The following is a 130799-nucleotide window of genomic DNA, read 5'->3' as shown; positions in this document are numbered from 1 at the left end:
GGAAGTGATGGGGTGCCTGTGATGACTCATTGAGTTAAAAATTTGCATCTCCTCTGTGTTAAAGTGAACCCTACCATTTTGTGGGAACCTTATATAAAGAAAGGGGAGACGCAGCAGTATTTAATCGGATCTCCTGTCTACATTCAAGGAACAAAAATCCTCCCATAGAGTTACGATTCGTGACCGAACTCTTCGATTTCTGTTTCGTGAGAGTCATTTTTCACTGACTGAGAAGTAGCTGGCATAAACAGGAAGAAGAACGAGGGCAACATTTCCTTCTCTTTTTTTTTAAACGTTATTTTTCGTATTTTTGAACAGACCAAGGGCAGCATCAATACATTGGTGAAAATATGAAAACCATGAAAACATGTCAATGTTAACCATGTAGTGCCCTTGTTGATACAGAAAGAATAACACAGAGGAAAACAAAAAAGAGCAAGGGGTTGCGAGTAGGTCCTTGTTTTCCTTATATAAGGAATATATAAAGCATTAAAACGGGTTATCACCTCTACTTGTAGCGTAGGTGTTCCATAATCTGAGACTAAAAGACAATAATTCCATAGTTTGGATGTCTTTAATTATGGCTACCCACTGATTAATTGTGGGAGGTTCTGTGTCGAGCCATCTCCTTGTTATGGCTTTTTTTTACTGGCTGCCGTAAAGATTTTTAGGAGGTATCTGTCTTTTTTTTTTTTTTTTTTTGGCAAATCTGTGTCCAAATTTTCCAAAAAGAACGATGAACAGGTGAAACTGAAGTGATGCTGTAGGACTGAATAACACCTTATACTCCTTCCCAGAAGGGTCTAAGAGTGGGACAACTCCAGAAAATATGCGTATGATCTGCCATAGTGTGACCACATCCTCTCCAGCATGAAGGTTGCAGTCCTGTTTGTTCAGTCTCTTGCTTCGGTGAGGGCAACATTTCCAAAGTTTTTTGTGTTTGTTTTTGTGGCACTGTTAGATTCTCATTAAAATGTGTATTAGTAAAATGATCATGACGCTATGATGCCATGGGCTGCTTGCACGAAATCTGACAGTGCACCAGCACAGACAAGGGACAGAAAGGAGGCACTGCAATGAGCCGAGTTAGTATCGTCATGCGATGTTCCTTCATTTACAGTTTTCCTATAGAGTTACGTTCGAAACGTTCATTACGTGTGCTCTTTCAGCAGAACACGCTTGTGGGTGTTGCATAGTAGCTACACAATGTGACCTCAAGGTCCCTGTACTTCATTTTTAAAATTTTGTTGTTTCATGGCACATCTCGGGTTTCACCGAATACAATACCCAGGCTAAAAATCAACTTCATGTTCCCCTACATACTTCTTCATTACACAACTGTCGATACATAATGAGACAATTTGCTTTGTTTCTGTGTTAGATTACCTGTGAGACAATGCAGTGTGAACAGCTGTTACTTTGTCTGCAAAATTCAGTTGACTGACTTCGCAAACAAGGTAAACCCTGAACTTTAAAATATGCCACTGAATATATATTGCAGTTAGCATAACACAACGCCTGCAAGGGTGGGTTTGGCTGCTTCTGTGCTGCCTCCTACGGTGCGGGTATTGCTTTGTATATGTCTGAATCCCCTGTGAGTTAACTAAACTAATTTAGTTTGGAAGAGGAGGATATTGTATGCATCACTATTTTCCCCTGATTCTGAAGCCGTAAAGACAGGCGCTGTGTCAAATCGCATTTTATGACAAATGTGCTCCTGTTTAATCAAATTAACCGCAGCAAACCTTGGGCTGTGTAATATTCCAGCCCGGCAATATCATAAAGCACGCGCACAGAGGGGTGAGAGGAGAGTTAGTGGGAGCCCGACAGCTAATTTTGATCATGTGCCCCAAAGGAGGATTAACACAGGTACATTCTGCAAATTAATAATTAGAATTACAGGCATGCCTCCACTCAGCTGGTGCACAAGAATCAAGCACTAATGCCACCTGCTGGACGATTATCGAACTCAAACAGAGGCTACTGTCTCTCAGCAATGATGAGTCATGTGGTCTCACGCAGTCAGTTAGTGCTTCTCATTTGTGTTACCCCCTAAAATAACCAGTAAGATCCCTAGTACGATCTCTCACAGTGCGCACGTAATAGCTGGTGCGGAAAATCTCGGCTGAAAGGGAGTTGAAAACGTGGTAGTTGTTTTAAATGTGTGATCATCACACACACATCTGAGAAGAGAACCTAAATGCTCGTGCAGAGATGTGTTATTGCTTACATTTAATAGCCCTCTCAAAATCGAATTACACTAGAGAGCTGACCTTATAAATCATTAGGAAAAATTACCTCCCACATGCTGCTCATCACCGGAAACCTATATGGTTCCAGTGACACCGCAGTGCCAGCACTACCAGCAGGCTGCAAATTGTACGGCTCATTATACTCCTAAAGTATAAAGCTGCACTACACTGTTCCACGGATCGAGAGAGAGAGAGAGACCATCGTCTACGTCGAAAATATAAATATTTAATACTTCGAATATGAATCTGTGTTTTAAGATCCCACATGCGGAACCGGTGTGAAAGCCCTTATTCTGACTAGGTTGGTGGATGAGAGCTGCACCTATCCCTCTGAGAAATGACATAACGGGAAGTCTGATGGGAATCTGCTAGGAGTCTAACTCCAAACCTCGCCACCACCAAATAAGTGGATCAAACGCAGGGCCGCCCTCTTATCACCACTTCCCCTGTCTGTTTGGTGGGCTCTGGTATCTGATGAGTCCTTATCGTGGCCATACAGTGCTAGTTCACATGTCACGTTATCACACAGGTCCCTTCCCCAGGGCTCCCACAGGAAGAGTCTGTTCCGAGGGTGCTGCATGCCACGTATCTCAAGTGCCTCATGGTGAAGGGGGGGTAAAAAATGAAGTCTGATCGAGAGAAGGCAGAGATTTTTTACAGTTCTTAGCAGTAGTTAGTTGACAGAGTTTTCGTTGAAGTTTGGCTTTTGTATTCTGCTTCTGACAAGGCTCCATGGGAAAATCAGATACTGGTTATTCTCACCACTGAGCAATTACCGTACACTAGGGTACTTTTAAGAATTTAATTTCGGTTTAATCAATATTGAAATTAAAACTGATAGTAAAAGCAGTAACAGTATATATATATATATATATAGTACTTTTCAGGTCATAATAAAGTATAAATTGCGTTTAATGAGACTTGGATGTAATTATGTATCATAATTAGGTGTAAAATCTTTGTAATATATTGTTCTGAGTCCGTTCAGCGACAGATTTGACAAGCAAAACTCAGTCATTGAATGAACATAAATACATTCCCCTACATTTACATACAAGTCTATAAAACATCTATGGCTACGCAGAGACATAAACTGTCCTCTAACACAGCTAAAATATCGTATTTGTTTGAATGGGTCCTTTTTTCAGAGCTTAATGTGTGCGCACAGTAATTATTGTTTTCAGTGTACCAGCAGGAGCAACTCAAACAGGCTTTAACCGAGTCATGCCCACGCACAAATTACAAACCTAATGCCTCTGCGTATTGTTTGCTTCGTGATCGGGGGAACGTTAACATAATTCTCCAAATCGTCATTAAAAAGGATGAAAGCAGGAAATACTGAGTCAGAGAGTTGGGATCGAGGTGGAGGAGGTTCCCTGGGACTACGGGCGCGTATTTCATAATACTGAGGGTATGGTGACGCGCCTGGGACCTGGTGCTGCTGCTGCTGTTGCTGCTGTGATACGGTCCCTCTCGCTCGCTTCGCTTGGACCCCGAGACACTAATCCGTCTTCCCACTTGTTCACCGGATTGACTAAAAGGAAGACATGTCCGCTCATGGATTGTTGAGCAGCGTTTTCTCGTGCTCGATGAGCCCCAAAAGTATCGCCAAGCGGAGTCTGAGGCCAACCAGGAGCTTGGACTCGGCGTTGATGGGGCATTATGGTACCGAATCCGAGGACACTTCATATAAGGTCAGTGGCTTTACAAAGCCGAAAGTTGTTTTCCTGTGATGAGAGTTCAGAGACAGTCGTCTTGTTTTCTTGTTTTCTGCACCCTCTTATAGAAATTACATAAAGTTGCAGAAAGTGATATTAGGATGTAGTTGGTGGTTCCGGTGAAGATATACGGCAAGTTAAGTTATCACTAAGTCTCCTAAAGCTCGCACAGTGATTCGGATGCTTTTGAGCAGCTGTAATATTGTGCAGCTTCGTACATGCTTGTTTCCGAATTCCGGAAGTGCTCGGAATTCCCGTGAATGATGTAGGACTGAAGGTCATTCTCTTTATCTTGCAATTAAAAAAAAAAAAAAAACTTGCTGCACATCTGGTAGGGTCAGGTGAGAAAGTAATTCGTCATCGGTTACTGTTTCACCACCGCCATGCCTGTGACTAATATACTGTTACAATATGTGCGGCGCTGCCTCACGAGACAATCTCATTCATTCCTCTGACGAAATAATTATAAGATCCTTACAATAACTTACTGGAAGAGGTGTGTCAGAAAAACCCAAGGCTGAGCTCTATAAGCTCACATCACAATATATCTTAACACCCTGTGTCATGGGGGGAAAAATTAGGTGACAGGTGATACAGTACGTGTTGTCTTAATAATTTCATGTACGGCATCAAGCTTCCAGACTTACAAAACCAGTACTGCAAACAATGGTATCGTGACACCGTCGTTTAAAACCCATGCATTGTGAATATGTGCTTAAATGAATGTTACTCTTACTGATAAACCCTCGATAAACCTCCTACAACAGTGAAACGTCTGACTTGAGTGGAGGAATGTTAATCTATATTAAGTCACAGATTCACGTTTCACTTCTGCTAACGCAGCACGTGAAGCAAAAGTACTAGTGCGGTGAATGTACAGGTAAAAGACAACATATTTGTTCCAGAGGAAAAAAAAAAAAAGAAGAAATAAATAAAAAACAGGGCCTGAGACTGAACCAATCCGTGCTCTTGAACTTAAGTTGGTCCTCATGGCAACACTGTTTGTTTAGTATGATGGAAATGTATTGCAGACGTGACCTTATAGTGGGCTTGTAATGAATGCCAGGTATCTGGTCTCTCTTACAGTCGTTAGCAAAAGCCCAGAACCTGCAGCCAGAGCCCTTGGAAATGTAATGACTAAATCTGCGAGAAGCTGATTAATGTTGAAGTCCACTTCACGTCAGAGCGGATATGCAGTGTGATGGGGAGCAATATGCTTGAGTTTGTTTTGCTTTTCGCCAAACATTGGTAAACTAGAAAATATGCAAATGATTTTACAAGACCTTTAATGGTATTTGTACACAACATAACTTTACTGCTGCCGCCGCTACCACCACTACTACTTTAACGTTCTGGCAGAACACCAAAAGACAAAAACTAGCCACTTGAGCTGAAACTTGAGATCGGCGCTGTTAGTTTATAGTGACAATAACTAACGGCCTTTCTGTATGCAAACCTCACTCTGAGTCAGTAATCAAAGTCACATTTTATGGGTGTGTAAATATCCAACCCGTGGTTCATTCAGGGACAGTAGTATCCAGGAGACTGTTGCAACAACACCAGTACAGCCAGGTTGACAGTGTTTCCCTATTTCCACAAAATATTGCTGCACCTCCACCCAGTAATGGCCCCAACACTACGAGGCTGCTTTCATGAAGTGTACAGTATGTCTTATAACTCAAACTGTCCAGGGCTCTTGTAAAACTAAAAACATACTGTATGGTATTTAGTTTCTGGAAAGCCAAGCTTTGCAATCTTTTAAGACTAAATTACACAGGCAACAACTGGAAGCGTTGCATTACTACAACGTGTCACACTGGTTAAATCCTAATTAAGTCAAGACTTTGGAGTATTTGTTATATTTTTGTCATGTGTGCGATTCAAATGTCCGGCATGTTGCAACTTGCACGATCCCGACACCTCCTCTCCCTTGTTTAAAGTAGGAGCGTCACAATGGTATGTTTGATGTATGTTATAACTGCCCCTGGTTTTCCATAGGTTGAATATCATTGTGCTTTATTAGTGGTGCACTCACTCAGGGTAACGGCAGTCTGAGCCGAGATGGAAAGCAGAGACATCTGGTTTACATGAAGACAGCCTCAACTCTTATTTCTCACAGTACAGCAGCATGACCTGATCCTTGGCTACGGTCCCTCAGGCACATATTTCTTCCCACAGGAGACTGTCCGTTTGCATGGCACGGGGCTCGCTCTGCCGGCTTTTAACTGCGGCACGGTGGCATCAGGTTTATTTCTGATAGATGGTAAAAACACACCGGTGGGTTAGTCGTGCACGTAGATGTGAAATCATTGTTTTGAATCACACTTTCACCGATCTTTGTGTGGTTACATCACAGACGGATATGATCTGCTAAGGGTATTGTCGGCCAGAGAATACCATAAGATATTGGTGCCATAATATGGCGTAAAAGTGTATTTGTTATGTCTGGCTCTGCAAGAAGTTAACAGAAGAAGGTCATACGAACCCACCTGGAATTGGTTAATGGATAGTTAAAGTGTCAGTCTGTGCTCTTGGCCAGTTCTACTCTGTGTATCAAGCTGAAACGTGCATATGAGAACATTATGTTACTGTCAGGGGGAAAGTATTTAACGTTAAAAAAACAACAGATACATACTGAGAGGAGACAGAACATTGAGCACTGAAATTTTACGAAATTATATCATTCAGTTTGCATGTATCTCCCGTGTGTAGCTCCACAGCTTATTGCACTAGCCTTGAAGTATTCTGCACCCCTTTTAAATATTGTGACAGAAGGCACGGCCGCCCTAGTCCAAGTCAATTATAGTTTGATATGACTGCGGTGCATCCTCTCTCAGTTCCACATGAGTGCTTGCATTGGTTACAGTCACGTTTAAGATTAGTTTAAGCTGATTTAGATTTTCATTATGGACTAGCCTCTGGCCATGTTTCCCTTTGGTTGATATAAAATCTATCTTAATAACTGTCCTTCAACGTCTGTTTTTTTTTCTCTTTTCATACATTCTGTTTTAATATTGTCTAAATTAAATGTCGTCCGTGGAACATGGTGATTTTGGAAGGACCCCAGGCGGTGTGATTTTCATTCACTGGCTATAACACACAATGCTTTAGAGAAATACTTTTTGTATGACTCTCAAAAGAGCCAGATTAGATCTGCAGCAGTGAAATATGTCTCCATTTACTCAGGTTTCTCTTAGGAACCCGGTAAATTGCATGAACTTATAAAGCCTTTAGAGGGAGCCATTCGTCATTCTCTTCAATGGAGATAAATGAGGGCATTAATCAGGGGAAGAAAGATTGAGGGTTGATAAGGGGGAGAGCATATTCATCGTGTGTAAAGTAAAATGCTTGAATTCTAAATTCAACATAATGTTCCTGTCTGGTTATCCACAGCATTTTAAACATTGTATACAAGACAATTAAATTGCGTTGTTTGAAAAAGTGCCACTGGTACATCAGAATAGAGGTATTTAGAAGGACTGATTAAAATGTACTTTTCACCTCTACTATGGCAGACCTGCTAGTAAGCAAGCTTGATCCTGAATCATTTGAGACATTAAATTTCCAAATGAGGATTCATGAAGTGCAGCCAAAAGACATCTGAGTGCCACAGAGCTCTCTGGATATATTGTTGGAATAATTTGATGCAGGGAAAGAGAAGTTTGAGAGCACCGTGCTGCTGGAGTGTTTAGGCAGAGAATCATTTGCATTCCTCTGAGCACCACTGAAGAGAGATGGCCTGAAGGAGAAAGAGCTAGCAGGAAACTGAAAACTCATCTTAATGATCTCACAAGAGGGGAATAGCTTTGTTAAATGCACATTTAAATTAAAATCCATATTTTTTTTTCCGTGTGATGATGGGAGGGTCATTAAATGTACCTCCTCCCATCTTACGCTCAATAATCATCGAGCTGAAAACATAACGGTGGTAGGATTCAAATGAAAGTTTCTAAATATTGATGATAACACAAATATGTTGAACCGTGACTGAGTTTGGGGTGCCTTAACAAACCTCATTAGTGTATCTATCATTGCGCACCAAAGTTCCAAAGCACCTTCAACACCATGGAAAAGCAATCAAAAATATTTAGCGCAGTGTGTCACCTCGACTGAAACCCACACTAATAATAATCTATTAAAGGAAGATGTGACATCTGCATAATGGACGTGCATGTAGAACTAGACTACTATTGTAAATCCATATGTGAGGGAAGGCCCTCGAAAAAACAGACATATGGTATTATTGGACTTATTGTAGTCAAAAGAATGCAGTCTGATGATGATATAACAATATAATAGTCAGCACCTGCCCCAGTTGTTGACCTTTGAATCTGGCCTTGCTATTTATTTAAACAAATACTCTTACTAATACTTTTATATGTCTACATCCATTCAGCACCGTATGTGTATTCATTTGGCATACACAGCATTATAAATGGGCTCCGCGTTTTACTGGCTGTTGTGAGCCTTTAGCTGTTGATATACTGATATTAGGTTATATATTATAATATATACATGTAACTCAAGTGTTTCTCAGTCTTCACTCCAGTACGTTAGTGTTTTTAGTTGTTACCAAAGATACTGTGTTTTCTACAGAGCTTTCAAAGCAAAAGAGGATTTCTCCACCCAAGATCTCCTTCAAAATGTTTTGTATTTGTCTGGCATGCTGCTTCCTGTTTATCATCACCCTGCACGGCATTAAGAAACCTCATTTCCAGAAAATCCCAGAAGTCTCAGTGGTCTTACGAGAATACAATTAAGGCACACGAATCAGACAGGGGCAAGCGGATTTAGGCTTCATGTCTTTATTTATGTAGGTTTTTGTGAATAAAGTGTTTAAACCGTCGGAAATCTGTTTTGTTTACTAAGACATCTAGGTCTCTGGGGTACAATTTATTTTAACAAATACAAAAACAAATCATAGCCCGTTTGTTGCGGTTTTGAACCATTCTAAACTAAAACACATTTTGTGTTTGCTACCAATAAGACCAAGACACACCACAGGCAACAGTTGATTTGCTTCGAGAAGTGATGCAGTAATCTCAAAGAGTTTAGATATTCATCAGTGCACAGTTAGACAAATTATCGGTAAGTGGAAACAATTTAGTACTGTGGCATTATTGCCTGCAAGTGGTTGCTCTATGACTCAAAGGCTCAACGCAGAAAGTTCAATGCGGTAAAGATTAAGCACGGAGTGACAGCTTAAGGCTATCACACCCAAATCACTGAACAAACATGGTGTCCGGGTTGAATTGTTGGGGAATAACATGCAGCACTACTGTGTGTATGACGTAAAAGAGACTTGAATAACATATCCCATGATTTTAAATGATTTTGGGCTGCTCTGTCGCCTCAGGGCTGGGATAGCTAACCAATACTGAGGAGGAAGTGAATTTCGAAGGTATCTTAAAGGATAATGTCAGGATGGCAGTCTGCCAGGTTAAGCTCAAGACACAAAACATTATAACTGTTTATGTACGATAAGCTTAAGCACATTGTATTTGTCTGCACTTATTACTTGAATGGAGATCAGATCGTATTTAATGACCAATTAAAGCATTCCAAACTGGGTTCACATACTTTGTCTTGTCACTATAGTTGCTGACACTCTAAATCAGGCTTGTGTGCATAGGAGTTTATCTTTTGATTTACAGGAATGGTCCACTACTGAGAACTGCGTAGGTGGTGGTAGACTGTGCCTGCTGTTGCCATGTTCCACTTGTCAATGTAGACAACTCTCATATATTCAACACACATAATCTGTTTTGACTTAAAATACAACTAATAATGGTGCGTTTCCAGTACCAGGAAGCTGAAAGTGAAGCATATCAATGGAATTCAGCCATTGTCAATTTATTATGTACACCAGTACTTTTCCTTGTGTGTCTTGTGAAAATGTCTTCAGTGAAAAATAACAACAACAAAAAACAGCACCACTACTTTTTAGCTTGAGTGAATTTTGGCTTTGTGAATTCAGGTAGGAGGAATTATTGACTAGAGGGCCGAGAAGAATGCAATAATGAGAGGTCTTCTCACCACTACAGCGTGTTGGCAGCTACATGCTGCTCATTTGCCAGGGTGGGTCACTTGTCTTATTTCACGCTGTAAGCCCTGAATTTAGCTCATAGGGGGGCAAAGTCATGCCAAGTTTTTTATATATATGTTTTTAACACCTGTACCATCATGTCTAGCAAATTTTTGCCAGCCACAGGTCATATTGCAAGAGGAGGCCAGTGGCAGCAAGCATGCTATCTATCCCCAGCTTTACAGAAGAAAGGTAGCGAACAATGGTACAAAAATCTAGAGTTTCCTAAAACAATGTTCTATCGTATTGTAGTGGCTTCTTTGGAGGCTCCTAACACTTAGTGATTGGAGTTCAAGCTTGACTAATTGTGTACAGGTGCAGGCTATAACGTATGGGTATAGGTCAGTTTTCAAAGCAAAGTGTTATTGCTAGCTAGCATACTATTTGTGCAGTAGGACTGAAAAGTAATAGATTTCACAAAGATAAGGTGAAAAAAAACCAACAACAACAAAAAAAAAACAATACATATTTTAACCCTTTATAGGACAAGGAACCATTTGTGGTCGCTTCTGTAATTATGTCCCCATGCCTCTCAGAGAAGATCAAGGAAACATTGTCAGGTCAAATCAAATAATCAGGGTCTAATGTGGTCTTCAAGGTCTACCTCTGAGCATAACCACTTTATGTGGTACCATGAAGAAGTGTCCTAATGTTGTCTAATGATAATGTCTAAGCACTCGGTCTTATGTTCTAGTGGTCTAAATGCTCATTTACATTTGTTTACCACGCCCACTTAAATTTCACAAAAGTAAAAATGTCTTCTTATGCCCTACAATAACACTCTAGGGTCTACATTTAGAATTTCTTAGTATTTCAATGAGTGTCCTATAAAGGGTTAAGCTGTTTCTATCTTTAGCTGTGTGTTCTGTGGAAGACTGTGCCGACATTAACCTGGGGTGTTTGGGCAATTTGTAAACAACTTCCGGTGGAGTTCCGTTGGTTTTGTTTTGTATTTTACATTTTGGTTTCCGGATGTGAAAATACTTTCCACCACACAGATAAAGACACGTAAATACCACTGACTGAGTTTTAGTCTAAGTTTAACTGTTTTGTGTCAAGCAGAAAAATAAAATGTGCTCAAAACGTTAAGTAGCGATCATTTAGCTAGCTAACGTCTACCGTAACATAATGCGCACCTCAAACCCGGCTGACTCATGGGTATTGTAGTTTTTGGCCTTAAATGTTCTAAACTGCTCTCAGCCGGTCCAATGACTCGGTCAAATAACAACAATTAAACCATCTGAGTCAGATCTGATAGTAGTTGTACCGGCCCCATAATCTGTTACTCCTAGTCGATAAACATTCAATTTCTTTATGACTAATCCAACTTCTGTGTTTGATGTCTAATAAGTGCGTTCCCATTTTCCTGCACACTGGGTTTGTTTTGCTATCTTGACAAAGACCCCTGGCCGGCCCTTTCCGTCAACCCCTCCCTATCAGTGGTAATGTTATTCATGGCGAATGCTTCTCACCGTTGTGTTGCTCCGGTTTCCATGTAGCGGCACCTGCATGAAGGCTCCGTTTAGCAGCGAACATGTGGGTTGTGTTAATTTGGGCGAAGCCGTCGATTTGTTTAGCAGAAAGACCCGTTGCACGCATTTGAGGGGGGACTTCTCATCCGCGGGGATCACTTTTCGTAATGGGTGATCCCTTTCTCAAGCCAAGTATCATTTATCTTGTAAGTAATTTGTTGGTTTGTCTCTTGAACGTAGCATTGGCTTTTTATTTTTTTTATTCGGTATTAGAAGCAAAAAAATAGATGAAATAAGACTTGTTGTCAAAAAAATTCGTTACCTTATTTCTCTACAACACACATATTCACAGAATATAAAATATAAATGCTGGAATGACTTACAGAGAAGTTAAATATAACATAAAAATAACAGAATAAAGTATAAAGTGACAAGTGATTATTGCACTGTAAACTAGCACTGAATAATAGTAACTCCTGACATGTAGCCTATGTTAATTTGTGCCAAACACACTCTGTATGAACTCTGTTTCAGTACTGGAACGTAAGTAAGCTCGGAAGACATCAATATCTTTATTTTTAGACATAATTTAATAGAGACTTGTTTTTCTGTCCTTCTGCACACAAATGTGACCTCCATTGATGCACCTCCCCTCCCCAATGTAAAGTATGCTGCATGCATGAGACTTTTATGCATTTTAAAGTCTGCAGTCTACCACCAAGAACATTTATTGACTTATTAGAAGAACAGGATGGGAGCAACTGAGAGTTTTTGTTTTGGAACGGACAGTTTCCAGGTATTACAGGACGCCCTAGCGTTATTTGAGCTTTGTCAACACTGTTGCCCATGAGGGCGATATGTCAACAAGCAAATGCATTTTTTTTTTTTTCTATTCACTCTGGAACTCTGGAGCAAATAATGTGGAAGTGAATGTAAGCTCTTTGTGGTAAACCCTTCCTGCAAAGCCCCATTGAATGGCTTCCTGAGCACCGAGGAATATTCATCACCTCACTGGATCTTGCTCAAGTGTGCTTGATTAGTGTAATCTGAGCTCCCAATCTAGCTATATTGTATGTACTACCTTGCACGTTTCCTCCCATTGTATTCTAGGAAGTGCTATTGTGTTTCAGCACGGCTTTGAATTAAAATTAGCTTCTGCTCAACCAAGTGCACCTGTATTCAAGGGGTGTGTATCTACTGAAACAGGAGACGGTTTAGATGGATTAATGGTCGATACATTTCAACAAGAGTCTCTACTGTACAGCTGGTTTAGTGGCGCCAGTACATGGGACTGTAGTGTGATTCAATTGTCACTCAATCAGGAGACCATAGAAATGGTTGTTTGACAAGACAAAGCTTCTGTTTTCATTCTGGGAGACAACAACTGTAAGCTTAGTGTGATAAGAAGCAATCACTTCATCCAGCTTTAACAGTGACCATTTTGTTGCGAACAGCTGACAGATTTCAAAATTTAAAATACAAGGTTCCTATAGGCAAAGGCCAAACTGTAATCTTCATAACCTGTTCACGATATGAAGAAACCTGAAGAAAAGCTGCTCTCAAATAACAAGTCTTGACATGCCCCGCTAAATACTGTTATTATAGAATTGCTAAAGGGGTATTGCATCAAAAATGAAGAGTGCAATACTTCCCCCTATCCTTCTACGAAGAAAGTAATTTTCTCCAAATTGAGGACGTCACGTCATTTACAGAGAGAAACTGTGGGAACCCAGTTCACCCTCACATCAGATATGGATAAGTTTCCACTCCCATATAGTCACACGAGAGGAATGTCTGGACGTAATGGGAAGATAACCAAAAATGTGACTCGTTTGCTGCGAGTAAGCGTGGCACATAAAACAGCGTAGCTTATCGTTTTCCTGATGTCCCGATCTGTTGCCATTCAGAGAAGGATACATGACAGGACACTTTCTTTCATTTAAGTATGCCACTAAGCCTCGTTAAAACACGGACACCATCCAGCCAACCAAGTTAACATACAGCTGGCGGATGTTGCAGATGACTGAGGATTAGTTGAAAAAGTATTTCATATTTAACAATTCAGAGAGGTTGCCACTGTCTGCTTAAAGCTATTGCGTCATTGTGAAAGTATTCAGTTGAAAAGGACATTAATTGTTCAATTGTTAATTATAGTAAGTCAACTGTATGATCATTTTGGAGCATGTAGTTTGTGGTAAAACTATTGAATTAAACACAAAAATATTTCTGTTGTTTTTGCAATTTGTCAAAATTGCAAAAACGTATGTTGGTATAACACGATAAAATTCAACAGTACTCCAGTCATTTTAAACAAATGATGAATATCATAACCTTTGTGAGGGTAAGTTTTTGACTGACAAGAGTATTAAATTACAGTGATTTTGTGTGTTTATGCTTTTTTTTCTTTGCATTTCATTCAGGGACTAATGGTAAGGCCAGAAATCTTAAAGAGACACTATAAACTCTTTATATTTAATAAGATAAGCTAAAAAATGCCTTTATTCATCCCACAATGGGGGAATTCTCATGGTTAACTGCAGCAGGGACATTCAGCAATGACACAGACAGTGCACACAGTGCACATATGGGTGGACTAAAGAATAAAAATAGTAGTACAAAAAATATAATAAGATACATTACAAACAAACAGGACAGTATTCAAGTAAGATAGGTAAGAAAATATAGAAAATGAGTATGCTTTATGTATATGTATACACACACATCTACAGTTCGGAGGAATAATAATAAACAATGTTTATATTGTGGGTTCAAAATAGAGCACACATTCTGCTTGAGGCACTTACACACACTTTTTAAAGCCACTTGGCAGGTAGCGCTTCTTTCTCATTGTCTCCTGTTGCTCCACATAATCCTATGCTGACTTAATGATACTGAGATCAAGACTCCTTGTTCTTCTTGTCAGTGAACATGAGTCCACATGGCTGGCTGGATGCCACACATGCCTCCCCCAATCATATTGCACATGTGTTAAAAGTTTACATCATACTACAAGTAATATGCTACTGTAGCACAGCCCTAATTCTCATTTAATGGGACCGAGGCACTTTAGTGTAAGCCTTATCCGGGTAATGACTGACTAAGCCTCTTTGGAACATGGCTCATATGATTGGTTTAACTGTACCGGATCAAAGCACTGTAATCTCCAGCATGGAGATGCTCAAAGGTTGAGGAGTTTAGATCAGATTATTTACCCCACTATTGCTACTGTACTAAGTCTTCAGAATGTCTGTAGCAATGGCTGCCAATGAAGTTTGCTTTATGAAATGGTTTTGGATTTTGGGTGTACAGTAAACTGTGCATTATTATTAATATTTGTACGATGATGCAGTGTTTACGATTTGACATCTGGGCCAATTCATGTTTTGGTTTTTGCAACTGTCTCATGAATTCAGTCAGATGTCAAAATGTTCCCTCGTTAAAATTGTAAAAATGGAAAAATGCTCAGCTGACTGTACATAGTTTAGAACCACGACTATTCAGACACCGTTGCCACTGTTTTGCACAGACATGTCTATTCTATTCTATTCTGTGAAGAACTAGCACCTCCCAATACGTGCTCCTACGATCAGAAAAAGCAAAACAAAATTTTGCGTAAAGTATTCACTACAAATGCAGTTTGTAGCATGTAGCTAATATTGTTTATGCGTCACAGACAAACACTTCACAGTCTGTCAGTTCCTGTCATGGGAAACGCTGCCATTTTCAGCAGACAAGTGGAGCAGAAATGGTTGTCAGCTCATGCATGCTGGAGTCTGTAGAGAGTGTGACAAGTCACGGACGGGAAACGTGACACCGACTGCACGCATATTTGATGTGTTACATATGAATGTGTGTATGTGTGCTCTCAGGGTGACTTCACCTGGAACAGCGTGTCTGGACATAGCGTTGGCCTGAAGCCTGTTCACCTGCAAAGCCTCTCCGAGTTGGAAAGGGTTCGTCTCCAGGACGTGGCCTTCAGGCGACTGCTGCGGGGTCATGACCTGGGCTGCCACATCACCATCCCTAAATGTATAAACAAACACGCACACACACACACACACACACACACACGCTTGCAGGCCCTGTCTTATCTACCAAGTTGCTACTCCCTGGCAAAAGCGTGTCACAATATCGCTTGTCAAACATATGCAGGACAGCTGGTGGCAAATGTTCCCCACTTTTGTGTAACGGGCACATTATTGACACACTCCTGCTACTTGATTTATATTATGAAGTGTTTACCTTCTCTGGATATGTCATTACACGCCCTGCCTTTGCGAATGTGATTAATTGGAAACATGAACAAAGGAACATACTGTTCAAAACTTTTGCTGTCACCGTTTCATGAAAGGATTATGTATGAAGATTTATTCCCTATTTTTGTCTCAGCAATCCCTGCACAGTTTATCCGTGTTTGTTGGTTCTTTTGAATCGTGCGACTGTTTGGTAAATGAGCCTGAGAATATCAAGTGGAGCGTGCACAAGCAGGAGCATATTGATGAGCTTTCTTTATCCATGTGCGGCTCTTTTTCAGATGGCCACAAGCACAAGAAGTCGCTCAGGAAGAAACTGGACTCGTTGTCGAAAGAGAAGAGTAAAGACAAAGGTAATGTTGCTCAGTCGTAAATTGTCGCCATGCACCGGTCAGGCATAACATTATGACCACCTTCCTACCTAATGCTGTGTGGGTCTCCCTTGTGCATCCGCAACTCATCAGAGAATGGACACGGGCCTTCTGAGGGTGGCTGCAGGATGCTGTTAGTGGGGGTTTCTATGGGTTGAGGAGAGGGTCAGGCTGCATCCCGCTGGGGGGATGGCTGCTGCTGTCATTGCTATAGGGTGTGGGTGCATAGTCTGGTCTAGGTGGGTGGTACATGTCTCAGTAACGTCCACACGAACACCAGGTCCAAAAGTTTACCGGCAGAACATGGAGAACAAGATGATCAATGTTATTTACTTCTCCTGTCAGTGGTCATAATGTTGTGGCGAACCGGTGTACACAAGAAACGTTAAATCGCAGGGTAGTGTTGTTCCTTTCTAATGTGCTGTTTATTAGACGATTTCCTGTTACAGTGTGATGCAAACTTCTGACTCTTTTTGAACGAAGATAAACACAGCCATCTTCGGGGTCGTGCGGAAGCCCGTCAGACTGTTATTCCCCTCCAGGTTGTAGCCCTGTCAGCCTCTGACACTTTAAAGAAACACTCTTATATGCTTCTGGCTGGAGCTCTATAGGCTCAACAAGGCAGGCTCTCTCAGCTGTTTATACCCACAGCGCACTGAACGATCAGAATCTTACAGTACAGAGGGAGCTGTGATCTTCCACCACCGCCGCGCTACCCCACCCACTGCAAAAATCTGGCAGGAAAGTGATGTTCTTAGTCAGACAGGCAGTCGAGGGAAATAAGTAAAACAATCTTAAGTGGTGGCTCATTCGTTACAGCCTATCCTCTGGCAAGCCCAGGCCCCTCTTTCCTCTTTTTTCTCTTTTGTTTAAAAAGGCTCTTGCGTAAGTATGCGCTCTCTCAGTCTGACTAGTGAGTGTGTGCTGCAGAACACTGTTGCTCTGCGGTGCACACATGATCATATCTGTTCACATACACGTTTGAATATAATAAATGTATCCGCTGCAAATCTTAGCTTTCTGCAGACGATAATCCAAAGGGTGTAACAGGCACATATGAAGAGTAATTCCAAATCCTGCCACTGACTTGGAGCTATCTGCGTGGACCTCAAGTCACCCTGCCCTGCTCTTTCCCTACACACAGAGACTACGCCGCAGGCTTTTGGCATACCGCTGTCGCATGTCATATCCAACGACCGCATGCACAAGCTGCGGCAAGATCAACCGCGGGAGGAGCACAGTGACCCCACCGAGCTGATGCTCTCCTTCCTCCACCTGACCTCCAGCCTCAAAAGGGCCAACAAAGAGCTCTCCAGCAGCAACTCGTCCCTGAGCTCCACCTCCGAGACCCCCAACGAATCGCCTCTGCCCAGCACTCCGGAAATGGCCCCACGGACACGCAGGAGGGTAGGCTTTTTCCGTCGATAATCGTGACACGCTGATGTAGAGCAGCGGGGAGTCTGTCTGATCGCACTAGATTTCCCCGGGAATCTGTGACCTTTTTAATGTATTCTCCCTGCGCCTCATTTTATCGTTCGCTGCAAAGGGTCCAAAGGGTTTTTGTTTTTTTTCCAGTCAATGTATGGTTGTCACAAACTCCTTGACAGGGCGGGGTGTCTGTGGATTGCATCACTGACCTTGATGATAACCAGTCCCGGCTCTTGGAGGCCCTCCAGCTGTCTCTGCCAGAAGAAGCAGCTGGAAACAGGAAGAAGCACCGCGACAAAAAGCTCAGCCTCAACCCCATTTACAGACAGGTGCCCAGGATAGTGGATCTCTGCTGCCAGCACCTGGAAAAATATGGTACTAATCTCAAAAGCGCATTGCAAATTGTTATTAATTATTACACGCTGTAGTGACGTGCAGCATTTCTGAAATCTTTGTCTGCATTCAGGCCTACAAACGGTTGGAATTTTCCGTGTTGGCAGTTCCAAGAAGAGAGTACGACAGGTGAGACTTCAGCTAGTTAGCTTCTGAATTTTAATAAATTGCCTTCTCTTTGAGCTTCTGTTTCACAGTATTAACTGTCACAATGTGTTATTCAGCTCCGCGACGAGTTCGACCAAGGATGGGAGGTACACATGGACGAGGAGCACAGTGTCCACGATGTAGCCGCATTGCTGAAAGAATTCCTCAGAGACATGCCTGACCCTCTCCTGACGAGAGAACTCTACACCGCCTTCATCAACACAATGCGTGAGGACAGCACACGCATCCTGAATAAAATTAACCTTGCTGGTACCCGATGAATTCTTGTGTTTCCTTTTTCTTTTCATTTGAACTTGAGCGTCTTTTTTTTTTTTCCTGCAGTGTTGGATTATTCAGACCAAGAGAGCGCCATCCAGCTCCTGATATTTTTGCTCCCGCATTGTAACAGCGACACGCTGCAGCGCCTCCTCTGCCTGTTGTCCACTGTGTCCACACATGCTGAAGACAGCCGGGATAATGAGGGTCAGGAGGTAAAGAAACTGCGTGAGCCTTTTTTTTTGTGTCTGTGACGACGATGATACTGATTCTTAGCTGAGATTGCTTTGAGATTTACAGTCTAGTGGTCTTCTGTACACCGCCTCTATGTGAGTTACATCTGTCAAAGAAGGAAGAAAGAAAACGTCAAAGGACAGCGGCATCATATGCTGATAAGTCACAACATCATTGACCATCTTATTTATTCCGTGTTCTGCTGGCAAACTTTTAGATTTGACTTTGGAAGTTACTTAGAGTTACCAACCCATAGGACCCACCACTGACAACATCCCATTGCCAAACACCACAGGGCATCATGTCCATTCTCTGATGAGTCACAACTGATTTGTAGTCACAAGGGAGACCTACACAGTATCAGGAAGGTGGTCATAATGTTATGCCTGATCGGTGCACGGTGGCAATACTGCCCAGTGGCGCACAAATGCTGTTCCTGTAATGCCGTCCCCATGCTCTGTCTTAATCTGCTTTGTCTGCATTTTAAAGCCCATTACTTGCGTAACCCTGTGACATTATGGTATACGTCCTATAAGCACAATCTACCTCAGCATCTATACATTCGCATCTTGCCACTCTGCACCTCTCAGATAATCCTGTTTTACTCGCCTTTAATTTCAGCGTTGGCTTTTCTTGTTGGGCTGACATTTAGTTCGCCCTTGGGATTTGAGATAAGCAATGCGACGGTCTGAGATTATAATTATTAACCATCACGTCCACATTTTATATATTCTTTTTTTTTTAAAAATGTAGTACATGTGTTTGGAAGACGAACTCACTGTCCCATCCATGTGCACATGTCCTTTTAATGTTTTTAAATCTGGGCCTTAGTTCAATATTTCTCGTCTTTTATGTTAATCTTCGTTTTTGACTGCTAATCACTACAATAGAGTTTTTTTTTTATTTTTTCCCACGGATATAAACGGGTTTACTCTTGGCTCTGGTCCTAGAACATAAAGTACATACTGTAACTGTGAACAAGAGGTCTGCTGAGTTTCTTTGAACAAAACAGGGCAGAGCTGGACTTATTGATAGTGGCAGGCCGGTGGTAGGTACACATTCCCAGCATTTTTTGAGTGTCAAATTGTTTTTGTAATAGCAGTGGTCAAATACGGGCAATGTAATGTTGCAATGATCTGTGTGTGAATTCAGAGGGTTAATAGCACAGCTGAAAAAAAAACTGCTGAATGAAGACTGTTGATATACAGCTCATGAAACCCATGTTCTGCTTTGTTTAGATGACAGGAAACAAGATGACATCGCTCAACTTGGCCACCATCTTCGGACCCAACCTCTTGCACAAGCAGAAAAATTCAGACAAAGAGTTTGCGGTCCAGAGCTTCGCCCGCGCAGAGGAGAGCACAGCCGTCATCAGCGTGGTCCAAAGGATGATCGATACATACGAAACGCTGTTTGTGGTGAGCCGCTCTTACTGAAAAAGCAAAGGACACTGGAGCTGTCGCAGACGTGGTGGAATTTAATCAAACTATCTCAAGGTCTTAGTCGGCTTTTCTCCAGGCACAAAAGATATCTGTGAGGAAGTCTCGAGCTTAGCGCAGTGAAGCCTCCTAATGAAATGTAAACATTAATCTCATAGGTTATTTAGAAGGACTTGGAAGGTTTTATAGTCACATTTAAGAGCGAGTTTGGTCACAAGGAGGTCGTTTGTGTTTTTCCCCGGAACCTTGTAAAGTTTAATCGTTTTAAATCTGGACAAATGAGAAGCCTCGCTGGAGAAGCCTCGGTGTCGTGCCGGCTTTTTTTCTCGACGACATTAGCGAGGGGAAGGTTCTCGTCCATGTTTTCTGCCTTTCACCGACACCTCAGTGCAGAAGCGGTTAGTTGAAGAATCGGAGAAATGATCAGCTGACACACACGAGAGGCAAAAACGTCATTAATACCGACATCTGAATTGTTTGTTGTATACATTGCACCACAGACGCTCTGTAAATACTCAGATCATTGTTCAGCAAACTTCTGTATACAGTTCAGAGACTTTAGCTATTTGATTAGTGATTAATGATCACCAGTGACACAGACTTTGATTTCCTTAGGTTCCTGCTGACCTGCAGAACGAGGTGCTGGTGAGTTTGCAGGAGACAGACCCTGATGTGGTGGATTATTTGCTGCGGAGGAAGGCCTCTCAGGGCTCGTGAGTTTCTGCCTTTTGGCTCAGTTTTTTTTTGTGTGTGTGGTCGATCACCCACTGTGCATATATTTAAGTAGAAATTACTGGTTTCTCTTCTGTCTTACGCCTGGTGCATAAATAAGCATAATGTTTTTTTTTTATCTGCTTTGCTTTTTATAGAGAGCCCAGCCTTATTAGACCAGAAGAGCCCTTTTCTCTGACCAAGAGATGCTTGTCCACTGACTCCCTCAAAGCGTCCAGTGGAGAGGTGTCTCCCTACGACAACAACTCCCCTGTGCTGTCGGATCGACGGTTGTTTAAATACCCAGAGAGCAGCAGCCCGCTCTCAGACAGCGTCTCCAGACTTTCTGACCAGTACAAATTCACTGGTCTGTCAAAATATGGATCTGGCAGCACCTCTCCTACTCTTTCTACCGACAAAGGTGAACCTGACTATAGTATTAGAAAGTTTTGAGACATTCGAGATGTGTGCTTGTTTATTTATTAGACGTAAATGTAGGTGGCTAGAGCCATCGGTTGGTTAGCACAGCTCGGCTTGAAGACGACTGGAAAGGGGGCAGAGCATCGTAAAATGTGTTCAAATTAAATTGTGGGCTGAAAGAAAGCCAGTCCCTGTAGACCTCCATGTTAAAATGTCCAAATTTACCACAGAAATAAACATGTGAACAATCTGGTATAAAAAACTGCTTTCAGTCTCTATAGCGTGAATCTTTACATAACTCAGCCGTTTATATTATATCAAATCTTAAAGTTTAAGGCGTTTCTGCTTTAGTGACTGGTTGCCTGCTGTCTGCTTCTTGAGTCATCTGCCCATTTCAGGGCCACCCACACTACAACTTTTTGGCCATTTTTTAATGAAGCACGACTTAGCCAGTCACTGCCAACATGGCTGTAGCTAGTGCCGCCCACTTTGAGCTTCAAAACTGCTCTTTAGGAATCCTTTTTTGGGATCTCATAAGGGATTTGTTCAGCTATACGGTACTGGTCAAAAGTTTTAGAACAGCACGCGGTATCCTGGTTGGTGTAGTTGGTTAGGGCTTCATCCTACAGCAAGATAATGACACAAAACTTAAGTCCCAGCATTACCAAAACTACCTCAGGATAATAACAAGATGGAAAGCTTTAAAACATGAAGTGGACCATGGCTCAGTCTCTAGACTTTAACCCTGTGCTGCTTTGTGATGAACTTTCTGAAAAATATTTGATTTTAGTTTTAGAAAGAAAGAGTATCACCAGTGTGTTCACATGTTAAATCAGACAAAGACGGTCACTTTGATGAGTCAAAAGTTCAGAGTATATTTTGGGTTGTATATTGATTCTATGATTATTTTTTTAACTGTTATTGTTGTTTATTTGCATTGGAGTGTTCTAAAACTAAAACTGACCGGTCCCATGTCTTCTATCAGTGGTTCAAAACATATTTTAAAAATTTTAAAACACAATTTTTATGACAAAGATGTTTTTTACGTCACATACAGTATGCAAAATGTTCACCTTTAGACCAAACTGTGGCTAGCTGTTGTTGCTGTTGCTATAAGCTGTTCTGATCTTTTTATTTAACTGTAGGCAAGAATCCTTCTCAGCAAATGCAAACTTGTTGAGCTATTTCTTGAATCTGTGTTAATATTGGAAACTCAGAAAAATAACAGTTAATTCGTGACAGATTTCTATCTTTTTTTTGTTTGTCTGTTTGTTTTGTTTAACCTCCTGAGACACGAACTTTGGTTTGCTATTCATTTTATTTTTATTTTTTATTTAGAATTCAAAGGACCTGAGAAAGATAAAAACTAAGCATCATCTCTGAACAAGAAGTAGTTTTTTAAGGAAAAAATGAATGTCCTCATACGTGGATGCAGGGATTGTGAAAACTTAATGTCCCCACAAGAGGTCGGAGGGTCTCGGGTGGTTAAACTGGGCTGTACAGTAACAGATACAAATACAGACATATACAGACAAATTCCAGTATCATATTTGTGCTTCTTAGAAATAAATACTTTAGATATTGTAACATTGTAGCATTGCCAGGACCAGACAGAAGCAGAAGTTGGACTGAAAATGAGGCATGACTTGAAAATGAGGCGATATAATGATGTATTAAACCTAAGTAAATCATCCTCTTTATTCCTTTGTTACTATTAGAGGCTTCCAATGACAGCTTCTGGGACACCTGGCATGAACTGTTCAGGAAGGATTTCACCGGGTATCGCGTCACAGGTAACAGAGTCCTCCTTACATGTTGCTCCAGGTGATCTTGAGATATGTAATAAATGCCAGACGTTAATGAGCGGTCTTCTCCCAGGGTCCGTTGGAGACGTGTCAGAGTGCGACTCCTATGGATCATCAGAAGGGCAGAGCAGTCACCAAGGTAACAACAAGCTTCCCGTCAGACCAACACAAGCATCATTGGGCGTTTTGGAAAGCAGGCCACACCTCCCGGTGACTCGCAGCAACAGTGGTCCTCACGACCAGAGAGGGCAGAGACAAGGAGAATCATCATTGCATCAGGCTCTGGGCAGCCAATCAGGAGCTAATAGCTCAGACGACTTAGCACAAAGGACAGGACGCCCTGCATGTCCATTACTTAATGCAAGGACAGACAGTTCGTCTCATCCTCTCTGCTCGGGACCTCTAAGAGACACTCATATTTCACACTCCACACCCTCCCTCTTCACGTATCAAGCTGACTCCCGACCCACCCAACAGTCCCAGCAGAGCCCCGCCCTCCAGACTGTAGATGCTGCACATGCCTCTGGGCCTGCTGAAGGAAGGGGTCCTGGTACCTCGAACTGGCAGACAGAGAGGTGGCATATATGGCAGATGCTGTCAAAAGAAAATCCAGAGGCTGCGCCGGAAACCTTGGTCTGACGCACCTTTACAGCTGTGGATAACTTTTAGAGACCTGGCTCTTTTTACTGTCACATCGCATAAAATATCATCATCTGTAACTGCAGTTTGGTTTTGTATTTAATATGCTGATGATTATTATAGACTGTATTATTATTATTATTATTGTTATTATTATTATTATTATTATTATTGGTATTTTGCAGGGGTGTTTAATATATTTGAAGCATGATATTGAGTTTTTTTTTCTATTTCAATATAATATGTTGTGAATACAGAGAAACTTGTATTTACACTTGAATATTATAAATAGACTTGAATGTTTTTTTTTAATGAATGTAAATAAAAAAAGCTCTATTGTAATATTGTCTCAAATAGCGTAGCGCCACCTTAAAAAGTACTTTATCTACTTTAACAGAGTTTTGTTACAGGTAGACAGGTGATCTCAGTTGTGGAAACACAGCACACTGCTGTGTGTACAGTTACAAGTGTTTCATTTTGTGCAGATTATTAAAAGCCAACGGTATGTTTTGGAGATGGTTCGTGACGCCACTTTTACTGAATTGTTTCAGCACTCATTTGCTTCATTGCGCCTTCCCACGCCTCTAATTTTTGTCTTCAATGCAAAGAAACCATTTTCCAAGCAGCATCATTTACACAGAGATGAACAGACTGTATTTTATTTGTAGATTGACTCTATTTGTAAGTTAATGAAGAAAAGCTATCCATTCTTTTTGTAGGTGCGACTTAATAAATAGATTTTCTATGTTTGTCACTTACATCTCTGTTCATCCTAGCCTGTTATGTCTTATGTGTAATGCTTTCATTGTTTGGTGGTGGTGACAGGACAAGACAAACAAGTCTGCTGCACTATAGGCAACATTTTTCTTATAGGAAAATCATAGTGTGGCGTCTTCAGTTCTGTGGAGTTACATGTGATGGCGGTAATCTAAGATAAAGACATCAAACAATTAATTTGCACTCATGTAAAGAGGAGTAACTGGGTCTGACAGTGACAGTATTTTAAAATAAATACAGTAAATGCAGCACATTTCCCGTTAATCTGCAGCAAACAGGGTTTATGTTAGTTAATTTAATCATCTAAAGACGTTGTGTATGGTGATGTGATCTTTGCATGTCTAATATTTACCAGTGAGCGTTCAAGTCAAATCTGAGCAATTCATTTCGATTTAAGGCACGTAATTGTATGCGCGTTTTAACACAATGTCGTGACTACCTTCAAATATGTAGGCACTCATCCATCACAGGCAATCTGGGTCTTTTTCATGTATTTGTGAGCAACACACCAGACCAGTCGGTGCAGCTTTGTTAAGATTTAAGGTCAGACGGGATGGACGTCAGTGTTTTGAACATTTGTTCTAACTTTGAATAATCTTCGGTTTCACTTTAGCTAGTTTCCCTTGATAGTGTTGAAATTCTAACCATTGCCAATTGAGGAAGCTGCCACTGGAATAAAATAGAATTTAAAGGACAAAAATGTGATGGGGTTTTAGCAAACTGTGACTCAGCTCTCCAGTGAAACAGTTATTTAAACTGGCCACACGGGGGCACCATAAGACCAGCAAATATCTTCCTTTTTAGTCGCTTCATCAGACTCGAACCAGAGAACAGAATGCATCAATGGCTTCATTAATACCTCATTAAGTACTAGGCAGCTGTTTGTTAGATATAATAACTATTAGACCCGGTTTCCCACCGTGTTTAGGACGGTGGTGATTTCACGTGAGGCGGATGGCGACGGTTTTTATGTCTGGAGAGACATAATTTTGCCTTCTGTTGATGTACTGACGTCCTTGGATGCTGAGCTGAGATGAAATCTGGCAACAATAACCAACAAATACAACATTACACAAGTGTGTAATGGCGCTAAAAAAAAAAAAAAAGTCTGCCATTATGAATCTGGGAAAGCATATTTGAGGATGCTCGAGGATGATCACTCTTCGTAACGCAATGGAAATGATTGTCATGCTGTGTAATTTAGGTTTGAATTCTGAAATGCGGGGATACCCAGATAATAAACTCTCCGCTTGCCGAGCACAGACTTCCGCAACACCATGATTTGCGGTTAAACTCTCAGAGCCTCCCAGCTGTGTGAGTGGAGCTGTACTGGCCTCCACACAGTCCCATTCTGGCGAGAGCGAAGAGACAGAACAGGATGTCTGGATGTGTTTTACAGAGAATCCAGCCTCACTGGCATAATGGAGCCATACATCGCTCTAAACAGTAACAGGCCAAGCGGTGGGGAAAACAACAACACAAGGAGTGGAGATGCTCTCCTCTCGTGGCCCGAGCCTCAGATCAAATATTTAATTTCGTGCCTTATCTTTTGCATCGCTGATGGATGTAAATTGATCTTTTGGCAGAGTGTTGCCGCTGCTTCCCAGCAGGAGGTCCATCCTGTCTGAGTCCGCTCCCCAGCATCAGGCGCAGCTGCAGGGAGGACAGAGGAAGGTCACAGCTAAAATGAGACTGGATGTTCAGAAACAAAAGAGCGCCGGCCCCGCGGTTTCAAGGTCGAGATTGATACACAAATCTCTGCAGGGGAGAAATACAGAAGCTCGGTGGAGCTCATTAAGGTGTTAGTCATGCACAATCACTTTTGAATCAAATGCTGCACAGCCTCTATTGCTTTCCGTCATTTTGGGTCCCATTAATGGGCGGCTTTATGCTGACTGCTTTTCTAAAACTTGCTGTGCATCTTGAGTGCCTACTAACCTCAGCGACTTACGTACTTATGATTTATAAAAGCCCCACACGAGGAGACTAAATAAAAATATTTCCTTCCAGACTGTTTTTTTTTTTCTTTTTTCCTGATGTTTTGAAATATAACCGCAAATTAAGGAGTGTATCTCTAAGTGCAGTACAATGCGGCCCTTGCCATTAATCACCCAAGTTAATGGGCTGCATTTAGATTTTTCTAAAGTTGAGTAAAGAAGCTGTTTTGCGCTGATTGATGACTCCACTTGTGCCTCATTGACCATCTGAATATGTATTTCCATAGACTCCGCTGACGGCGAACACGATTCAGACAGCGGCGACACAACAGCGAGCACAATTCCCGTCATTTGGCTAATGGGACAACGTGTGACACAATAGAGAGCGGCCTATTAATAAATGCGAGATTGACACAATACCCAGATGCCAATGAGAGTGGCTTATGGGAGTCATGTCGTGACTGGGTGATGGAGTTTATTTCAAGAAATTAAAAAAAAAAAAAAAAAAAAAAAGCTCAAGATTAGAGGATTAGCAGTGATTGCATTAAGCCTCTTAGCTTAGTGCACTTCAGCACTTCTTGAAAATGTGATGTTTCAGATATTAAGTCCGTCACTGATGAATTAAGTTTAAAGTTACATCACTGGACTTTTGTCTCCCCTGCTCAGTTCACTTGGAGAACAGAACAGTGTAGACAGTGCTTGTTTTTTGTTGACATTGTCTCTCAACTCCAGACAGGACTTTAAATGATGTCAGGCACACGGAACAGGAAGTCTTGGCCTGGATTTCCGTTATCTGTTATCTGGATATCCGCTGGCTGTACTGGAAACCCCCGGAAACATCGCGTGTTGCTCCCAGGGGTTATCAGGCTTCTTGCAGGGGTCTCCAACGTGGAGAGGCCTCCCCGACTTGCACTATCATCTATCCTGTGTGGTCAGTTCAGAAAGTGGTCAGCTTGAAGTACCTGCTGTCATACCTGGCAATGAAGTCCGTCTCCATGAGTCTTCAGTCAGCTCCAGAAATCTGACCTCGGTTTCGTGCTCTCAACGAAAATAAACACCAACCAATCATTCCCAGCGAACGCTACCACTGGAGCTGGAAAATGATACATGGTATATTGTTGTTCTTTGTCCTGACATTAATTAGTTTAGAGACCTGCGCAACATCCATATAGGTTCAGTGCTGGGCTTTTTGGAGCCGTGTCAGAAAATTTTAATGAAGTTAAATAAAGACACTGGGGATAATAGATAAATACTTAACTTGGCTCCACCCGGTTAGTTAAGCTACAAGGACAAGGACAGAATATTTTAAAAGACACCGCGTACAATGCTTTTTTCTTACATCTCTAATTGTAGTTGAGTGTTTTTTGTTTTTGTTTTTCTGAATGAATGAGACAAAACACCTCTTAGGAGGTTCTTAATGTGACCCAAGATACACCGTGTGTTCACACTACCAAAGGAATGAAGTTAAATATGTCGAAGACCACCTCAAAATGATCAGATCACTCACATGCGACCCGTATACTTCAGGCTGGTCACACATGATCTGGATGTATCAATACGCTTTTTCTCTTTTAGTTTGTAATGTCTCCCTTTTCCCATTACTTTATTTCATCTGGAGAATCAGAAGCTTTTCTTGGCATGTGGCATGTTCCATTCATTTGTACAACGACTCTTCTTTTTAGATGTGGCAAACAGTCTTTGCTCGTTGACGTAAAACACATCGCTACTGGTGCATAAACCTCTACGTAGAGATGTACTTTTCTGTTAGTTTAACGTGAATATATCTGACATTCAGTTTTGCCCTATAGCTTTAAGCTAGCTTGTGCATTGTTTTTTTTTTTTTTTTTTACTTGATTTGGATTCTGAACAACACTCTCTCTCGCCTCTCTTCTCTGCAGAGCTTGAATTAGGCCTTTCTAGTCAGATTTTTTTTTTTTATGAAATTTTAATTTGATTTTTAGGCATTCCAAATCAATTAAATCATATCTGTTTGAGATTACAAGGACAGTTCACTGGGAAGTATTTCCCTCCTCTTTCAATTGCAACAATCTCTGTGAAGCAACACAAGCCCTGCGTTCCTGCAGCCCACAAAATCTCATTTCATTCACACCATCTGTTCTGCCTCTTGCTCCAGTCGGGACAAACGTGATTAATATTTCTTGTTTTTGAAACGGGGCCCTCATTGCACCCGGAAAACCGATAGAAAATATGTTAAATTTGTTTATTTTGATGCTCGATGTTAAAATGCTCAGTGTACATTTTAGAAATGGAATAAATGTGCGGACCAACGTGTGGTCTATGATGTTCAAAATCCACCACGACTTGAAGAGTTCATTCGCCGGCAATGTTTTCCTGCTCTCTCCATGAGACTGCATGATACAACAAAGTGGTTCAGTTGGGATGCAGCGCTGTGTGGAAGGGTGGGACGAGGGGGGGATCAAGTCAGGTCAACCTCAATATGTCAGTTATTTGGCAGTGCTGGGCAGTGAATGCCTCACTGTTTAAATTGCATTAGCGGGACCCTTCAGGACAGCAACCGAAAGGCAGTTTTCAACAAGCAGCTTTCTTTCTTTCCACTCTTCAATCTTGCGCAACAAACTGAAAACTATGTAGCTGACAAAATGACTCTCATGCAGCATCAGACGTTACAGCTACCAGATGTTTTCCTCTAAAGCTTGCCTGTTGTCAAGCTTGTTTTATGGGTCAGCAGTGAACACATAGTGATTCTGTCTACTTCATAATTATCATAATCTTTTTCATTATTTATTTTCCTGCCGAGGCCGTCAGCACATCATTTAGCAGTCAATTAGCGTATGCTCTGAGCTGTGATATTTCACAAAATATGTTCTGTGAGAACATTTCTGTCAGCGAGACATATGACACTTAAACAAATCTATTGAACAAATGATACAACATTATACCAGTATATCTAATGCAGTCTTTGTTTTAGATCTTTCAGGGAAAAGGTTGGAGGTGCAGCATTGTCTAACTGTTCCTCTGTCTAACACGCTTTCTTATGATCGAACACAAGAACACACCCTGTGATGCAAATTTAACACCTCACTAGATCTGTACCTCCGTTTCCTCCCAGTTGCTCCCATTTCATTTTCAGATATGCAAATGAGCTGATTTAGCCAGTCCCAAGAAGTCCCTTTCTCCGACGCACACGCACCGCTTTTATGCAGGCCGTTGGAAATATGTTATTAATTTGGCTGTGATCTGATGCGTGGATACGCCGTGGCAACCACCTCGAGCATCATAGCAACAGCTAACAACAACCAATAAACCCGTGGCAACTGCTGAGCAAAGCTAACTTAGAAAGTCACCAGCATGCAGATTTAGAATCATTTCCTTCTCCTTCATGCAAGTTTCTTGGAACATAATGAAACTATCTACTAAATTGCAGAGTTGGAAACTTTGCAAAGAAGTTAACGAAATCGTTTGCAAGAAAAAACACAGGCAGACGAGTCAAAGTGCTCTGAATGTCCTGTGTATAACCGCCGAGGACTTAATAAAAAACAGATAGTGTTTCTAACAGAGGGAGGTAAACCTTGGAGCAAGAGCTTTACTCTGTACGGGTTTGTATAAATACCTGAAAATCACCAAGGATTTTTATTTACTGATTTGATTACTGTGTGAATTTCAATGGATGCGATAAGGATTTGTATATTTGGAACCAAAAGCACAGAATTAGCTTCACCAAAACTCAGATTTGGGGTCATTCCTTAGCTTTGTTTCTGTGTTTTCTTCCCAGAAGGCCAAACAGCTGACTATAGAACATCTGCTGAATGCAAATTGCCTCAAAATGTTTCCTCAGTCTCGGCAGTATGAAAAAGCAATGTCACACTTCAAGTACAGATGCTCAGTCTATGCGCTTTGTGTTCCAGCTTGGATTTGTCTTATCGCCCTTGTATATCTTGCATTATTTTTCCCAAAAGTAAATTATTTTCTTGAAGACATGCTTTCAGCACTCTCGGCCGCCCTGGCTTGATACTTCACACCTGCAGTAAACGCTTCAAACCTCTGCACACCCGCGTGTGTTGAGTTTGTCTAAATTAGAGGTTAGCTGCTTTTTGCTGGAAATTTAAAGTCATCAAACTCTGTCATGCTCAAAGGAATCACAAAGGTGTAATCATCCGCCAGTCAACAGGTGTGTGAAAAGCCCCTTCCGATCCCAGTCATTTTTTATTCAGAAAGATCTAGAAAGCCGGCTACCGTCTCTCCCTTCTCCCTTAAACAAGCAGCATGAAGATCTCACCTTTTACCTTTTAATAATAATTGTGTTGAGAGTAGTTAAAAGAAAACAACACAAACACCTCCCATAGTAAAACGTTGAAACTAAACCTTTAAGTCCAACGATCCAACGGTCTGTCTGTCCTTCAGGCCTGAGCAGATACATTTAACTCTCCAAACTTAGTTTCAAACATTGCGTTATGAAACTCCAATTAAAGCTCATTAACACTCGGCAAGACGGAGCAAGTCTCCAGCTCATGCTCCAAACCGGTGAACTCTCTTCCACCCCTTTTAAGTTGTTACAGGAAGGGTAATTGTGAGAGATTAAGGTGTTAATCAGAAGATTGCAGCAACAACAACAGAAGAGGTAGATGTAAAGACTGGATGCTTTAAGTGGAAGGGGGAAACATTAACTGTGTGTTCACGTTGCTCGTTCAGCCGCTTCGTTAAATCTTGCCTGACGGGTTCCGGCTTAGACCAGTGATCTTCATCGGGACCACCCCTGAGTTCACCAGCTCTGATCGAGTTCATCAACTCTCATCATCATTGACCTTTGTGCGCTAACCCGGTGTCTGTTGGCCGCAAATGCACAGCAGCTTCGAGCTATTTGAGTTCAGCTAGTCAGGGTTCATTTGAACTTTTCTCATGAACATGGTAAACACAGCTGCATCTGAAGGCAACACTTGCACCAATCAAGCATAACATTATGACCACCTTCCTAATATTTAGTAGGTCTCCCTTGTGCCTCCAAAGCAGTTGTGACTCATCAGAGAATGGACATGGGTCTTCTGAGGGTGTCCCGTGGTGTCTGAAAGCAGGATGTTGTTAGTGGAGGCCTTTGAGGCCCCTGGGTTGAGGGGAGGAGCCTCTGTGGATCAGATTTGTTCCACTGCACCCCACAGATGCTTAATCAGTTTGAGATCTTTTTTTTTTGTTGTTTAGGCCAGGTCAACACCTTGTGCTGTTCTTCATGTTTTTTGAGTTCCTAAACAGGCCAAGGATCCCAAATTGATGAAGAGATTAAGTAGGGACCCTTCTACTTACTATATGTGTTCTATATTAAACTCAGCTTAGTGCTATTTATAAATGTGGCTGGTACACAAAACTGATAGATGAAGAAAATAACTGACAAATCCAGGTTTTAATTTTACCTGGGGACTCAATAGGCTCTCTTGGCCAATTTCGGGGAAGCTGACAGAGTCAGCGTGTAATATGTGGCCTCGTGATTGGCTCAGCAGCGATAGGGGCGTTTCCTACTGTTTACAGGAGGCTTCGATTGACAGGCCTAGACTAGTGTGGCGCTCTGTGTGAAGCAGTGCTCTGTTGAGACAGCTCCTGTATCGGATGCGAACGGGTGAAGTGCTGACTGAAAGATAACGTCTTCTGCCTCCATTTATCCCTTTACTAAAATATGTTGCATTCATGTTGATGTGTATTTAAAGAAATTTGAATTTGTGGAGGGGAATTAAAAAACATGCAGTACCTCTGCGGAGGTTGTTGAAGACCTATGTCCTAGACCATTTTTATGTGTCTGTGTCAGAGTGTCTTTACCCTGGGTTTGGGGTGCCAGGTCTGGTCTAGGTGAGCGTCACATGTCTAAGTAACATCCACACAAATGCCATGTCCAAAGGTTTCCCAGCAGAACACTGAACTGTCACAAGCTCCTCTGGACGTTTTGTAGCCTTAATTTCTCTGATCCAAAATAACATAGCTGGGTCTAGTGTTAAGGTTTCTGATTTCTCCCCAAGTGGTGTTGCCTGCTTCCAGAGCTTTCCAGTGCATATTTCCCTCTTGTTTTTCAGTGTGTGGCCCTGCTATTACTTGACCAGACTCTAGCCACACAAGCTTCAACATTTCTTCCCGAGTAGAGCTGATTTAAGAATAGCAAAGTTCTCACTCTGTTTTTCATCCTCGCCGTTTTTCTCTTTTTCTCCCTTACAGCACCTTGGTTGACATTCGCGCTGCATGAATGTTAATGTGCAGCGGTTTTGTTTGATTAGGTGTTAAAAAGCAAACATTTCTCCAGATAAGATTAGGTCTGGCTGTTTTTTTTTTTCTTTTTTCTTTCACATTTAAGGGACGTACACCCAATTCCTTAAATATGACCTCATTATGGCAAGTGTGGAATTGTGTTTTCAGACTGACTCATCTATCTCACAGGACCAATTGTCATTAGGGCGGAGAAAACTAATTCTCTCTTGCTTAATAGCAGTATTTCTTTCTTGTTCCTGCCTGCTGGCCGCTGTGAAGCCTTGATCTTGAGCCTTATTTCCGCAGAGATAAAGAAAAGCCCTTTATCAGTTTTATCTGATGCTGACTCACAATATATCAAGTCCCACCTCAGAGTCACTTTTTTTTTCTTTCTTTTTTTTTTTTTTTAATCCATCTGCTCTGTTTTGCCTCGTACAACTCAGAGTGGTGTTCATTAACCGCGTCTGCCCCAAAATGCTGCTCGGAGATAACGAGCGTCTTCCTCCTTCGACTCCTCACCAGCTCATCAAAGGGTTAAGTATTCTTCTCAGGAGGTTCCCCTGCTCCTGTGTCAACCTGTAAAGCAGATGAGAAGCAGAGTGTGTGTCAGAGAGGTATGTGTGGGCACACACCCCAGAGAAGGGGAGTGTACATGCAGACAGAACACCTTCAGCCTCCTGTCTCCTGTCTGTTTAACCTCAGGGGAAGCAGCAGCTGCCTAGCAGTAATACTCAGTTTTAGACTGGTATTTATTCGCCAGGGAGAGACACACACCGCCGCAGCCATGGGGAAGAAGGTAAGATCTGATAAAGGAATATTTAGTGGCTTTAAGTAAAGGGAATTTAATTAGTGGCAAATCTTAATTTTTTGTTTCTCTTGTATAAAGTGGAAATCAGCTCAAACTCAGCTGACTTATTCGCAGTGCCGAGAAAGAAAAGGTGACCGCAGGCCCTAAATCATTTCTCACGAGGTTTCCGGTAAAGTTTAAATCTCAAATCAAATGTATTGTGATCATTTTATAATATTACACATCAATCGCAGCCTATTATGTGTCATATTGTCTAATTCACACGATGCAGCACGCACAGTCGGGAAAATATTAAACCCGCACACGCATGGATGCCCAGGAGTGCACAAGCTGGATTGGACAAATGAAGCGCCACACTTTCTCTGCATTTTAAAGGAGTGCTGGTTCTGTGTGTGTGTGCGTGCGTGTGTGTGTGTTTCTCAGCATGACAGTTAATTCAGAGAGTCAGACATGTTGACTTAATAACCAGTTCTCTCTTGTTTGCACACGCATCACATCTGCTGACAGCTGAGCGCGGCGCTGATGTATCAGCTTCCTCATAAAACAAATCTGGCAAACAATTGAACTCGTAAAAAAAAAAAAAAAAAAAAAAAAGAGAGAAAGTAAGATTTCCTGATCTCCGGGAGGAATTTGTTGTCATGCTTTTGGTGTCCAAGATTTTCAGTTTCGTGTATTTGTGCAAGCTTATGAATTTCAATGAGGCCCGTTGCTCTCCTCCAAACTGTTGTTTTGGTGGGAACTGAAGCAATGACATGTTGTTCTAAGAGAGAACAGAATGCGTAATTGTGCCAAATAACTGTGGAGAGGGAACTCTGGTAAATTCATTTAGGTTTTCAGTGCTTTCCTCCACGCAGGCATCAGAATGTGCTGCTTTAGTTTGTAGAGACTATTCTGTCTTAACACTGACTAATATTCATTCAGTCGTCCCTTTTCGTACTGTAAACCACCGAAAGAAGACGGCGCGCTATGGCTGTGTAATTTAAATCTCACTCTCGCTCTCATTACAAAGGTTTAATTCTTCAGGCTTCACTCCAAGTGATAAACAAAACTGTGTCTATTACATCTACAGCGCCAGCTCCATCCGCAGCTGTGAGTTATCTGGGCCTGGAGCTGATGCTGGGTCACTCTCAGTGTCGGAGCTAATAACTGTCCACGGACATGGGGTCTTGTTGGGGAATGGGGGTTTGTTGTTTAGATATCTTTAAGAGGACCAGCTTGGGCTTTAGACGACCAGAGCTCTGTCGTTTTGTCCTAATTTTTTTTACATCACATTAAAAGGTTGTTTGAGGTTAAGACTCGGTTTTAGGTTCTGGGGTTAGAATTAGCTGAAGATAAGGAGCCGGGGAGCACACAGTCTCAATGGATATGCTGACAAAGACACCTAAACAAAGCCTGTGTGTGTGTGCGCTCACACTCTCAATATTATTTTTATCAGTGATACTTCTGCAAAGGTTTCATCCATTTTAAACACCAAAGAGTTTGTCTCACACGCCAAGATTGAGAAATGAGACCTTCATTGTCTTGGAGGAATGCTGTTGTTGACATGCACTGCAGATGGAGTGTAAGTGAGGACAGTTTGCATTTTGCACTCGGAGCCAACATTCACAGCGAAAGCTGCAAACCAATCGTTCTGACGAGCTTTTAACATCCAGGGTGTCTGTAACGCGGCAGTGACAGGCCCCTCATGCCTCCGTGTTATAAACATTAGCGCCAGGACTGGTAGTGCTAACTGCGGCAGTGACAACGGCGCAGAAAACGGCTCAGCTCGAAAAGATAGTGTTTTGAAAACATCCCCCAGCCCAGATGCAGCCGACCCAGATCCCAACAGCTGGGCTTGTGCCTTTGGCTCCAACAGTCTCCTTGGACACATGAACACGACGCATAACAACAGATGTTCATATCTCCTCCAGCGAATTTTGGTGTAGGAGGTTTGAGGTTAGAGGGATAGTGACTCATTCTCTCTGAGAACGGAGGAACAAAACTGTTGACTTTTATACCTGCCCGTGTTAGATAGGTACCACTGTTTAACTGCTACTGCTGCTGCTTCTGCTCGTAAAACAAGACCGCATTTGGGGGCTGGGTGGAGTCACCAGAGGTAAGATCGCTGGAGTTCTTCACTAGCACCATCTCCGATAAGTCCAGTGTTGTCTGTTAAAGTCAAGATAAAGACGTGACACTAGTTTTCTGCAGCAGATTCTTCAAAAGCTGGAACCAATTACAGACTTCTCCAAGCAGCAAAGAATGTAGCAGGCGCTCACCGCACCCTTTCAAAAGATCCTTTTTTTTTTTTTTCTTTTTCTTCTTGTTCGGGAAAAAATAAAAGCCAAGACTTTCAGGCGATGAGGCTGTGCGGCGTGGACTAAACATAACGGATGACCTTACTTTTCCAAAACTGCTTCGCTGATTCCTCTCAGCAAAGAACAGTATTTCATTGTGCGTCTCTCACCCTCAAAGTGTAACTGCTTTCTTGGTAAATGATATATGAATGTGTCCTTTGACCCTCTCTTTTCCTTTTGATGTTCCGTCATGATTCTTGTATTATACATTAACCACTGTGTGAAAGAATGTAAGAAACTATTACACGACTTTTATATGTGCCGAAGAAGAATATGACAATTTAAACATTAGTGTCTGTAACGCATAAGTCTTCAATGGGGGGTCGGCAGAAGCACTGCAGGGGGGTTGCAAAACCTTTGGTTGATTAGACGTTTTTTATATATATATATATATTTTTTTTTTTTTTGCCCACAAATTTTCTTTACATACACATTAACATGCATTCAATACATTTTATCGAAGGGATAAGGTACTGAATGCAATATGATAATAATATATATTTATAAATAGTACTAGGCCAAGGCCATATCACAGGTCCCTACTTAATCTCTCCACCAGTTTGGGGGTCCTTGGCCTGAAAAACGTTGAAGAGCCCTGATTTTATTGACTCAAAAAACATGAAAAACAGCACAAGGTAGCTTAAAAAAAATCCACCAAATCCCAAACTGATCAATTATCTGTGGGATGCACCGGAACAAGCCTGATCCACAGAGGCTCCACCCCTGCTATAAGGCAATGCACCTCTAGAACCCCTCAGCTCTCAACATGTGCCTGTTTGGTTTGCATCCATAATTTTACACTAAGTTCTGTCACACCATTTAAGGTCACTGCATGTGACACTGAAGTGTTTGATGCACCATATTAGCGGGGTGAACAAGGGTGACAATTGATCCTGCTGTTGGCAAACCCGTGAACCCGGCGCCAATAAAGCTGCAGTGACCTCAGAAGAAGAGAATCAATTCCAGGCCACTGCTCACAACAGTATGTACTGCCAGCTAATCATAAAGCCCACTGAATGCCTGTGCACTGAATTCACATACGACGCGCCATTAAAAGGACGAGGAGTGCCTTTGACACGCTACCTCAATTCTGAAACTTCGTGGAAAGTCGAAGATGAATTGCACTAACAGCTAATTGGCTCGGCGTTAGCGTGTGTGCATTCGTTTGGTTGACGTCCGGGTTTATTGTGTGTTGCTTAGTTGTGGGCGGCATCCCTTGGGGATGAAAGCAATTAAAATCTTGAACCTCGGCCACTGTCGGGGCAGGCCGTGCTTTCATCTTATTCTTTACTGGTAAAAATGAGGAGTGTTTTCGGATTGTTCTGGTTAAGAAAATAATTATTGCAGCTCAGATCAGTGTTTGCGCTCGGAAAGCACGTGCTAACTCAATTAGGCATGTACGTTCAGACTATAAGTGCTCTCGTTTCTGAGGGCCTAATGGATAACAGCGTGGATATTTTGTCCTGCGCTGCCTTTGTGTGCGCTCATTGATCTGATAAGCGCCGTTTAGCGGGCAGAAGAACACAACATTTATTGTTAGGATGTATGGAGCTGCGTATTAAATGCAACGATGCAGCCTGGCCCTGGAGACTGATCCCATCTGTTCAAGGGCTGGCCGTGTGGTTAGAAACTCATCAAATCGTGGTCCCCAAGGTTTGTGCAACCCCCTTCACCCCCCCAGCTCCCCCTTTGTCTCTCCATTTGTTACCTCTTTGTCTTATTGCTGAGAGGGTGGGGAACGAGGGGCACGAGCTCAACCCCAGAAGGGGTAAGGAGGGGAGGGGGCTGATGGGCCCAAGCATTAATGGAGACAGTATCCATGGAATGGCCCAGTGGAAGTGACGCTTCCTGGGCACGTTTTACGCTCGCATGAACATACTGCTGGGGTTGGAGTAGGGTGGAGAGCTTTGGTAATGAATGAGGGAGTGTGCAAAGGGACCCGTTAGGATGCTTCTGTATGTTTTGTTTAAGCCGTCATCCATGTGCTACTCAAGCAGAGCGCTGTGCCGTTCGTGAGTGCCGCGTTTCAGAAGATCACTTTGGACTACAGCATGTAAGTCAGATTCACTGCTACGTTTTCTTTTGCTCTTAGTAGGCAGTTCTGGTTGTCGCGAGGTTATCGTGACCACGTGCAGCTTGTCCTACTGCTGATCAAATAGTCATGTGGCTCTCCACTGAACACCTTATGTTCTCCTTTGTGTACGTGCACACCTAGGATTGCATGCATATTTCAGTATTTCTTTGTTCACTGTGAAACTAATTTGCACTTGGCCGCACACCAAGGTGACGCATTACCATGTAACATCATGATGAGGCTGCAGTTTACAAATGCCTGCTTGCATGATCCTTTAAGGAAACCCAATCCTGTTTTTTTTTTCTCAACCATCAAAGTTTATGCAACATTCAATTTCACAGCTTATTTTCTTATCTGCTGTTTCAGAAGGGGCGTTTCTGGCCATTTTCAGGTCTTTTTTTCCTGTTAATACAGCTTGATGTGCCAACCGTCACAAGGAGGACGGCCTCGGGCAGCAAATGGCCTTATTTAGTGGGGATGAATATTCATTTGTTTTGAATAATTATTCCGCCAGTGCTGTTATTTATTGATAAGGGAATATATGTACAGAATAATGCAGCATATTTTCTGGGAGTAATTTTAGGAGGATTACACCAGCATCTTGATTGCCACTTACGCAAATGCAAAAAAAAAAAAAAAACGCATAATGGTTTTTGTTAGCTCAGCAACATCTGGAGGCCCATTTTATCAGTTTGGAACTGTTTCTGCTTTGTCAAATTTGATACATCTTGACATAGTTGGATTTAAACGGTAATTCATATTCGTTTCGAATGGAACGTTAAGCTACTAAGTAACAGAAATACACAAAAATAAACATTTTTTGATCAATTTTCCGGACTGAAAGCCAGAGAAACTTCGTGTCTCAGTTAGGATTGTGGGTCAGGTTGGGTTTTCCAGTGGGTGAGGCGGAGACACTTGCTACAACCGCAGGCCAGACAAGTTGTCTTTTATGGAATGCTTAAAACAGTAACAGACATTTTTCCACTTAATGTTTATTACAGTTCAGAAAGGGGCGTGACTTTGGATTGACCCTGGCCATTTTCACCTTTGAGAAGCACTGACCTCAAATGTTAAAGTGACTGTAAAAGCAGTGTAAATGCAGTTTGTGCCTATTTATTGCAGTGAAATGAATCTCGGTGTGAGACTGAGATGTTTTGCATGGAAAATTGATTTGTGCTCTTTACAAATCCATTAGTGTGTTGGTAATGTGTCCAGAATGAGCCGAGCATGGGAGTCGCACTGGAAGTCATGCTTGATTCGCTCTTTGTTTCTCATTGCTTCGAGAGTTTAGTCGCGGTCGCGGGGCTGAGAGAGTGACCTCTTTCAGCCGTTGTTGTCTCGCGAAGAGTGTCTTTGCAGATCTGTTCTCCTTACAAAACTCAGCAGACCTTCGATTGGCATGGGCTGTTGGAAGGAACTGGACAGTGACAGACAGCCGTAGGCTTGACTGAGAAACAAACAAGCTGTGAAGAGAGAGCTGAAGGCTTGCCAGTGAAAAGATTAGAGTGGCATTTGGCTGGAGTGCCAAGATGCATCGTTGCTCTTGCCACACTGCCATGGCAACGGAGGCATTGTGCTTAACTCGAAGTCCCCCCACTAAGTGTCCAGACTGTACCAAAGAGTCATTTAAAGATCCTGCGATTATTCATTCCGCCTCCAACGTTTACCTTGTTCATCATGCACAAAATAAATTACATTTTGTTGTATTCAGCCGCATGAAAAAGAAATTTGTCATTTGTGATAACTCACTCATTTCCATGCCTTTGTGGTCTTTGAAATGACATGTAAATGCCTAAAAGTCTATTATAAATGTGCGTGCAACCCGAGCTGAGCATCTCCACAATTCCATCTATCCCAGAGCTCCCATTTGTCATGCAGGGCACCTCTGTTCCCTGGTGACCAATCAGGAGTGCTTCCTTGGTGGCTGAAAGCACCCCCTCCACACCTCATCATCACACGTGATTGACAGCCTCCCACATCAAGGAAGGGGGGTTATTTACCTCCTTATGTTCTCATGGGACTAAGTTAATGATCCCAGCCAACAAAATAATACAAAGAGGGAAAAAGCCTGAGAAGTCGGCGCCTGGTTGAACCATTTGGAGCAGTTTCGGCTTCCTTTAGAAAGGATTAGAGAAGTAGGGGCTGTGTGAGGAGAATTTTCAGAGATAGCGGTGAGACAGATGAAGCAGCAGAACCCAGACAGAAAGAAGGAGCTAAAGGGAGGCTTCTGAGGAAAGCCAGTGCTCTCAGAAAAATCTCTTCCTGGGCTTTATTTCTGCATTCATCTGTCAACCTGACTGCGGACTGTCTGGCTGACTAACAGAGGTAAGGCATGATCTGTATATTACACTTAAAAAGTCCCCTCTGAGTCTCCTTAAGACTTTTAAGTTTGGCTTTGAGGGAGTTTAGTTGCCCTAAATGTGACATGCTTCACAGTATTCTGCTGCTTGATTCGCAGGAAACTGTCGGCCTCAATATAAACAAATAACAGTGGTGATGTTATGGTTAGTTATGGTCTGTTTTCCTTCCACCAAAATATCTCTGCAGCTCAATTAAAATGTTTTCACGCTTCATTGCGTGCGTTGCCACACTGCACATTACGCTGACCCAGCCATTGGCTTTGCATCAGTTCTCCTGCAATCGCTAAGATGTTAATGTGTTTAGGTTACTTTTCGAGTCATTATTTGGCTTAACTTGCCTTAAAATCTAAGTTCTTGTACTTTCTTTCGCATTTCTTTTCATTCTTTTATAAACTGAAACACATGGCTTACTGCTAGTCCAAATCAATCCGTGCCTAATGCGCTGTGGTTTTTCTCCATACTATGAAGATTTGCTTTGAGAGAGAAGGACCACCCCAAAAGACTCTGACCTGGTGTTGCCGACATGGTCATCCCATGTTCACGGCACCTAGCTGTTTACCTCAGTTAAACAGTGAGCTCCGGACCCAGAGCGCAGAAACTGATCAAAACGTGATGTGATCCACTTTGATGCCAGTCGCGTTAGACAACACATGTTTGTGTTGGGAGCGTTTTCCACGCAAGACTGGTGAACAGATGCCAACAACTTTCAACACTATCTAAGTCATCTGTCGCAGCCGCAGTGCATTCCTGTGTGCTGAAAATTTCAGGGAGTGTGTCCACATTAAGAATAACAGGGTGTGATTGTTTTGAGAGCCTGCTACACGGTCTGATAAAAACTAGCACGGGTTACCTGTCTGGTCCAACTGCCCTGATCGGCAGCTGCGATATTGAGCATGTCACTCGCCAACAGCGCTGCGCGGCGTTATCTGTTGGGGCTCCGTTAATATGGCTCAATTTAACTATGATGAGTTTCCACTAAGCCACTGACAAAGCGGCGCTCTTGTATTTTCGTGAGAGTATTATCATAATTGATTTCCGTATTTGCTTTTGCACTGTTTCATTAGGCCGTATCGAATCTCGCCTTAAGCATGAAACAAATTTCCAACATCAATAACGCGTACTAAGTTTCAGAGGAGAACTAAAAAGAAGTTCAAACTTTGCCTGAATATGGTTACTTTTAAAAGCCATCATTAATTATTGGAGAAAAAAACAGGCATGTTATCAAGGCTTTGAACGTCGCACACAGCTATCTGGAAGACTTTTATTTGTTGAGGACAACAAAGCTTTGTCAAGAGTTATGGCAACACGCCACTCTCCGATAGCCCGCAGAGATAGACCAAACCAGCAAAAGTCCTGCCCCTTTCACACGATTGGCTAATGCAACAATTTGCAGCCCACTGCGTCTCGATGGGATAGGTAGGAGTTCTCAGTTGAGAGGAGAAGGAAAAGGGTGGTAAGTTTAGATCCTCCTGCTGCTTTTCAGTAGGCTTAGAGGGTCAGGAACTCACAGAGAGCAGAAGAGACGAGTCACTTTGCTTAAAGTTCAGAGCACTGCAGTGGATCAGACTTGCAGAGCCTGTGTATCAGCTGTGAATAGCTTTAAAGGTGGCACTTTCCTTCTCCTGCTCCCCTTTTCATGGCTGTAAACATGTGGCAGGTAAGTCGCAGGGTCATTCTCAACTCGGTCTGAACGGCATGTTACTGCGCCTCTGTGTTTTTCTCCCAAAACAGTTAGTCATCATATGTTTCCAAGCCTCCGGGGCACGGATGTGTTCAAGTGCCGAAGTTGCTGTGCTCTCAGATTCTTTCACGCTCTGAACTGTGGATAATACTCCATGGGGTGACTAAGTGAAAGTAACGAGGGGGATTTTAGAATTAAAAAAACGTTAAAGGGAGTGGGAGCAGACTGAACAGATTTCCAGTGTCGAAACACCTATTTGCTTTGTAGCATTTTCAAACTGTCTAACATGTAGTTTTTGCTATAATTTGCTGGAGAAACCACTGTAACACACCTTGAAACATTATCCCTGAAGGTGCAGTTATGGTATGGGCCACTTTTTCCCTTTACTGACATCCTTTCTTGGTCTTAATAAAAGTGCGTTTGTACTTAAACTTAAAGATCCACTGCATCACTGAGGGAGATAAAACCACCCTTTCATCCATAATCTGTCAGCCTCGTGACCTACAAAATGCCATTTATTGCACTGATAAGATTTCTCCCCCGTAACATCCGTATACGTTCTGACAGTGCAGTTGCAGTCTGTGACAATATGTGTAGGCATGCTGGAGCTAATGAAGAGTAAAACTGGGACATTGCACTGGGGTCTGTGGTTGCCCTCCATTAATTAGTAACTTATCTTGTTCTTGTGAGGAGTAATGGTTGACAACCTCCCACACGAGCACCGCTAGTGCTGATCACTTGTGTGACAAATAGATGTAAGACCGTCACCATGGCAACACATGTGGAGGCATTTATAGCATGTAATTAAAAGTGAAGTGGAGATTAGGTTGGATTTATCGGGGGCCAGACTGTGAAGAGAGCAAAAACAATGCGATTAACTAAGTTAAATTTGCATAATAGTTTGAACTGGAGTTATTTTGTTGATTGCAGAACGTCGCCACGTGATTTTGACATGTCATCCGAGTCAAGACTGATCGATGCATTTCACTAGTCAGCCACAAGGTGTCGCTCTGCGAGTGTTTTCCACAACGGTCAAAACCTCATTCTTGTTGAATGACGTCTGCAAATTCTTATTCCCACATGAAGCACGGCGGATAAAAGGTTTCAGCATTGAGATATTCTGCATTCTTTGATCATTTTGAGCTCGGTGAGGCATTATTTTTTTTTCCTTCTTTCCTTCTGCCCGGACCTCGGGAGTAACAGGCTAAGGCCGCATGCTTGGAAAGTCACATTCTGTGAAGTTCCTGTGGTTGTGGAGAGGATACGGTGTTTTCCCTCTGATGGCACCTGCCAAGCCGCAGGGAGGAAATGGGAGTTTGGTGCAACTTCTGATGCTGACCAGGATGACCTGTGCAGCGCAGAGAGCAAAGCAGTATGCACAGAGAAGGAAAACAGGAACAAATGAACTCGTTAAACTGACCTCTTGTCGACCTCTCCCATTTCGAAGTCTGTAAGAAACTCATTACTGACATTATGTGGCTGCATTACAGGTTTTTAGAACTGAATCTCATTTTACAACCACCTCTACACCCTGGAAAGAGGCTGAAGCCAAGGCTTCCATTACAACAGCCAAAACTTATGGCGCTGTTATTCTTTTCCATACAATTTGTTTGACAGATGCACTTTAAATTCAGTAGCCTAAACGTTTAGGTTAGTAATTGACTTGTCTGCTGTGATGATTTAAATAACAGTATCAGTGGTTGCTGGTCAGGGCCAGGCTCCATTAAGCTAATCTCAGTAATGTGTGCAGCTGCAGATCAGGTAGATTTGTCAGTCTAATCAGCTGGCTTGTGCTGCTACAGCTGTAAATCACATTAGGTCTTAGTGGGCTGCTGCTGAGCTGGCTGCATTAGGGAGCAGCAACAGGCCACACATTGGTCACAGCTACGCTGCGAAGACAGGATTACAGATAAATATGTTAGGTGTCTGCCCCAGGATAGAAGACAAAGAGCAATCACACTCTCGCAGTCTCGCAGAATACGTGGTTGGTAGCTATCATTAAGGGCGATAAAAGACCATAACCTAAAGGATTACAAAGTGCTTGAGCAGGAAATTGTCTTCATATATGAGACGTTGTAATTGTTCCATTTCTAATCGGCCCATTACTTCCTATTAAAGTAAAGCTACAAATGTTAACTTACCGGTCGTACTCAAGTTCGCCATCTGACACACAGTGAAGTGCATTTGTCACGCTCTTGTCTATCTGCTAATACTCAGCCTTAAGAATATGAAAGTTTCTTTGTCGTTTTTGTATCTGCTGTGCAACATCTGGGCTGCAAACTGCGATCATGTGCAAATGTAAGCTGGGCTCTTAAATGGTGTCAGTTTTCACACAAAGATGACTGTTGCATCGGCACGATATTCATTTCATGATACGATACTATATTGTGTTTTGGTGTTTGGTTTTAAATCATAATATTGCATTTAATAATTTGTGATCATCACTGGTTACATATTGTAGCGTGTCATTACATCGTTACTGATGCGCGGCCTAATTGGTTTGGATGCTGCCTGTGTGGCTGTCTGTCCCGAAAGGTAAACAAACTTTATGTGCACAGAATTCCAACTCCCTTAATGTAACCATTGCTTAGATAGACACTATTTACCACCCAGTGAGGACAGCGCTTCTCTTCCTCTTCCCCGTCTGCACTGCAAACTTGCATTGCAAGTGCGCAAGTCACAATCGTTCACCTTTTTCTATGTGAATAATTTGTGTTTAAATGTGACAGACAAAAGTGAGCAGTGGAGCTGGAGAATCTATTCGGCTGGTCTCCCTATTCAGGCTGATCAGCTCTCAGACAGATCTCTCGTTACTGAATTCCTTCCCATTTGGAGACCGTACAGGAATGCCTGTCATATTCCCTTGTGTACGCTCGAAGCAGTGCGGCTCGCATTCACGGCTTTGTCTGAACTTTAGCACATATTTAATATTTGCAGTGACTCTCAATGAGGACAGTCACTCTGGGGACTCCTGTGAATGACAGGAGAATTGAAACGGAGCGCAGCAGGGGTGTGTCTGGAAATAGAGGCACATGCTAGGCAGATGGTACCTCGGTGATTCCCCCACTCCAGCTGGGACGGGCTCGGATGTGGCGGACGATGTTGATGTAGTATCTGTCTTCATTTTTTAGGCTTTGCGCAGATGTTTACTGTCCTTCAGTTCGCACTGAGGGATTTCTGCGGAGTCGCTCCGCAGCTAGTTTAAAGCCACGCTGAATTGTTCTGTAAGCCCCAGAGACCGTTATGTAATGCGCTGATTCCACATCACCTTGTTTGTCGGATGCGGGGGGAATCACAGACCTCTGGCCCACATTACAGATGAGCCCTGCTGCCTCTCAGGCTCCTTCTCGTGTGTGTTTTGTGTCTTCGGCCTTTCTCTTTGAATCCCCGGTGGCGTTGCCAAGAAAAGTTCCGAAGCATTGTGCCACTTGAAGCAAAGAGACAGTCACACAAGGAAAGCTGAAACTGATCCTAATGCTTTGAATTTCTGAATGGGCAGGGCTGAGAGGACACTGACCTGCCTGTGAGGCGTGATCCTGTGCCTCCGCTTGTTTGCCGATTTAGTCTCTCCCTCTTCCTCTCCCTGCCTCTCTCTCTCTAGCTCTCTCCCCCTGTCTCTCTCTCTCTCTCTCTCTCTCTCTTCTTCCAGTACTGGCCAGAGCTCCAGCTGTAGGTGGAGCTGGCTTTCCTGGAATTGTCGGGCAACTTTTCCTGTTGTGCTTGCTACCTCTTGCTCAATCTCTCGCCTAATGACAGCTCTGCTGCAGGATTCCTGGGGCCGTGAAGACTTCTGGATGCGTACCTCTGCAGCGCGCTGGAGTTTGCGGCCGGTGCATTTGCCGTCATAAACATATTTTCATGATTCAGATCAGAAGTTTTCCTTCAGCAGAAATGTCTCGGCAGTGCACAGTGGGGCGAAATCCATCGGTGGGTAAAGTAAACTGTGTATGAATGGGAGAGGTTTCAGGAGTGCGTAATGTACTCGAGGCTATAATGCAGTTTGCAGGAGCTCTTTGCCGTGGTCTTGTTTTACAAGCTTTTTGTAACTTCGGGATATTTTATACCACAGGCAATGACATCAGAGGATTAGCATCTTTGTGTTTAACGTACAAAGCTCCTTGCTCGTTTTGTACACTATTTAGGTCATTGCCAACTTGACCTGTCTGACGAGCCCTGAAAAAGGCAGTGTGTCACAGCTTGTAGTTTTACTGAAAATGATGTGATGCTGTTTTGTGTCTCAAATGGAGAAACTGGGCAGTTTCATTGCTCTTCCAAGCTCCATTTACTTTTAGGACACTTAAATATGGACAGATGAGTTCAGCCTTATTTAAGGTAAACATAATCAAGAATATTTAAAGCGCTTGTTGAATTACCTAACAGTGAAACAATGAAACAAAATTGGTTCCAAAGACTTGGTGTTTTATTTTTAGGTTTGGATAACACAGGGGTCGTCTTTAATCCTCCGTTTCTAGGCTCCTGCCTTTATCTGTTTGTCTGTCAAGAACAAAACAGCGAAGAAAGAAAGGCCCACAGATGATTCTCAGGCACAAGAGACAAGTGCAACAATTGCTTGTACAGTACAGCGGGACAGCCGAGTGTCTGTGAAGATTCGAGTAGAATGGAAAGAAACAAACCCAGGTCTGTGGCTCAGAGGTAATTGCTGTATCCTCGCAACTTCAAAAGGATACTTGTGGCTACTGTCCTCATAATGAGCTTTTGCCTTCTTCACACATAATGAGCGGAGGTAGGGAGTTCACATAGAGAGACGCTGTGAGCACAGTGTGTCCGCTCGCAGCTGGGGTGTCTGGAACAAAGGCTTAGTGTCTGTGATGGTGTGGAGCCCCAGCCATCCGCAAGCAGGCCAATAGACTTCTGCTTGGCTGAGTTGTCAGTCCTCACTGGCCTGCTGGCCCCGCGGACTCCTGTGTAGAGAAGAGCACATGCGGGCAGGCTAGACTATTCCTTTGCCAAATCAAAATATGCTGCATTCTTTAAGTTGAAAGTTCAGCCAAACAGTCCCCATGGAAGTTTGATACATGTATTGTATGCAAATGTTTTTGACAGTGTGTCCTCCTGCTAGCTTGTCTTCAGTTAGCTTTATTTACATAATCCCTTTGCATATTTTCGCACGGCTTTTGTATCCATGTTTTCATATTCAACGTGCAGTGTAAATCACATGAAACTCAGCTTTGATTTTATTGTCCTAATACTTGGCTACTAATACCAAGTAGGAGCGATATTGTATGCTTCATGTCTAAATGTGGATGTGAGGGCTTCTTCTAACTGGCGTTCCTCTATCAATTCATCAACCGATTGTTTTCCTGATGAATTATTTTCCCAGAATAAAATGAACAATCTTGTTACAAATTCCTAAACACCAAAGTGATTTCATTAAATACTTTTCTCAAGGAGTGTTTACTGCCTCCCACTGTTTAGCTTTTTTTTCCCCGTGCTGTCAGGTTTTCTGAGTTGTTTTCTGTGTCATCTTTACAGATAGCTGATCGGCTTCCCTGGATTTCGCTGACAATCCTTCTTTGTTTTGCCTGAAGATGGAAACACTGGAGTCTGAGCTGACCTGTCCAATCTGTCTGGAGCTTTTTGAGGACCCACTGCTCTTGCCCTGCGCGCACAGCCTTTGTTTCAACTGCGCCCACAGAATACTGGTCTCCCACTGCACCCCCAGCGAGCCAATTCAGTCCATCAGCGCCTTTCAGTGCCCGACCTGTCGCTATGTCATCACCCTCAACCAGAGAGGCCTAGAGGGACTCAAACGCAACGTGACCCTGCAGAACATCATCGACCGCTACCAGAAAGCCTCTCTGAGCGGACCCAACTCTCCTAACGAGACCCGGCGGGAGCGAGCCGCCCCCAACAGCAAAGCCATGACATCTCCCGGTGACAGGGTGCAGTGTCAGTTCTGCGAGCAGGACCCTCCGCAGGACGCCGTGAAGACCTGCGTCACGTGCGAGGTTTCCTACTGCGAGGAGTGCCTCAAGGCCACCCATCCCAACAAGAAGCCCTTCACGGGCCACCGTCTGATCGAGCCCTTGCTGGACTCCCATCTGCGAGGGCTCATGTGCCTGGAGCACGAGGACGAGAAGATCAACATGTACTGCGTGACAGACGAACAGTTGATCTGTGCGTTATGTAAGCTGGTTGGACGTCACCGAGATCACCAAGTGGCGGCCCTCAGTGATCGATTTGACAAACTCAAGGTAAGGAAAGGCTTCAAGTTTGAGGAATGCTTTGGTGTTTGTAAGGAAACCCTCCCACTAATGTTAGCCCCACTGAATGAAGTCATACCTCAGTATGAAAGGTGCACAAAGATAACGTTTTGTAATAATCATATATGAGCTTTTGCGCCGCTTGTTTATTAGCCGTGTTAAATCACAGCTCATCTGCAAATCGTAAGACATCTTAATTACTTTTTAATGTAATTTATATGAAACAGATGCTCAGTAAGAAGCTGCTTTGTGAACAGCCTGCTAATTGAAGGAATATGCGGTTCTCCTTTCAAGTCCTGGTACGTTAATTCGGCGTGAGGGAGATCTGCATTCTTCGCTGTTAATCAATTGTGAAGCAAGTTCTATCTTTCAGCAAATCTACAGTGGCACTTCCTATGATCGCCAGTGCGCAATAAATAACTCTACAAAATCACTTCCTTCTGACTCTATTAGATTTTACAATAACGTGTCAGTGTGAAAGCGGGAAGCTGTCTCTCACTTGGCCCGTCTTAAATGCAGTGGCACCGGGGCCAGAGACTGCTTTCACACTTTTAGGTTAAGTGGAAGTGTGCTCACTTTCAGCTGATGGGTTGACATCAATAAGACATGAGAAGATGGTGTTAGCTGGAGCATATAAAAAGGCGGCTCTTCTTTCCTCTCACTGTAAACCCGAATGAGCCGAGATAAGAAAGTTTTGACCCGGCAGGTCGGCATTTTGAGACGAGGAGGTGCGAATCGCGGCTTCAGTAACATCACAGGTTGATTTTATATTCCGTTCATTATGTGAGGACCCTCAAACGTGTACAGTTTTCGCTTCGTCTCAGATCTTAAACTCAACTGACTAAATCTCTTCAGTTCTCCTACAGTCTGTCCAGAGAACTGCATGGCATAAACTGCATGAAAAAAAAAAGAACATTCTCCTTTTTAGTCCAAAACACTCGCAGTTTTCATGCATGACTCACAAAAGGACGGTTTTAAGTATCACAAGCAACTCACAAACCCCCTTTTGTGTCCACTCCTTTCTTTTCACAATGCTTGGTCACGGTGGAATTTGGATGCAAACAATCTTTTTGCAGCTGTTTTTTTTCTTTCTTTCTTTTTTTTTTCTTTTTTTTTAGGAAAGGTAGGTCAGTCTTAACCTCTCTCCTTTTGTTTGATCATGCTGTCATTGTGCAGAAATCTCCTGGCCGCTTTCTCTGTGTGGGGCGTGATCATCCACACCAGGAGGCAGACCAGGTGATCAGCATCTTTTTTTTTTTTTTTTTTAATTTTTTGAAAACACATACAGATTTACTGTATGGACCCCCTGAACCCGAATATCCCTCTTTTCCCAACACAAAATAAGTGAAATTAAATCAAAACACATTAGTTGCAACTCGAGTAATGAGAAAAGTTTGTGGCCTTGGTGGTTATTACTGTGGGAATCTGTTCAGTATATATATATGTATATATATATATATACAGTAGTTAATGTGCGCTCTGAAATTGTTACTTCTCTTTTAATAAGGACAACATCCTCAAGATTAATTAACACATTAGAACCTTGAGGGAACTGAAGCAGACAGAGTCATCTTCATCACTTGAGGTTGTTAACACTTATGATCTAGTGTTGAATAATGTGAACTGAGTGCTCGTGCTCAGTGTTTACCTGCTTCGTGTGCGAATAAAGTGGCCTCCATTCTCCTAATCCATGTATTTATTTGGTTTTGTACCTCGTTGACCTCGTATTAGAGTACGTGCGGCCAGACCCATTGTTAGAAGTGAAAGAGGAAACGGCAATTCCCATCTTAGAGAGAGACGATTTTTTTTTTTTTCCTCATGGCATGCGGGACAGGACCCAGGTGGCGTGCAGCTGAGATTGTTGATAGTCGCTGGCTTTTTCAAGCACATGTTTACAGCGTTCGCATTTCTCAGAAAGCCTCACACAAAGGGATAGTGTGACACTGTAAAGGCGCGCAGGGGATATGTGTGCGTGTGACGCAGCGTGATTTCTTTATCCTGATTTGGGCATTAAAATGCGGGATGTGTTTCGGGTTTACATGTCTACAATGTTCTATCCATGACATATTCTTTTGTTTGTGTCATTTGTTCGCCAGTCGATCATTGAGTGGTATGCGCAAACGGACAAAACTGCCCCACTCACGGGCGATCGCAAGTTGGAACTTATTCCATATTGTATAAATTTAAATTTAAACACATAAACACATGTGGAGGACACGTGTAGACACAGCTACGAGGTCAGAAGAATGAAATTAAGAGCCAGAGCCCTTTCTCAAAAGAGGCTGCGATGCAAAACGTTCACCCACTGGGCTGACATATTTAATATCAGTGATGCTCTAAAGAAAGTAGTGATGTAAAATACCGGTATAACTCACAGTTTGAAGCTCTTTTAACTGCGCTGACGTATTGTGTAGGACGGCAGCACAATACGTGTGTGTCTGAAAGGCAACAAAGACTCTTTGACCTGTGCATGTATTCTGCAGGGTCTGCCTGTCAGTTAACGTTTCCAATAAGGATATATGTATATATATATATATGTTGTTTTTTTTTAAATTGAAAACACTCCATTTTCGCTTGCAATTTCACTCGAAGGTCAAAAGACCTTGTGCACATCACACACACAACATCCTTTGTTGCCAAACCCCTTTTTAGCAGCAGAAGGCCGTTTGTGTGTTATTGAATTCATAAAATAATATATATATATATATATATGCAACTGCATTACACATTTTATTGAACATTGTGTAGTCCACATTGTACAAATCTTCTGAAGGACGTACAGTATGAAACACATACTATGGTTATTTAGGTGCAATCTCTGATTCAAATGTAAGCTTTTATATATAAAACTGGTTTGGAATCTGCTGATGAAAAGATGAAAAACGTATGCTATACTGTAAGACAACATACAGTAAAAATCTAAGTAATTAGTCTTAACCGATCCAACATGATCCACAATCCACTTCCAGTGCATTTAAAGTCATTACTGCCCTCCAACCGAGTAAAAATCTCAGATGTGTAATAGGACCTGCGGCGCTCACAGGATGGAGCGGCAGCCAGGGGATAAAATTTCGAATGTTGACACAGGATAAAAGTCCAAGTCCTGACAGTGACCTGAGAGGAAGGAAGAGAGACTGGCCTAAGCAAAGGTGTGGGACCAGAAGCATTCACATACAAGAGGAAGCCCCTGTTCTTTCCTCTCATCAGGTTTCAATGATTTTAGGAAAGACAGAGAGCTGTCTAAACATGTGAAGAATTGTAACGGTGCAGGAGAAGCTGCATTTTAGGTGCAATGAAGAAAACTGCAAACCAAAACGCGCCGTTTTGCTCTTTATGACCTCGTCGGTGTGACACGTGTTATAACCAAACATTCTTTAAAGTCTATGCATTTGGCTGCAGCGGTTTCTTTAATATGTTTTGTTTCATGCGCCAGTTTTGAATTATTGAACTCACCTCACCTGTACCTGCAGCACAGTATCCGAAATGGCTTTCATCACAATCCTTTCCATATGAATAAATCATATTCATGAGAGCAGTAAAATAAAGCCTCTGCTATTTTGGTGCACAGTGACGCGGGGGCCCTTATGAAATCACAATGTGAAACATCTAACATGAGAATGTTCTCCCCACTGTTTGATTCCACCCTTCAAGATCTTTGCAGGCTTCTCTCACCTGTTTTCCTCTTATCTATAGTCTCTGTTTTCTTTTTCAAAACTGGAAATGTCCAATTCTGGTTTTGGCATTTGTCTTTTTTTATAGTATAGTATAGTTTTATAGTATATATATTCTTTCTGAAATGTCATATTTTCAAGCATTGTGCATTTTAAAGAGAGACCGTGTAACTCTAACCATGAAGATGAAAGATTAATTCAGATGATTTATTAAAGTCGCTCAATAATAGACTAAAACTAGCTTTGTTTCATCTGATTCAGTTGAAAATGAGGATTTCTCAGAGCATCACTTAATACTTTAAAACGCATTAAATTGCCTGTTGGTCAATTGCGCGACATCTGTTTTCGGTTTTATTTTAATTCAAATCATCACTAAAAGACTGTCATGTAATTACGTATTTTTCTTTTATACTTAATAAGAATAATACATTGTGAAAAGTACCGGCACAATCATCACACTCCCCAATTGCGGTTGGAGATTAATTTTAAAGCGTAAGCCTTTGATCTGAGTCAGTGATTAACACAGCCAGGGTTTAGTTGTCCAAATCACTGGCAGATGCTCTTCTAAGCTTCGCGGCCTTAGCAGGAAGTGCGATGGGATCCATGACACCCAGGGTGCGTCCTCTCCTGTGCCCATCACACCCGGCCTCCGACGTGCTCCTTATGTTCCCATTCACCTACGCGTAATAAAATATTCCTTTTCAATCTTGTTTTGCAGCAAGCCTTGGATTCTAACCTCAGCAGTCTAATCAAGAGGACCAGTGAGTTGGAAAGTCTGATGGGCAAACTTATCCAAACCTGCCAACACGTGGAGGTGAGGCTGTTTATCTGTTCCCCTTCGGGTGGGGGCCTCCGTCGGCCTCCGTGGCATTTCATGGGCAACAACTCATTAAATTATTAACACCGTGATGAATGGCTGTATCTGAAGGCTGCGTTTTATCACGTCAACAAGACTGAGTGCTCATCAGTCTGTAGTTCAATAGTTTCTGCCGGCTAATGGATTCTTTTCAGAGCGGGCTCATTCGTTCATTCATTTATTTACACATAAGGGGGAGTATTTATTTAACATAGCTCCTATAATGATAATGTTGTACTGGATCATATCAACTATTTCTCATCACTAGACATCCAATTACACTTGCTCCACACCGATTTGAAACGTCTTGTTTTGGTAAATTTGCTCTCTTTAATGCGTTGCTTGTGGTTTCAAATGTGTGAGAGATAAAAACTGTGAACAAGGTCAGCTGATTGCTTCTCAGTCCTGCATGAGAAGACAGAATTATGCCCTGATCTAGTTTTCTGTCAGACTGTGCTTGCATTAATTGTGCAGTTGGTTGTGCTCACAGTAATGACTTCCAGTTTCACACGGTTGCCAGTGCAGAGCAACAGTTTCTCAAAGCAAATTATTATTATTATTAATAATAATAATAAAAAAAGACACCCACTTCTTTTCCGTTTCTTATCTGCGCTTCTGTTCCTTCTAGGTGAACGCGTCACGGCAAGAAAACAAACTGCTTGAAGAGTGCGACCTGCTGATTAATATCATACAGCAGCGGAGACAAATCATAGCGACCAAGATAAAGGAGGGAAAGGTATTGTTTATCACCTTTTGCATCTGGATAGTTTTGTTTGTTTGCCACCTTGTCTGTGATGATAACCTTGCCCCCTGTGTCCTCATACACGTGCCTGTTCCGATGGGAACGGAGCAGTAACAAATCACTGTCGTTGGGTAAAAAAAATACACATCTTCCGACATGTTTTTGTTCAAAGGGAGAGCATGTAGTGTTTGAAAGGCACATTTGTCTTCTTACATATGGGAAGCTGAATTCACAAGCAATAAAATGCGCCTTGCTTACTCTCGGGGGCCTTTGATGCAGCCATCCCGTAGTGCGTTCACGTGGATCCCACGTTTCCAGAGTTGTGAAGTTCCCGACTTTGCGCCGCTCATGTGCTTTTAAGTCGCAGTGTGGGAAAAGTGTTGAAACATAATGTCTCCAGTAGGCAGCTATGATTAATTTTATGGTAATCATAAAATAATCTGTAATTTGTCAAAAGCATGGTGTTGGGTGCTCGTGAGTAATGGGCATGCAGCTCGCAAGTGACAAAAGTGCAACATTTTCCAAGTCTGGGTTAGGGTTACGTATGTCGGCCGTACTTCAGCGCATATGATGTCGACAACTCGAGAACATATGTAGAAAAATGTTCTCCAACTTGGGGGTGCGTTTTCCCACTCTGGAACTCATGTTTCCAATTATTGCCTCATCACGTCAATGCACCATTGGTATCATTGTATGGTGACTAATATTAGCTACATGTGATATTCGTTTGGGTCATTGATATCAGTTTACCAGCGATATCAGTCTACCATGTCTAACCAAAGCAAAAGCGCGGCGTACGCCTACCTGGAGGCATGTGTGCTGTTTCCTGCTTTACGTCTCATTAGCTTTCAGTCATTCCAGTGTTCATGTTTTTAAAGCTACTGATTGCAGCAAATATTTCTGCGAAATCAATCAATTTAAACCACGTCCGTGACCAGACGTGGGCGGCTGTGGCTCGGTAGGCAGCGTGGGTTTTCCACGAACCAGAGGGTTAGCGCTTTGATCCCCAGGATGTGCCCCATGCTGAAGTGTCCTTCAGCAAGACACCGAACCCCCAGTTTCTCCCAGTGCAGTGCACTGGTGTGTGAATGTGCATGTGCTTGTGTTAGCTGTAAAAGCACTTTGAGTAGGTAGAAAAGCGTTATATAAAAGCATACCATTTATGATTTACCATTTACATAAGTCCTTCAACCTGAACCACCATACATGTCATTCATCCTTGCCCTTTGAATGTCACTTAAGTTTGTCTAGGTGTAGACAAAGAAATGGTTCGGCTGCTTTAATCCTTTAAGACCTGCGCATAAAAAAAAGGTTGTGGTACTTGAACTACCGTAACTCAACGGTGGCCAAAATTCAAAGTGTGCCTGAACACTGGGAAGTTGTGCTTTCTAGGGAAAAAAAAGCCATTACATTAGTTATACCCAGACAAAAGCACAGCTTGTCAGTGTTCAGTCACGCTTTGAATTTTGTCAATAGAGCAAACCACTGTGAGTTACGGTAATTAAAATACCGCATGCTTTAACGTATCAATACGTTCAGGCTTTAAAGGGCACAACGTCATATTTGTTAGATTTCGGGAAGGAAACCTGACACACACAAAAAATGGTTTAAGAGCAACTAAAAACACATGAGCACAAGGTGTTGACCTGGCCTCCAAATGAACTAAATCCCAAACGGATCAAGTATGTGTGGGATGATCCACAGAGGCCCCTCCCTTCAACCCACAGGACCCAAAGGCCCCAGCTAACACAATTGTCCATTTTCTGATGAGTTTTAGCTGTTTTGGAGGCACAAGGGAGACACAGTATTAGTATATAGTGTACAGGGGGTTAAGAAATGTCATAGTTTGGTTTAAAATGGGAAAAACACAAAGACCAATTGGTATGCTTCTGGTTTCTACATACTCCTGATACACTCATCCGAGTTTGTTTCTTTTTTTGGCATCAGTAATCCTCTCTGGAGCACCTCTGACACAGTGTAGATTCATTTAATGTGATGTGTTATGCTTTGTGAATAGTTTCCCTTCCTTTCCCCCAGTCAGGCGCCCTTAGAGAGCTGCTGGCATGCTGTGCCATGCTCAGTGTCAGAATAAGATCAGCCCCGCTTCCCGTGATGGCCTTCGCTAGAGGAGAGCTCTTTCCTTCCTCACCCCGTGCCTCATGTCAGGTCGCGAGGTTGCTTTTGTGCCGCTGCGCCACCGAGTCACAGAGGGGGGTCTGGCGGAGAGTCTGGTTACTATGGCAGTGTAATGAGGGATGTTTCATAAGCACACCTGTCATGAATGCGTAGCTTATAGAGCTGGTTGCATCTCCGACTTGTGAGAGTGACGGGAAGGAACAATCTGATTGTCGAAGGTGTATATGAGATCTCGCTCCAGCAGGATTTTGTAATTGGTGAGGTAAAACTCAATCTAGCGCCCGGCAGGCTGTAGGTCATGAATCAGTTGGTTATTTTCGAAGCTATTCATCTATCCACGTTTCCAATTTTCTGCCCAGTCTATGAGGATGAGGAAGCTAGCCCAGCAGATAGCCAGCTGCAAGCAGTGCATCGAGAGGTCCTCCTCCCTCATCACTCAGGCCGACCAAACCCTCAAGGAGACAGACCACGCTCGATTCCTCCAGACGGCTAAAAGTATCTGCGACAGGTGAGGAAGCAGTGAAAGCCAACCCTCACATCAAACAGTGCGCCGTATGAAATCATCTCCTAATATGTATCTTTTATTTTTATCATAGAGTGTCTATGGCGACAGCGTCTTCACAAATCCTGTTACCAGAAATCAACCTGAACGACAACTTTGACACTTTTGCACTGGACTTCTCAAGAGAGAAGAAAATGCTCGAAAGCTTGGATTACCTAACAGGTGAGTCAGCACGCGGCAATTTATCATTCGGCATCAAGTCTGTCTGTGAATTACCACGATCTATTGCTTGTTCAGTATATGGTGCTTGATGAGATTGTAGTCGCTCACTCAATAAATCTTCAGACCTTATTTTTATGTGATTTGCCGGGTCCCTTTCTCCAACAAAAGCACTTAAAATGATCCACACCTCATCCCCCGACTGATGGATTTCGACCACTTAAAGGCTTTGGCTTGAGAAGAGGCAGGGAGTTTATATTTCACGTGCTTGTTAACGAGTGGCAGGAAACTCAAAAGCTCACATATTTTAGGCAGCAGCGGTTTTATTTCCTGCCGAATGAAACAGGTTTGATTGTTTATGCTCAGCTCCTGTTGTGCAGGGAGAATTTAACTCTGCATGGGGGCTGTAGCTGGAGGAACTCCAACGAAGATTAATTACACTTGTCAGAATGAAGAACACAAACGGGCGGTGCTATATATCCACCACTTGCTTCTACAACACACACACACACACACACGTTTTTTTTATTATTTGTTTGTTCATTTTTTCAATGTTATTGTATATATAATGAAAAGTGCTCTACTTTCATTGCTTTCCTCCTCCTTTCGCCTCCTCTTTGCAGCGCCGGACCCACCAGCAATCCGCGAGGAACTATGTACGGCTTCATATGACACGATCACAGTTCACTGGACATCAGATGATGAATTCTCTGTCGTCTCATATGAACTTCAGTACGCAATCTTCACCAGCCAGTCCAACGTCGTCAGTGAGTCCACGTGTGGTTTTCTTGTGGGAGCACAGCAGAGGGCTTAGGATAAAGGACATGACAATGATCGAGGGACTGATGGAGGGATTTGGAAGGGATTTCTGTGAAGGACCTGATTGTTTGGAGGCTACGCTACAATATCCAAACTTAATGCTGTGTTGCAGCGGCAAGAGAGGATAGCTTTGCCCTGGCTCTTAGGGGTAATGAGATGTTACCAAAACACACTGTCAGTTTTGCAGTGCCTCAGAAGGGATGGGAAAAAATAAGAAAAAAAATAAGTCATCATAAGCTCGATATTATCTCAGGGCCGAGATGAGAAGCTGTTTGAGCTTATCGCCCTAATACGGTCACAACATGCTTGATTAAGCAATTTATTCTTATCTGCCTCAGAGCTGCAGCACATTTGCTCGAGTGGTAATGCAGCAATATTTGATGAGTCAAAAATTAGCAGCTATAGACCGACTCATTGGACATAGTCACATCGCATCGTCTCACTCCTTCACTTTATCTAATTCTTTATGGTAAATTGTTCCTTGTCACTGACTTTCTGTTGTTGCTGCAGGTTTGTGTAATTCTGCCGATAGCTGGATGATAGTGCCAAACATCAAGCAAAATCACTACACTGTGCACGGACTCCAGTGCGGCACCAAGTACATTTTCATAGTCAAGGCCATAAACCAGGCTGGAAGCCGCAGCAGTGAACCAGGGAAGCTCAAAACCAACAGTAAGTCGTGTTCTGTTTGGAAGGAGTTCCCATCAATCTGGTGTATCATCTTACACACTTCTTGCTTTTACTCGAAGGTCAGCCATTCAAGCTCGATCCAAAGTCCGCCCACCGGAAGCTGAGGTTGTCCCACGACAACCTGACGGTAGAGAGGGACGAGACGTCGTCCAAGAAGAGCCACAGCCAGGACCGCTTCTCCAGTCACAGCAGTTACGGCGTCACAGGAAACGTCTACATCGACAGCGGCCGCCATTACTGGGAGGCTCTGATAGGAGGAAGCACATGGTAAAAACATTTACATACTTTCAGGGGGTGTCAGCAGTGTGACATTGTACTGCAGGTCTGATGGATGGTTGGCTGATTCACCACTTTAGTCCTGATGCACAAGACGTATTGGATCCATTTCCATGAAATGTGGCACATTCATGCAGTGCTTCAGCAGTGGAATATAGCTATTCACATTTTCTGCTGCTACTCTATACAGTCCTTAATGACAAATTTGAGGCACCTCAGGCACAACTTTTGACAGGTGGATCCTTCAGTCAAAAGACTGAGGAGAATGGTAACAATTTTGATGCTTCTGATGACAAGTGTCACTACTTTCAATACTTCTATAAATCAAACAATCAACTGATTTATCCACGATAGAAATTATAATTTTTTGCTCTTCTATAAAAACTGCAACAAGGAAAATCCTCCATCCTACCACATGTGTTCTATATCAAAAACGGCCTAGTGCTTTTTATAATTATACATTATCATCATTTTGCATTCAATATTAAGCTATTCAAACAATACACAGGTTCAAGTATTCGTAACAGATGGGTGGCCATGCAACTGCAATATAAATATATATATATGCCTCCATTAATCCCTTTACTAAAATCAGTTGGATTTGTGTTAATGTTAAATTAAAGAAATTTAATTTTTGGCGGGAAAATTGTGGGGGGAAATTAAAAAAAAAAACATATGAAAAATGTCTGATCAACCAAAGATTTTGCGACCCCCCCTGCAGTACCTCATGGACCCTCTGTTGAAAATCTCTGTTCTAATGCATGGATAATGATAACCTAAGAACAGAAGGAGAGGATGTTTTTCTGCATTTTCTGCATTTATTTGCACTCCACTACTGATTTCTTGTTGTGTTACACAGCTACTAGAGCTGCTAGCATGTCTGAAGACAGTATTTATTCCATCATCACCAATCCTTTTTTTTTTTTTGGAATGCAGGTTTGCAGTGGGCATTGCTTACAAGTCGGCACCAAAGCACGAGTGGGTTGGCAAGAACTCCTCCTCCTGGGTACTGTCTCGCTGCAACAACTCTTGGGCGGCGCGTCACAACAGTAAGGAGATACCCATTGAGCCATCACCCCACCTGAGGCGTCTCGGGGTATTGCTGGACTACGACTCCGGATCTCTGTCTTTCTACGACGCCGTTGGCTCTCAGCACTTGTACACGTTTGACATTGCCTTTGCTCAGCCCGTGTGCCCCGTGTTCAACGTGTGGAATAGGTGCTTAACAATCCTCAGCGGACTGCCCATTCCTGATCACTTAGAGGGGACAGACTACCACAACTGACGAAACCTGTCTTGCTTGATTTTCTCTTTGTATCCAAAAGGAGACCCGGACGCCTGCACCTTTGTAACTGTGATGAGCACACACTTAACGATGGTGGAGAAAAGTAATCACAAGAGATGAAATGGCCTTGGTGTGCACCACTAAAGAAGAGGGAATTAATTGGATTTATTTAAGACATTATTTTTCTGGCATTTGTAAATGTATTTCTTTTGCTTTGCACATTTATTTTTATTACTCTGCTGGGTGATTTTAAGGTTTTGCTTACAATTTCATATTTTCAAATAGCTTCAGAATTTCAAATGAACTTCTTTTTTTCTTTTTACGTTTCATAATACACACATATTTTCCATTCATATCCTGGTGATGTTATGTGCAAGTTAAAAGGTTTATTTGTCCCAAATGCTGGAAAGATGTTTCATAGAGTGTTTTAAGTATATTTCAGGCGAGTTTTTGAGAGAAGTTTTAAAGTCGTAGCACTTTGAGATGACATGGTTGACACTATAAAATGCATTCCTTAACCACGTCTATGGAGATACAAACGTTTACTTGTTATTGCATTCCACAGAAAAGGCACTTACAGTAACAATACATACGGTCAGCTTCACTTATGAACGTATAATTTGAATTGAATCCAAGTATTTATTGTCTGTGAATGTTCTGGTACACTTTGCTGTTACGGGACAACTCATCTCCTCGTTTTTATAACGGATCTTCATCACAGATTTCACGTTTAACTTTTCTTTGACCAGCCCTAATAAATCACATGACGACACTTGTGACTTGTTTTATTCATGTTTTATGATGCACAATAAGCTTCAAATGCACCTCAGGGAAATGATAATTGTCACACTGACCCGCGCTGACCCAAAACGCAACTTTTGACGAGATTTGCTCTGACATCTCTTTTTGTACCAGAGCAGCGTGGCTTGAATTCTGTAGCGTCTCCTTTCAGCAAAATAGACAAGAGCAAAAAAAAAAAAAAGAGAAAAAGAAAGGGGGGTGGGGGTTAAAGAAATCTGAACTCTCTGTGACCTTCCCATGAGACACCCTGGAGACAAAGCTGTAATATGTGAACGCTGCCTCCTCCGTGTAATGCCACCAGGAGTGGATTTTAAGATGTGTTCAAATAAGACATACTGGAGGCTATTTGTGTTTTTAGATTTCTGGTTTTGACTGTAAGATTAATGTAATAATAACTATAACCCATTTTCAGCAGTTTGAACATTATTACAGTAAGGAATTAATAAAAAAGCATTTGTTTTGTATTCAGACATGAATATATGTCAGTTGTCAGCTGGTGCCATGAGTTCAGGATGTTACAAAGTAAGATTATCATCATACACATTTTGCACATATCAGGGTTATTTGCCACCTATCCTCACACTTACAGGAATTTGTCTTGGTGTCTGGTGATATAACCATAAGTATAGGTAAGAAATAAGATCAATATCATATATTTTTTATATATATAAAAAAAATATAAAAAAATATATAAAAATATGCAAAATATACATATTTTGCATATTTGCAAAATATGTATAGTTCGCTAAAGAAGTCAAGATTTTAATTATAAAACTTACAATAATTTATCACCTACAGAACATGTACTTGTAAATTTTACTGTACATATCTATGTTTTTCATAGGGCATGCACACATAATCAGTATCTACCCATCACTAAGAAAAAGAAAACATGTTAGTGCATAAAAGTCACCACAAACTATTTGTTGCCTATCTTCCATATGACTAAAAAAAGACAGACATACAGGAGTTGGCATCTGGCTGTTACATTTAAGTCTCTGTCTGTTGGGGGATAAGAAAACTAACTTTCAGATTTTCAAATGCAACAGACAGAAATCTCAGTTTAGAGCATTTAAATGCTCCCCAGGGCTCCACCTGCTGGATTATTATTTTTTATTTATTATCGGATGGATCTTTCATCTACATATCTGTCACACCCTATAAAATCAATTTGCCGTGGGTGGCCTTTGGTCTATTTGTCTTGTGCTGTTTGTTTTGTAATAACACTGTTATGGACTTCACTCTGATGAAACAATAGAGGCAGTGGCACAGGTTAAAAAAAAATGAATTTAAGGTCCACTTCAACCAATATCACAATGAAGAGAAGGATAATTAACTTGGTTTAACTACTGTATGCGAAAACCTTTATGGTCAGGATAAAAAAGTATAGAAAACATTCTAAAACTTCTTTAAGTACGTTTATTTCACTGAAATCAATTTTTGCACTTTTATATATTCTGTTATTATGACCTGCATACACATAACACACTTTTCCACATCACTAAAAAAAGAAGAAATGACAAGAGAGGTAAATTGAAATTAGAGTTTTTTGAAGTTATGAAGAAACCTAGAATAATATATGATATGAAATGAAACTAAATATATTCAATAAAATAAAATAAAGGAACCCATAAATCCTAAAATATCTGATTGATCCCAAAAAAGGTGTTAAATTCAGGTGTGGGCAATTCTAGACTCAGAGCTCTAGGGGTGCTAAACTTGAAAACTGCTGTTTTCAAACTACTGTGTCACAAAACTATCATTTGGTTTAAAAAATAACAAAAGAAATTGCATTTAAGTGAGAAGATGAGGTAGGGACGATAAGTGTAAAACAATCTATATGAAGATATGAAGGTCGAACCTTTAAAAAAAAATAACAAAAGAAAAACACGTTTTTCAACTCTTAATTTAAAGGGTACTGGAACAAAGTTTAGGGGGGCCCTAAAAACTATCAAACTAGACATGAATTCAGCGCTGTCACTGGACAAGAACTACGTAGTAGTAGTAGTTTTTCCCATTTCCACAGAATAAAACTTCACACACGCGTCACATGAATAAGGGAATAATGTTCACAGTAGTGCTGACATCAGGTTTAAAACATTTTATGAAAGTAATAATAAGACCTGGCAGACATCCGCAACGAACGTTTAACTCGGTCAAGCCCCGCCCACACTCCCGGAACAGGAAGTAGCTCCAGTCTATGCTGCTGACGTTGGTGCTGTCCACAGTGACGATGGCGTCCACAGAGCTGTCCCTGTTGGACCTAACAGATAAGGAAACCAGAGAGAAACTGTCGTTATGGGATCGCCGCACCGACGCCACGGCTCCCCTCACGGAGAAACAGATGGACTCTGTCCTGGAGATCCGAACTGCATCTGAAACGCTGTCTGTGCCCTCAGAGGTGAGACGAGACTCTGGAGTCAGCTAGCTAGCTAGCAGGGTTGCTAACTTACTTTTCTAAACGCAAGTGGGGTTAACTAAACGTACAAACTACGTCCGTGTGACTCGTTCACGTTTCCCATTTGTAAAATGACAAAAAAGTTCATTTATAACGCAATGCCGTCGTGAGGGCTATTTGGAAGGGTTGCATTTGTACTTAGCTTTGCCATGTTAAGCTACCCAGCTACTTAGCATCGAAGGAAGGCTGGTTCAATCTTCAGAAACAGAAGCCCTGTTTTGTTTTTTTCAGTTGCCCATTGAGGACCTTTGCAGCCTGTCGTCTCGGTCCTTGCAGTCCCCGTTCACAGCCACTGTGCCCGCTTCAACAGAGGATGTCCTGCTCAAAGGTTTCCAGATGCTAGACATGGAAAATGACAGAATAGAAACTGCACAGCAGGTGAATGTCGTTGTCAGCAGTGAACAGCACTTCAGCCAGTCACACTCACACCAAAAGAAGATGCATGGTTGTAATGTAATGCCGCTTTGTGTTGCAGTTTTTTGCCTGGTTTGCCAAGTTACAGGCAAACATGGACCAGGATGAAAATGCAAAATACAGGTGCTAAAGTCTTACATTGTTTGCTTTACCATAGACTGTGTTGTCATTCTGCGTTTGTTGATTGGGTGCTTGTTCAGAGGAAGGTGATGGTACTATGACACTTGACAATAAGACCCATATTTGAGAATCACCCACATCTCTGAAATGGGATGTCACAGCAGTACCTTTGACTGCTCATGCTAAATATCTGCCTCAGAACCCCTCTTTAAGGTGCAGATACATGTGTTAAGCATTAAAGAATGCTTTTTTGCAATGTGAAACCATAAATTAATGCTTAATTCTGCAATTTAAAACCAGTAGGTAGCCTTGGTGCATCTTGTTGTTTTTTTTTTTTTTTGGAAATGCATAATGCATAATGTCTCTGCTCTCCCTTTAGAAACACCAGAGATGATCTTTACTGCTACCAGGAGCAATGCGATGCCATTCTGAAGGATGTCAGTGCAGCCCTTGAGCACTTGGACTCCCTCCAGAAACAGTATCTGTTTGTGTCAAATAAAACCGGAGCCCTGCACGAGGCCTGTGAGCAGCTCTTGAAAGAACAGGTGAGGTGCATGTAGATGTGTGTCCATGCAAATGTAATACACAAAATAGATTTTTTATTACATTCAAAGCAGACTTGTTAGAATATTTACAGTTTGTGAACATGAGTATGCCACCACAACCATGAAGTAGTTCGGTTTTTAGGATCAAAAGTAGTTCCAAAACAACCTCATGAGGAACCTCATTGCAGAGAAAACTTTACAAACGTGTGAACACATGTGCTCACTGGATAGATATTGAACAATGAACCGACTGGGGAAAGAAGCTTCATGCACTAATTCAATAATTTGATTGGGATTTTCTGTTCCATCTTGAGGGAAATATAGTTATTGTTCCTCGTTTATTACAACGCAGCTTTTCTGAAGATTTAATGTCTGTTCTGTGCTCATTTGACAAGATATTAGGTACGTCAGACACCGTTCCAGCACTAGATACTTCTTAATGGCTTATAATGTTCAGTTCATGTTGAAACAGTGTAAGAAAGGTGGTAATTCAACTGTTTGCTTATTTTGGGGGATGCATTTTGTGGTTTTGTTAAACAGAAAAGTGTTTTTATTAATCAGCCTGTCAGTGGTCAAAATAATAACAACATGCAAACTGCAGCCTCCAGTATGAAAATATAGTTGAATCAACAGCTCTCATTGTTATTTTTAACAACTGCAGAATTTTAGTGCAGGGCTGTTACATTAGAATGCACATTTGAATTATTTGAGTGTATATGTTTTTAAAAGGAAATGTCATATTTGGACAATTTTCACAGCACTACTGTTTTTCTCTCCTTCGGTATCATATTATATATCTTATTAATGCCGCCCAACTCTTGAGGATAGCTTGTCGCAAATATATGCACATTTGTCAGAAACGTGAACTGAAATTAAACTGTCACGAAATGTTGAATTACCTGTGGTTTGTTGTTTTCTCCCTTAACAGTCAGAGCTTGTTGACCTGGCTGAGAGCATACAGCAGAAACTGTCATATTTTAACGAGTTGGAAAACATAAACACGGTAGGCTGGCTTTCTTATTGTGTACATCTTAGAGGAACAAGGTTCCAAGGTTTGAGCAGCTTTGTCCTAGATTAAGAACTTTAGCTTAGAGTCACAAACAAGTTCCAAAGTACAGTATTTTCCTTATTTCAAAGTAAAAGCATCACATTTGGGGTCGTGTTTGCTTGTAAAATACACTATATTGCCAAAAGTATTCGCTCACCCACTCAAATAACTGAATTCAGGTGGTCTAATTACTTCCATGGCCAAAGGTGTATAGAATCAAGCACTTAGGCATGCAGACTGCTTCTGCAAACATTTGTGAAAGGATGGGTCGCTCTCAGGAGCTCAGTGAATTCTAGCATGATACTGTGATAGGATGCCACCTGTGCGATGAGTCCAGCCCTGAAATTTCCTTCCTTTCAGTCCACAGTCTGTAACAAAGTGGAAGCAATTGGCAACGGCAGAAATTCAGCCACAAAGTGGTAGGCCCGCCTATGCTGAGGCACATAGTGCAAAGAGGCAGAGTCAATCACTACAGACCTCCAAACTTCATGTGGCCTTCAAATTAGCTCAAGAACAGTGCATAGAGAGCTTCATGGAATGGGTTTCCATGACCGAGCAGCTGCATCCAAGCCAGATATCATCAAGTGCAACGCAAAGCATCAGAGGCAGTGGCGTCAAACACGACACCACTGGACTCCAGAGCAGTGAAGACGTTCTCTGAAGGGACCAATCACGCTTCTCCATCTGGCAATCTGATGCGCCAGTCTGAGTTTGGCGGTTGCTAGGAGAGTATTGGTTGTCTGACTGGATTGTGCCAAGTACGGTGGAGGGGGGGTTATTTTGTTGGATTGGTTTTTAGGAGCTGGGCTTGGCCCCTTAGTTCCCGGGAAAGGAACACTGAATGCTTCAGCATACCAAGAGATTTTGGACAATTCCGTACTCCCAACTTTGTAGGAACAGTTTGGAGATGGCCCCTTTCTGTTCCACCATGACTGTACACCAGTCCATAAAGACATGGATGGGTGAGTTTGGTGTGGAGGAACTTGGCTGGCCTGCACAGAGTCCTAACCTCAACCTGGTAGAATACTTTTCTGACGAATTAGAGCAAAGACTGCAAGTCAGGCCTTCTTGTTGCAAAATAAGTGTCTGAAATCACAATTGCGCTTCTGGAAGAATGGTCAAAAATTCCCATAAATACACAACATACCAGAAGAGTTGAAGTTGTTGTAGTTGCAAGGGGTGAGCAGACGTCATATTAAACCCTATGAATTAACAATGGGATGTCACTATGTGTGTAAAATCAGGTGAGCAAATACTTCTGCCCATATAGTGTATGTTTTGATTACAGAGATCAATAGATGTGTTTGTGTGTGTAGAATTGCTTCAAACCTGGCTTTTTCTTTGCAGAAACTGAACTCACCAACCTTGTCTGTAAATAGTGAAGGCTTTATACCAATGCTGTCCAAACTGGATGACTGCATTGAATATGTTTCTTCACATGTAAGTAGTTTGAGCTTTTATTTAAATATTGGCCATGTAGGTCTTTTAATAAATATAAATAATAAATAATGAATAAAGGCAGAGAACTCTGTAGTGAGATGTGTTTGCAGTAAAAATGGTTAATGCCTTTCTGTGTAGTTGATTCATATTTTCCCCAATTTGCATATGTTTTTATTTTAATAGTCAAACCAGGTCAGTGACCTGTAGTTACTGCAGAATTGTGCTTTTCTTTTAATACAACCCATGTGTGTCTTTTCAAGCTGTCTAACACTTGGCAATTTCTATTGATTACAGCCCAATTTCAAGGACTATCCGGTTTATTTGACCAAGTTTAAACAATGCCTCTCTAAAGCTATGCACTTCATGAAGATCCATATTGTAAACACTATGCAGAATCTCACCAGCCAGTTAACAAAAAGGGTAAGAAGATCAAGTCAAATGTCCCCTTCTAAGAAAAAAAACTATGAGTAGAAACATACTGTATGGTGCAAGGCCAAATAATAATTTTTGGTTTTATTTCGTTTTGTCTCCTCCAGGATCCAATGGGTTTGACTAACGCAGACAACGCCTTTACACTTTACTATGTTAAGTTTAGAGCAGCTGCACCTAAAGTTAGAGTGAGTAAAAAAATTGTGCAACTAATAATTCTGCAGCTATAATTTAGTTGGTTTTATTACCGACATTTTTTCCCCCTTTAGTCGCTGATTGAACAGATTGAACAGCGAGCGGTGAAGATTCCAGAGTGAGTGTTTTGGGTTTTTTTCCCACAACAAAGCAGCAGCAGCATAGCGCCTGTTCTATCAATAGATTTTCCCGCAGCTCTTGTGTTAAATGAGTCTCTCTTTATATTGAGCAGATACCATCAGCTCTTAGATGAAGTCCATCAGTGCTACCTTGACCAGCGAGAGCAACTCCTCAGTCCCTGCATTACATCCACCATTACTGACCTGACCAACCAAAACAGCAAAGACCACTGCGCCCTGGTAAGGCATGACTAGTTCAAAGCCGCGACTGCCCTTTAGAATAGAGTAAGGTGACATTTGAGCTTGCAGAGAATGGACAGCGTGGGCCCTCTGGGGCATTTTGCTGCAGTGTTTGGTAGAGACACAAAGCTGTGCACATGATAAATGAGCACAAGCTGAGATTGTGTACAGCAGGCGATTTCTCCCTTTTTTTTTTTTTTTTTTTCCTTTTCACAATTGAATTGCTGTGCAGAGACTGGGTGCTGTTACTTTCAGTCATCTATAAAACTGTGAGTTATTTCACTCGTCTGCTTTTTGAAAATCTAATACACCTCAAGGGTGGCACGATAATTAATGGTAGAATATTATATTTCATTTTAATGTGATGTTTCAGAGAAACCTATTCCAGCTTTTGCATCAATACAATATCTTGATGAGCTTGTGGCATTTCATGCTTCACTCTAATTGGCTTGACGGGCGAAGCTGTAATTAAAGGTCAGAATGTTGTGCAGTGAAACTTAATGACACCTGTTCAGATCCTTCTTTTAATCAAAGGCTTTGCACCTCTTTAATGATTGCTGTAATAGGTGTCTTCATCATTTATCTTGGAGAAGTATGCGCTGACTCTGCAGCATCTTTGTGTGTATTTGTCACAGGTTCGCAGTGGTTGTGCCTTCATGGTTCACGTGTGTCAGGATGAACACCAGTTGTACAACGAGTTCTTCTCCAAACCTACAACTAAACTAGAGTGAGTAGCTGGTAACATGATCTTTGAACACACAGCGAGCCGTCATCTCGCTGCACTTATATAAGCACACTATCCTTGTTAAGGACGTGACATTTTAAAATACACAACAGACATTTTTTTTTTTTCTTGTGATGTTTCGTGTTTGAAATACCAATTCTCACACTATGGATGGCAGTATGACCAATTAAGAGCTATTTATTTTTGGTTTTATTTGCTTCTTTCCTTTATTCATTAATTTGAATACTATTTAAAGAGATTTTTTAGACTTGTCTCAGCTGCATAAAGCACTGAAATCATTTTTATTTCAACGCAGCGAGCTGCTAGAGAAGTTGTGTCTGTCACTGTATGATGTCCTCCGGCCTCTGATCATCCACATCATCCACCTGGAGACCCTGTCCGAGCTCTGCAGCATCCTCAAGAATGAGATGCTGGAGGACCATGTTCAAAACAACGGTAGGTCAGAGGTTCTCATTCTCAACAGAGCTTCTCCTATGTTATGTGTGTGGTTAGAATTGAGTTATCAGTCATAAGCAGAAAATGTGGACTAATGGTCAAAAGTCAAGAATCATTCCAGATCTGGGTTCTCATGTTCTCATGTATCAAGTAAATGTGCACCAATCAGGCATAACATTAGGACCACCTTCCTAATATCGTGTAGGTCTCCCTTGTGCCTCCAAAACTGTTGTGACTCATCAGAGAGTGGACATGGACCTTCTCAGGGTGTCCTGTGGTTTTTGGAAACAGGATGTCGTGGTCCTTTGGGTCCTATCAGTTGAGGGGAGGTGCATCAACCCCTTGACTTTTTCCTAAGCTGTTTGTGTGTGCTTGTGTCAGGCTGCAGCCTGCTGGGGATGGCTGCTGCCATCAAGGTGTGTCATTGCTGTGGAGTGGGGGTGCCTGGTCTGACCTTAGTAACATCTACACAAAAAGTTTCTCAGCAGAACACTGTGTTGTCTCAAGATGATCAATGCTATTTACTTCTCTTGTCAGTGTTCGTAATGTTATAATAAATAAAATGTCTACACACACCTGTTAAATGCCAGGTTTTTGTGATGTTAAAAAAAAAAAAATCAATTATTTCAGAACTTTTTCCACCTTCAGTGTGACCTATATCCTGTACAAATCGAATAATTTAGGGGGAGAGTGGTAAGAGTAAAAAACTAAAATAAGGTGGTTTCATAAATGTGCACCCCTTTAAGCTAATCTTTTGTTGAAACACCTTTGGAATATTTTTTTACAGCACTCAGTCTTTTTGGATAGGAGTCTATCAACATGACATATATTGACTTGCAATATTTGCCCTTTCTTCTTTGCCAAAATGGTCCAAATCTCACAGATTGTGATGGCATCAACTGGGCATCAACTATGCACAGCCCTCTTCGGATCATTCCACAGATTTTCAATAGGATTCAGGTCTAGGCCCTGGCTGGGTCAAAACTTTAATCTTCTTCTGGTGAAGTCGTTCTTTTGCTGGGTTGTTGTCGTGCTGAATGATGATGTTCCTCTTCATCTTCAGCTTTCTAGCAGAACCCTGAAGGTTTTGTGCTAACATGTGCTGGCATTTGGAACTATTCCTAATACCCTCCTCCGACTTGACTAAGGCCCCAGTTCCTGATGAAGAAAAATGTCCCCAAAGCATGATGCTGCCACTGCCATGCTTCCCTGTGTATTGTATGGTGCTCTTTTTGTGATTTGCAGTGTTGGTATATACTTGGAATTGTGGCTAAAAAGTTGAACCTCCACCATGCTTCAAGACTTCAGATGTGTTTTTACAAAATTTAGCTGGGCTTTGATGTTTTTCTTTGTAAGAAAACACATCTGTCTTGCCACCCTACCCCAAAGCCCAGACATATGAAGGGAGATTGTTGTCACATGTAAAACTCAACCCCTTGAGCCAGTACTTGCCAAGAAATTCCTGCAGCTTCTTTAATGTTGCTGTAGGCCTCTTAGTAGCCTCCCTAACGAGTTTTCTTCTGGTATTTTCATTTGTTTTGGAGGGACATCCAGTTCTCGGTGACAGTGTTGTGCCCTATTTTCTCCACTTGATGATGACTGTCTTTACTGTGATCCATGGTGTATCTAATGCCTTGGAAATTATTCGTTACCCTTCTCCTGACTGATACCTTTTAACTATGAGATCCTTTTGATGCTTTGGAAGGTCTCTGTGGATCGTGGCTTTTGCTGTAAGATGTGACTAAAAAAATGTCAGAAAAAGTCTTCTAGAACAACTGAACTTTATTCGGGTTAACCAGAAGCACTTTGAATAATGGAAGGTGTGTACAGGCTCCTAACATGAGTCTGCATGTGATTGGTTCAATTGACTTGTACAGGTCGCATTAATGACATCCGTCACATTAAAGGTGGAAAAAGGTCTGAAATTATTGATTTGGGTATTGGCTTATTTTTTTTACATCACAAAAAGATGGCATTTGCCAGGGTTAGGCTTTTTATATCCTCTGTATGAGTTAAGTTCATCCAATATCACTACTTATGTATGTTACAATTATCTTATGTTCACCCTAAAAGCAACAAAGTTGTAAAGTGCACAAGCATGGCCGTCTACATTGCCACTGTTAGGTTGCCTTGTGTTTACAAACCATCAGGTGAAGTGGACGGAATGGTTGAATTTTGACGGCGGGCGCTGAAAAAGTGTGATTGCGTTTGTGGCCATAAAATACAACACACACATTCCATTTAAAATGGGACATGTCTTCTGTTGATTTCCCATTCGTAGTGCAAGGACAGCACGACAACCTCCAATGAAACTTTAGAAAAAAGAAAGGCAACTCAATATTTGTTTCTGAAAAGATTGAGGTCAAGGTTATATTCATGGTAGCGAATCCCTTGATTTCCCCATCATGTTCTACACCTGCACGTCACGTGCAGAATATACAAGTGTATAGTCACGGCCCTAAAGGACCGAAGGGCCTATATGCTGAATGTATTCGCCACAAGCTATTGGCTGAACTGCAAACCGACCTCTGTATGCTTTTATGTAGCTGCACAGCTGGGGGCCTTTGATGTATTAGTGAAGCAGATGCTGGAGGATGTTCAGGAGAGGCTGGTCTACAGGACTCACATATACATCCAGACTGATATCATAGGTTACAACCCAGCTCCGGGAGATCTGGCCTACCCTGAAAAACTGGAGATGATGGAGGTAAGTCATATGCGCTGACAGGTATATAGACTTTTATTTATTTATTTTTAGATATTGCCACCGCACAGCAAAGCTACAAATGCTGTGCTTTGTGTCATAGTTATATTTTATACTTACACCCTGGATATAACCTGGATATATCTTATTAGCTGTTGTTTATTGCATTGGTTAATCGGTAAAATATCATAAATAGATGTTAAAGTGGCCATCAGATACTTCACAGTATTTTGAGCCAGAGGATTTCAAACACTCTGTAGGTCCTTGAAAACGCTCAACGTTTAGGTGTGAATTTAATCCTCAGGAGGTTTTTGCTCTACTGAACGTCTGCATGTCTCGTTGAATATTCCAGGGTCTCGTCTTCACTAACATTAAATGTGTTGCACATACACTACATTCTCCAAATCACCCTGATAAAACAGGCACATTCTCTGGCATTTCTTCATATATATATATATATATATATATATATATATATGCGTGTGTGTGTGTCTTTGTCTGCCTCGCTTGACTTTTTTTCCTTTTCATTTTATTTTATGTTAAGCTTTCAAAGACTTGTAGGGTTCTTCTGTAGCGGAGGAAAAAAAGCCATCTTTTCAACATCTAACACTTTCTTCTCGCAGCTCCATAAAAAGTTGTTATGTTTTAAGCTGAATTATGCTAATTTACGGCTGTGGAAGCTCTTTGGTCTTGTGAATATCTGCATATGTTGTTAAATACGCTTTTGAGTCTTAACCTATATTTAACAGTTTTTCCAATGTGTTGCATCTATTTTCCTAATCTTAGTCTCCTTGATGCTCTTGATATTTCTTCAGATCTGACTGTCTTGCAGTAAACAAACTTGTTTTATAAGTTTGCAAACCTGTTGAAGCCATAATGGGAAAAAAAAAACACGACTTCCCAGAACCTTAATATTGTCTTTTCCTCCTGCCAACTCTTTTACTTTTCTTGTTATCAATAGAAAATCGCTCAGAGCTTGAAGGAAGAGCAGATGAAGCAGGCGTCACAAGGCTCCGTGTTTTCTGATGTAGAGCTTGAGGATCCAGACGGTAGAAGAAACAGTAATGCCGGTTTGTGTTTCCGCATTTTGACAGTTGCTTTTTTGTGTTTGGTGTTATTGTCATTTGCCTGATGGCTTCTTCTTCTCCTTTGTGCGACGAATGCAGGCGGCTTGGAAGCGTCTCGTCTGCAAACGTCTGTGTCTCCTGCCGATCTGCACGGCATGTGGTACCCCACTGTCAGGCGAACACTTGTTTGTCTGTCCAAGCTCTACAGGTGCATAGATGTGAGTTTACCGTTTTTATTGGCTGATAATTTATAGTGCGCGCATGTAGACGCGGAGGACGAAGTTTTGCATTTATTATTCATGTGTTTTCTTATTTTTTTGGTCTTTTTCCAGAGAGCGGTCTTCCAGGGTTTATCTCAAGAAGCCTTATCTGCCTGCATCCAGTCGTTGCTTAAAGCGTCTGATATCATCCTTAAAAACAAGGTTGGCACTCTTGGTTAAGTAAAGACTATGGCTGTGTCTTTCTACAGACTATTCTACAGACAAAATAGCCAGAAAAGCGCCCTTTTTAGGTCGTAAACAAGATATGTTCCCTCTTTGGAAAAAAAAAAAAAAAAAAAAACATCATTCAGGCTACAAGATCCGTAACTAAAGCAACAGGGATGTCGTTTAAAATTTATTTTAATGCATGCTTTATTACTCTCCGCAGAGTGTTCAGCCGACCATTCTTTATTTACGGGCTTCTCTCACCTTCAGATTCGCTGTCAATATCTGTGCTAACTGGCCCGCCTGAGCCTAACACTTCAAATTAAAGCAGCAGCAGCATCAATCTCCGAGGATGTGCGGCCACCTCCCGTGTTGATGACGACATCTTTTTCCAATGTTTTTAGCTGCTAGCTGAGCAATAAAGGATTTCGGCTGCCTTATTTGTCACAGTAACACGTCCCACGTTTCCGGCCACGGTTAACCAGCAGTTATTAATTAGACGCGTTTCCTTATCGTCACAGAGCCCGTGCTTTTTTGTTCTCTATAGTTTGGCTACTCAGCAGATGCCCTTTTGGCTTGGCAGCGTGCAGAGTGGATTTAACAGTGTGCTTTCACTTTCCGTAGACGCAAATAGATGGGCAACTTTTCCTGATCAAGCACCTGCTGATAATGCGTGAACAGATTGCCCCATTTCACACTGATTTTGCCATCAAGGAAATCTCACTGGACCTGAAAAAAACACGAGGTAAGATAATTAAAGGTGGAGGGAACACTGGCGTTCAGCTTCATAAAGCCACTCATTACATTTTCATGCTCATTAAGCAACTTGTGCCTATCACATGCACCGGTGGCAACAATTAATGTGGAAATTGTAATCCAACACCATAATGTACATTAACCGATGGCTCACAGGGCAGAGTCACTCCTCCCATCGCCCTCGTCCCAGTCAAGGACATGTTGAGCTTTGCAGCACTAGAGGGCACTCTCATTCTACACCAGCCCCGATTTAATCTCCTCTCTGCTTTGTGTTAAGATGCTGCCTTCAAAATCCTCAACCCTAAGGCTGTCCCCAAATTCTTCAGATTTAACAGTCACAACGCCATACTTGAATTCCTGTTGGAGGTAGCGTTTTTCTCTTTACCTTTTCCTTTAAACTAAACATACCATACATTTTATGTACTTTGATAGCTCCCAGCCTAAGGGAAAGCACTTCCTAGCGCCAAAACCTTTTTTTCCCTCTGTGGCCCCCAGGGAACGCCGGAGATAAAGGAGCACTACATTGACTCAAAGAAGGATGTGGACCGGCACCTGAAGTTCAGCTGTGAACAGTTTATCCAGCAGCAGACTCAGATCTTTGTGGGGAACCTTGAGGAGTTTCTCACCAAGGTAACCGTTAAGAGCGGAGGCAGACTTAGCCTCAGGCAGTGGCGCTTCTTCTTGACCTTCGTTTTTTTTTCTGCGTTTACCTTTTAAAAACCCTTTTAAAAAAAATATAATTTGCTTATTCACTGATCACTGATTGTAACTGACAGGTGGAATTAAAAAGGTTGTTTTCCTTTGAAGACGTGTAATTCTGCTGCTGGTTATTAGTTTTGCCAGTCTTTGCTCTTTTCTACCCACCACGCTACTTATGTAAACGCTCCTCTAATTCTACACAAAGTTGAATTTGCTGAAGTGAAACACAGTATCTTGTGCTTCTTTTTTTTTTATTGCATCCCATACCGTATCTTTTTCAAAGTGGAATGTTCTGGTTTGTCTGGATTCAGGTTGCAGCTCTTAAAACGATGGCTATCCAAGGTGGTCCGACATACAGTCTGTCTCAACAACCTTGGGCCCAGCCAGGTAAGATTTGTCTCAGGAAACGCCACAAGCATCATAGTGTAATTCATCAAAAACCCGTGTAGCAGAAGCTAGAGGGCACGTCAATGCTTTTTTGTTGTTGTTGTTGTTTTTTTTCGTAATGCTTTTTTCCCCTCTTTTCAGCAAAGATCAACGATATAGTGATGGCTACCTACCGGGTGATGAAGAGCAAGCTGCCAGGCACTTTACAGAGCATGTCCTTGTACCTAGCCAACAGAGACACAGAGTTCATCCTTTTCAAGCCTGTCCGGGTGGGTGGCAGAAAAGCTAGGCCATAGCATATACCACGTGATTCACTTTCTGTTTAAGTCATTGTTAAACCTCCAAAGAAACTAATAATCCTTTCAGAGAGTATTTACAAGGCACGGACAGCGTGTTGTCGCACACCAAGGTCCAGTTGCCGTTTCTTTTCAAATGATCTAATTTAAAGGTTATTCGCATATATCTCTGAAGATCTAAAATCACAGCCTTTTCATTTATCTTCTCTGCACCGTACGCCCGCTATTACCGTCATTGCACTGAGGTTTCTGGTTATGCCACCATGTAAACAAACTTCTCGCGGTGTCAGAGCTCATCTTTGGCGCAAATTTGTTAGTTAGCGAACGTTGGATGCCGTAGTAAAAAGGTTGGCCTGTGAATTCTGGGGAGATTTCAGACCCGCATCTGAAATCCGCTCCGTGGCTGCCTTTGTTTAAATTTGGCTCGGAGATTGTGCCTTTAGTTGTAAATTGTCAGCGTGATTGAACTCTAATAGAGAAATCTTTGTGCTGCCTGTGTACTATTCATCAAGGTCCCAGGTGAGGCTGAATGAGAGAGAGAAACAAAATTTTGTGGTTGACATGGAAACAAGATAGTGGGGGGACATAGGCCAGATGGAAATGCAGTATTAATTTCCTTCCAGCGCTCGGTAATAGGATGGCTTTTTTTTTTTCTTTCCAACAGAATAACATCCAGCAGATATTCCAAAGACTGCACGCCTTGCTTCAGGAGGAGTACAGCGGAGAAGACCTTCAAATCATCGCGTGTCCGTCTATGGAGCAGGTACCGAGCCGAGAGCCCAAAGGGACCCGCCATAATTTTAATAATAGTCCTGTAGCGCCCAAAACTGCTGAGAGCGACTCTGAATAAACATTAAATAACATATATCAGCCAAGGTACAAAAAGCACTCATCATTTTTCACGGCTCTCTTTCAGATTAACCTGCTGCTGTCTGTGAATAAGTAATGTTTCGCTTCTGGGGAACGCCCTCGGGATAGAAGTGCGATGCTGCAACTCCAGCCGTGACCAGGAGCCGTGACGTTGAGTAAGCAAGATGACCAGACTAAGAGAACGCACCTGAGCTACATGCTGGACCAGGAACTCTGAACTGAAGGCAAAATAAAAAATCCTGCACGAGGCCAAAGATTTTTCAACGGAGGCTCAAGTGGCTACAAGTATGAAGAAGTTCAGCTGTTCAGTGAATGAAGTCTATAACAGAAATGGGAGATGGAGAGTAACTTCTTCGGGGGGTACTGATTTGATCATTTTGTTTGACTAAATTTTAAGCGGTGGTATGGTGAGGGTTGCTCTCGTGTAGGAGAATTCCATTTTTTTTGACAAGGGTGGATTTGTGGTCACAGTTGGCATCTCTATTAATACCAACAGTTTCTTTTCTTTCTTTTTTTTTTGCGAGTAAAAGGAATTTGTGGCTTGGGGGTGGTGGGGCTCAGACAAGCACACTTCAGGTGCACGAAAAGAGGCACTAAATGGTTGTTCCTCATCAGCCAGGTAGCTAATGGGCAGTAAAAGTACTTGCATTGCCTAGATTCCCCTGATTGGTTTGGAAGGGTGACGAGAGAAAAAATGCTGCAAAATGTTTTATTCCTCGATTTTAAAATGTCTTTGTAACGCGCTCATTAAAGCCCAATAATGACTTGTGCTAAGGGTGTCTCAGGTCCCACAGGCTTTCCCTTCTAATCATAAAAAATCCACACAGATGTTTTGTTTTTTTTCTCCAAAATCCATCCTCTTTGCTAATGTTTTTCCGTTGCAAATGTGTATAAAGAAGAGATTATGTTTTATACTTTTTTTCTTTTATAACTAGGTTGATTGAAACAAACATATTCTGGCAAAAATATTAGACCATTGCAGGGGTGGGGGGGTTTGGGGGGGTAGGGGGGGACTCCGTGTATGATCCTTGGGTGTGTCACAGAGTAACAAAAGAAGACATTATCATTGTAACATTTGCTTTGGTGTGTCCCATGTAAAATGATGTGTACAGGTATATTATTTATGGACATTCTGATTAAAAAGAAAATGGTTGATAAGACTTTTTGGTTTTATTTCTAAAGATCTAATTTAAACCCACGGATCCACTGCAGTCGCTCCACACAAATGAGAACCTGCCATTCAAGGACATCCTCAGCTTTAGGGGTCTTCTTGGCAGACCGTTGCTGTTTCACTGGCAGCTGCCGTCTTCCCATCTGTGGGATGAGGCTTTGCGGGGGCTTGACCTTCTTTGGACTGACAGTCTTTTGATAGGCGATGAGGGACTGGAGGTTCTCGGGTTCGGACATTGATCTCTGCGCTCTTCTGATGCAGATACTGTTGAAGCATGTCGGGCCCTGCCAGTGTCGAAACCTTTGCAGCGATGCATCAGTGACAACGAGGAAACGTAGAGTAAGATGACGGATTTGGTCTTAAATTTGTCACATCTCTTGTATTTCTGTAGCTGCTACGACATCAGTAACGTACTCTTAAATTTAGCCCCTGCTTTAAGCTGCACTGTCAGAGATGATAGCGATGCAGACGTGCTCTTGGGACTGAATGTGTCAGGTGGGGTCAGGAAGGCGGGGGACATGATGCTTTTTGCCTAGCCAGCTCTGCTGTTTCTCAAAATGTCTTATGTCACGGCAGTAGGTGCCCTCCCACGAAGTCAGATTCACACCAATAAAGACGAGCAGCTTGAGAACAATAAGCCCCTCAGGGTTTTATTGTCTCACCAAGATACTTTGTCAATTCTGTATCCTGCCAATTTAGTCAATAATTGAAAAACGAATCTCAAAATGCTGCTACAGGGAGCAGCAGATAATAAAATAGATTTTAATTGTAAAATGAAATGCACATCCTAATGAATACGTCCGTGTTCGTGGTAACAAGTCCCCTGGCTGCAGAGGTTTGTCTTCCAGGACCATCACACAAATCTAATGCAGCAGAATAGCAGCCCTCCTTTCCATAGCGTTCAAGTATGATTGAGGTGAACAGTCAAACATCAAGTAGAATAGACGTCTTGTCAGTGAATTGGCAGATTCACCTTAAGGGATTCCACATCTGCCCTTTTCCAGATGTGCTGTTCCTTTAAGCTGCTCTAGTTGAGAGTAATGTGGGCTATTCTATAGGGCATAAACCTAAGTCGCAAAACAAAACAAAAATAAAAAATTGGACACTGCCTATAATCCAGCGTTTTATTTTACACTGGAATCAAATTTTCTTTTCTATTGTCCGTGATTTCTATTTCAGAGAATCCTTCCTGGCAGTCGAGGCAGCATCTGAGAGTCGATTATGTGCTGTGGCATGGGCTTGTTTGTGTTCTGTGATGTAGTTAAAGGTGTCAGGACACGGCCAAAAAAAAAAAAAAAAGGAAAGGAAAAGCAAATTTCATCTGCACGAGATATCCGCCTGTGGTCGATGGTGTGTGTAACCTGCTTTTTGATCTGAGCCTTCATTGGATTCCAGACCTTTCAACGTGCGGTGTGTCATGAAATATGTAGCGTCACCGATTGAATAGAGTAGACATTTAATTTGAAAAAAAAAAAAAAAAAAAACATTTAATGGTGGAAGCTAGCAATATACACGAACAATTCTGACCTTTTGATCTGTCTGCATCGCTGGGTTCCCATTAGTCACAGTTTCTGTAGTGATAACCGTTGCACCCTTTGGCACAGTCTGCGATATCTTTCATCTATTTTCCCAGGAGGAATTTCCAGTGTATATATATGCTGTCATTATTTATTTTTCATTTTCACTTTAGTTATTATTACTCATCTACTAATGAAGCCAATATACTCGTTTTAATATTAATCAGAAATTAAAGCATAGATTTTCATTGTGAAGCCCATCTTTCTGGATTCAGGCTGTTTAAATGGGGTTTACTGACATGGTTTATGAATTCAGAGAGAAAAGTGTTTGATGTAAGATCCAAAGTAATCAAATAGTTAGATGGTCAAACTGTCTTTTGGTGAAATTCAGATATCTGGGCTACTGGTGTTTTATACAGGTTAGATTCATTGTAACTGAAAGTTGTACCCTGGTAGGACAGATTGGGTGCATGAAATCCATCTGTATCAATTCTCCCATGGTTGCTTATCCTGGAACTTGAAGCACTTGCTATCATGGTTGATGCACTCAAACACACTGAGCTAAATGCTGCACACATACAATTTTTAACATATACTCCAAGCTCGGTGTTTGAACTACAGCTAAAGGTTGATTGGAATATGATTTGTTTTGCTGGTATTTTGCCTCAAACTAAAATATAAGATAACAGATTGAACCTGCCTTTGCTTCCAGCATCATTAGGATTAGTCTGGTCTGCCCAGTGGGTATCTGCATGCAGTTTAATGACAATCGGGATCTTCAAAAGCCCTTTGGCTTATCTCCTGGAGACATTTCAGTCTCAACCAAAGTGCACTGCACAAAAATACTATTTAGAAATGTTAGAGAGGAATGGCAAACCGCTTAAATCCATGCACACAGGGTCATAGCCGCTGAAACGTTTTTGTGCCCTTTATATTCTTCATTTCTCCATAAATGACTCAAAGCATTAGTGAATTTTAAAGTCTTGAGAGTAACAAAGAGATCCAAATCAATCAAGGGAAAGACAAATACTATACTTGCGCATTTATTTATATCAGGGAAGGGCAACTAGGCACCGCTGGATTAATTTTTGGAAAATTATAAAAACACTTCCTCTACCGATCCCAGCTGTTTTAAGTTGTAATAACACAGTTCGCCGCTAGTTGGCAGGCGCGGCTTCATAGCGCATCCACCTTCTCCATCAGCGAGAAAGAACGCCGGGCTTGTAGATGGCGATAGAGCGTAATATGGCGATAATGCCCTATAATGCTGGTGGCCAGTCACAGTTAAACACCCAAGAGAAAAAGAAAATCGCCGAGCAGGAAAGGTCAAACACTGCGAAAAGAAAACTCAATAACCAACAGGTAATGCCACATGTTTCTGATTAGAAGAGAAACAGTCCTACTGACTTGGGCGGTGATGTAGAACAGCTCTGCAGGAAAAAATATCCGTCTTTTAATTGTAAAAATTAGCAAAATGTGCTCTTGGACTTTATGTTGGTTTGCTGTGCAGCATCTTTGAATGGTCATTTTTATTCATGAAAACTGCAAAAATCCAAGTATGTGGTTACTTTTTGTTTCCTTGTTCAAACCCATTGTTGTTGAAGAGTGGAATCTTTATACATGCGTTTGAAATATTGAGATACTGTGATGAATGTTGGTTAATTAAAAAAAGGACATATGCACATATTTATATAAAATAGCATTTTTGTCATATACCTGGTTAGAACGTTCGCGGCCCTCTGTGACCCCCTGAACTGACAAATATTGTGGCCTCCTCCATCATTTAAGTTGCCCACCCCGATTTATATACTGTGACACCTTTGTGCAGCAAGTAAATATTTCCGGTAACTGCTGACCCGTCTACAGTGGCTGTGAGGGATTTTAGCTCATTCCTCAGTACAGAAGTAGTCCACTTCTGAGATGTTGGTGGGTTTCCATGATGCCTCCAATTCCCAGCTACACATGGTAGTTGAGAATGAGCAAAATCACACTTTTCTTCAGTACAAGTTCACTCCCTTTTTATTGGACATGACAGTGTCACCATATTAACTGTGGTTTTAGCGGCACACTTTCCCTCTCTCACCTCTTTTGGGTCAACACTATGGGCTATCTGATCGCCGGCCTCTGGGGGTTTTGTCAGTTGCTTTGCAGCACTCACAGCAAATGTTCGACAGAGTCTGGAGCAGCCCAATCTGAAAGCATTGTAGGACTAGATGTTTATAATTCTTTCTTTACTCTCTCTCCCGCAAAGCGACACAGGATTGGAAATACATAGCATCTAAATATTTCTGCAGTTAATGAGGCATTCAAAAACAGTCAGTCTGATACGTTTTAAAAGAAGCAGCAGCAGTGACAGTTTTGGTACAAAACAAATGCAGACTAATTGCATGTTCCATAAACGGAAAAAAAAAAGGGAGAGGAAAAGGAGCAGTTTGAAAGTGGCAGTTTCTTCCCCACCTTGTCCAGATTTGTTAAAGACTCTTCAGTTTCTCCTTGGCAGCCTGCGGGAGTTTGGGGAGTTTCCTCGCTGAGCAAATCCAACACTTCATTATCTGGGGATATCTCCAAGTCAGACTTCATGTTTTTAGGAAGACTCTGAGGAGAAAAAACAAAGACACTTCATAATTTATTAAATTCTTTGAGGTTCTTTAACTCGTGCTTCATGAATAAATCAAAACGGTGAAACTCCATGTCTCTGGATACCGTGTCATATCATCTTTCACAAGATAAAACTTACACTGTGACAAGGCTAGGCAAGGCTATGAAAACTGAAATCCAGCGATTCTTGGGCATTAGGAAACTTATCTCTAAAACACACAGAAGGGCTTCATATATGCTAATTGTATCTATTCACCATTTCACAGGGTCCTCTACAAAGTGCATTTCAAATGTTAGTTTAATAATAATAATAATAACAGTCAGAGAAACCTCCTATATTCTTGGTGTCCTAGCAAGGACATATTGCTGTATTTCAGAAAGCCGAAATACCTCACTGTGTGTTTGTTTTTGTAAACCTTCTCTGTGACACGCACCCCAAATGAAACACACTTACATGGTCATATATCAGCCACATGTCTTTGTGGTTCAGCTGTCATTTCTTTTGTCATTTGTTTGTAGTCTACAGATGGAAAGAATAATTAATCTCAGTCATTCAGCACCCAGGGTCAGAAACTCATGCAACTACCCTGCATTAAAGCCGCAACATAGTTTTTTTTTTTTTATCTTCTTTTAGTGCTCTCGAATGACAAGGAACCAAAAGCAATGCTGTGCTGCATATGTCCTTGCTGTCTTTTTCATCGCTTTCTTTTTCCAGGCTGTAATCCTCGTCTCTGATGCTGCTGTTAGCGTCGCCCTGCTCCTCGCTACCTAGAGCTGATATACTGCAAAATACAGAGAGATGCACCAGCCTGTGGCAGGATATATCAAGACTGTGTGAGCTTGTTTGGAAAGGGCTTGACTGTAATGAACATTCATTTACATGTGGAAGTCCCACACTCCCTCTTTAAGAATTATCTACGGGACTACTAGTACTTGTCATGAGCTGGTGCAACATAAGGTGTGGACAAGACATCAGAGTTGAGAGTGCCGACTCCTTTATGTCTCTCGTCTTGTGTCAGGCTTGTGGGGATGCAATTATTTTGCTTCAACCAAGCAGGTATGAATTTGTTAAGGCTAAATTCATTTACATGGTTGTGTTAAAACTAGTGGCCAGTATCACAGACTAATGTCTTGCGAGGCCATTCGAAAAGATCAACAGACACTGTGTGTTTGCGGTGTTTTTTTTTTTTTGTGAATTCATCTGATGCAGGCGAGATTTTTATTTATTTATTTATTTTTTTGTCTGACCTCTTTTAGTTTCACGATGTTTACAAAACCAGCATTTGTTGTTGTCTCCATTTCAGTTGATTTGTCCTAAGAGTCAGGTGTTTGCATCATCTTCGTGATATCCTTGAGTTTCCTTTTGAAACCGGGTTGAGCAGAGAAACAGCGTGCACAAAGAAGAATCAGATACAGAAATGGCCATATAAAAACAGCATGATTTGCTCCCACTAGTGTACCATAGCAACCCTAGAAAGATAAGTAACCATATACTTGGCAGACATAATACAAAGAGAAAGAAGTGTAGCGAAAAAAAATTAAATCCACCCCCTCTTTTATTTGATACATTTTCTTCTGTAGTACTTACCACTGCCATTGTTCTGCAGCACTGCACACAGTATTTAATGTATATACTGTATACCGTGTCTTTGAGCTCTTTAGGAGTTTAGTTTCTTATCTATTAAAGAATACCATTGCGGATGTGTTTGATTGGTTCCCAATATATTCTGCCAAATGACAGTGAGCACGAACATACGCAAACACTTACAGAGACATAAAGATCAATCCAAAGTAAAGAGGAGCACAATGAGATGCTATGGCCCACACAGAGTCCTGATCTCAATACCTGTCTAAGTGTGGGATTACATTAATATATAGAAGACAGATGAAACAAACAGTAACCAAACAATCTACCTTCAACAAAAAACGTGCATGTGTATCTGTTAATATAATGGTATCGTATTAAAGTTGAAGCGAAAGCAGTTATATGTTATGGATAATTAAAAAGAACCTCAAAAGATCAAACACACAAACTTAGAGTACAATTTCAAATCATTGCCAGTTTTAATAATATTGCACAGGGGTGTACTCGTGGTTAGTAATACTAAAGCAATAGTAATTTGTTGTCTTTTGAAAAATCTGCTATTATACTGGCGTTGCAAAGCTTTGGGAACCTACTCTGGAAATACTGCTCTTTGTTATTCTCATGCAAATGTAAATTTGACTGAGTGAAAGCAAGAGAAGCAGACAAAGATAAAATATTCCCATCCCAGGAGTGTGTTCTCACAATCTGCAAGTCCCGTACAAGTGTGAGTCTAAATCAGCTATACACTCACTCACTGTATAATTTCATGTCTTGGAAGAACACCTAATTAACACTGTGCCAGCGGGTCATATATAGAAACTTGATAATGGATATAAATCACTAGCGAAGTCTACAACTGACCAAAAGAGTAGACTGGTTGCAATAGAGTAAACTAAGCTGCAAGTGAATTGGAAATCCATTGAAATGAGCTTCAGACAGATCTGTCTAATTCTATCAGTATACATGCGCAGGAATCTTTTGATAAATATGTATGGAGACCAAAAAGCCCGTGTTATGTTCTTCATGATGCGCCTGATTTATATTATTAAAGGATCCTGCAAAGATGGTTTATTTATCACAAGAATGTGAAGGATTCATTGTCTCAAAAATGTCTAGTAGAGAACAAGAAAAGCGTCAAACTTCTGGTAGAGAGAAACAAATAAGATTAGACATTAGAGTTATGGAAGAAACTTACTGGAAAACTATTATTTATTAAAATTCAACGCACATTGTTTTCTCATTATCAATGTGAAAGAAACTGTAACAGACTGGAAAACAAGACAAATTAAACATTAAATTGCACACACCATATATCTGCTACTGATTACTGGGAAGTTTTGAAGCCCCAACACAATTGTCTCTGATGCATGCGTGTACTTCACCAAATATCCTGTTTAGTACCTACTTTTTTCTTTTTTTTTTTCTTTTTTACCTTTTTTTCTTTTACCTACCTTTTATTCAAGGTTTGAGTTGAAGACATGTCTGTGTGATGAATCAGTAATGTTAACGGAGTCATCAGGCGTCTCAGGTCTTGCATCTGACCCCGACACTCATTTGAACAAGCCCTGGCTGCCCAGCAGCAGCAAGCCACGGGTCTCCGCTCTTAATCCGTAGCCACCTTGTGGTTTTATTTTCATTGTGGCTTCAGTGATGGAATATATGGCTCACCTCGCCACAGCGAGTCCACCAGCCATGACTTCTGCACTCCTCCACGAGCTCCTGGCATTTGCTCACTTTCCTCTCATGGGCCTCGTTTATATTTCTTCCCAAGGAGTAGAAATACTAATGGAACTTCAGGTTTGTACTGGGGCTTTGTCCATCTGAACGGTAACCCACTGTACATTTAATATACTGAAAATGGCGAGTCATCCCCAGTTAGGTAATGGAAAGGTAGGGTGTTAACGTTAAATGCTTAAGATCTTGGTCAAGATGTCAGAGGATAGTTATTTTATTTATTTCAACACTTGGTCATTATTCAATTCTCAAGTTTTCTCTTTCCTACAGTCTACACTCAAGCTGCTATTCCTCCTAAAGATAGTTGTTTATTTTCTCATTCTAGATTTCACATGAACTTATTTCCGGTGTTTACTGAAATATCCGCATTAGCACAACAAGTGAACCATAAATCTTTTTTCTACAAAGCTCACAAATCTTTGCCGGCTGAATATAATTTTGAGTGACTATAAGGGGCAGACACTCCAGAAGTTTAAAATAACACATGGTTTTAAACTTTGGCACTGCCATTCCGACTTAATGTGCGTAGGCATTTATCTTTTCGGATGGCTTCTTCTTTTCCATTTGTTTGCTAAGCTTCTGCATCTGGGAAATGGATCTGTAATGCTGCATAATGTGCATATTTGGAGGGAGGCAGGACATGGAGGTCTTTATCTGACCAAGCAGAGGGCAAACCTTTGCTCTTCATTACATATACAGTATATATCTCCAGAATGCCTTGTCCTGGCCTCCCTTGGCCCTCTGGACAAATGGGCTATATTAAGAGACAAACAACACATTGTCCCTTTCTCAAATGTACTCTTTTTTTCAGGGAGAATGCTGATTATCATTAATGGCTGCCGTAGAAGCGCCTATGTTTGTCATGTGCTATATATATATATATATATATATATATGGGCAACACATTAAATAAAAACACAGCATGCTCATTTGAAGTGCATTTATCATTACCTACCTGCAGCTATGAGCCCACACCAAAGCGTACAGTGTTTTCCTGATGTGCAAAGGTGGCTTTCTTGTGGGTCTATGTGCGTAGTGATGTGTTGCCTAGTGAGATGAAATGTGCTAATAGTGTGAGGCTTGAAACCAGTTCCACTTAAATATGCCAATGAGGGATTATCTAATTAACTATGAAGTAATTTCCATGCATTTCCTATAGACGTAGTAGTAAAAATAACACGTGAATGTGTATTTTGAATGTTGTCCTTCCACCAGTCTGAATGTAAACATGTTTTGAAAGCATAACAGACCAGAATATCAATGCATGAAATATCATGTTATGTATAATTGCTTTTTTCTTAGATTGAAGGTCCATGCTGGGATTTAGGGGTTTCTATGAGTAGAAGTTAAATAATGTATTCATAATTATACTTTTGTCATCATCTCCCATAACTACCCATTGTCAGATTTTGTTTTATTTTTGTTTTGTTTTGTTTTTAGCCTAAATTGAGCCTATCATATTCATAAAGGTTGTGTGCCCTCATCCTCAGAGTCTGCTATGTTGCTCTGCCATGTTTCTATGTCTTTCCAGAATGGACAAATCAAATGCTGATGATTTGTTTTATGCTGAAGGTTCTCCATCACATTTTAAAAGTGAGGAACATTAGTTGCAATGTGCAAGTTCACCACTAGATGTCACTAAATTGTACAAGCTGCTCCTTTAAAGATTAAAAGAAGGCATCAGCTAGTCTGGTCTTGGGGGTAATAAAACACCTCAGTTCATCACCTAAATATATTCTGGTAGCAGTTTTCACATTGTAGGTTTCGATACCTTCAGACAAAGCTAGCCTTCTGCTAAGTTAAATTGCCGCACAGCACCGTAACCAAGAAAGTGGTATCAATATTCAATCTAATTCTCCACCACAAGTGAAGAAGCATATTTCCTCAAAATGTCAAACCATTACTCTAAGGCCTTTTCTAAAATTAAAGTCGTAACTTTATGGAGTAATTACCATATTATTCCACTGGGACGGTAACATACGGAGGAACCTTTATTGGTGAAAATGCCTTTGATTCCAGCCGCTACGTCCTTGTCCTCAAAGATTATGTAAGTGAAATCAGCCGCTCCTGTACATGATAATTTAATGGCTGCTTTCCCAGAAGGACAGCTTTGTATATTAGGGATCATTAACATTGTGCAAACCTTTCATCAAAGGGAACCAATGTTGCCTTTAATTCATACTTTGACCTAGATCAGGCGCTGCACGTGCTGCTTTAAACATAAGGACATAAGGTCACAAAACATTTCCCAATTAGGCAGAACTTTTTAATTACTTACTTTAGCTGTTACGCAAAATTGCTAAGTTATTTATTATTTCTGATTATGCTTAGTTAATTTAGCAGCGCTATCTTTCTACCTCCCTTGACAAATAATCCAACACATGAGTGTGGGAGAGACCACAAAAACAGCAATGTCACTGCAAAACCTACATTTGGCTCATCAGCTGCCTCTTGTTGTGGTGGTGAAATCTGTGCATATTCGCAATGTTTATCTCAGGCTCATCACAAATGTAGGGAATGTCTTTGACAGCCTGTGGGAGGTTTTATGTGCGATTTCAATAAGGTCTGAGTAAAGAAGAAGAATATCCATTTATTCATGTCCTCTAAATGAGACCCGTGAAGGATTGCATATTTAACATATTCATTATTTGTGCTAATTTGTCAAGACAAGGCTCCAGGTTGCATGAATACTTAAGTCTGTGTACAACTTCTTTTCTGCACGAGTGGGGAAAATTTATATAAAGTGTGCATTTTCCCAACCTGTCCCTTGCCTGTTCTTGAGCAGCTTCCCCCATCCTTGTCACTCATGACAGGCGCTGAGGGTTCACATCAATCTGTCTGTCTCTTCCTGGATAAGCTCTTCTCATTTGTTTAGCTTGCTCACATCAAAAGAGCAAAATAAAAGGCTGTCAACATTTCAAATTTATCTTAACTTACGGTCCTCCTCAGTTCTAAGCCCTTCCCAGCCACAAATGGAGGTGATTCTGTCATTCTGCAAAGGTTATCGGAACGTTTTGTCTAATAAATTGACATTCAGTAAAATAAACCTACGCTCACAAAGTGGGTTTCATTTTCCAGTAGTTCACCATATGTGAAGGGCTCATAGAGCTGCTGGCAATGCTCAAACATTGAGCAAGATGAAGATCCTTTTAAGATTCAACCTCTGGAACCTGCAGGAAAAAAAAAAAAAAACAGATTCACAATCACCTCTCCACCTCTGATATTATAGGCGCCGCACGCTGCTATTACTGTGGGAAAATGAAAAAAGGCCATCACTGTCATTTCCAGGCACTGGAACTACCTTTTCAACGTGAGGAGTTTGTTTTGGCTCTGGCTTGAGTGTTATGAGATGAGATTAACCCAAAGTCTATCATGCTCTTTCCTCGACTTTTTTCCACCTTCTGTCTCGTCCTGTGAGCATCACAAACCAAGACTTGTGTACAGTTGTTGGACGTGATCTACATATAATCTACACGTACATATGCCTATGGCTGTATATGTCTGAGAATCCTCTTGTAAAGATAACGAAATATGGAGTAGTGAAACTAATTATATTCATTTTGCAGATAGGTCTGTTTAAACATATTACATTGATGGATTTTAATTAATTTTACTGTTTAAGTAGTGCTTTAATATTGCTGATAAAAGTGAGACTAATAGCTGTAAATGGAGTAAAAAGATCTGTAATTGACTTATTTGAGATATAGTGGATGAGATAAAAGAAAAAGTGTTTAATTAGTTTCACCTAAAAACTGTAAATTTACTCAATCAGATTTTTAACTGTATAAAAAGAAAAAGACTGAGACAGGTTTTTTTGTTACAAGCAGGCTACCTCAGAAGACTCAGGGACAGTGTCCATGTTAACCTCGGCTTGCAACAACTGGGGATATTCAATTTCCCTTTGAACTACAAGCGAGAGAAATAATTAAGAATTTGACAGATGTCTAAGTCATGAGAGACAAGAGGGGGCAGGAGCAGGTGACCCGTTCGCACCCAAACTGATGACACAGCTTACCTTGACAGCTGAAAGAGAGGCTCTGCTCCGCCCACTCCCAATCTGTCTGTGTTCGAGCTCTCGCCAAAGTCATTAATCTTCCATCCACCACACGAACCCCCCTGAACTCTGGCAAGGCAGGTCTCCTCAGAGGACGCAGAAGACAAAGAGTTTCACCAGCGCTTTACTGGCAGAGCAATTTTAATGAATATATGAACAACTGGATTGGCCCTGCAATGTTTTCGGTGCTTCTCAGGATATTAAGCCTTGACTTCAGAATACTGGCAGTGATTTTAGGTCAAGCACACTTTTCAGCCAGCTGTCGTTTGCAACCTCAACACTGAGCTGATCGTCTTCTCGAGCTGACGTGGATGTTTCCTGGACATGTACTCAAAAATTAGTCATATCCGCTCCTTTGCCTTTCTCGGGTCATCTGCAAATTCTGTCCACAGCCTGAGCGAGGGAAGACAGATCCAGCCTCAGTCTCCCTCAGATTGCCTGCTAATGTTGGGAACATGTCACATATGCACCCGTCCCCACAGTTGCAGCTTGGCTTTGAAGTCCAGTATTTCCTATCTGGCAACCTGAAGACACTTGTCATTCTCTCATGACAGGACAAATTGAGTTCATTGAGCAAGTCAAGCAAGTGACACAGATGATTCAGTTTTAGTATCCACTCCACTGAGGTGCCAGTGGTGACTTTTTCTCTGAAGGAAATATCTGTAGCAGCTCAGAAACCCTGGCCAGTGACCTGCCCCTTTTGATGAGCAAAGGTGCAGATCAGACAGACATAGCCTCTAATACTATGGTAATATTTTATACATTTGGTTATTAACCCATTATGGGGCAAGGAACCATATTTGGTAACTTGCGCACACATTTTGTCGTCCAGTCAATCAGTAAAGATCATGACATTCTCAGGTCAAATCTAATCATCAATGTCATCAAATCAAACTTTACTTATATAGCACTTTTCATACACAAAAAATGCAACTCAAAGTGCTTTACATTAAAAAACAAACACCCCTAACCCCCCATATCCCCGACCCTCATTCATTCATTCAACACCGTTCTGTAGGAGCTGTCCACACGGAGAGGTGTCACAGCCCACGGCCACACAGGACGCTGCCACAGAGACCACCCCGACTCAGACAGACAGGGGCCCACACCACCGCCATAAAGTCCTGGAGCAGGACCCCCCAGGACTGCACCCCCATAGGCAGGTCACACACAGCTCCCGGCATGGAGGGCCCCCGATGAGGAAAATACTGGAACTAAAACTAAGAGACAATAGAGTAAAATATGAAGGTCAACCTGTGCATGAACGTTGAGTGTAACTGCTTCATTAGGTACCACAAAGACGTAACCTAATGTTTAGTGTCTGAATCAGCACATATGTTCTAATGATCTAAACACATGTTCACATTTGTTTAGCAGTTAAGGGAAGGAACCATATACAGTAACTTTGATGACCTGTGTTCACGATAGTTTCTTTAGTGCGCAGTTACACAAAAATCTGACCGAATAAAGGCAATGCATCCACTAACTTCAGTGCAGATCAGTTTTACATCAAAACTAATCAAAATCTTTGTGAATCAAAGTAACTGTAAAAAAAACACTGCGAGACTGGAGATTAAAATGGAAGACGGCCTAAAGATAAAAGATTTGTTACCCGTGTTTAGAGGTTCAAGAGCATCCTTTGTCTCAGTGTGACAGTCTGGTACAGCAGTCACACAGCACAGGAGAGGAAGCACTTAGCTCGGGTGGTGAGGACAGTGCAGGGGATTGTGGGATGCTGTCTACCAGATCTGGACTCGGTTCAGATTCTCTGGAATCTGACTGATTCCAGAGAAGGGCTAGACGCACAGCAACAGATCCCACCCACCCGGGCAGCACGCTGTTTGTACCTCTTCCATCAGGAAAGAGGTACAGGAACATTTAAACAACGACAAACAGACTAAGGGACAGCTTCTTCCCCAGAGCTGTTAAAGCAATCACTCCCCCACCCCCATGGTGAAACACTCTCACACATGCACCCTCCCCCCGCCAGCCACAACATGCACTCACACACCTTCTCACACACACACTCACCCCTGCTGACAATCAAACAGACCATCAGTCCTCAGGACAATCACACACTCACAACATTTCATAGACTGGAACTTGCACTCAGCTGCACTTTACGCTCACTGCCACAATGTTTACATTTTCTTGTGCGTATTTTTTACTTTTCTTACTTAAGGCTGTTTTTTTCTATTCTATAAGTCATATTTAAATGTCTGCGTATTTATGTGTGCCTTTAAGCCGGGTTCTCTGCAAAATTGTGTTATGTTCTCATAATGACAATAACGACTCTTGAATCTTTAGTTAAGTCAAATCACGGTTGCTACAGTTGCATTCCAGTCCTCTCCAGCAGTCTGCATGGAAAAGAAACAAGAATAGAAACTAATACCTAGCAGTTGTCATAGTTTTTCATTTCTAGCTCGCTTTTCTTAATCTGTAGTTCTTGTGGAAACATGCCACCACACAGTTTCCCAAGGTCATTTGTCAATGAGGCACAGATTGGAGCGTTCAAAGTAGAGTTGCTTTATTAACAATAGGATCTCTCTCATTGTCACATGTCTCGTTTTCCTCCAGGCTCTTCGCGTTGTCATAAAGCTGTCGAGGGGAGAAGTCACCTTCTCCTGGGCTCTCAGGAGAGATGCAGAGGCAGTATCTCTCTGGTAGGCGGGAGACGACTCATATTTTCAAAACGTGATAATGTCAACCGAAGCAAAAGCTCTGGAGGAAACTCGCTGAATATTGCAGTTCCATTTGTATAATTTTTCTTCTTGTTGCCTAGCAGTATTTGTGCATCGGGCTCATGTGCAGCTAAAACGCCGTGTAGGTTATATTCATTAGTCACGGCTTGAAAGAGTGTCTTATACTGATAGACACTTTTGTGGCTTTGAGCACAAAAAAAAAACTTCGCTAAAAAAAGACATTTTGATACTTTTAGATTTTGTGATGAACCTTTATGTCAGACAAGATAATGGCCAAATTTGACTTAAAGAGGGGTGGTACGCTGAAGCGTAATATCCCCGCTGAGGCCCATAAAATGATCTCACTGCGATAACAGACAGTACACTTCAACGCTGTCCTTTCATTCGGGGTGATGCATCAAGGGAAGTAATTACAGTCACTACAGACAGATCGATGACTAATGCTGACAACAATACCTCAGTCTATAAAACCCGGATTTCCCTCAGCTGGGTTCTAGCATTTATAGCAGACACGGCAACAAAGAGTAGTCCTTTGTGTGAAACACACTTTCTTTCCAGGTATTACAGAGACTCACTTCACACAGAGTCTGCATATATACACGTCCAAAGGTAAGCTGGCATAATTCTCTGTATCATTCTGTGTCTGTGCTGTTTTCTTCTTCCCTTTTGATCAACAGATTCAATTAATCCTTACCTCTGCATGCTGCAAAATCCAAGGCTAACGATCGCAATTCTCATTCTCAGCTGACAAAATCATTTCAGGAACCTCCGAGGAAACCGCCAAACAATGTGGACCGCGGCTCTCGCTCTGTGCTTGGGGAGTATTCTCGTCATGGGAGAGGCCACCGATCAGCATTCGCAACCACCCCCCGAGATTGAACTCTCTGAGACGGCCTCCCTCAGTTTCCTAACGCCAGAGAAACAGAACTCCAACAGCTCAATTCATCCGCCCCGGGTAGCAGGGCCGAAAACATCCCATCCTCCCATGTGCTCCGAGTCGGCTAGAATCAGAGACACCTTCAAATATGTCAATATTATGGTCTCTGTGCTCGTGTTCGTCGTTGGAATAGTGGGGAACTCAGCCTTACTTAAAATCATATACATAAACAAGTGCATGAGGAGCGGGCCCAACATTCTCATCGCGAGCCTCGCTTTGGGGGATCTAATCCACATCGTGATAGACATTCCAATCAACGCATACAGGGTGAGTTATTTGCCTCATGGTGTGCTGTTAAAATGAGAAGGCAGTGCACTCCATCTATTCTAAAAAGTTCAATCTTAGCTTGAATTGATTGGGTGTTTTTGTTGTCTCCGTTGCAGCTCATGGCGGAAGATTGGCCCTTTGGTTTAGCCCTATGCAAACTTGTCCCCTTCATACAGAAAACCTCTGTTGGAATTACCGTGTTGAGCTTGTGTGCTCTGAGTGTCGACAGGTAAGGAGATAAGCAGCGCAGTCCCGTGCCCTCCAGGAAAATAGTACTTGGTGTCTGCTATCTGTATTTCATTGTGCAGACAGATTTATTTAGCATTAGCCCTTGAAATGTTCTTAAACTGTGAAAAAAAAGAAACACATTATTGTTGCAGACAAAAAGTTGCCCAAGCCCTAACATTTTCTCATTGATTTAGCAGATACCGAGCCGTAGTATCCTGGAATCAAATCAAAGGCATCTGGGTTTCTGTGTGGACGGCAATCGAAATAACTCTGATATGGGTTGCTTCTATCTTGCTGGCTGTGCCTGAAGTTGTCGGCTTTGATATGATAACGATGGACTATAAGGAAAAGCATCTGAGAATATGTCTTCTTCATCCTGTGCAGACCACACACTTCATGCAGGTAAATGTAATTGCGCACCCTCCTCGGTGCAACATGTGTTTCACTTGGTTATATTTAAATCTAACGTCACTGCAGTAATATTTGGAGGAGATGAAATGATGGGTCTAAAATTAACATTTCAGCGCACAGATGTCATCCACATTCTCACCGATTCTTCTTACCGTGTTTGTGTTAAACATGCTTTCGTGAATGCTGTATCGTAGTAACCACTGGACATCATGTCACCTAAAGCGCTGACGGACTGGGGGCCTCTGTCATATTTAATCAACAGTTTTACAAAGCGGTGAAAGACTGGTGGCTCTTCGGATTCTACTTCTGCATGCCTCTGGCTTGGACCGCAGTCTTCTACACGCTGATGACCAGGAAAATGCTGAGGAACACCGAGAACACGTTAACCGAGCACATCAAGCAGGTTCTAACATAACCTTCCATTTCCAAAGTGCATTTCGCGACAATCAGCAATCCCATTTGTTGTTAATATTAATGTGATTATTTTTTTTTTTACTTCTTTTAAAGAGACGAGAAGTCGCAAAAACTGTATTCTGCCTGGTGATTGTGTTTGCAGTCTGCTGGATGCCTCTGTACCTCAGCAGGATCTTGAAATCAACTATTTATGATGAGAAAGACCCTAATAGATGTCAGCTACTGAGGTGAGCGTGAGCCTTGTTTTTGTAATTGTTTGCTGCTCAGCCTGCGAGCTTTCGTGTCATTTCCCTCACGGCTCCTCTCTTTGCAGCGTGTTCCTCGTCCTTGACTATTTTGGCATTAACATGGCGTCGCTGAACTCTTGCATCAACCCCATCGCACTGTACATAGTCAGCAAGCGATTCAAAAGATGCTTCAAGGTGAGTGCCTTTGCCCGGGCAACATCATGTAGATTCAGTTTTAGACGAACTTGCTTTATGTTGAAAACACCGCGGCCCGTGTTTGATGAGCTATCGTGTGCGTCATTAGTGACATATGGAGTCGCGTCTGTACAATAACCAGACTGCGGCGAGCGATGACCCGAGGGGGTAATGAGTGAAAATGGTCTGGGTAACATCACCGGGGGGAAAAAAAGAAAAAGAAAAACACCAGACACTTGGCAATCTACCAGATAGCTGGTCACTGAATCAACGTGATGTGTTGCAGTGAAGAAAGAAACATAGCCCCAAGGCAGTTTCCAAGGGAGGAAATTTAAAAGCCTTTATTGTATTACAAGCTCAGAAGACAATATCTAAAACACCATTATTTGTCTTGGCAAACATCAACTTTCAGTGCGTGGAGAACCATTCCTCCTCAGGTTTTATTTACTCTTCATATGTAATATTTATGTACGAGAAATCATATGCTTTTTGCTTTAAGTCATCCCTTCTGTTTCAATTGAAATAAAAGAAAACCTCAACAAACGCCGTATCTTCGCAGGGGTAATAAAACACAACTATTTTCTGAGGCTTCTCCTGGCATGCCCTCTCTGAATTAATGAAGGCTCACGCTGTGGATCATTATTAAAAGACATGCAACAAAAACAAGAGTGCTCTATTATAGATTAAATTATGGATACTCGCACATTCAAATAAGATTTTTTTTTAACGTTTCATTCTGTTAATGTGGAGCCCGGCAGGAAATGTGTTCTGCCCCCTGACCAAATTTCTGTGTGTGGTCCTTCAGGCATGTCTGTGCAGTTGGTGTCTACCTCTTCAAGCTGTTACCCGTGACGAGGTGCAGTCTGTTTTGAAGTCCAGAATGCAGGATCAAGCCTCAGAGCAGAGCTGCAACATCAAAGCTAACAAGCAGTCTTCACCACCTCTACCTTAGTAGGAGAATCACCTCTCTGTGTTAACAAAACTGCCATGGCACGGTGAAAAGAAGACTTTGTGAGATCGTCAATATTTCTTATAGGGCTATCAAAACAACTACCGAAGCCGCTCTCTCCGTTGCTCAGCAACCTTGACATGCCGTCCTAATAATATAAAATACCTTCTGAATAACAGGGAGCACTGTCTTTTGTAATGCTGTCGTCAGTTGAACATCTGCTTTGGCATGAGCAACCTGGAGTCAGACTATTTGCCCTCGAGGCTTGACTCACTCCCAAACATTACATCAGATTGTACCTCGTACCTATCCTGTATCATGCATCACAGTTCCCAAATCACTGTTTTGAGCACAATGTTAACTTGGCATCCATCAACAAAAATCTTGTCACAGCCGTCCGCCTGCACGTATGTATTATTTTAATTCTGCTTCTGGAATTTGCGGGGAAGACGCCGCGCCGCAAGGAAACGCGAATCCCAAATTGTCACGGTGGGGCTTTATGGGGTGAGGTGTATTATTAGCACATAAATGTTATTTTCATCACCGCTAAGTTTCGTACGCTGCGTCTTAAGACTTCATAGCCTTCCCTTCCCTCTTGAACCTTGAGAAACATATCATATCGGAGCCACAAGTAGATTCTGCCTCCACCACTGAATGACTGATTGATGGTGGCCTATTTTTAATGCATTGTTAAATGTGTAATGCATGGAGACACTTTATAAAAGACCTGAGAGTGGGGAAGAAAGAAAACGAAGATGACAGAATGAGGTCAGGAGGAGAGAGGGTTGGGGGGGAGTGTGTGTGTGTGTGTCTGCATCTAAGAGTGTGTGTGTGTGCGTGCGTGCGCTTGTGTGTGTGTGCATGTATGCGTACGGAAGGGGGGCACCTGATAGGTCTTCCTGTCACAGGACAAGGCAAGCACAAATAGAGCGCTGTTCTTCCAGTCTGCAAAACTGTCTTGATGCTGTGCTCTGGAATGCCTATTAAAAGTTTATATCATCTAAGTAAACTCAGCGGTTTGTAAAAAAAAATCGGGCCATTTGCTTGAACAAAAGTGTGTGTGATCGTGTGCGGCGCTTTTGCAAACGACGTTAGCGCAATGTGAGACATGACTGTATGATGTTTCTAATGCTTTGTATTACACGCACAGTATATTACATTAGATTATGTACTTGACGTGTTTTTAAGTTTCTAATAAAGGATACATTTGAGCTTTAATCTTATTGTGCCTTCCATTATTTTCAAGGAGTCAGATAAAAACACAGTTAAGTGTGCAATGCAACCTTTGCCATATAAATATTGGCTACAGGTTTTAATACATTTGTTGCTCTAATAGTCTTTTTGCACCTCCAGTAAAAAGCCCAAAAGTGTGGCTGCACATCGCATCAAATCAGATCAAATGGGCAGGCTGCCACTGGTATGCCAAATAACTGCTTTTCCTCACTGCATGAATACTAAATTGAGCAAACCAAAGGGGGGTGTGTGGGGGGAGGGGGAGGGAGGGTTGCACTCCTCAAAAATTGGTCTTAAATTGTGCAACATTTAAATGGCATTCCTAAGTTGCACCTTAAGTACAAACACAAGCCACCTGACTCAAAATATATTTGTTTGTGTGATTAGCGAAGACAAAAATATATTTCAAGAGAACAGAGAAAGTAACACATGTGCTTTCCCAGCCCCACACAGTTGTGTTGCCCGTTGCGCGCGCACGCACACACACACACACACACTCGTGCACCTCTTCTTTTCTGTTGTGACATAAGAGAGACTGTGTCTCTGAGGTTTTGCCTGTTGGATGCGTTGGACAGGATACGGGACTTCAATATGCTCACTTACGCTGAAGCCAATTTGTACTGTTTTTGATCTGGAATATGCTCCACATATTTTATTTTCGAATCAGTTCTGTCGTGTGATCCTGCTTTTTTTTTTTTTTTTTTCATCCCGTCAGAGTGCATTTTCTTTTCTATGACAAATTAGACGAGTTTAATTTGTATTTGCACAGTTAACTGGCTTCGGGGGGGGAAATCTAAGGTTTGCATACTGCAGCTGCACACTTCATCAGACCCTCCTGTCACATACTAATTTGTCCAGTGCTGTCAGACGCTCAACTGTCCTTTGTTAATGTAAATGCCAGCAGATAATCAACAAATGGCACAGTGCTATCATGTCACCGGCAGTAAAAGCTCGCAATTGCCAAATGACACTGACACAATCCGGCTCGGGTATCCAGAGGAGGGTGACGTCAGTGTCAACATGGGCGCGCGAGTGTGAGTCTCGAGCCTTCTTTGGTAATCTCTGAACGTACACAAGGCTCAACTGCGGCTCCCCACGGTGCTGCCCAGACTCCCCAGACTGTGGATTTAATTAAACAGTGTGAAATTAATTAATCAGTGGGGTGGCAGGTAAAAGAACTTCTCACTGGAACCTGCTCACACAACCAAGACAGGCACTTCATGTACGTTGACAGTTATTAATTTGCTGTGTGTTTTATTATAGCGCTTCTATATAGAGATGCTGTAATTCCTGAGCAGCTTGGCATGGGAGAAAAGTCATGCAAATTATCAAAATAACAGCTCCCGAAAAATCAAAGTGTAAACCTGTGTTTGATGTGTTCTATCAATTAATTAAAATTTCCAGTTCTGTATAATAATGCTGTGCAAATTAGATGGAAATGAGATAAAATATTCATTTAGTTATCTGGGGAATCTGCCTGGAGGGCTTTTTAGTCTTCAGTCTGGCTCAAAATGCTGTCCATATGGCAATTATGTACAGTAGTGTTGCAGGAGGATTGGTCTGATGCCTACTGGCAGTGAGGAGCCTGCCTGTGACAAACTACTGCAAGGATCTGATGTGAGTTGAGGGAGATAATGAGGCTGTTGTAAGCCTTAAGTATAGAGCCTGCCCCCGGGGTGGCATATCTAAGCACTCAGGCTCCGTCATTGTTGCACGTGCTGCTGAGGATTAAAAAAAACACATCTACTTTTTTTTTTTTTTTTCTTCATAAACTTTGTCAGTACTTCCCACAACTCTTTAGACAACTTCTGCTTTCATCTGGCAACCCTCCTGACATTGCTTTGTGGAGGATCTTTTTTCTTCTCCTTCTCCTTTTTGCAGTTTGCAGATGAAGTCCTGATTTGATTCTGCTTTTGAGCTATCTATAGTTCCCTTTAAGCACCAGAGCGTGTGTGTGTGTGTGTGTGTGTGTGTACGTGAGGTGTTTCCTTCAGTGGGTGAACTTTAGACAAATTTTGATGGAGTATCTCTTAATATTGATCCTGTCGGTGTAGCTTTTCAAATTACATTTCACAGACAGACTGTGGAAAAAAATAAAAAATAAATAAAATAAAAATAAGTGATGATATGGGTGAGGTTGTATAATTTATGTTGTTGATACCATGCATCCTCTCCGAGAGCTTGTGCTCGCTGTGATTTAAAGATAACTGCCCACGTCTTGTGGAGCAACTCTTGACAGCCACTGCGGGCTGGATGCCTCCACAACACTAACTGTCACGTATACAGTGTGTCCCCGGGAAAACAGTGGTGCAAATTCCAGCACTGTGTCCAATTTAGACCTACACCACACTACAGGTTTTCTATTTGAGTGTAACAAGGACACCATGCAACCAAGTGCAATAGAAGAGGGGGGAGAAAAAATCCCTGCAGTGTGTGCAGAGTAATTGAGTGACCCAGGAGAATTGCTATGTTTCATTACATAGAAAGTAATTCACGAACGCAGGCAGGTCTATAGGCATTATTTGGTGTCTTAACATAGTGAAATAAACAAGGCAGACTTCATTATACAGTACTAGCAGGCATTTAATTAATGGTCATTTGGTGCTTGCATACAAAATAGGAGAGTGTGTTGCAAGAGAGAGAGAGATGGAGAGAGACTGTGGCCAATGGCAAAGAAACTTCAGAGAGACCTGCAAATGGCATGCTACTGGGCAAAACTGCAAGTGGTCACTCAACCATGGGATTAAAAAAGCATTTAAGCCTTGTACCCGGACCCAGCTTCATCCAGCCATATATTTCTGACCATTCAGGAGAAAGGAAAAGACAAACGTTCGGAGCTCGGGTTGTTACTGTCGGTCCAAAACTGCGGGTTACAGGTTTTTCCGCCGTGCCAGCATCCATGAGTGTACTGCGGTGCTCTCTTGCAGAAAAACATAATGAGCTAGCCTAAAAGGGTTTCTGTGTTCTGGTTAAGGTGCAAAATGGACTGTCACTACTATTTATTTCATTCATGTCTGCATGTAATGGAAAACATGCAATCAAATGTAGGACACGTTGACTAGAGTGGTTCACTTCACACTCCCGTTCACACTTCTAATGTCTCTTGGGCAACAACAGGCAAATTTGTGACAGCCTATTGACATATTTACAGGCAGCTCTAGTGAGTGCGTGGGCTCGGCTGGTACAAATCCATGCCACAAAATAAATCACCAGGTTTCACGAATGCATTGTGTTTGGTCTTGGTGCCGCTGGTATAAAAATAAAAAAAAAATGAGAAATGCTTTCGATTCAGTGATCACCAGAGTGCCTCTGCACCCTGCCCGCCTATGCTTGTTTTGATGGGCAATGATGAAAGCACAGGTGGATGTGAGAAAGCTCCCCTCCCTCATCGGCAACGGACTCCTCATCTGTGGTTTCCTATTAGCACAGTGGAGTGGAGGTTTGCAGTCTGGCTGCTGGGCACAGTGGGTCAGTGCTCACAAAGCACTGTTTGTTCCCTGGCCTGCAGGGCTCCCAGGGTAAGCTTGGCTCCAGAGGGGAAACAAACAAAAAGGCACCACTGTCTTGCGCGCCGAAGCTGATCTCCGACACATTTGTCTTTTCTACTCAACGGGGGTACATTTCTCTTCTTAGGAGAGGAGGGGCAAAAGGAAACAAGTTCTTTAGAAACAGGGCCTCGGGATAACAAAACCGCCGTTGTTCTGAGCTATGTATCTTTTCTCAGTTTAAACGCCATCTTGAGCTGTTGCTTGTGGTGATGTGTTTTTTTTTTTATTTTTTTTTTATCTCTTTGCTTTGTGTTTCTTACCTCCTTTTGTCTAGCTTTAACTCAGAGCTCTTTGTCTTGTGCTGCTGTATCAACATTCGGAGTGAAACCCGAGAAAACCACCAACAACAACATGAACCTGAGATGCCCTGTTTAAAATTCTGTTGCAGTCACTAGGGCTAGAAATTGTTCAGTTTATAGAGATAAATGTGCACCGCCGATCAGGTATAACATTTTGACCACTACGAACGGAAGCAACTAACATCGACCGTCTTGTGACAATCCAGTGTTATGTTGGGAAACTTTTGGATCTGGCTTTCTTGTGGATGTTACTTAGACGTGTACCACCCACCTAGACCAGACCAGACATCCCCACCCCAGACCTATGACGCGTTATGGCAGTAGTCATCCCCAGCAGGATTCAGTCTAGGAACAACTCAAAAAAACATGAAGGTCTCCAGATTCAGTGGATCCGAGGGATGCCCTGGAACAAGCTTGACGCCCAGAGGTCCCTCCCCACCCAAGATCCATGTCCATTTTCTGATAAGTCACAAATGCTTTGAAGGCACAAGGGAGACCTACACAATATAAAGAAAGTAGTCGTAATGCTATGACTGATCTGTGTCTATACATTAGTATCGTTAGATGGTCCTGTTGAATTCCAGCAATGTAACTAGTGCACAAAATGGTTTCTCAATTAATTAATAACTCCAAGGTTTCTCGTGCAGCCGTACAAGCTGCCTGCCTGTGATTTTGAAACGGGAAATAATGTGCAGGATAGTCTTACAGCTGCTGTCAGGTCAGACATTCACTGTTGTGCTGCAATCTGCACTCCAAGTATAACTCCATTATTGAGGGGACTTTAAAATGGGAGCTGTGTGACACACAGCAGGATGATTTAGTTTAATGACCATGGCAGTGACAGCACTGTGATGGAAATTGGACTCCCCCTGCAAATTTACATCACTTGAGGGTACTTGGGGCTCTTTTAGCGGCTGCACTCCAGAGCACGAGCCATCAGGAGGTCCTGGATATGTCATGCTTGTCACCTTCCTTTAAGTGTATCTGCAGACGTGGGAGAGGGATTAATATTATATAGCCTACGGAAGCACAGAGGCCGTCTTATCAGCACTGCAGATGTGATAAGCACCTCTACCCCCATGAAAACCAGGAAAAATCTCAGAGCAGAAAGACAAGCATCTCTTTGTCTTGTTTCCTCACATTGCCTCCGAGTTTCAATGCAGCTTTAGTGGCAGATACGGTGCAATTTCACATCTGTTGTAATTTGATGTGCCTGGATCACCCTCTGTGAAATCGTCTTGATCACAACATGGCTCCTTTCAATTATTTAGAAAGTTGGCATATGGCTTTAGAGATAGTAATCTGATTTCTTTTGATTTTTTCTTTTTTCTTTTTTCAGAATAGCCTTCACCACAAGCCCTAATAGCACCGAAAAGCCGGTCTCCGTGCTTGTGTTATTTGGTAGCTTTGTGTTCACGCTCTTGTCTTTCATCGGGGGGAAAAAAAAAAGAAAAAAAAAGAAAGATTTATTTGCAAAATAAGAATGTCACTTTTATGGAGATGTTTTCCATCATCGCCATGACGCTCATCTCACATTAGTTCAATGCACATGTCAGTGTGCACAAATTGTATTGCCCTCAAACCGATTCTGAGCTGTGAATGGAAGTTATGGCAACCATCGCTGTCACTTCAGTTTTATCAGAAAAACACCCGGTGGAACCATGGAAACAACATGTGACACAAAAAGCATCCACAGCCGAGCCAGCATGTACTGTAATTAGAATTTATTGAAGCCTGTTCAGGCAGAAAAAAAAAAAAAAGGTACATCATCTGCTGCGCCTTTGGATTCAGTCCCATACCTTCCATTAAACATCGTACAGCGCATAAAGCCTCGGTATCGCATGGCAGGAAAATGAATGTGCTCATTTGTGAGCTCCAAACAAGAACATGCATGTATGAGATTATTAATGTGTGAAAAGGAGTGTGCGTCTAAAGTTAGTTGTTGCGCTGTCAATAATCATATTCCGCAATGTGCATATCGCATTAAGAGGCAAAGCTTTTAGAAAATAAATCCTATCTGAACAGAAGCTGGAGACCTTTCAGAAAAGTAGCGTGTTTGCTTTACACAACACCCAGAATGCGTGCCACCCACCAGCGACAGGGCATAATGACCCGACAAGCTACCTGGCACCCTCTGTAGTTGTAAGGCCAAGGCCAGTAGCCGCGGAGAGGCTCGCATATTCTCTGACAGTGAGTGTAGCTGCGTTGGCATTCAGAGCAGCAGATTCCCTGGTGGTCTAACATGGTGTCAAAGGTCATGGCGCCCTCCTCCGTGGTCCCTCTGCCGCGCTGCAGTTACGAGAAGGGATGTTAATTTTCGACAGCAAATGCTTTCTTTATTTATTTTTATTTCTTTTTTAATGTATCCCCATCTGCAATTCAAATGTTTTTTTGTTTTTTCTTTCAAGAAACAAACTTTTCATCCTCCCAAAACACGTGACTCCGGCTCCTTAAGGCAACATGAATTTTTATAACCGGTGGGACTTTTCCCTGCAGTTCGTAAGTTCATTCTGTTTGAATGGCAGACAGTATGACACCTTCGCAGCTGACGGAAAGCCGTAAGAGGTTAACACATTTCCAAATCACTTCTATTTGCGTGAGAATATATTTTTAACAATTCTGGCGTCTTAAGCGTCGAGACTTCACCTGTAGAAGTGTCGACAAAACCAGAGAAACTTGAGTTTGTGACGTTACTTTAAGGCCGCCTTCCGGGCTTTTTAAACGCCTCTGGATAGTTTATCGAAAACGCACGGAACTCTGGAGCCTTGTCTATCATGAACGGCGTTGTTGACGGCGTCGGTACTCACGTGGTAGGGGTTTTCAGGATTGAAAGCTGACCCCGCGGCCGAATGTGACCCCTCCTCTTCTTCCGCCGCGGCGGTGGAGGTGGCAGGCTCCGCGTGACTCAACGGGTCCCTCTCCCCAGCAGCTGCCTCCGACTCCTCCGTGCCGAGCTGCCGTTCGGCTTGCCTCACGTCTCTCTTTTTCCTCTCCCCATCTGTTCCAGCAGCCACAAGAGGCGAGAGTATTGGGTCAACATCCACAACATGCCATACATGTCCTCAGAGCTCAATCCTACATAGCTGGAGCTGTCTCGGATGTCCTGAATAATTCAATTAGCAGCGGAGATATCAAGCAGCCTTGCATATTTCAAGATCATTCTTTTTTAATAAAAGACTTTGTGAGGCTTTTTTTTTTTTTTGGCGCTCGGCTCTAAATGTAGTGGCTGTTAAAGATGTTCCAGTGTTTCGCTAACTTCTTAGACAAAGCTGCGCATTTTACAAGTGTGTCAGCAGATAAGCAGGGCGATGGCAACTACGGTTTTTATAAGCTGCGGAAAAGATACAATTCATTCGAGACAGAAGGTGTTGCTCGACAGGAGGCCAGGTTTCCTTGTGGTGTGGTGTGAAACGCTAGCTTGGAAGGAAAGAAGAGGCAAACCTTTAGAATATACAGGTTGGAGCCAGTAAATAGGAAGTTTCCCGCAAAGATCCAGAATTTTTTTACTCAGAAACTTGGTCTCCGTCAAAGGCTGCTCCGCTGCCACCCATATGAGGAACTCCTCATCAAACCTCACTGGCGGTAATTCTTCTGTCTGAAAGGAGAGCGATAAGACAACGTCCTTGAATTTCTCCGATGGGAAACTAAATTAATACTGTAATTCCTTTTTTTTTTTTCCTTTTTTTTCCCTCCTTCTCCTTCTTCTTTCAAATTTGCAGTGTTCTGTATGGGGTAGTGTGCACATACCAAGTCTAACATCAGCGTCTCTTTGTTGTGAACTCCCATGTGTGGAAGGCTGGCTTTGATTTGGGATTTTATATAGCACTTGTCTCCTCCAAAGAAGCGGATTCCGGTTATTCCCTGCACCAAATCACAGAGATGCCATGTTTACACTCACGGCTTTGCTACTTTGCTGAGCACACAGAAGGTCTCAGCTCGACTACCTCAGGAGGAGGAAGAGCGAGAACAAGGACAAACTCACTCACGATTTGAAAGTCATGAATCTCCACAGCTTCCTCCGCTCCGGTCCCAGTTTTAAATCTCTCCAGATTGTTGTCAGAATCAATTTCCATGGAGCCCTCCCTCACCTCCCCGTTGATGTTCACACTGTAACGAACATTATAAACCTAGCAACATTCAAAGCGGGACGTTAAAATGACTGATTAGTCGAGTTATGTAAATGACAGTGTGGCAAACACAAAAGAAGAGGGGGACAGAAAACGAGCTTCATGTTGCTTATTCTGCTCCTCTGTTGTGTTACCACACTGAGAATTAGAATAAAGCGCCACAGGAGATGCTATTGGAGACCTTGATGGGGATGTTTGCCCTACAGGTGAGCTCATTAGAACACAAATGAACATTACATGTGCTTTCTCATAAGATTACATAGGAGTAAATGGATGTAGGTTGTGTGTGTTGTTGTAGGGATAAAAATGTAGTCTGAATTGCTGATTGTATTGTGTGTATTCAGACAAGGAATAGCAAAAAAAACTATCCATTTTATCATCTTAGTATCCCACCAAAAGCATCACATTCACTTTCAGATATTTATAACTGAACAGATGCTGTAATAACCCCAGCAGTCCTCGGTGGACACTTACGTTTTTATCGCTGACTTTCCACAGGTAGAGAGCAGCCACTGACGCACACAACGTTAGGACGGCGCCGACGATAAGAACCACAGCGCCTGCTCTCAAGATGCGGCTAACCGTAGCAGAGGTCGGTGTGCTCGACGCGCCCTGTCCCTAAAGTTCAGTGCAAAACGGGGTAAGGTGTTAAAACGTGTTGAGTGCTGACCAGGACAGGAGGGACGTAACCTGGAAAGCTCACAAAGTGTGCAGCGTTACTAACGTTTCACGGGTGTCAGCTGCGTTTCCAGTCAAAAACTTAATAAGGTTGTCTTACCGGAGGCCTGCAGTGCTCAAAACAGGAAGATCCGTGAGCTGTATTTGGGAATTTTTCCGTAATCATGATGTCCTCTGTGCTTCCTTCTCTAACTGCTTCTCTTTGGAGAGTCTGGTTTTTCACCTGAAGGCTCCCTGACACTTCAGTGTGAATGACGTACAGTTGATATAAATTACTTGGGCTAAATTCTTCGTCTGAATGTTACCTGTGTCTCCAAGTTGCCCAAAGCAAGGTGGCCACCCTGTGGTACCAATCTATAATTAGACTTGTTGTTGGTTAACCTTTCGGTCTATGATTCCTTGAAGGCAGATACATAACCATAGGTCAACTGGGCTTTCAGAGATTATTTTATATCTTCAGTAACCCACCTTTACCGCCCTGTGGTCTCGGTGACATCTTCATATTCCCACAACATGCTACAAGAGACACTGCAATGCTGAACACAATCGCTGCCACACACACACACACACACCGACATAACCTTCCCTTCATTATTATTTTTCTAATTTGACAGCAGGAGAAAGGGAGTTTTGTGGTCAAGGTTGCCCGGTCTTGATCGCAACTTAAAAAGAAGAAACACTAAGAAAAGCGATTCAAATGCTCAGTGCTGCTGTTGCTTGGAAACAGATTAAATCCTGTTTTCTTTCTCTTTTGGGTGGCTGGTAAGCTGGGAGGCAATCACAAAAGGTGAGAGGATTCTTTGACCTTTGAAAAACATGTAATTGTGGGAGAATTTGATCAGCGGTGCAACATTTGCATGCAAATCGAGGCATCGGGTAGAAACACTGTGTACAATGAGGAGACAGTGGGATTGGCTAATGCTTGCTATCAATTTAGCCGTGATGGTTGGAGGAGCAGATTGTATTTACTGTGGCTTATACGCCTTTAAGCCAAATCAAATAAATTCAGTTGGCTAATTGAGGTTGTTCTGTATGCTCTGTGAATATTTCCTCAGGACAATAGGTTGTAGCCTGCTTATAATATCACAGTTGCTTCCTGTAAGCTACAGGCTGGTCCATTTTCAACTGTCATGGAACAGCGATGCAATATTTCTTTCAAATGTTTATTTACGCAACAGTGTGATAAAGTTTACCACAAACATGGCATTTTTTTCATATTGATTGTTTTCCACAGCAGAAAGGCCATTTTCGGCCTAAGTGTTCATAGGTCATGCCCCTTAAATAGTAACACATGCTCTTAAAAATTCATAATAAAAGTCTTTTATACATTGAATCATTATGAAAAATATATTATCAATGTAGAAAATCTTGCATATTACACATGATACAATGAACAGTCTTAAATGAGCCAAAATGCACGTGACACATTACAAAACACAGCAACAAGCCAACATAGAGTCAGTTAAGATAAAGGTACTGTACAGTATAAAGACAAAATGTTGTTTTTAATTACTAATGCTTTGCTTAAGCTGTCTTAAGAGTTTGTGTACTCTGGGATGGATATTTCATCTGTTTCCTGTATTCTGGCTGGCGTCGGTGGACCGACGAGAATATAATCAAATTCCTGGTGTTGAACTTTTTCGTACACGCTTTGCAGGCCGTTGGTTTTTGGTATGTGAGCCGGGTAGTAGTTTTCCCTTCTGGCGTCCCGGGGAAGTGAAGCTGTCTTGGAGAACGTTGACAGTTGTGGTCCAGAGGCCATGCTCGTGTTGGGCCTTGTAGCTGAAGGGCTCCAGCATCGGTCCGAGTGTCCCAGCACTTTGCACTCGCTTGTGCATGCCCAGAGACCTGTGGAAATCAGCAGCGCTGTCAGGATGTGATACATATACGGTTGCTAGCTCAGCAGTTTGGGGATGTTTGGTGAAAGGAAGAAAAAAATAATCCCAGTGAGCTAAATCAATCATAACATATCCAGTGTATCGGAAAATATACAGCTGTATCTTGGTACAGTCTGTCCTGTGCACAGTTTAAAATTTGCACTATATTCATAAATAAATCATGCACCACTGTATGGATTTGACCCCTAAGTACTCTTGTTTGACTTCTTTTCAGTGTAAATGTATCATTACATTTTTCTGACACTCACTGTTCATTGGCGGCGACTCTTTCTTGTGCACATCTCCACTTATGTCAGAATCGCTGTCATTGAAGTCGCTGTCCCCTTTGCCACTGTCCTTGCCGCTGATGTGGGGATCTCTGGCTGAGATGGTTGTGAAGGAATTGCCCTTCCATATTGTTATTGGTCTGACAGTTTCTTTCCCGTATCCCGGTAGAGTAGAATAACCCTGCAACAGACGCAAACACATGCACACACGTTTTGAGTCAAAAATGCAAGAGACGACAGAGCCAGCGCGCTGTACTGTCTCAGGTTATTAGCGTACCTTTAATTTGCCCTCCATCACTCTGTTGTTTGACTCAAAGATGCCTGCTTTCTGCCTGCCATCCTCACAGCCTGTCTCTGCTGTGCTGCTGCCGGCCAGTGGAGGTTTATCGGGGAAAGGGCTGGCATCAAACACTTTGCCTTTGTGGTTGACAATCACTGAATCAATGTGACCACCTTCCACGTTGTCCACATTTGGTATGTCTTCTTTTTCATCAAAGCCCCCCTCCCTTGTCTCCTTTTTCCGACGGCTGCATATGGTTGTGATGAGAATGATAGCCAGCAGGAGGAGAGAGCAACTCCCTGCCAGGACGATAATTATGGCTATAGACATGTCCCATTCAAAGAGCTCCTCATTGCCATTCTCAGCAGAGGAAGGCAGACTAGGCAGAGTACCTTCTATGAAACTGAAGTGTATAATGGCTGTGGAGGTGAGCGCGGGGGATCCATTGTCAACGACCGCCACTGTGACTTTGACATTGTCTGCGAGATCATACGTCAGCTGTCGACTGACGTGCACCTTCCCGGAGTCTTTGTTGATCGAGAAACCCAGGTGCCCCCCCTCTGTGATTTTGTAGGACAGCTGTGCGTTTATGCCTTCATCAGCATCCGTGGCCTTTATCTGGGTTACCAAATAACCTGCAGGTGCATCTTTGGGCAGGAAAACCTCGGCAGATCCCTTGTAGAGTGGGGGCTCTATGATAGAAGGCTGGTTGTCATTCTGATCAACTATTTTTAATCTGATGACAGCTGTGCTCTGCAGCTGTGGTGACCCCCCGTCACTTGCTTGAATGTGTATGTCTAGATGTTTCATTACTTCATAGTTAAAACTTCTCAGCGCGTATATGGAGCCAGACACCGAATTAAGCGACACAAACGTGTTAACTGGGGATCCCATAATAACGCCGTCCATTAGTCTGTAAGTAATTTTCCCATTGTTGCCCAGATCCGCGTCGCTGGCCTCGACTGTGGTGATGTAAGCGCCCGGGGCGTTGTTTTCCAGCACTGAAACTTCATAGACAGCTTTGGCAAAGTGAGGGGCGTTGTCATTCTCGTCGCTGAGCCTAATGGTGTACTGGGTGATTTTTCTCTGTGGAGGTGACCCAAAATCCTCAGCCATGACAGTCAAGTTATACTCACTAATCCTCTCCCTGTCTAGGGCTGCTGCTGTAACTATCATGTAGCTGTCTTCGTACGCCTGACGTAGTTTGAAATGATCGTGGCCGTACAGCGTGCAGTGGACCTGGCTGTTAACACCAGAGTCTCTGTCCAAGGTGCTGATCAGCGCGACCAGACTGTCCTTGTCTGCCGCCTCGCTGATGTATGCAATGCCTGTCGTGATGGAGGTCATTGGGGTGATACTGATTTCTGGGGCATTGTCATTAACGTCTGTGACGTGAATTATGATTTTGCACACTGAGGGGGTCGGGTTGGGTCCCAGATCAGTCGCCTGCACGTCTAGCTCGTAGGTCCTTTTGTCCTCAAAATCCACAGGACTCCTGAGAGTCAGGCGCCCTGATTTATTATCCACTTGGAAAAGTTCTCGGATCTCATGAGAAACCTGTTTTCCGAACCCGTAGACGACCTCTCCGTTTAAACCTTCATCAGCATCAACTGCGTTTAAGTCAAGTATAACAGTGCCGACCGGCGCGTCCTCGGGCAGACTGACTGAGAAACTGTTCTGGTCAAAAACGGGACTATTGTCGTTAAAGTCGGACACTCTGATAGTTATCTTTGTTGACCCCGATCTGTGTGGGTTTCCTCCGTCTGTGGCGATCAGCTCCACAGTGTATGATGACTGAGTCTCCCTGTCTAGCTCTTTCATTAGAACCAATTCCGCATATTTAACCCCATCCGCTCTCAGGAGCACATCAATGGTAAAATGACTGTTTACAGAAATTTGATAGCTTTGTATGTAGTTTGATCCGACATCCGCGTCCACAGCTGGGTCCAAAGGGATCCGGGACCCAACCGCTGCATTCTCCGAGATCTCCACCACAGATTCCTTGTTTGGAAACTCGGGAGAGTTGTCATTGACGTCCTTTATTTCCACCTCAACGTGAATCAATTTGTAGCGATCTTTGGAGAAATTAACCGCGTCAAAAGTAATCAGACACTGTGGAGTGTGTCTGCAGATTCTTTCCCTGTCAATTCGTTCCCCGACAGTGAGTTCCCCGTCGCTTTCTCTTACCCTGATGAATGAATCGTTGAATTGTTTCATCATCCTGAAATTGGTTTTGGAGGAGTGAGACAGACTCAAGGACATGTCCTTGGCAAGGTTCCCGATGACCGTACCTGGTGCGTCCTCCTCTCTGGTTTGATATCGTATCGTATTTCCTTCGGAGTGAGCCCGTGAGGAAAATAAAAAAAGATAGATTGAGAATATAAAAATCCAGCGGTGCCAATAAGTTATCATCTTCTTTGTTATCTTTCCCTCGGTAAGCATCCTCATTGTGGTGCTGAACAGTTGAGAGCAGTTCACCTCTGGAGCGAGCTCTCCATACAGCTCCCGCTTTTATGAACTGAACTGTGCTGAAAAGTGAAAGTTACTCGCTCTTTTACGCGCAGCCAGTCAGATACGCTTGTTGCCTCGCCTTCAACACAGCTCAAAATTCTGCAGTGGCGGGGTTTATACAGCTCCTCATGCTAATGAGACGAAGTGTGACCAATCCCTCGCTTTAGAATTAAAAATACCTCCTTATGGGGGAAAAAAAGAAGCTCTAAGCCTATTTTTTGAAAGTGCACACTGAAGGAAGTTGCAAAACAGAAGAAAAGGGGCAGAAAGATATGCCACAGCTTTAAGATAGCTCCTGCACTGTTTATCGTCTTATTACAGCCATTACGGGGTGATGGTTTTATTTAGCAAAAGCCTATTTCTTTTCTTTTGATGTTCGGTTCGTTCGTTCTCTGAGCGCGCACGGGTGCGTGTGGATGTGTGCGCGTGTGCGCGCGCGTGCACGAGCGCGTGCGTGCGCTCACAAAACCAGCCCAGCTGTTTTGTCTGGTGGGATGAGAAAGGTTTTGTTGGAGGTTCAATGGGAGCAGCTTAATTATCCCGAGACAAATGTTGACCTTTTGATGCAGCATTGGCTGAATTATTTTTGGTTATATTGCACTATAAAAAGGAGAAATGTGATCTGAGAGGGTTCCAACCTCGACTGTAGCCTGTAGGCAAGACTGGATGTGGATGTAGGGTTTCTTTGAAGAGTATCTCAGAGAAAAGTGTCTCAAATTCGAGATCAAAGCATCCTTTATTTTGTCTTTTTTATCTTTCAAAATCGCATGTTAATTCTCGTCCTTTAGTTTTTTTTGGGACAAAGAGACGGGTTTGCTGACAATATAGGTTTGTCTCTGGGGCTTTGAGGACAGTCCTCAAACAGGAACAGGAATGGGAACTACATATCCACAAGAGTACATACACCCGATGTCTATAAGAAGAACTTTACCCCAGTTTCACTTAATGTCACGGAACATGTTGATATTTCAAACGAAGAGAAGCTTTCCCCTTTTCAATGTCCCTCTACAAAAATTCCTCCAAAACAAGAATTTGTCTGACACAGATGAATTTGATTGGACTGTTCTGTGCCCTCACCTCAACTCCTTTCAGCACCTTTCGGGGTGTGTATGAAATGCCGACTGCGAGACAGACCTTATCGCTCAATATCAGCGTCTGAACCGACTATAATTCTGCAGCCGAATGGAAGAAAAAATTCGCTATTCACAGGTTTGTGAAAAGCCACATAAGAGGAGATGATGAAGACATAAATCCAGAATAGCACGGCTTTTTGATCAAGAACCATTAAATGGTGTAAGTGGTTAAATGTATAGTTTGAATCATATATTTCTATAAGTCTTAAACCATGACACGTTAAAGCGTGGACACAATCCAGAGCATTAGACCTCAACGGCAGAACACAATCGAGAGTTGAGTTGCAAATAAAGTGTATATGATTTGATTCATGTTGCACTTATTGCAGGACTGAAGTATCACCCCTGTGAAGTGTATGTCACTGACTTCTAACCGCAAACTGGAATTTACGTTTAAGCTGTGAACTACACGAAACACATACGTTAGCATGGCTGCTCCTTTTTTTTTTTAGATGTTCTGTCAAACCTTTATTGGGCCTCATTAGATTAGAGATTAGAGTAAATTTGCGAAGTGCAACTGTGTTTTTGCACAAGCTACCCTTACGACTACATAGTTAAGAGAATCACAGATAAACACAGGCCAGATGTTCCATGACCCAGCATCTGTATAAGTCAGGATATTTGTCCGACCACATTCCAACCTTGCAGACGGTGGTTCCCTACCATCCTTCCAGTTTTTAATGATGCGTTGGGCAGTTCTTAACCCAATTTTAGTAATTTCTGCTACAGTCTCCTTAGATGTTTTCTCTGCTTGATGCATGCCAGTGATTTGGCCCTTCTCAAACAGAGTAACATATTTTCCACGTCCACAGGATGTGTCTTTCCACATGGTTGTTTAAGAAATGAGAAGCTGCTCATTGCATCAGTTGGGGTTAAATAACTCGTTGCCAGCTTAAAGATAATCGCCCATACAGTAATTATCCAATACGAGGTTCGTACCTATTTGTTTAGTTAATTCCAGGTGGTGCCTTTTTATTTATTTATTTTTTTTGGCAGTGTATCTTTCACTATTTATTTCTAGTCCTCCACACAGTTAGTCCTCCACACAGTCCACAGCTTGCTTCGGTTGAAGCACTGAAAATAATCTGAAACAATAATGCCAACAGTGGCAATAATGATGTGAGTCATTGTGAAGAACCCACAGAGACACATTTAAATGGCAGAGGCTGCAGTGAACAACAAAGGTGGGTGGGCCATTTCATAGCAGAAGCTTTCCCGACATACGATCGCAACAGAACGTGTTTGTTTGTTCACGCAGATGTCATTACATTCTCATGTTTTGATGTAAGATAATATACAAAAATTGCTCTAAATACAGAGAGTAATTGATTTTTTTTCTCCTAATCCTTTAAACAGATTCTCACCAAGGCTGCCAACAGACCTTGAAGCAGCACGCTCACATGGAAATATACAAATGACTACTACTACTACTAATACATCTTATTAATTACTACTTTATCCGAGAGGAAAACTTCATAGTTATGGTGCCACGCCCTGTGCGTTAGGCTACCGCGTGTGTTTTTTAGCACGTGTGCTTGCTCCTCTCTCTTGTGTGCCTCCAGGTGCTGCCCATCCCTCATTATGCAGCAGGTGATTTGGTGCACCTGTCCCCACTTGGTCATCAGGAGAGGGGGCATAAAGCTGAGAGAGGGGGACACAACCGCCGCCAGTGGGCCATTCTGGACAGTGATGGGTCTGTTTGTGTTTCGCTGTTGCTGAGCGCAGTAGTTTTGCTCACTCGTGTGGCGGCAGGTTGTGGTGCGGTGTTTTGTTGTACATTTCATTTCAGTTCGTAGGCTGGGCTGAGGTTATTTCTGGTATGGGTTGTGGCTTTAGTCGTTATTTGGTGGCACTATCTGCCTGTGGTTTTGTGATTTTGTTTAGTCAGGATGAAACCGTCTTTTGATGTTAACAAAGGGGTAAAATGAACATGTGAACGCTCCCTTAAAGATCCAACAAATCCATTATTTCTTCCGTTAAAATTGTTGAAATTTCAAGAGTTAGTGGAGTTATTGCAGTATTCTGCAAATTATGGCTAAAGCTCATAAAAAAATCAACATCCACAAAAGAGAAAAAAGAGAAAGCAAGTATAACTTAAAAGGAACAGATCTTAAAAAAAAAAAAAAAAACAAGATTCAGGACTAAACTTATTGAACGTTGTGTTTCTGTGAAAAGAATCAGTTCATGGAACAATCTGAACAAGGAAACCAAAGAAATTTACATTTAAAAGAATGATTACGTACGGTACGTTCAGGAAATATAACAAAACGTGATAGTTTGATTGTCCTACCCATTGTGTAGTCATGAAAAGTCATTTCATTTTGTTTATTTGTTTTGTTTGTGTGATGGAATTGTATCTTGGGAACTAAACGTGACCGTCAGTCTGGGCCAATACCTATTTTATTTCATTATTATCATTATTTTGCTGCTTATTGTGTTGTTGTTTTTTTGTAAATTTAAGTTCTTTATGAATTGATTCCTGGGGTAAAGTGGCAGATTATATAAGATTAATATTCTTTCTGTTCCCTTTCATTCAGATTTGGGAACATTTGCGTTTATATTGAATTGTTTTGTTTTAATCAATGAATGAAATAATGATTTAAAAAAAATAACTAAATTTAATGGCAAACAAGCATTTAGCAGTTAGACAATGTTCAGACACAAAGTTGACAGGAGGGGAAAAAATTAGGTTAAATGCCACTTCCATCAGCCTTGTATCCAGATAATCGGCTAGGATTTGGGGTAATAAACACAAACCTCATATCATAGGCTGATGTAAATGTAAACCTTTAACAAACATTCTCAAATTCTACTTAAGTTAGGAGTTCAGAGTTGGACTATTTTTGTTTAAAAAAGAATAAATATTTTCAGCGTCTTAGCCGAGTGCATGGCATTTGCGTTCAGAATTTCTTGACACTCGGTGGAATTCTTCCTCCTACATTAACAATGTTTCCGGTGAGATTGGCTGCCACATACTGTAAGCCCCCGAGCAGAATCTTCACCCCGGTGCCTAACAGATGGCGAGGTGCTCTTTTCGTTTAGCTCATTTATTTATTTTTTCTCCAAACATACCTTGTGCTCAGATTTCAAGTTCACAGCAGTTGTTTCCAGATGTTGCTTTGCAGACTCTGGACAGTGACTTCCGTGTAGGAGTCACAGGTAGGTGGGCTGAGGTGGTGTTCCCTTCTGTCCGACTCTCTCACGGCTCACGGCTACGCCTTCGTCTTCTTCTGCAGTCTTTTCCTTTCTGCCCAGCAGATGAGCAGTTTTATCTTTCTTGGTGTGCCGGATCTCGTCTTTACTTCCACAGCTCCCCCCTTAATGGCTAATTCTTTGACATTTTAGACAGGGGAAATTGCTAGCTGGGGGAACTTTGAAAGGTTTGCAGTGCCTTCCTCTGCTTTGCAGGCATCAATTAGTTTTATTTTCATACTCCGTCAGTTACTTAGAGGAGCCCATAGTTTTGAAGAGACTGTGACGTTACACGGCATGTTGTGAATTCTAGTATATATTATGAGGTACATGATTTATTTGTCAGCTGATGGCTCTTAATGAGAGCTCTTACATTTGTAGCAAGACGGAACAAAAGAAAATTAGGGCGCAATTTGTGTCTGAAACTATTTTCTAACCTATTTTATAAGTTCATGAATTAAAAAGGAACGGTGCATTAATTTGGGGAGAGGTAATTTAAATGGTCGCTGCGGGGCTTGCATTTGCTTCGCTTCCACATAAACAAAATTTTAAACTTTTGCACACAAATTGCAATTCAGTAGAGGTACGCTCATCCGGACCAAAAACTAAAACCATACAAATGAAGACGTGCCTGTTTCCTTACCACACTTTACAAGGTCATATTACGTGAGAGCATCACGACTTCAATGCTCGGGGGCAAAGCGACATTATAAAGTACCTTTAAACCAGCGGAGTGTAAAAGCCTCCAGAATCGTTCGGTTAACAGGTTCGTAAACAGTTGTTCCTTTTATCAGCTCAACGCGGAGCCGCGCGTTACGCAGGGTGATTTCTGCTTTAATGAGGACGGAGGTGATCATAGGATTCAGTGTGGGCGATTCTCTTTGGATTACATTAAACCGGGTCAAGCGGTTGTTGTGATAGATGGATTATTACAGCACAATGCAGCGTTAGTTTGAACTGGGACGCGGAGGAGTTTATGTTAATTTGTGACGAGTTAATGGTCGTTTATGGTTGGGGAAAAGGTTACTTAGCAGATGTTTTTTTTTGTTGTGGTGTGCATTTTCCCGCTCATTGTACCTCCATTTACATGTTACATTTGATTGTATTGTCTTCAAATGGGAATAGTTTGTATATACATAAGCATTTTATTCTCTTTCGAGCCGTGATTGTTTTTCGGCTCATTATGACCTCTCTAAGGTTCAAGCTGTGTGGATATCTCAGTATCTCCTAATAACCCACATAGAATACATGAGCTCAAGGTCACTTCTACAAGAGGACTTCACACTGCACAGAAAGAAAGGCTCAGAATTCAAGCTGCATTTCATATTAATATTCAATTTCAAATCTTTGTGCAGACGGTAATTCATAGCTGCTTTTATGCACAGCAGAAAGCAATAAATTGCGAGAATCATCAGTCATAACAAATGTGCGCATGATGTTGATTGGAAATAGCGATCGGATTGGAGATAGCCAGTTTGTGATTAATGTTATATAACCGCGTCTGGTGCAGATAATGCCGTGAAAGTTACTGGGAAATTATTCACAGCCTCAAACAGATTCACCAAGAGAGTGAAAGAGGCGAACGGCAAACCAAAAACGAGGAAAAAAATAAATAAAAATCGGTTGCAGGGAAAGATATTTCAAATTTACCGTTGGCCCACAGACACAATTCCATATTTAATGGGATTGTAAATGCATTCAGTTCCAAGGGATGCCTTTGCATTTTAAGTTCTCTAATCACTCTGGTCCATAATGTGCCTGAAGAAATGCCATGATAGGCTGCATTTGTGGAAGGCACTTAGCTTCACATTCTTTTACAAAGATTAGAAATCAGAGGCAAATTACACTGTGGTGGAGCTCAGCTCAGCTGAGTATTGCTCTAGAGGGAGATCTTAAAGAACTCAAAATCCCATGCTTTCAGATGCCAGATTCTCTTCTCTTTCTTTGCATGTCTCTGTCTCTCTTCAACGTCTTGAGATGTACCTTCAGTCGCTCAAGAGACTGATGAAACGATACCCCTCTCATGCCTGCGAGCGGCCGGTCAGCTTAACTTAGCACAAACGCAAAGTAAGAAAGGAGGTTTGCATTTGTGCTAAACGAGCTGGCGAAGCTGCGTCTCAACGCAGAACGCTTCTCAGGATCAGCAGTAGGCAAAAACCCCGAGACGAATGGCGTAAAATATTTAAGAGTTCAGATGTCGCCATATAATTTCTTCACTTGATTACTATGTTTAATTATGCAAAACGGGTTTTATCTAATTTACACACATTTCCAGTCTGACCTCTGGATGAAGCCATATTCAGAATTCTCCACCGTGTCACTATGTTGGATTCAAAGAATGGTTTTATGTCAAGTGCTTCTGGATTTTAAATTCTGCTCTTTAAAAAAATCACACAGGTTTTATTTTGTATTCCAAATTTTCTAACATTTTAGGTGTTAACACACAAACTCGGTATTTGCATACATTCCCAATCTTTAAATTATAGTAGATCAACATCGTCACCTATGTCGAGAATAAATAAAGAAAGAAGGCACGCACAGGAAACAAATTGTCGGCCGAGTCTCACCTTCGCACATCACATCTTGTTTGGCTGGTCCACTCAAGAGTGTAAAAATTAGACGTCGGCACATGACCTTTCGTGAAACCGCAATTTGTTGTTTTTACACTTTTTTTTTTGTGTGTGCAGCCTGAACAAATGAGAGGCGACGTGTGGTGTTAATTAGTGAGCCTTAGAGGTGGCGTTAGCAGGTATGTTTGGCATGTTTAGACCGAACCGTGCGAGCTGTTTTGCCGTACCTCCGCAACATGCGTGAAGGCAACCTAACGACTTCTGGCAATAGCTTTGCTAATATTGGCAATTAGGAAGGTGTTATCGATCTTGGAAACTAATTCTCAACAAAGACAGCAATAACCAGGCGTCCCCAAGAACGGCAAACGGTGCCTTTAATGAGCATTTCACACTAACGTGTTACATGTGAGCAAAGCCAGGGTATTGTTTCGTTCGGTGTTGCTTTAGAAACGACTTCTTTTACCACTGAAATAACGTGGAAATGGGGTCACACTCCGCTCCGGTTTAGCCGTGTCCTTTGTTTACAAGTGCACACAGCGTGTTGACCTGGTCGGTATAATTGCCCCATTGTGTTGTTGTTAAGTGACACAGTTCACACACAGGGATTTAACCTTCACATTAAAGTGGTGTTTAAACATGCCAGCCACTCATTTTCAACACCACGCTTTGAAGTCAGTCGGTTTGAATCACGAAGGGGGATAGACCAGAACAAAAAAAAAAAATTACGCGGCGGCTATATAATGCGTGGTAAGAGACAGAGATTTGTACATCACATACGAGAGGCGCTATGAATCGCCGCGGCTTATTATGGGCTGTTGAAATGCGTTCTTCAAAAAGGCGCTTTTAAAAACGGGCGGTGGAGTCTCCGATGGCCTGCTGATCCCACAGGCAACATCAGATCTTTTTGTTCTGAAGATGCTCTCTGCTGATTAATTCAAACATCAAAATAAAACTCTGGTGTTTTCATATGCGAGAATAAAGCTCCCGACGTCACATGGGGGTTTCAAACCCCACTGGAGGTCTTAAACTCAAAAAGAAGCCGATGTTATGTTTTATTGATTCTTCTCCTGGAGTTTGGAGACAATAAGGCGGGTGAATATTTCATTTCCCTCTTTATGTTTGGACCGAGAGCTGTATCCCAGTATTCAAGGTGTCTCCGCAGACATGTCCCTCAGCACACATAAACAAAGTTATTAGATGAGCAAGACATGATTCAGAGGGAAATTCAATGCAAGGGACCTTTGGAGGAGCCCTCCGACGGTACGCTTTGGCAATTCAGGCTGTCATGCTTCATTGTACTTCGGGGAAGATGGGTGTTTGTTGACCGGAGAGCTTATATCGGCGTTCTGCAATATTGCAGCATGTAGATGAGAATTTCTGTTTTCGAGTGAGAGGTGCACTGTGGGTTTTGCATAAGATGGATCAACTTAAATATGTGCAGTAAGTGCAAAGGATCGCAGGAATGTAGGTCATATCATCCAAGCAGGGAGATTTCTGTGTGCGTGTTCTAAGACGAAGTGGTGTCACGTATGTGTGGTGCATGTATGGTGAGGTGGTGGGGATGGGGAGGGAGGGGGGGTGCTCATATCTTTAATTCTGCACGACCATCGCGCCTCATACAATGCAGATGGAAGAAGGAGCTTCAGCATTTAGCGCTTCCTTGCCACGAGCGTCAATATGGCTGCATTTCCTCATGTGTTTTTCCGCTGCGAGCAACGTGGCGTTTGAGGCATGTGCTTCACAGGGCCGGATGAGGTATAATTATGTAAATTGCATTCAAAGGAATCAGCAATAGCTCATGTGGAATGGATGTGTCAACAAGGTGTCCACATTTGCTGCGAGAATTTGCTAATTAAACTTGACACCGTTTCTCTCTCGACACATGGGCTCAGTGAGACGCTGCGGGATTAAAAAAAAAAAAAAATACCGTGGTGTGTATATTGTATCGCTGGCTGCAAAATAATCTTCTTGGGGAAAAAAATAAAGGCTTTCATTTTGCTGCTTGAAGTGTTAAAAAAAAAAAAAAAAAAAAAAATTAAATTGCCCCAGAGTTCACTACGGGACCATTAAACTTTGTACATGTTGTTGACACGTGTGTAATGAAACTGCCCGAACTTCAAACAGCCTGTCCAAGCAGCAGCCTCTCTGATGCCCTGCTACACAAAAAAAATGGATGATTTATTACACTGGTTATTTGTCTGGCCTGCTAAATGCTTAAATTCTATTAGACAGCAAGCGTAGATAAACTACTTTGCCTGAATGTCTGAAAAGCAGTGTACCTGAAAAGGAAAGATTAATCCAGTCCATCAGGAAACAGAAACGCTTTTTCTCCATTTTTTTTTCTTTTTTTTTTTCATAGGATATGTTTTCCTTATCTACTGTGAAGTTAGCATCAACATAGAGAACAAGCAGGGGTGGATAGGTTCCAAGGTACCATCTCTTCAGCTTGTAGTCGAGGCACGTGATGTAAGTGGAGCACAATTAATGGAGGAGAGACAAAGTGTTTAGAGCCTGTGAATGACATTTGGGTCCTGGCGAGGAGTAGGGGGAAAAAAAAAAATGAGGTTCGAAGTTTTTCTTTCACTCCCTTCTCCTTACGCGTTTGCCCAAGATGAATTGGCTTTTCAGATTTAAGAAAGTGCACGGATGAAATACAAAGAGAGGCTCATCTATCAGCCCCTGAATAGTGAGAGAAAATCCTATGGCTGTGTGGAAGGAGTGGGGCGGGAGGGGGGGCGCGCTGGGGAGTGGTGCGTTGTTGGTCTCTGATTAGACCCTGGGCCAGTTCTACTCAGAGGCTTGGAGCACAAACATCAATCCTCTCTTCTTCCACTTCAAATCCTTTGAACCATTTGAGACAATTTCTTCACTGTAAGCCCCCATTTTAAAGATTTTCCTTATCAAATGTGCCAGCGTATGTGTCAATGAACACGTATTGCGGCTCGGTTGTTTATCATGGACCATTCTGGCTTGACAGAGTTAAACTCCAGGCATCAGTAATGGAGTAAAAAAAAAGAAAAAAAGAAAAAGAAACAACAAAACCCAGGCTGCGCTTCAATCATTCAGGTGCAAACAGTCCAGGGTCCAGTGAGCGGGCGAAGCTGCAGATGAGGCTGCAGGAAGAAGAAAGGTGGCATAAGAAACGTCCCCACAGCGCGTGGAGGCATGTCAGTCTAAACACGGAAGACAGGAAATACCGCCGCTTTCCTCTTAACACGCACTCGCAAAAAGAGCATAACCAATTACGCACAGAGCGGCATTATGGAAAGCTTTTATAATGTTTCCAGGGTGTCAAGATCTTAATTTTTGATGCCGCTTTATGTGCATCCAGAGTATAAATTGGCCTCCCCAGTTTGCTGAAGTGATAAGAAGTAAACACCAAAAACCAATAACTGTCAGCCTAACATTAAATCAAACTGACACGTCTCTTAAAAGCTACGGCCATGAAAAATTAACTGGGGGATTTTTGAGACGACTCGAAATGTGGAGTTGTTTTATTTTTTCCACGTGTCTGAGCTGGTGTGATCTACATTTTTTTTTCACACTGTGACTGCCTTTAGTCTGAGCTGGGATACAAACAACTTGGCTGACAGTGCCTAATTTGGTGTATCTGCAGCAAAGGGAATTGGGAGTGAAAAAACGTTTTATTCCAGATGTTAAGGTCATTATTTTATTTGTTGTGTGACAGTTGAATAAGACCTCACGTCTCATACGTTTGTTGTTGACATGAACATACTGACTCGGGTTGAAATAGCCACCTTGACTTCTTGTTATGAACATCTTCTATCTGCAAAGGCTGATTCTGCGACCCGTGAGAGGAGACTTTAAAGATTTTATGTGCTCAGTCAATCTTAGCCGTGTCCCTGGTTCAGGAAAACTGAGAGTGAATCAAGTAAACCTCCAGCAGAGCGCGAGTGATGTTAAATCCTTAATAGTTATTGGTAAGATATTAAGGGATTACAGCGCCGTGGGATTCTGTGACCAAATGGAAAACTTCCTGTCAAACATCCTCCCCCAGATTACTATGTAACATGCTGATGTGTCTAGCAGCCCCTTTGAAAACACCACAAATCTCATCAAAATATGCATGTATTGCAGTTTGGGAAAATGCGGCCTAAAATTAGAGGACCTCATTGCCCTGACACATGTAGGTCTTGAGTCACTCTGCTTTTCACGGAGGAATCACACAAAGATTGAGCAAAGGTGCGGCAAATTTAAACATGTCAGCCAATTTCAAATGTGTGAAGCAACAGAGTGCTTCAACAGCACTAGCGGCTCATGGCCTTGGGCCTTGGGCTGTCTGAATCTGAAATTCACAGTTCAGAGCACACCCGGAGATGGAGCCATGGAATCCTTGATGCCCTGCACAATGAGGCCATTTCATAGTAGATCACAGCAGCCCCGTGCTGGTGTTTGAAGGGAGAGGAAAAGCATTTTGACAGGCCAATGAAGAATTTATTTGAAATGTCTTGTGGTGTCGAGAAGATTTGCGTGCTCTTCAAAAAACTATGGAGGAAAACACTGGCGAGCGCGCGGATTCCAGCTCACACTACCGGTCCTCTTGCCTAGTTCGAGCGCTTTATTAACATTTACCCCAACTAGAGCTGGAGATGATCCGCCCCTTATCCAGATAATCTTGGGGTGCTTTTTCTATGTCTGAACTGTCAGTTTGATTCAGCATGTCACCGCTGACGGAGGGTCCGCATAGCCTAAGAAAACAACACAGGTTCCACGGTATCTAGCTGTGCACAGCAGTTTGTATGGAAACATGCAACCAAGAGAGGGATGATAAACATGAGGGAGCATGAGAGGAAGTGATTTAGGCTGACAAGAAATTTCTCTGCTTGATTTTTGCGGTGACAGGCTGTGACAGTGCTCAGGTACAAAACAACAGGGGAAGAATTTGTTTAGAGGATTTGTACAAAGTGTACTTCCTGTCAGCAGAGAAGACTGTTTGGCATTTAGAACTTTCAGTTCACCCACATTTTGGACCGAAAACCACATTTGTTTGCGTTCCTTTGAGGTCGATGGTATTTTTAGTTATTGACAGAAAATTCAGGAACTGATGCGTTTCTGGCCATGCACATGCGCGCATTTGCCAGTGTTTTGATCATTCCCAAGAGTTTGTTCCAGCACAATAGAGATAAATTAAATTTGTGGCGTTTGCAGGTGTCTGTGGCGCTAGTTTATGTGGAGTGTCCCTTACCAGCAGCACTCGTCGTGCTCTTGTTGGCAGCTATTCAGCCAGTTCATCACGTGCAATCAGTCAAACAGCTGCCAACAAATGTTCATCCAGCCATCAGCTTGGTGTGTCATGGTTTGCAGAGAGATCACTTTGATTGGCTATTCAGCCAAAAATGAGCCGAAGCACGAGGAGAGAAGCAGAAGTAAAGAAAGCAAGTGAACAACAAAAATCAAAGAGGGCATAGACAGGAGGGGCTTACCGTTTTCCATCTTGATCTCATCTGCACGTTTTGATATGTAAATATATTTAGGTCTGCTCTGTACGACAATGTGCAAGTCTTTCTACTCTGGCTTGGACGGACTGAATGCTTTTTGATTTGGTCTCAAATTAGCATTCAGGTATTAAGTCATCAAAAAATATTTTTGCCAAAATGATCCCAACCCAGCTCAAATTTGGTTCTTTGGTTCAACTCTAATTTTACTTAAACTAAAACACACACACGGACAAAGAAAAAAAAACAAAAAAAAAAAACGACGACCCATCCTGCCTGAGAACACTGGTTCTTTGAACTTCCAGGTTCCCTTTTCCAATGACAAATGCAAACTACTGCCCCCTGCTGATATGGAAAGTTTTTTCCTCTCATGCGGAATGTAATGTGCATGCTAGCATGCGAGTAAGAATGTGGCTTTCATTGGTTGGACTTAAACAGGTGCATAAATGTACATTTTATTTTCTGTTTCTTGGCTAGTTCCTTGATATTGATTTGGCAAGTCTAGTAACTTACTCTGGATCCCCCATAAACCTATTTAAAGACAAGGGCCTACAAGGTGTAGTCAAGTATGCAAGGTGTCAAAAGCAAGGTCAGGTGAAGAAAACACATTTTCATGCAGTTAAAAGCCCTATTTGCACGGGATTAATTTTACCTGAGGACCTCTGGTAATTTCTAATAATCACGGAGGTTGTCTGTGATCTTAATCCTGTGCAAATCGTCCATGTCCATGATTTGTAAAGTAAAAATTACACTGCAAATTACCTACCATAATTCTCGTAACACAGGGGTCCTCTGATGATACTAATCGAATCAACATCTCCGTGATTTAGGGGTGAGTGTTTAAATTCTTGCAACTTTTGTTTTATTTGCAGCTTTTTTTTCTGCCTTCTGTTACTTAATACTTATAAATGATGCGATATAATTCATAATTTGGACAGATGTTAGAGCGGAAAGTCGAGATGTCGCTGAACTATTCACCCGTTTAGACGGATGAAGTATCAAAAATATATTGTTATGATCCATTATATATAATTTGCAAAGTAATTAAACCCGTCTCTGACACGCAGTGGAGTGAGGTGGAAAGTAGCAGAGCCACAACAATGGTACGTGACTTTGAGTATAACACTAAGTGTGTTTATTCCGTGTGAATGCACCACATGAAACACAGACGTAGGGGGGTAATATTTGAATCGCAAGACGTCCTCAGGTAAAACTAATCCCATGCGAATAGGGCTGAAGGAATAAGATTTCATCAAAGGAAAATCTTTGCATCATGTTACCTGCCTATGGTCTAAACTAAGTCTAAACAGTGAACCCATAATTTTGTTCCCTAAAGAAAGCAAAGAACTTCAGACTACAAGTCTCATATAAATGTAAAATACTCATTGAGCCTCTAAATCTTTTCGTAACACATTTGATAATTATTTCTCGAAGCTGTAGCAACAGAAAGTTGAACAGATCAGTAGCTAATTTTGGCTTTTATATGGATGAACGCTGCGAATATTGAGCACTGGTTGGTTTATTGTTAGTTGTATTGTAGTGATTTACGTAAATTCTAACTGTGCCTTGAGGACCTGCCGACCTGTAGCTGTCTGGACTGGATGAATATCTGTGAAACAGGCAGTATGTACAAGCCAGAGGGCATGTGAAATAATTTACTTTTATGCTGTACTCCTGTCTAACTGTCAGAGTCTTTTATTTCCAGTCAGGAGCAGATCATTATCTGCTAGATTGTTTTTAGCACTGTGGGTTTTAATATTTTAAAACTGGTTCTTCTGCTGGGTTTCCTGGTGGCAGGCTGTGGGTACACTAGAGACAGCTTTCCATTTCTGTGTTGTACTTGGCATTTACAAAAAAGAAGCCTGTGGTTTGTAGTGATGCGGCCCCTGTCAGTGTCAGTCTTCTCTTTTTAAGTAGTTTTCCTCTAGAACCTCCAGATTTCAAATAAAACTACGTTTGCTCGCAACAAAATTGAATAATAAACTGATAAATGAATGTGTTGGATTTGTAGTTATAAGGTCGAGGTTTCCTTTTTGCCCTTGCTTGTGCAAACTAGTGTTGTTTAAATTACTCCTCTTTTCTCCTTACTTTGGTCGATTGTGGAGTTAAGTCCCTAGCAGAGGCTTAGAGGACTGGCGTATATCCCTGGTTTGGTCCTGAGCCTTCTTACACATACATTCACACATGCACAAAGGTTAATTAGGCACAGGTGTGCTTCGCTGACCTGCTGGATTGCTTACGGCTCTTTCTGAATCTCAGTCTGTGCCCTGCTGGACGCGCCGCTTTCACCCCCGACACCAGCTCCCAGCCAAGACCGAGGCAGCCAGTGGAATGGCTCTCAGCAAACATCAGATTTTCTCTAATAATATAAACCAAGCTGTTCTCTGAAGCACCAGAGACTTAATAGTCCTCTAAAATACTATACAGTATGTTGTGTTTTTCATTCATCGTGTTGGTCTAGCTGAGGCTATTGGAGAAAAATCTTACTTTCTATCTGCAGCCAACCCCAAATAAACGAATATTATAAAATTCGCAAATACAGGCATTCTGTTTAAAGTCTGGAGGGTAATTGACAAATGACCTGAATGCATTATGTATGAAAGTCAGTATCCTTTCTAGTATTTCTGTACAATTAATTATCATGTCAGAACCATTCAACCTACCAGGCGCCATTGCTCTGTTAACATGAGGACAACAAGGAGGAATGGACAGGTCACAAAGAGTGCTGCACTGAAGGACTCCAGACTGAAGAAAGGAGTTTAAATATTAAAGTAGAATTGGGCCCGCACTCAAAACATAAAACAGATCTCCCTCTGTTCACTGTCTCTGTGTGATGATGAATATATTCATGCGCGCTGGCTGACTGCTCTGATAGCAGGTGCATAAAAATCTAAACTTTATGAGCAACGGATTGGAAGCGTTCAGATTTCCCTTCAATAACACGGATGGAATTGACCGGCGTGCTGATTATTGTTCTCTCCCTTGAAATAATATCTACGGGCTCTCGGCTTATGGTCAAGGACAAAGCATTCAGCGATAGTCCATTCTTTGGCTCAGATTAAATATTTATTCTGTTTGGTGAGGAGGGTCATTTCAATTTTGCTCCTGCAGGCTCCTCTAGTCGTTCTATTGCATAACTCATAGCGGAAAAAGCTAACAATAGTTCATTTCCTGGTCCTGAAGCACCAAAATGTGCTCCACTGTTACCTGGGTTGCAACATGAAATTTGTAGGCTGACTGGCCCCTGCTCTTTGACCATACACCGCGGTAACTACTATATACTCCAAAGGTGCGCAGGAGCCTTGCATTACAAATTCAGCCCCTGTATGGCAGACAAATTGATTGTGCAGGGAGAGAAAAAAAAAAAAAAAAAAAAGAAGGAATGCAGCGATTGCGCTTATGCAGCCACAGTTTGCATTTCAAATGTAAACACGTCCGGCGTTTAAATCGGATTCCAGAAAGCAAATCGTGAGCACACCTACATTTTCATATTTGTCAAACAGTGTGTGTTTTTTTTTTTGGCTCAAGATTCAACATACTAATTAGCCCCGAGGAGATTCATCTAACAGTTTGTGATTTTTCCCTGATTTTTAATCAGTCTAATTTCTCTCTCCAACACACAGGCACGTTCAACGGCGCACACACAAAGCCTCTGTTTGCATAATGTGCTCACTGTCTGCTCCTCTGAGACTAAGCAATGTTTGTGCATCCCTGCATCTATGTGAATCTACTGCTGTGTGTGTGTGTGTGTGTGTGTGTGTGTGTGTGAGAGTAAGGGAGGGAGAGAGAGAGAGAAAGTGTGTATGTGTGCAGGCATGAGATTGTTCAAGTTCATTTGTATGTGTTTTGGGGAAGAGGACTCAACCCCCGGCTCACCCACCCACCCACCCGACCAACCACCCCCCACTCCTTTTAGTCTGCTGCCCTGGCTGCACCTCGACCATGATTGCTCTGACAATTCAACAGAAGAAAAAAAAAAGAAAAAAAAACACCTTCTGCCAGACTGTTTTCCCTGTTCTGTTATGGAAATGAGATTTTCCATCTCACTTCATCTTCAGTACTTAAATACCTCTTTGCTGAGAATAGGACTGTCTAGCCTGTTAACACATTTCCTCCCATATAAGAGCTGTTGTTGTTCTGCAGAGCTCAGAATTTCAGCCTCTGTGCCTTCACAAAGAAATTAGATTTCCTACAAATTGCGTGAAATGTGAACTGTCCTATTAGGCGTGCGCTGATTGCTCTCTAAATCACGGTTAGTGCATGTTGTCTTGATGGCGGACTGTTGAGTCTCCTGTTTGTACTACTCCCAAAAGCCATATCTTGCCGTCTTCTTCATTTGCCATTTGTGAGCTTCACTGTGATTCATGGCAAATATTTTCAGTCCCACATAGCGCGTCGTATAATTGCGGCCATCATAATGCCCTCTTATTTATAGTGCACTTTTTTGGCGTGCTTTGCTGGATGAATGAAAAAGACAAAAGGAGGGCAGTGATCAAGACAAAATTGGGCAAACAGTGGCGTGAGCAACAGATGTGTCATTCCCTTGTGTCGTCATCTGAAGCTATTACCGGTGCTCCGTACCCGGAGAATACTTAGTATACAGGACACCAGCTACACTGTCACAAATCTGCGGGTTCATCAGACAAGCAGCACCGCTCAGCAGCCTCCTAATCTAAAAGATTTTCAGCCAAGTGTGTAAGTGGAGGCGTGTTGGCCCTGTTATCGAGACGATGCCTCCCTTATCTGATATTTTGTTGCACTGGACTCACAACAACCTGAGAAATCCCAACGGCGCCGATGCTTTTTCAGCACCCTGGAGCCTATCCATGTCCGCTGATGTGCCAAGCCTCTCAGCATGGGCGTGTGTGCTACGCGTGAAAAAGGGGGGTTAAAAGTACGAAACATGAGTCCCTGTTAGGTTCTGTTGCTGCTACCACCACACAGACTAACAGAGCTGTTTAACGAGCCACTGCAAGCCGTGGAAAGGGAAACGTGCAGAAGTTAGCTCACATGAAATCCAGCCATTAGCTAAAACAAGAGAGCCTAAAAAATATGTTTAGCAATGTGTCCTGCTTTAATGAGGAGGGACTGATAACATGCTAGCCAATTTGCGCGGGCACGTCATTGACTCACAATGTGAAATTAATTTAATACTTTAAAAAATCAATTAAGCTAATCTGCCCTTTACTGCAAACAAAGCAGACGCGGGGAAACACAGCTGTGGAGCTGGAAGAGAATTTCTTAATCTCAGATAATTAATAACTAGGCCTCCATAAAACACTCATTTGATTTTGCTCTGGAGGATGTGGAATCACTTCAAATGTACACCAACAATATTCTTTTATCAGGCCATGTTCCGTAAAAATCACAGAGCCCGGATTCATTTTTTACGAGAGCTTCCAGTTTGCTATTCATAGAGCCCTTTGGAAATAGCAAGCATTCATAATGGAGCTGGGATCTGATTAACCTCCTCGCTTGCCAGCACAATGGCAGGCTACCCCGAGACTCAGCCCTGTAATGGAGTCCGCTATCACCGAGCATACTCCAAACATTCTTTGCACCGCAGGACTCGACGACCAGATTGGAATCCCTTAACTCCCCTCGGCACACAGTGGGGAAACAAAACATCCTCTAAGCTGATGCCCCTCAACATTAATCTATCTCTCTGCTCCACTTGTGCGCTTGCACGCGCGTGCGCGCACCGTAAGCGTCCTCTTTAGTGCCTTTGTTGCAATTTTGCAGTCCTAATTGTAAACTCAGGAGCATTGTCAGAGTCTTTAAGCACTGCCACTGGTTGGAGGCCTTGTTGGTTTGTAAACACGTACATTAGGACGGTTCATTAGCCATTCAGCGTAGATAGTTTTATATTAGTTTCCTTGTATTGTTTTCCAGACGGGCAAAAACCCAAATTCAACATTTTGTCAATGATGGGAACAAAATACCTAATGTAATATGTATAATATGATAGAGGATCATTAAGATGAGATACCACAAGCCTTTATTAAGTTTTAGAGGTGAAATGTATATTCATTGAATTGGATTTCACGAGGTCTTTTTCACAAATGCTCATGACATTTTAATCTTTCCTCCCTTCCTCGCATGAACCATTACATGGTGCTTCAAATGTGCATCTCCCACCTCAATGTTGCCATCTCCTGGCCTAACAGGATTAAGCAAGGCGCTCATTCAGGGGGTTTCTGTTGTGGAGGAGCAAATGGATGGCTTGTGCCAAATATGTCAGAGGGAGTGATTACACCCCTCAGTGGCCAGTTGGCCCAACAGTCTGCCCCCAGTGGCCAGCCCTGTGGGGGCTGTCAGGACCAGGCAGACTGGAGCCTGGTAAGGAGCCAGTCCGACGTTTTTACAGCCAGCTTCTGCCCAGCCCAAGTGTCATCTGCACCTGCCAATGGGAAACAGTTCTCACCCATCAGATAATGGTTGAGAGGAAATTGCTTCAAGGAGCTGACATTCTAGGATGGCAATATGGAGATGTGAAATATATTCAAGGCGGAGGAGAGGGACCTGGTCCTTGAAAAGGCACAAATTAGCATTGACACACACACACACACGCACGCGCGCACAGATTCACATATAAATACACACAGGAGGTGCAAACACACGTGCAAGGAGGCTGTGCTTAATCTTCTCTGCTTTGAATAATATAAGCGTCCAGGTTGAGTTAAATTTATTCACAGCCAGGAATACTAGAGAAATTCCTGTTTACCTCACCTGGTACAGTAGCAGCCAACAAGCTGTGGAAATTCAGATGGCGAGCGTGTACATCCCAGCAGCAGACACGCTGAAACAAGCAGATTTTCCGTGCGGCGGCAGCAGCAGCGGCGGCGGCGGTGTCTGCACTGTCTGCACTGACCAGTTTAGCGGTGATGTGGAGAATGAAAATCAAAGTGAGAGTTTGATAGGGATGTGTCACATCAAATATGTGGCTGCAATCATCACCCAGCAAACATCACTGGAGGTTAATATGCAGGCCTGCTGATCTTTTGGGGACCTCGTCCGTGTAGCTCACGGCGTTGAAATTCAATATGAGGCGTGAAATGTGAAGTAGTCATTATAATTGGATTGAAGCTCTTGGTTGCGCCTTTACCAACAGGAAGTATGAAGCACGCAGCGAGGCCCCGCTTTCACACTGAGAGGAGGGGAAGAAGATTTCAAGCAGAATCCAATTGTTTGCTTCACTATTCTGAGGTTCACGCTGCTTAAACATACAGACTTTCTCACTAACGATGGATAACAATCTGTGCATGAGTGTGTTTTGTGTGTAGGGGGGGAAAAAATGGTGAATGTTGCCTTCATGTCACTTCTGTTAAGAAGGCACATTCAACCTGTAGATGGCACTCTTATCCCTGATTTTAATCCAAACCTTTAGGGTGACTCCCCCATTTTGAAAGGACTGGCCTCAATTCCAGATCCTGTTTTTCTCTGTTTGTCATTTTGATTCTTTCGCAGGTATTTTCTAAAAGGGTGGAGGATACACACACACACACATACACATATATATTTCTGTTTCTCACTCTGTGCTCAAATTCTAATGATAAATATCCGTGTGCGCATTGGCAGCATACCTGTTGTACATGTGGTCAAAGCTTATTCCGAAATGCTTATTCATAATGAAGTGCAGCTAGCAACTGTTGTTCCAATCGTTTTCAGGCGGCAAGCATTAGTTACACAGTGGGGAATGGCTGGAGTTGAGTGGGGGGAGAGGAACCTCAGCCAAACATGATTTGTCTCTGAATACTAATGCCTCTTTTGATCTGCCTCGGCTTTTAGGAGATTTAAACAACAAAATCTGTCTCCCCAAATTTCTTAATAGACTCAGCCTTTTGTGGCCGACATGAAGAAATCCTGGAAACATGTTTACACGCCATCCATATTAATGCTCTGGATTTGTTTAAAACTTGTAGAGTCCACCGAGATCTAATTACAGGGAAAGCTTTTATTATTCATGCTTTGCCCTAATAGACTAATTAATTTATCATAAAATAGTAAGGAATGTGTCTGATTTACTTGTGTTACGCATTTATTTCCATAATTGATCTTTGTTTTACAAATACATCTTTTTAAGTTGCCGCTCACATGTCCTAAATTCAGCCGCGGTGCAAAAGAGATTTAATCCCCCTTGAAATAATATGCATTAGTTATATACTGCAGTGAAGGAATAAATAAAAGAAACCGTCAGGAAGAAGAAAAAAAAAACAACCTAATAACATCAAGGCTACAAGTACCTATGTGATTTATATGGCCCTGAAAGCTGTTTAGGAGCATATTGTGACAGAATGCTTAGTGTGATTAGGGACAGTATGTTAAACATTTGGCCAGTTGCAATCAGTTGGAGAGCTGTGAGGATGAGCTGTGGTTGGGAGGGGGGTTATCTGCGCTTGTGACGCCGCAGGAGGTGCCAAAAGCAACAGAGACCACTAACCAGTCTGGGCATTTGGCACCTCCACAGTTGCTGCTCACATGCTTCCATCCCATCGTCTCACCAAAGGGCCACTACCAAGCAGAGGATAATCTTGTTTTATCTGCCTTTCAGACAGCCCAAATGGTCGAGATTAAACCATCCACATGACCCTCACGGCCGGGTTACCGACATGTATACCCCCAGTTTATTAGAGCACCTAAGGTTAAAGTGAGATGAGGAAACCGATAAGGGCCCGGCCCGGAATGACTTGCATGAGTCTCCAGCCGCGTACGAGAATGTCTGCGCCTATCTGAATTTAAAAGCGCTGCGTTATGAATACAAATGCACGAAAAAGGCTGTTCAGGTATTTAGTGGCGGGGGCAAAAATCTTCAAATAACCAGGTGCCAGAATATTTACAGGTGGTTGAACATGCTAGAGAAGTGTCTTTTTTTTCAGGGGTAATTAAGCAGAAGCAAGGTTTGCTTGTTTATGGATATTTCTAGATTCCATGCAAGACTTTAACAGAAAGTGTAAACACCTTTTGTTAATGTGGGCTGAGTGATCCTAGCTAGAGTGCATGTAGTAAGTCTATAAAAGATAAAGGAACAGCTGGCTGTTACCAATGCATGGCACAACTATCACATCATTGAGTGGTAAGGTTTCTGTTTTATGTTTACATCAGATTTCCAGCCATTTCAGATGGAAACATTGGATTTTGTAGCGTTTTTGTAGTTAATTTTTAGGTGAAGCTATCAAACGATGGATC

The 130799-nt window shown here is 42.2% G+C and overlaps 6 protein-coding genes across 14 annotated transcripts; 4 read left to right on the top strand and 2 right to left on the bottom strand.

The window, feature by feature from the left end:
* Positions 1-3614: 3614 nt before the first annotated feature.
* Positions 3615-24401, top strand: LOC125018220 (rho GTPase-activating protein 6-like). Its single transcript, XM_047601997.1, has 13 exons — positions 3615-3946; positions 15397-15556; positions 16062-16133; positions 17296-17558; positions 17759-17954; positions 18046-18101; positions 18197-18347; positions 18462-18610; positions 19868-20047; positions 20684-20781; positions 20938-21200; positions 22918-22992; positions 23078-24401. Exons 1-13 carry the CDS (start codon positions 3800-3802, stop codon positions 23641-23643), a joined length of 2376 nt encoding a protein of 791 aa, XP_047457953.1. The 5' UTR covers positions 3615-3799; the 3' UTR covers positions 23644-24401.
* Positions 24402-32645: 8244 nt separating this feature from the next.
* On the top strand, positions 32646-60012 carry mid1 (midline 1). Of its 6 annotated transcripts, none has more exons than XM_047601932.1 (11): positions 32646-33357; positions 47314-48035; positions 49221-49280; positions 52434-52529; positions 53200-53307; positions 55809-55957; positions 56046-56173; positions 56794-56937; positions 57500-57661; positions 57739-57946; positions 58892-60012. In XM_047601932.1, exons 2-11 carry the CDS (start codon positions 47370-47372, stop codon positions 59238-59240), a joined length of 2070 nt encoding a protein of 689 aa, XP_047457888.1. In that variant the 5' UTR covers positions 32646-33357; positions 47314-47369; the 3' UTR covers positions 59241-60012. The 6 variants fall into 6 exon arrangements, with proteins under 6 accessions (XP_047457888.1, XP_047457886.1, XP_047457889.1 ...); XM_047601930.1 differs by lacking the exon at positions 32646-33357 and adding an exon at positions 37595-37758; XM_047601933.1 differs by lacking the exon at positions 32646-33357 and adding an exon at positions 39836-40104.
* Positions 60013-62236: 2224 nt separating this feature from the next.
* On the top strand, positions 62237-76433 carry cog3 (component of oligomeric golgi complex 3). Its single transcript, XM_047601548.1, has 23 exons — positions 62237-62442; positions 62731-62877; positions 62975-63036; positions 63413-63578; positions 64507-64581; positions 65974-66066; positions 66361-66486; positions 66603-66683; positions 66765-66808; positions 66923-67049; positions 67685-67776; positions 68090-68229; positions 70776-70936; positions 71895-72003; positions 72100-72218; positions 72333-72422; positions 73050-73170; positions 73459-73547; positions 73677-73811; positions 74192-74267; positions 74409-74536; positions 75228-75326; positions 75480-76433. Exons 1-23 carry the CDS (start codon positions 62242-62244, stop codon positions 75507-75509), a joined length of 2511 nt encoding a protein of 836 aa, XP_047457504.1. The 5' UTR covers positions 62237-62241; the 3' UTR covers positions 75510-76433.
* A 2910-nt stretch (positions 76434-79343) lies between these two features.
* LOC125017686 (endothelin receptor type B-like) lies at positions 79344-95640 on the top strand. Of its 4 annotated transcripts, XM_047601112.1 has the most exons (10): positions 79344-79483; positions 90670-90755; positions 91353-91403; positions 91557-91998; positions 92115-92227; positions 92424-92628; positions 92900-93040; positions 93145-93278; positions 93365-93473; positions 94279-95640. In XM_047601112.1, the coding sequence occupies exons 1-10, from the start codon at positions 79349-79351 to the stop codon at positions 94423-94425; spliced, it is 1563 nt and encodes a 520-aa protein (XP_047457068.1). In that variant the 5' UTR covers positions 79344-79348; the 3' UTR covers positions 94426-95640. The 4 variants fall into 4 exon arrangements, with proteins under 4 accessions (XP_047457068.1, XP_047457067.1, XP_047457069.1 ...); XM_047601111.1 differs by lacking the exon at positions 90670-90755; XM_047601113.1 differs by lacking the exon at positions 90670-90755 and having other exon boundaries at positions 91539-91998.
* Positions 95641-101211: 5571 nt separating this feature from the next.
* On the bottom strand, positions 101212-104516 carry cnmd (chondromodulin). The gene is made up of 7 exons (XM_047601227.1): positions 104408-104516; positions 104104-104247; positions 103489-103629; positions 103250-103363; positions 102944-103097; positions 102310-102500; positions 101212-101791 (listed from the first exon to the last, which is right to left on the bottom strand). Exons 1-7 carry the CDS (start codon positions 104471-104473, stop codon positions 101564-101566), a joined length of 1038 nt encoding a protein of 345 aa, XP_047457183.1. The 5' UTR covers positions 104474-104516; the 3' UTR covers positions 101212-101563.
* Positions 104517-105456: 940 nt separating this feature from the next.
* On the bottom strand, positions 105457-109342 carry si:ch211-199f5.1 (protocadherin-8). The gene is made up of 3 exons (XM_047600146.1): positions 106749-109342; positions 106454-106652; positions 105457-106155 (listed from the first exon to the last, which is right to left on the bottom strand). The coding sequence occupies exons 1-3, from the start codon at positions 109197-109199 to the stop codon at positions 105842-105844; spliced, it is 2964 nt and encodes a 987-aa protein (XP_047456102.1). The 5' UTR covers positions 109200-109342; the 3' UTR covers positions 105457-105841.
* Positions 109343-130799: the final 21457 nt, after the last annotated feature.

This window comes from Mugil cephalus, chromosome 12, assembly GCF_022458985.1.
Source record: "Mugil cephalus isolate CIBA_MC_2020 chromosome 12, CIBA_Mcephalus_1.1, whole genome shotgun sequence".
NCBI lineage: Eukaryota > Metazoa > Chordata > Actinopteri > Mugiliformes > Mugilidae > Mugil > Mugil cephalus.
This window is presented reverse-complemented; position numbering and strand designations above follow the sequence as displayed.

Coding starts and splice junctions, on each gene's coding strand:
- si:ch211-199f5.1 (XM_047600146.1), bottom strand. CDS start 109,199: ATGAGGATGCTTACCGAGGGAAAGATAACAAAGAAGATGATAACTTAT. Junction 106,653..106,748: donor TGATGGAGGGCAAATTAAAG/GTACGCTAATAA, acceptor CGTCTGTTGCAG/GGTTATTCTACTCTACCGGG. Junction 106,156..106,453: donor AGAGTCGCCGCCAATGAACA/GTGAGTGTCAGA, acceptor TGATTTCCACAG/GTCTCTGGGCATGCACAAGC.
- cnmd (XM_047601227.1), bottom strand. CDS start 104,473: ATGATTACGGAAAAATTCCCAAATACAGCTCACGGATCTTCCTGTTTT. Junction 104,248..104,407: donor TTGAGCACTGCAGGCCTCCG/GTAAGACAACCT, acceptor ACTGAACTTTAG/GGACAGGGCGCGTCGAGCAC. Junction 103,630..104,103: donor GGAAAGTCAGCGATAAAAAC/GTAAGTGTCCAC, acceptor GAATGTTGCTAG/GTTTATAATGTTCGTTACAG.
- mid1 (XM_047601932.1), top strand. CDS start 47,370: ATGGAAACACTGGAGTCTGAGCTGACCTGTCCAATCTGTCTGGAGCTT. Junction 56,174..56,793: donor AAGCTTGGATTACCTAACAG/GTGAGTCAGCAC, acceptor TCCTCTTTGCAG/CGCCGGACCCACCAGCAATC. Junction 56,938..57,499: donor CAGCCAGTCCAACGTCGTCA/GTGAGTCCACGT, acceptor TTGTTGCTGCAG/GTTTGTGTAATTCTGCCGAT.
- cog3 (XM_047601548.1), top strand. CDS start 62,242: ATGCTGCTGACGTTGGTGCTGTCCACAGTGACGATGGCGTCCACAGAG. Junction 66,067..66,360: donor TTGAATATGTTTCTTCACAT/GTAAGTAGTTTG, acceptor TATTGATTACAG/CCCAATTTCAAGGACTATCC. Junction 72,219..72,332: donor AGCTCTACAGGTGCATAGAT/GTGAGTTTACCG, acceptor GTCTTTTTCCAG/AGAGCGGTCTTCCAGGGTTT.
- LOC125018220 (XM_047601997.1), top strand. CDS start 3,800: ATGTCCGCTCATGGATTGTTGAGCAGCGTTTTCTCGTGCTCGATGAGC. Junction 16,134..17,295: donor AGAGAAGAGTAAAGACAAAG/GTAATGTTGCTC, acceptor CCCTACACACAG/AGACTACGCCGCAGGCTTTT. Junction 17,559..17,758: donor CCCCACGGACACGCAGGAGG/GTAGGCTTTTTC, acceptor ACTCCTTGACAG/GGCGGGGTGTCTGTGGATTG.
- LOC125017686 (XM_047601112.1), top strand. CDS start 79,349: ATGGCGATAGAGCGTAATATGGCGATAATGCCCTATAATGCTGGTGGC. Junction 79,484..90,669: donor GAAAACTCAATAACCAACAG/GTAATGCCACAT, acceptor GTTTTCCTCCAG/GCTCTTCGCGTTGTCATAAA. Junction 93,474..94,278: donor GATTCAAAAGATGCTTCAAG/GTGAGTGCCTTT, acceptor GTGGTCCTTCAG/GCATGTCTGTGCAGTTGGTG.